General features: G+C 38.0%; 1 protein-coding gene across 5 annotated transcripts; it reads left to right on the forward strand.

The window, feature by feature from the left end:
* The first annotated feature begins 8,742 nt into the window (after window positions 1–8,742).
* Window positions 8,743–85,461, forward strand: ADGRL4 (adhesion G protein-coupled receptor L4). 5 transcript variants are annotated; one of them, XM_042819900.1, is made up of 17 exons: window positions 8,743–8,773; window positions 9,376–9,436; window positions 10,975–11,124; window positions 47,573–47,725; window positions 54,423–54,578; window positions 55,130–55,200; window positions 57,473–57,646; window positions 57,727–57,910; window positions 59,985–60,101; window positions 61,194–61,387; window positions 62,635–62,805; window positions 64,340–64,543; window positions 65,592–65,812; window positions 65,912–65,978; window positions 80,175–80,266; window positions 81,800–81,968; window positions 82,468–85,461. In XM_042819900.1, the coding sequence occupies exons 2-17, from the start codon at window positions 9,415–9,417 to the stop codon at window positions 82,528–82,530; spliced, it is 2,208 nt and encodes a 735-aa protein (XP_042675834.1). In that variant the 5' UTR covers window positions 8,743–8,773; window positions 9,376–9,414; the 3' UTR covers window positions 82,531–85,461. The 5 variants fall into 5 exon arrangements, with proteins under 5 accessions (XP_042675834.1, XP_042675833.1, XP_042675832.1 ...); XM_042819899.1 differs by lacking the exon at window positions 8,743–8,773 and adding an exon at window positions 8,873–8,891; XM_042819898.1 differs by lacking the exon at window positions 8,743–8,773 and adding an exon at window positions 8,902–9,220.
* The last annotated feature ends 23,637 nt before the right edge of the window (window positions 85,462–109,098 follow it).

Consider the following 109,098-nt stretch of genomic DNA (forward strand, 5'->3'; position numbering starts at 1 on the left):
GAACACACATGTCCTTATGTGTACCCAGATATTTCCAGGGTCCTGCAATGCTGTAAGAAAGGGATTTTTGATCTGAAATCCAGCATATCACTGTTTGAAGTAAAACAACTACAATGTGTGTATTGTAACTTATATAATGTATCATGCATATACTATAAATCTACAGTTGTTTTATTCATTAGGTAATTTAAACAATGGAATGGAATATTAAGGTATAGGCACCAAGAATATATGAAGTCATTATTGGAAAGTTCTTAACTGTTTTTTCTAAAGGTCAAATGCAGAATTACATTAATTTAGTTGTGAACCTCTGCACTTTCTCATCTAAACAATGGAATCCCATTTTAATTTCCTTTAGCTTTAAATGCAGGCATTTCTGTGAAGGAAATTGCATATAAATTTCTGCACGTCTCCTTTCCTGCAACCTTATGAAAAAAGTTGTCATATGGTATAGCCAGCACTGAGTATGCCACATACATATAGCAGTGGTTTTTGAAAATAATATTTGCTTAAAATGGTTCATCGAAACACCCAAAATACTAAGACTTTAGTGTACAAGCTCTAACAGCGCATAAATAGCTTCATTGTATTTTAGTCCTTTTAAAGAACAAGTCCTATGCCCATGCATAAGCAAAATTTCTGCTGACTTTAACTTGCAGACAGGAATTTATTTAGGAATGTATGCCTTGGCATACATGGGCATTTACATACTGAACTGTATATGACTGAGGCAAATGTATATTTCTTGCTGCTTTTTGAACATTGAAGACTGTATTCTGTTCTGTTTTCATCATTATACTAAAGTTCAAAACAGACTTCAGAACGACTTAAGCTAATCACCCAAAAGGCCAGTGGTCATCTGAGAGTGTGTGTGGGTTGGTGAGGGCTTTGGCATTGCATTCAAGCAGAGCTTAGTGTGGAGAAAAGATTTGAATCTGTTGAAGAGCCTGAAGAGTCTTCTTGTCCTTATAGATGCACTTAATACTCTATCAGTGCTACTTAAAAATACTAAGGAAGAAAGGATGATGAAAATCAAAACAGCTCATCAGCTACCTCCATTCAATCTCTCCTTGGTGTACAGAAGTCAAGTCAATTTGATCCCTCTGTTACAGCAATATTTCCCATGCATTGTGTCACACTGTTGCATATTCTCTTCCTTATTCACGGGCTTTGCTTCTCTATTTTGCCTTTCTATCATCTTCATCGCTTTCAAAGATAACCTTGATCTAAGTTAGTGCTGCTGTGCAACACATAACAGAATCAGTAACAGGCTGGACTTGTTCTTAACCACTATTATAAAATATCTCATTCTTTTATGACCTTGATTTATGACACATCTGACAACATTTTAGAAACATACAGGTTCACATTTAAAAAGCAATTGTGCCTCGTGCAAGCAGAGCAATCTCTGCTATCTGGGTGAGATCAGCAGAGCTGATGTGCTGGCTGTGTAACTGCAGAAGAGAGAAAGTGTGAAACAGCCTGTACCAGGCAGCATCCATATAACCAAGCCCTGCGATACTCCGTAATCCCTAACAAGAAGGGATTTAACCAGAATGCTAGGACACATAGAATTGTCAATCTGTAAACCAAAATAGCTAGAAATATGGGATTGGTCAGGAGCCAGTACAGATGGCAATTAAGAGGCACAGGACCACAAGTCTCTGCTTGGCATTGGGTCAGAGTGGATACAGATGGCAAATTCTCTCCTTACCCATCTTGTGTCAGATTGTCTCAGCACAAGAAGAGAAAGGGTTTTCTAAACACAGTCTTAGCTTATGAGGCTATGCCCCTATCTAGAGAGATCCCTTCTCTCCCTGAAAGGTGAGCTTTGCCTGTAAAAATACAGATTGGAGGGATTATTTATATACAGAAGAAAAACATGAATTTCTTGCATGCATTTGCACTGGTAAATCTTCAGAGCTCAACTGTTTGCAGAAAGTGAACAAGGAATAGTCACGAATGCTGTCAGAATGGAATTTGCTTTTAACTTCAAATGAATATTCATGAATAATTTCCTACGCTATTTGCTCACCACACATATTTAATGGTATGGGAAATGGGATGAATAACAAGGTACTGAAATTTGCTGACAATACACGATTATTTAAGTTAGTATAAAGCAGGGAGCAAAGTAAGTAATTTCAGGAAGGACTAATAAAACCTGAGTGACTGAGTAACAAGATGCCAGATTAAGTTCAGTGCAGACGAGTGCAAGATAATGAACATCGGAAAAAATCATGTACTTGTACACACTGATGGGAACGAATTAGCCCTAACCTATTTGAGAGAGATCCCGGTCTTAGGATGGACATGCCACCCAGAAGCAGCAAGCAAGGAAAAGGGCTGCAGCCTGCTTCTGGAAAAGGGTGAGTGTGAATCTGAAGGACCAGCTCAGTCTTACCTCAGCCATAAGTGAAGCTAATGTCAGAGAGAAATAGAGACCTCTAGGCCCCTATGCAACTGAGGAAAGAACTCACTATATTTTTTAACCGAATTTACTTTCTCATATTGAGGACTGAATTAGACTCAGTTAAGCTAAAAGGCAACATTGAAAGGACACAATATAAAAAAATAAAGCCCAAAGAAAAGGCAAACGTGAAATATGAACAGAAAGATAAAAGTTAAACAAACTGCTTATTTTCAGAGTCAAAAGAGCATCAGCAATGTACAAAACAATATGCAAATCTATGGTGGGCATAATTTGATTTTCTTCAAGACATCCCACAGTCCAGCAGGAATTAGAGAACAAACAGAAAGGTTTAGCAGTGAATAATTAGGTTTAAATTAAGATGTTAAGCTTTTCGTTAAAGTGACTAAGGCAAATTGTCTCAGTGACAGTATCTAGCAGAGGGTCAAACCAGCATAGTACAGCAATTTAATTTTACCTACTTCAACAGGACTCACCAGAACTCAACCATCAGTGCATTAACACTGTAGAAACATGAAACTATTGTATGAAGAGTGTGAGAATACAGCTCTATATCACCATCCTGTCAGCAGCAAAGACTGAAGTATTCTGCAGCTGCTATCAACTATCTACTGTGCAGTACTGGGGTCAGGAGACCCTTTCCGGAGTCAATCCACATGAACAGCATGGTTTGCCAGGTTAATTGGATGCTAGAAAAATAATCAGGACAATAAGAGCAGGGATTCGCGAGGACCTGTTCCTTCCATTCCTTCTGCTCCATCAAAGCATTTTCTATGTCCTCACTGAGTGGAGTGACTAGATTTTCGTGGGTTAGTGCTAAGTTTCCTTCTAACCTTTCAGCTTGTCAGTGAACTATGGTCCTGAAGCCTTGATTGAAGATGATATAACAAAGTAATACTACAGGATCAGTAGTGTCATGTTACATGCATCACAGAGAACTTTCTTCCTATGCAAAAGTCAGTGATGGTACAGTTGTTTTTAATGCAAGTGTTTGTTTTTTTTTATTTCAACTTGTAGCGTTCTTGGCAGTTCATAGAATGAACTTTCCACTCTAACGCCTAAATGATCATCCAATATTTTCCTCTTCTGAGTATTATTTTCTCCCCCAGCTGCGGTCCTGAAGCATTTTTCCTTCTGTGAGTGTTCTCAGATAGGAAATGCACAAATTCCTGAGGAGTCACTGAGAAAAGCAAGGAAGTGATGCAGCTAGGCTGGGGGTAGGGGGAGATACACAGGATTGAGGTCAGGGAAAGAGGGCTCTTGTCAGGCAGGACACTGAGAATGGGCACACAGAGCCAAAAAGCAGCAAAAAGACAGGCTACCAAGACGTTTGTAGCCGTGAGGAGCTGAGAAGATGAAAAAGATCATCTTCTGTTCCAGCACTGTGCATACTTCATCTGACCCTGGCTACCTCAATCCCTGCTCCTCTATAAGATATAGCCCCACAGAACATGAAGATTCCTGAGAAGTGTAGGAGGAAATCCCAACATCCTTGCTTAGGATCTGCTCATTCCTCAGGAGACATTAAAGTTAATTACAAGAATGACTGAAACTCATATTATTATTTAACCATATTTAACAATCTGTTACCCAAGGAGTTAAAAGTATTCCTCCTAAAAGAGCTGTGACTACCATTAGCACTACTGTAGAATGGCCAATCCCAGGAGAACACAACTAGACATGAAAACTGTGTTACTTTATCCCTTTTAGCTGTGAGGATCTTTATATCTGGTCTGTACATCTCTTCTGTATTATAGCAGATGGCAGAAACAGAGCCTCATTTCAGGGTAGTTAATCTGGCTATTAGAAATGTTGCATTCACTTTAAATTCCTTCATTCCATGACTTCACCTAAGGTAAAACAAAGAGCAGCAAGAAACTGATTCTGAACACTAAAATGTGCAATTTCTTTCAGATGGACATAGCTACACTGATTTAGTAGGATGTGTGCATGCATATGTTTACGTGTGTTTGTGTGTTTATTGCTTCAGAATTGCCTAGAGTTACATCATCCCAAGAGATATATTCAGCCCTGGATGCTCAGATGGAATATGATGTTTGCACATAAAATGATAAGGTTTTGTGAGGCATTCAGACAGGAAGGTCAGGTGAAGCAGTTATAAAACAGATGCTAACACTGCTTTTGTGGCAGAGTCCTCCGAGGTAGGTTGCTGTGTGATAGGCTAGTCTGTGTTCTAAAAATATTTACCCTGGATTTTTTATTTGAAAATAACCAACCACAACAATTCATTTATTTGAGACGACATTAAATACATTTTCAATTGTATGCATATTTTATTAACTAGGAAAATTGTTCTAGTGACTAGGATAAATGTAAGTAGCTTTAAGACAATCTAAATTCTTGCAGTGATTTAGTTTTGAACCAATAAATTAATTTGCTATTTTTTAAAAAAATTATCAGAGGGTAAGCTTTATCCAAGACATTTGTTTATCAATCTGTTCTATATCTCATTTTATGTTGGGCAGAAAACTTGGTAATTCAAGTGAACAATCATTTGCGCCCCCCTCCCCCCCCCTCCCCAAGAAAAAAAAGAGAAAAAGAAAAAAGATCAGCATCACATTTTATTATTGGTATTAAACATTCATCACCCCAGTTCAGTAAAGGATACATATATGTGCTTATGTGATGATAAATGTGTGCATGTGTGCATGCAAGTGCTTGTGGCTGTTATGCACAGTCTGAGTGGATTGTATTGAAGCACACTGCTGATGAGTCAGATACCAGAGTTGGAGGGTATTGAATATAAGTGGAGATGAACAGCAAGGAGGCTGAAGATATATGAACCTTACCTGGAGCTTTCAGGATCTCTCAATGCGATACACACTCTCACCATCCCCTCTCAAAGTGATTCATAGTGGTCTGGATGTGGGGTCAGCAGCCTTTGGCAGATACATTTGTAAGATGCCCATCAGATGGCATCTTTCATCTCTCACTAGGTATCTCGTGGAATACATAACAGATAATTTGAGAAAGAAATATATATACGGGTATACCACACGTGTTCATCCCCACTGTAATATAAAACAGCAAATGTGTTGATGCTTTTTGTATACATTCACCTAGCAGTCCAAATTTGTTTGCACTAAACTCATAAATCTGTCTTTAATACAGGAGATCATTCTTATGTTCATTTGAAGAAAATAATACTAGTAAGAAAATAATACCTAGTACTAGCTTTGTTTGCTTTTTTTTTCTTTTGTTGGTACTATAGGCAGTTTCGGCTACAAAAGCAGTTGCTTTATTGTTATGTTTTGAAAGCTACCTAAGGCTAAGTTCTGGGAAGTGTTAACTTTCCACCCTCATCAGCTATGGGTGTTAGTTTCATAGAACAGTCTGCACAATCAGCATCCCAACTACCTTTAAAATCACTGTGAATAAATACATTTCTTCAAGATGCAAAGCTTGGAAAGTATCCAGTCATTTCTATGGGCGGATTGATGTCTTCCTGTCAGCTCACCAGTAAAAAACCAACTTGAGAATTCTATAGTCAGACTTATGATTTTTTAATCGTGGTGATCAGTAATCAAAAACATGTGGTTTGAAGTCAAGAATGTTAACCTGTGTATATTCACTTACTTATGCCCTCCTAACACAGACTTTTAAAGAAAAATGGGCCCATTTATAAAATGAAATCCAAATTTAAGTACGGGATTGGGGCTGTTTCCATTGTGTAATAATGAAAAAGCTTTTTTTTTTTTTCCTTGAGTGTTTCCACAAAACATTTGTTTATTTTTAATGCTTCTTTGCTTTAGTCGAACAGGGATAGGTTCTGCATTAGTGTCATTCAATATTCTTGTGCCCGTTTCATTTAGTTTTGACATATTCTCCAGTCTTCCAGGAATATGCATGTTTGTGCATGTTCCTCCTCCCTGACTGTAAAGACAAGCACCCATCAATACTTCAGTTCAGTGACACCTCAATATTTTTTTCTTAGTATATTTTGAAAACTTTGACAGCACAAATTTGAAAGTGTCTGCTTTCTCATGTGTTCACCTGCTCATCTCTTCTTGTTTAACTCCTTATCCTTATATGCCAATAGATAATATCAGTAAATCCCTATGGTTTAATCTCCAAAACGTCTCAGAAATCTCCTCTTTCCTTTTCATTCTTCTCATAAAATCTTTGTCAAATCCATCCTTCTCCACATCCATGCCTACTGCGACCTTGCTGTCTTCAGCCTCTAACTGACACTCACATTAGCCAGTTTTTAAAGTAGTCTAATGCAAAAGTAATCCACTGCTCCCAGTGTTGAGATCTCATTAAGATATTCCTAAATCCCCCTTCTTCACTGTCTCCCTATTGCCTTCCAAATCTGATCGAAGCTCCATTTATCACCCAGAGTTCCTCTTGACCTAACCTTCCTTGTTCTGTCCTTCTTGTACTGTTCTTCCTCATCTTCCGTCTTTGCGTGCTTCCTCCTCGCCCATTGCCAGTTACAATACAAACCATTTGCCAATTAGACTTGAGCACCTCCTTTCACATTGTCCACTGCACGCAAGAATATAGTAGTTCAATAGTACTGTTCCAGATCAAACATATCCTAATGAAAGATTTGCACCTTTGACTGTCAAAAATTGAGTTACCCTGCATTTTTCCAGCAAAAATTAAAAAAAAGTTTTTTGCCTTCTTACAATAAAGTATTGCTTTTGTCCATCATCCACAATTTCTCCAATGTGCTTAGGCCTTTCATCGGAAAATGAATTCAGGTTCTCCCTATAAACGTACCAATGCTATGATTCAAGATACTGGTCTCCAACCCATTTCTCTGAACATTACTTGCAGAAAGCTGCTGTGTAGATGAAACTGAAACTTCCACCTCTGACTTTTCACATTTTCAACTCTTAAGACCTGAACCTTGGGTTGTAACTTTGTTCTGTCCCTGCTTGCATGTTATTAAACACTTCTTAAATTGATTTGGGGAGGAAAGGGATAAACAGATGCAGTTCCTGCATTACAGGCTTTCCAAACCCAGCCTTATGAGTCAGCTGAAATTCAGCGGTAGGAGTGGCAAGTTAGGACCAGCCAAGGTCTTGACAGAGCACATGCCAGCACAGAGGACAGGGACATGCAGATCAAAGCTCCACTCAGTTTATCTGACTTTCTGTTTCTCTGTTTCTCAGTGCAACAGATTCCGGGAAAACTTAAGAAAACAAACTACTAGTCCCTTCCTCTCTTCAAGTCCTCCCCACTTCCAACAAATTAATCAAAAAAGAGAAAAACATTCTTCTTACACCTGGACCCTTTGTTCATTATTCTGTGGTTTATAGAAAACTAACATCCGGTTACTGGAGCTTCCTCTCTCCTTACCAAGGTGCGCTTGTACATGAGTGCTTTGTGCCAACCAGACAAATACGTGCTATTTCTACATGCTTCACTCTTTCCTGGTCAGAGCAGAGGTTAACCCCATTGACTCTAGTGAGAAGTGATCATGAGGATGCTGGAAAACAATGGCAAGAAAAAAGTTCATAACTGGCTTAGAAAAAATGTTGCCACACTCACAACTATGAATAATTTCTATAAGAACACTGATACCTCCTCTTACCAAAATGACTTCTTTACCAAAATCTCAACTTGAATAATTAGTAATTATACCTGAGGTATTTTGGCAACTCTGACCATGACAAGGAGATTGGAGCCATTGTATGATTCTATGATACTATAATTTTAGTAACAATGACATTCTACAGGCCATATCCATTTTGTTCATCAGTTACTTCTCTTCCAGGACCATGTCTGTTTTTTTGCATCCCCCTTTGCTTTCCTCTCCGAAGGCTGACATACATCAGTGCTGAAGTTTTACAGTGTTTCATTACATGAGTTATCCTTCCCAAAAGCTGAGATGACTGGATTGTATACTGCCATGTCCATGGATAATATAAGCACATCCCAAAATCTCATTTATTAGGATGCTATGATAAGGATACATTAGATCACACATTTAGCACAGATGTGCCAAATGCTTTATCAAATTTGCTATATCGTAAAATCATAGAATCACAGAATGGCTTAGGTTGGAGGGGACTTTAAAGATCAGCCTGTTCCAACCCTGCCATGGTCAGGGTTGCTGACCAATTGATCAGGCTGCTCAGGAAATCATTAAATAAATGGATTAAATATGTCCTTTTATGCAACACCCTGCTTCATTCCCACTAATCCACAGAAACAGCCTCCTTCAGCTCCTGAGATTCCTGCCATACAATTGCCTTCCTGTGCCTTTCCTCCCAGCCTGTATGTCTTTGTTTTTCTCACAAAGCAGAGCTCAGTGTATTTCCTGTACCACCTCACAGGCCATCGCCCTTAAAGCAACACTGCTTGTCCGCAGTAAGAATCTATCTCCAACACAAAGAAAGCAGTTTGAAAATTGCAGTTAGCCAGGGCTGCCTCCAAAAAAAAAAAAACGGCTCTTGGGGCTCATGTATTCTCATCTCATTAGAAAAAGGTGGAAGGAAGCATGTAACCCATTACCTCTGAGCTCTGGCCAGCTACTAATCTCTTCCACACCTTATTCATACTCCCTGATCTGCTCCACCATCCAGCAAGCTCTATTTCATTCCTTCCATCCTCATCCTCCCCCTTTCCTGAACACTCTTCAAGCAGTTCCTTTAACCCATCCTCCTCTAACCCACTCATCCCAGCACCTTCTCTGATAACTCCTGTGAGACCAGACTGCAGCTTCTCTTTCATTTTCATACGTATTCCCTTTTCGTTTATTCCCTACTGGCAAGAAGACTGGGTTCTCAGCCCCTCCCAGCCCTCCATGTTCTGTTTGTGAGTCTTAGGATCTTTTGGGAACGCAAAGCTTGGGAGAAAGAGTATTGCCAGGGCAGCGCCTACATCAGGACTTTGCTTTCCTAATAGGCATGTGCACATATTTTGCACATGGTCATACGTTTTAAGACAGGAAGATTTTTTCTGTGACACAGGGGTTCAGGACCAGGCACCACACAGCAACAGCATCACCAATGAAACTGCTGGCATTCCTAGGTAGGTAAAATCTTCTTCCCAGGGGAGCGATGGCAAGTGGGAAGGGAGTGGGGTCTAGCAAACCACCTATGGGGACAGCAATATGGGTCTGGAGAGAATGAGTGTGTTGAAGTTAATGGAAGGCAGCTGGTACAAGGACTTAAAGTCCACACAGCTGTGACTTGTGCTGTTGGTTACAGGATTGAGAAGTCCTACTGTTAGGGTTGCCCCAAAACCAAATCCTACAAATGCCTATCTTTATTTTATTGCTATTATTATTCCATATAGACAGATTTATTATGGATTTTGGTGTTTATTTTCTTTTTTTTTTTTTTAATTCCCAATGTCTCTCTGTTCAAGAGATTTTTAGATTTCACTTGTTAAGAACAGTAAAGTGACAACAGACTCCTACAGGTTTCTGTTTTAATCTCTATGAGATGGTCTCCTTTCTTAAAAACAGAAAAGGTGAAACTTGGTGATATATAAATTGATTTGAATTAGATGTAATTGTTAAAATTTGTGTGTAAGTTGTAGCCTTTTGAATTTTTCATAAAATTTTTTTTGAGAAAAAAATACACCTCAGTGAGATTTCATGAAGCAGTGAAACCTATAATTGTAACACAAGGCTAGCAAATATCCACAATAATATCTGAGTAGGGAAAAGCAGAACTGCAGGGGAAGACAGCATCAAGAAGGGGCTTTGTGTTCTGCAACTTTCATTATGTCTAGCTAACCATTTATACAGCACAAATTCAGAAACTTACTTTACTTTCTGAGTTAACTGCCTCTATTTCTAACCCATTATAGGACGTGTATAATTATTCAGTGAGCTGTTAGTTTTCTCACGGGGAGAAGTTCCTTTTCTTCTCATGTGTTATACACATTCATACTATGGGAAAATAGTTATATCATGTGGGATTTGTTCAGTGGATGGAAAAAAAGAGTATGGTACATTCATAACATGGAAATGGAATTGTAAGAGATTACTTTTAAATAATTTGGAGAAGATTTTAAAACCCTAATGCCACAATGTTGTAAATACCACAACATGTCAATTTAATCTCTCAGACCATGCGTGTGTATTAGCTGCATATGTATGGAAGTGCTTATAAAAATAAAAAGTCTGATCTAGGGAAACCTCTGCAGTATTTTTCACTTGATATGTGTAGGGCAGTTTGGATTACACTCCATACATAATTCAGAGTGCAAAATAAAGGTCTGTGCTTTATTGGAAAGTACTAGAAAGCTCTGAAAGCCTTTCAAATGTTTTCCATAGATCACTGAGTAATTTCTACATTGCTTACCAGTTTGATATTGGTTGAATGTGTACACAGGTTCTCAATCTCTAGTGTCTGCTATTTCTAGCTCCTGAGTAGTTTTACTAAAGAATCTGCTGCAGCTGGTGGCCGTCAGTCACCCCCTTGTGCAATGTTGCTGACTCTGTGACGATGTTGAGTTTGCTGGGATATCCCAATCTCATTGATACTTTTCACCCTGGTCTGTTTTTAGAGCTCATTATGAATTTTTAAGTAAATAAATATGTTTTTTCTTTGTTCCAGTTTTGGTTTCCAGTCTGCTGGACTATGGCTATACTACGGGAAGCTGCAATATGACATGCCACAAAGATGCACGGTGTGAAGTTCAGGGCGGGACACAAGGCTGCTATTGCTCCCCAGGATACACAGGAAATGGCATTACCTTCTGTTACGGTAAACACATTTTCCTTATATGCATTTCTGATATCTGTTTTCTTGAAAAAATTACTCAAGAACCAGTTAACTCAATGACTAAATTCTGTTACAATACCTTATGCTAAACACTCTCAATGCCAAACATTAAGAACTTGGCAGTTTCCAAGCAATTCTACAACTCAGCTTCATACAAAGCTTCTCTCAGTTGTACATAAACTCTTTTTCAGCATTAGTCTTGGTGCATATAGTCCTGTTCTACAGAAACACTGAAACATCATCTCTGTTTTACCTTCAGCAATTTCCTTTATGACTTTGGTCTTCTGAAGCTTGGGACTGGCACAACCACTACTTTACTACTCTCACAACGCATCCACACACACATAGCACTAGGCTACTCTTCTCAGCCTCTAATCATGATAAAAAAAATATAGCTCATGAGATACTCCGGGAAACTGAGAAGGTGTGTGTACCATAGGGAAATGGTACATGTGAAGCCAATATTCATTTTGTTTCACTAGAGTTGCCCAAATGCAGGCGGGCAGAAATGTATATAAGTCATGCTAGTTTTTAGTGTCCTGAGAAAGTAGTTATGAATATTAACCAGCCATTTAGTCAGTTTTTGTGTTTCACGCATCTTGGTAAATTAATAACAGGCACATCAGTTTCATACAAGTGTAGACAAGCTGCCCACCTTTACTGTCAGTTTTTATCCCTCTTTTACCATGATTTACTTGGAAGTGTATTTGTTTTAGGAAAATTTAGAATGCAAAGGTTTACTTTCTGACAAACCTTTTATAAATGGAATGTTTAGGCAGAAACATTGCTGTTTAAAATAATAAACAATGAAGAATCAAAAAATTATAGAGTAGTTTGAGAGAGAACTCTGGAGGTCATGTGGTCTAGCTCTCAATCAAAGCAAGTCCTACTTAGACAAGGCTTCTCAGGGCCTTGACCAAGTTTCAGTTATTTCCAAAGATGAAGATTATAGTTCTCTCTGGGCACTCACTCTTGTATTTGGCTACCACAATTTTATTGTTATTTTCTGATATCTAGTTGGAGGTTTTCTTGTTCTATCTTGTAGTTGCCTCTTCTGTGCTCTTTCCACTTACTGCAGTTCTAAGAATAGTTCATCTCTACAAACTCCATGACCGTTAATTAGGTAGCTGCAGAATGCAGTAAGATTTCCCCTTGATCTTCTCTTCTGTAGCCTGAATACTCCCAGTTCTCTCAACCTGCTCTCTGCATCATCATGTGTTGTGCAGTCACTAAATATGTTACTCGAATATAATGCAAACCTTGCCATAAATATAGGTTGGTCATTATTTGTGTATTGAGCTAGCCAAATTAAAACAAGAAGAAATGGCCTTCACCTCAATACTGTATTATTTTCCATTGTATTTGGATTAATTTCATTTTACTACTATGAGTAAGCTGCTTGACTTGAATGTTAACTGCATATTTGCAAAGTACCTACACTTATGAATAACACAGAGAAATAAGAAAACAGTGAATTTTTTTTTCAGTAGTACCTTTTGAGGAACAACTCAAACTAATACTTCCTGATGTAATTATGATCTTGTATCTACTACATTATCAGCAATTTTCTAGAAATTTCTGATTACTAATCATCAACTAAATTGAAAATAAAGATAACTGTTGTCCTTCACTGATTTTACTGACGTTATTAAATCCATACATTGTGCATGCCTTCTTTGGTGTTATTAAAGGATGGTGTCATATGAGGATGGATTTATCTTACCTTACATGTTCTTTTATCTCATATGGTATCTTTTCCTTAATTTCATTTTTTCCCTTATTTTCTTAGGGAAATCTACATTCAAAATCATCAAAACGCTTATTGGTCATTTAAAGAAAAATTTGGTATGGCAAAACAGGCATGTTTGTTAATTACAAAGCTTATGAATCAACTAATCATTTATTAATAACTGTATTAAATGTTTGGAAACTCAGTCTTTAAAACAAAATTTCCAATATCAGTCCAAGCATACCACTAGTAGATTTATTTTTGGTGCTTTGCCTTTCAGTGGCAATGCTTTGAAGCAAGCCTCAGTTCAGCAGATCAAATTTTTTTCTGTTAAAATACCTCAACAACAACCAAAGTCACTTACCCTACAGCTATGTAGCAAAGCTTGTATCAGCACAGTATGGCTGTTTTCCCTGAAAGAAAGCCTAGTTTCTCTAGGGCAGTATGTTATACAGTACATTATTAATACTGTGCACCAGACCTCTGTTAGCATAAACAAGTAACTTGAATTTTAATTTTAATTGGGTAGCCTCTAGAAAGGATCAGAAGTGTAGGTTGAACCCTATCATAAGCACTTTAAAGCAATGAAAATGTAAAGCAAAGCCTCAGTTATTTAATGATGTATTAGATTTCACTGTTCTGTATGGAGAATGCTGCAGGTGTATCTGCTGTTCTACAGATAGCTACCCATTTTTCTTCAGTTAATAATCTTAGGCTTTTACAATGATAGTACAGTCACCTTCAAAGGAGGTCATCAATTATGTGCTAATACAGGAGTTTTCTAAAGAGTATTTATGGCTTGCTATGTTTACTTTTGCCCTTTTTGTTATTTACATAGGTTACAAGTGTCATAATTACTTTCATTGACGTTAATAATTCTACACAGTGAAGAACCATCTTCTTCACTGTAGGCAGCTAAACCACATAAGTGGTTGTTTAGAGGGTTTCTACTAAAGTAGAATTCTTTCTCCTTGTAAAAATGTTGTGCAAAAAAATTGCTAGTTTTCAGCTTATACAGCTGAAAAAGTGTCCCCTTTTGTTTATAGGGACATTCTCAAAGTATTTAAAAGGTTTTTTCTACTTTTTCTCTATTTTTTACTTGCTCATAACACCTCTTAAATACTTGTAAAAGTTATTTCTTTACTAGCTCTGTCTTTTCAATGTGATACACATTTTCCCTTGAGTTTACTGTGCTGCAAAAGGCAATAATGCCCTGTTACATTTATTTCCTAGTACCATTATTGATGAATCATGAATCACTGATGTCAGCATACCTCAGGAATGGGGTTTGTTAGTTTTAACTTTGCTCTCTTTGCCAGCTGGCTAAGTGACTGCAGAGAGCTCAAGATTATTGGATTTGTTGTGTATAGATAAAGACACATAGATATGAATTTAATTTCCTGGTGTCAAAGTCATGGCTTTTAAAATAATTATCCTCTTACAGTCTTTCCCACAAGATTCCAACCACTTTAAATTAGGTGATGTTTTGGGCTTTCCAAAGACATCCTTTGGACAGTGTAACAAAAAGCTAATCCTCTGTCATTGTCTTCTCTAAGAATATGTGCAGGAATGCACATAGTCAGGAGAATAACTGATTGTAGGATCTGGCTTCTTGATTGTATTGGAATTATGACTTACATAGCAATAAATTCCTCCTGTATAACATCTTCCAGAAAGTGGTAAATGAGTCACCTTGTCAAGCTTTACACCTCTGAGGTAGAAAATACCTTCCCATTCTTCTTTTGTATTTATATTTCTTCTTTTATGTAACATAAGACAAGAGAATGGCCTCTGAAAACTGTTCCCCTTTTAGGGTTCATTTTTTGGGCAGATGTGTATTTTGAATGTAATTTATGAGGTTTTAACTTCATATTATCATATATCAAATTGAAGTTAAGCAGCTAGAGCTCTTGGCAAAAAAATAAAATATATCCAAACAGTACTGATTTCTAGATATGTTAACTTCCTCGTTTGCAAAAATGCCATGGATTTTGTACTGGTAGATAGCATATATTTGCCACTTTTGTAAAGTTATTTCTTCAAGTGAAAAGTCAGCTTTATAAATTAGGTGTTGCTCAAAATCCCAGCATTCTTCCAAAACAACAAAATTAAAAGGAAACAAACAAAATTTCAGATTGTACATAAAACTTTAAAGAAGCTCATATTTTATTTTTAAAACAGAAGGAAGAATGAGTTGGCATCTTTGATGCTTTCCCAAGCAGCTCTGCTGTTTCAATACTGGCTGTTTCTTGATTGCTGGCTGCCAATTTGCTGATTTGCTGGCACACTGCAGGAAATTAAAGTAAACAGTGTGATCACAGTGTTTACTTTAACTTTGTAAAATATGGAAGGAAAATGAAGCAATGTTGTTTGTTCCAGGAGGGTAGACAGGCAAGCAGGAAAAGTCTGAACACAATATCCCTCCCAAATAACCCTGAACAGTTTTCCCTTGTAAATGCCTCTTGCACAATATACTACAAAAATTAATCAGTCTCACTTGTAAAATACTTACAGATCTTCCAGAAATAGTGAGCAGGGACTTAGGCTATCGGGCAACTTTGCGCTGAAGTGGGACACTGACTCTCTTTCTGAAGTGCAGTGCATTAGGATTTATGATTTTCCAGAGGCAAAAAAATACATCATTGCAAAGTGGTATTTTATATCAAAATACAGAATCCCTGTGAGAATGCAGAACAATTTATGTAAACGCAACTGAATCAATTGAAAGCCTACTCCAAGTCTGAACGCAAACATATTTTCTTGTTTTACTGAGGGTCATACTATCAACTCTCTTCTTTTGGCAGTTCTTAAAGAGGCTTTCTTGTGAGATATCAGCTTCTTGCTCTAAGGTGATGTTAATGCGTCCCACCACTGACTTTTATTGCAGGCACTGAGTTTGTTTTGATTCAGCAGTGTCACCATTGCCATTCTACAGCATTCAATAGGTATATAATTTTAATGGAATTGTACCTTTCAAATTAACATGATCCTGTAAAACCGCTCTGTGTAATCACTGCATTCTACCTAGAAGTAGCAAATGATCTAATCCAAATGCTGGTTTACAAGTGGAAGTTTTTTCGTTACCAGCAGGCATACATCACAGGATGTCACTTCTGTGTTTACCAAATAGTCTGAAATCACTGATACGGAAGATCCAACCCACACGCTTCCTAAATTCATTTCACTACTATCAGTTACCACAAGCTATAAAAAGGCAAATTGCAGCTGCTCTAGCATAACACAGCAGGAGAGAGATATGCCTTAGCCAAACACAAACAACAGGGCTCAGCACAGCGGGTGATAGCTTGGAAACCTTGGGATATGCTACTCAGGAGCCAAAGCAGACTCCTGATTCCCAGCCTGTTTGACATTCTCCCCATAATCTCTGCAAATGTCTCTCACTTTTTCTTATCATTTATTCTTTCCTCCCTTTTCCTGCATCTTCTAGTCTCTGTTATTTTACCTCCAAATTCTGTTGCATATTTTCCACGGTTTCGGATTTGAGTGTGGTAATACTGGAATGTAGGCTGTGTGAAAGGGCAGAGGTTATCTTCAGGTTCAGAATTCCTACTCTTGTATTTAGCTGTCTGACTTTTTGGTGGTCCCAGGAAGTGTTACGAGGACCCTTCCTGTTGCTTGCTTCTATAGCTATTATACTTTTTATTAAATCCATCCCTTCAGAGTTCCTCTGCAGAAGGCAGTAACTTTTCTTCCTGTCCACATCTGCACTGGTCATAACGTAGCTGAGTGCTTTTCACCTTTTCCTGAAGGCTGGCTGTTGAGCTTTGAGACTTTATACAGCCTATGCATCCCAGTCAGATATTCATCATTGAATTTGTAGGCAAGCAGTTTAGGAAACTGGAAAGCCTGGGAAAATTAGCCTGGAGGATTAGGTATTACCTGTCCTGTGCATAAAAGTCTACTTGCCTGGGAACAGTTAATGCGCAAGTTAACATAGCAGGTTCCTGGCCATTGGAGTCCTGTAGTGTTGGTGGGTCTTCTTGTGGAACTTTTATCTGTGTGTGGTTCCTGTTCTCCCTCTGCAAGATGTTATACGTTTTTGTGCATTAGAGAAGAGTGTGGTGGCTGTGATGTATGTAGATGGCTGGAGACTAATTACAGTTGTATGGTTGCCTTTCAGTTGCAAAGAACTGAGATATGTTTATGTTCCAGAAAACAGCCATTCTCTTTAACATACTCAAGTTTTAATCAAATGGTATTTGTTGAGTTAACTTTACTTTTTATAAGTAAGCAAACTTTCTTACTTTAACAAGATACCATTGAAAGCACCTGTTAGTTGAAGCTTTTAGGAATGGATCAGGAGTTTGAAAAGACAGAGGCTATGCGTAATACCATCAGTCAGATGGAAAGCAGTGTAAGATACTAGGAGTAATAAAATGATCTTGCTGATTAAGGGACAGAGGATGCTGTCCTACTCCAGTTGTCTTACCTCCAGAAAATGTCTGTCCATAAAAAATTGGTCTTGAAAACAGTTTGTGCATTCATAGCAACAAATCTAGCTAGCTAACATGCACAAAAAAATACCTCCTATTTTCTCACTAAATGAGATAGAGAGAAACCTTCCAAGGGACCTACTTTCCTACTGTCAGAAAATATAGCTTGCCTGGAAGAAAAGTATAGTGGTCTATAGAGCCCAGTATAATCATTTATAAGAGACTACCCTGACTTTAATAAGCCTTGGACCAAGTCCATGATAGACAGAATCATAACATTCACAGATTTTAGCGTACACACACACATGCACACCCACACAAAGTAGAAAAAAAAACTTCAATCTTTTTTTCCATGGTTTTTGTTTACATTTTCATGAAATGGTACTGTAAGTATGATGAAAATACAATAATGGATCTTTTGAAGAGGCTATGGAGAAACTGAACTTCTCGTTACATCTTCAATCATATACAGTCTCTCTTTTAAATTAGACCTATTTGCATCTGAAGAGGTTTTAAAATATGTGTACATTATGTGGTAGAAAAAGGGTTAGTTATCTCTCTCAAAAATGTACCCAAACTTTCAAGTTGATTAGCTGCACACAGGCAGTTTCTTATTCGTTTAATTCAAAATTTGTTTTAACCCTTGCCAAATAACACTAACTTGCTTTATTGAGAGACTATTCTTTTCATCCTGTTTTATGGCCCTAGGAATCGATTGATATGTTGCATGTTTAGAGGATGTAGGAAAATTAATTCAAAGAGCTTTAAGCTTATTGTCTCTGAGTGTGCTTGCTATGTGCCTCCCAGAGACACTATTGACTTCCTGTTTCTCTCACATTTAAAATAGTCCCAAAAGGTCCAGTAGTAGCAATGCATTCTTCTAATTTCCTGGTGTAAAGGTAAAGGGACAGAAGATATTTCCAGAACTTGTGTATACTCATATACAAATGTACACTAGGGGATCTATTTCTGTAAATGTATGTGAATAAAAAGCAAGCAGTAGAGCCCAGTACAGCTATCAGATTCTGCATCTGCCTTTGGGGCTGTGAAGTTAGCGTCTCCTAGAAAATTATCATAACGAATTACACCCCTTACAGAGGTTGATGTTACCTCTATTAAACTATATTGATTTCCATACAATATCCCACCAATATAGCATACTTATTTGTCTCCATTCAATAAATCATAGAGTTTAATTCCAGAAAAGTGTTCTCTATAAGACTGGTGTTTCACCCCCCTCTTCCAGCGTAAACTGGCCACAGTGGTGAAGTTGTCTGTAACCTCATTTGAAATGTGTAATTTATCTAGCATGATATGCTGGTGCACAATTTTTCTGTATAGGGCTGTGAAAAATTGCCATCTGAGCTGCTGGCAGACAGAATATCAAACCCAACTCAATCCCATATATATAAAAGATTTTAAGAAGGTAATTGACACTTTGGGCCTCTATTTGCCAAAGAAAGAGATAATGACATTCTCCAAGAAGATTAGAATCTAACCAAACACTGTGCTCTAAATATGGAGCACAAAGGCAGGTGATGTTTGTAAAAATGCTTCCTGGCTGCAAGAGGAGGAGGGGGCTGAAGGACTGCAATTTTGCAGCGTATATTTTTTAGGTACACAGATTTAATTCAGAGATTATGGCTTGAAAATGAAATTTACAGTATGTGTGTTTTTGGGTGATAAGAAATTGATTTTTTGACCTTGGTACACACTAATTGAAATATCTGGCACTGTGCTTTGCTAAGGTTAAAGGAAGCCATATATGCCTGGAACCGTATTCTTCTTTCACCTTGAACTGTGCAGTTAATCACAACCATAATCACTGGCAGGAAGGAACTGCCGTTTAGCTGTTCTACGAGGAAGCTGAATAAACTCTGTTCATTGTCTAATGGATAGGTTGTTGTGTGATTACTTCAGGCAAGGTTTAAGAGATTCGTGATAACTTCAAAACGGAGACTTCTGGTGGCATTGCCATTTAGTGAGGGGCCAGAGCTTCCCCCAGAGCAGGGCAGAGTGCAGCACAGCAGGCAGCTCTGCACTGCTTCTCCTTGGGGCTGCTCACTAAGCCTGGAACAGCTCTGTCCTGTGCCTTCTGCAAGGAGGTGATTCAGGGAGCAGGCCCTCTGGTCATGCTCTTCTTCACACTGAGTCCAGTGGTGGAGAGGAGAGAGCAGCCAATGGACTGCTCTGTCATTGGACTGGTAGTTCTCAGTATCCTCTACTTTGAAAGGCTTTTTTGTAGCATTAATAGCTCTGATTTATTTAGTGGAGTTTCTGTCTGAGCTTAGATTTGTACTGCTGTGGCAGTTTAGAGTTGTCTATAAAGCAGTGTGGCAGGGTGTCCCATTATTTTGCTTATTACTTAATGTTACGCATTTGTTAGGTTGGCACAGGATCATGTTTTTCAAAAAGGAAAATGAAAGCTCCTGAAAAGCCTTGACAATAAATGGTTATTTGTTCAGAAACAGCCGAGTCCAATCTTTGTTTATGTTAGCAGGCTTCATGTAATGGTGCTGCAATAAAGAAAAATAGCTCTTCAGGATATGTATTGGCTTTTATGTTTTATTTGTAATGAAAGCTATGCACATAGGCAGCAATCTACATAAGTTACATTGAGGGAGAACATAAGCATAGATGGTGACTTGCATGTTTATGTATTTAATATTTATTTGTGGCAAAACATCTGAATCTCAATTTTAAAGAATGTGAAATCAGGCTGAAGTACTGCAGTTTTTATTCCTAGGGTGTTACTGAAGGAAGACCAAGAGAAAAAGTGAGTTCACCACCCACTGGGAGCCTGCTGCTTCCCTCCTGCCCATCTGTGCAGAGAAGCTGGAGGTCATAATCACTGCCTCATATTCTATTTGATCCCAGGTTAGCAGAGAGTCCATGGGCTCTGGAGGTTATTATACTGTGATCCTCACTGGTCTCCTAATATAATAATGGTTCTGGGTTATTCCCAAAGTTCAGCGTAGCCCTGGGTCACAGCTTGTGTCAGGCCAGTAGTTAGTGCTGCAGCTATAGCCACATTGCGCAACAAATTTCATCACAGATCGCTGTAACCTCAGAGGCCATGAACAACTGCTGGAGAAATTCCCCAGGGCAGTTCAGGTACATTGACGTGAGCTGAAAGAAGTTAAGTTAAGCTCTGCAGGCCTAAACAGGAGATCTGAGCTGCTCAAACTTTACGTTCTTTGTGCAGTTCTTTGTGGCATTGGGAAAAGAATAGGTGTAAAGTCATGTTACTGTGAAGGCTTTGCCTTACTTTGTCTTGAATAAACCATTTTGGTGGGTAGCATTGATGCTGAGGAAGTTCTGCCTTTTAAAAATCAGCTTGCAAGAAGTTCAGAAGGGAGATCAGTGGAAACTGGAAGTACACAGGTGAACAGTTCAGGTCCTTTGTACCTATCCAAAATGTTTCATTATTCAGAGCTATGATGAAGCATGCATCAATTCATAAATATGACCCACTGTGCAATGTAAAAATGTCAATATTTCTGCTGCATTGTGTAAGGGATATCTGATGCATACAGAAAGAATTTCATCTCCTTAACAACCACAGAGAAAATAGGAAAGGCAAATAGCCTTCAAAAGTGTATTGACTTGAAAGCATAGCTAGAGAGAAGTTTCTAAAACCTAATATAGCTTTTCAGGTGGGCTAATCAAAATAGAAACGACACTGGATAGCACTTGTAAATTACGCTGAGCTATGATTTGGCTACTTTTTTAGGGTTGTGACATACATTACAGTGTGCCCTATTTGGTGGTATGTTGGTTCCACCAAGCTTTCACCATATTCAACTCTGTGGTAAAATCAAGGAACTTCTAAGCAAAGCTGTCTTTAGAAGGTGAGGTCACTTTAGGCTTGCATCACACAATACCACCATTCTCACAGGAGAAGCTAGATAGATATTCTGCCCTATGTCTACTGGGACACAGTGGTGGGCTACACAAGTGTTGGGCTTAGTTTTGTATCATTTTGCATATGAGGCCTGACAATTAGACAGATGTCAAAGGGAAGCTGAATATTTACACAGCTGTGGACTGTAAAGAGAAAAACTGTTAACCAAACTTTTTGTACCTCCTCTTGAATAAACAAGTATTATGCTAATACTGCTAAATGCTTCTTGTTGGAGGGGAGGGAGGTGCTAAAAGGACTCTGGATTGTGTCCTCTGTTCCCAGAGAAAGGTTTTTTAGAGGTTTTATTAGCTACAAAGTACACTTGAATTATTACAGGAGTTCTGGCCTTAGATTGATCCACATTTGGAAAACTTATAACCTTATGGTGGCACATTGCCCCCATTATGCAGACAACAGCATTCACGCTGGAGCTCAATATCCAAACTAGCGATGGGTCTGTGCTTCAGTATGAATATATGGTTTTGAGTGCTGCAACAAAAATTCAACTGCAGGGTACTACTACTTCTGCTGGCAGTGTGGTAAAAATAGTGTCTTGATATACCTGCTGCTTCTATTCTCATTGCAGAAAGCAAGGGCAGGAGCACAGATGAGCACAGTAACAGATTTTGTTGTACTTTACTGCAAAAGAGGTGATGCTGCAGACTTTCCTGCAGTTGACTTCTGTGAGCTACAGTGGCTGTAGGACACAAAATCTCAGTTGGGGATGGATTTTTCCAAGGAAATATTTGTTGGGAATTTTTGAGCTGTCTGGTTCGGTCTTAGGTGTGTAAAGGAGGACTGAGCTGTTCAAAAGAATAATCTCAGTAGTGGGTGCTGTGTAATTGAAAATCTTCTCATGAAGTGCCTTTTTTTTTCCTATCATCTGTTGGCAGCTGAAGCTTTTGATTGGCTTACATTATTTTTAACTGCAAAGATCCTTTAATTAGGGAGAGGAACTATGTGAATGAGTTGGAGCTGCTGGTGGTAGTAGCTCCTTGCTGTTGGAGATTCAGTAATTAAATAAGTAGATAATATCCTCCTTATTGAAGAGATTTAGAAAATCATAAGGAATTTGCATTATTACAGCACGTAACATCAGCAAATGAAGGAAAAAACCATAATGGCAATTTTATTAGCTGCAATGCAAGTGGAGGGATCTTTTTCTTTCTCCAAACAGCCAAACACTAAACAATTTCTAAATCCGTCCTTATTACTTATTTTTCTTTTTTGGTGGTTAAAAAACCCATAAAGCAGAAATTGAAGACTGGCTATTAAAATACTTGCTGACAGCTTCATTCAAAACATCCTTTCAAATACTGCTATCGCACCATGATTCATCTGCTATTATGATATAGCTGCTTCAACAGCAAGTACCTTCCTTCATGGTTAGGGCCTATCTCTTTTCAAAAAAAATTCCTCTTTTAGACACTTTATTGAATTCTTGCTGTAATCACATCTTTCTCTGGTGTTATACTTTTTGGACTACAGAAAACTTGTAAGTCCTCCCCATCCCCCCATAAGAATGCACTGTAATAGTTCATTGGTGATAAGAAAGAAGATGGTCGCAGCAAAAGAAACACCTTTTTTTAACTTCTCACTGGAAAGACCTAAATGCAAATGTTGTGTGCCATTAGAACAAGTTAGGGTTGCTGGCTCAGTGCAATGACCACGCATCACTCTGTAAATAGCACGTTGCTGTGCTGAGCTGGCACACCCCCCAGTGCTGTAGGCAGTTCTGTGCAATGACTCTCCCAGGGCCAGATCTTCTTCTGGCATACAGCAGCACAGCAAAGTCGATGACAACAGTTAGTGAGTTCCCACCAGCTGAAGGCTGAACCTAGGAACATCCCAGAGATTAAGTAGTCCCCAGTGAAGCAGGGTGAGTTTCACTCTCTGAGCTTGAAGTTGGTATTATTTACAGTCACTTTAACAGGACAACAGCTGCTCTTTACCTAAAGATGTGCCAATAGCACTGAAAGAATTTGGATCTAAATTGCAGATGGATAGATTTCAATTTGATTTGAGTAGCTGGACTGCATGATGCTGTACTGTAAACTCTCAAAGTCAGAGCTTGAGAGAAAAATGATTAATTTGGAAGCTGATACTCTCAAAGACTTTTATGAAGCAATATATTTTCATAGCAGACACAGATCAATTTAAAAGTAGTAATCAAGGGCCATGTACTATGTGTTCATATACAGAAAATGTGGAGAATTCAGCCAGAGCTGGGCATTTAACATTCAGACTAGTGCTGAGGATATTGCCTCTTTGGAAAATAGTATTGTACAGAATTAAAGTATTGCGAATTTCTGAGATAATCACGATGCTGTGCAGATACAAGACACTGCCAGAACACCGCTAGAGTCAAGCACAACACAACTTTTCTAGGCAAATTTGGGTTTATCTTCTGTACAAATTTTGGTGGAAAGAAAAGACTGCAAATATTCACAGAAAAAAAAAAAAAAAAAAAGGTGAAATCTTGAGACAAAATAGAAACTTATAATTGGAGACTGTAGTAGAATTTAGTATCTTTCATAACTATTCTTAAATTCAAGGTAACTACACCACTTTTCATTAAATAAGACTCAGACTCAGAGGTTTTTCCCTTGCCAGTCCTAACAATTTTATGAGATGCAACATTCTCTTCAAGAGTAATGCATCCACACAGGACTGTTTTATGTCATGCAAATGACAGCATTGTACAAAACCAAAATTTATATTTACTTGGATAATGCTACAACTAAAATCCTTCCAGATATTTTTAACCTTTCTCCTTAGTAGTAGTCTCTTTGGAAATATGTTTGCAAAAGCATAGTGGCTACAGGCAGTGATAGATTGTTTCAGAAGGCTGAATCATTCCATCTTTCACAGCAGTCACTGATAGATTCTACCCTATGCCATGCTAAATGCCTGAAATCAGATCTTCATGCATTCAGTATTCATACTTGGATCTGGCTTTGGTTTTGACACTCTGGCTGAAGTTGTCCTACGTCATAACTTCAAGCAACCTGAAGGCATCTCTGTGTGAATCGCAAACATTAGGTTGCTCTTTCTCCAGTTTTCCATATTTGTCTTTACCAGCCAGGGAGGAAGGTGGAGAACAACAAAATTCTTCATGAGTGGCTTTATTTTAGCTAAGAGTAAAAGGTTGTCTGTGAGAGTGACATTGATATGATATCCTCCTCAGTACCATTTGAATTTAGGTAACTTTCACCAAATCAGACAAATAAAAAATGTTAAATTGAAAGTTTACTGTAAATATCCTCCTTTGAATAGTTTACTGTAAATTCACACTGAAGAGGCCATATGAAAGAGTTATTTTACTTCAGATTGAGTCAAGAGAAAATGTGACCTTAAGCTTGCATTTCCCTAGCTACCAAAGTCAGTAATTTCAAGACGTAAAATGGTAGGAAGCCAGATCTTTACATTTTAAGGTAGTACTCAGTATTCGAAAGTATTCAGAAATATGCAAGTGTTCAGAAACATTTTTGTGTGAGATGTTCTTGTCTATTTAATTTGATTTACTTTTGAGTAACATATCGTATCTTAGGAGGAAAAATTTTATTTTAACAGAAAAGCCTGGTTAGACATTGTCTATTTAGATTTTTCTACTCCCTTGGCTATAAGATTCTAGTGAGAGATTCTTTATAAGAACATAAGCATACAGAGACCATATTATCTATGTATGTTTAAAAGGTATTCCTTTAGTCTATTTAACAGATCCAAAGCCTTAATTCATAAAACTTAGATCCATATCTATTTCTTCACATAAATAAGTTCTATAAATGCATAAGAAGGAAATAAGTATGCTGCACATAGTCTTACTAAAACAGCTAAAAACAATGTACTATTTCCAAGGGTTTTTCCATTGCACATAGATCATAGTGTTTGAAGAAAAGATCTTCTTTTTCAATTCTGTAATATGGAATTTATTTAGTCAGGTGATGTGAGTAGCTAGAGAATCTGGGGGAAAAGAGTTGCATATGGAGAGTGAAAACCCTTAAAAATCTTATTAACTCTGTTAGTTTTACTAGTTCTATTCACTTCGTGTTAATAGTGTAAGTAAACAAGGTATACAAAAAATGGCAAGACTTTTACTACTGATTTTTCTTTGGTAAAGCAACATAATATACTGATGTAAAACCAAATGACTTTGTGCTATGTGCGCATTGCTATCTGTTGCTCTATAGCACTCAACCAGACAAAATCTAAAGAACTTCCAAATGTTGAAACTTACTGAGACTTGAAAATGAGAGTGAAGTCTTTTCTGACTTGTTTTGTAAAAATGTTATAATCAGTAAGCTTCTCCTAGCTGTTTTTGTTGTTACTTCCCCAGCCTTTGATAGACCAGATGTAAACTACTTCTGGCTGGTTTGTCAGTGGGCACCCATTATCAATTGGGACATAAAACCCTCCCTCACAGACTTGTATAGGTAAATCTGGTCACAGACTCTTCTCATTTCTATCCTCTCTGCCTTCTCTCTTTATAATATCTCTGTCCTGAGTCATGTTAACAAAATCTAGTAATTCAATATCATCTGTGAATTTAATTCTCAGACTGTTCATCTCTTTTTCCAAAGCATTAATAAACATGTAAAATAAAACTGGGCTTAATACCAATTCCTGTGGCAACCCAACTGGATACCTCTTCACAGCTCAGTGCAGTGCTGTTTGTCATGACTCATTATCCTTTGTTTACATTATTTCAGCCTGTTTTTAATCCACATGACAATGCCTTTATCTAAGACATTATAAATTATTTTTCTAATAATATTTTGTGAGCCACTGTGTCAAACATTACAGCCCAGAAATATTGCAGCCACTCTGTTCCCTCCGTACACTACCCCAGCAAACAGTGAAAGAGCAATTGTATTTTTCAGGCATGATCTGTTCTTTGAAAATATAAACTTTTCATTGCTCATGGTTCCCTTGTTCTTCCAGATGATTTTTAGACTTGTAGTATTTATTCAATTATGTTAGAGGAGATTGATAGCAATCATACCAGAAGATATCTGGAGGTTCACTCTCCCTCCCTTTCCTCTTTTCTTTAAAGCCTTTCAGAAACAGCTGAGATTCACAGCTAGGATTTTAAGGCAAAAGGGGCAACATATCTCAAAAGCATGTCCTTCAGCAATGAGGAGTCACACATGACAAGTATCACCAGGGAGGGTGTCCTAGAGATGGAAGCAACTATAATCAAGAGAGGAGAGGATTTCTTTGAAGGTTTGAAGAGATGAAAGGAGCAGGGAATGTGAAAGACATTCTCAGAATTGGAAAGTTGGGGTGATGGGAGTGATTCTCTTGCAAAGGATCCCTGTTCTGTCATTCTGGCTCTGACTTTGCCTGTTGCTTGTCAAATCAAGGGCTATGCTTTTCCTATGATTCTTATGATGCTGTTTTCATTCCACTTGGGGCTTTGGAAAACAATTAAAAAACAATCCAGTTCTTCCATGCATTTTGGATTAGATAACCTTCTAAGGGTCCCTTCCAACTTAAAGAATTCTATGATTCTATGAACTGATGAAGGCATTTTGGATGTGTTCTGTGCAGTTTGTATCTGCAGTCCATCTCTTCTCATGCCATCAAGACCACATGGAATACTAGGGACAGGAGCTTTTGCCCTCATATTTGGGGCTTGAAATACACGGACAGACCTTGCACTGTCTTTACCAAGAGCTGTTCTTTCCTGGGAACAGCAGGATCACACCAAGGATCAAATCCTCTTTGTGGAAGGATTACACTTCCTGCCAAATATGTGACATGGTTTAGTTTCAAGCACATACAGAATAAATCTCTGACAAGACAGACATTTAACAGTGGCTTAGTATCCAGGACTGTCATGGAAGACAGCTCTCAGCATCAGATCTAATAAGATTTTCTGGTCAATGACTGCATGATTTTGGGATCCTGCCACGTAAAAAAAAAAAAAAAAAAAATTGGTAGAGATGGTGTCTAATGAAGTTTTAGTAAAAATGTATATGTACTGCACTAGTGTGAATTAGTACAGCTAAATTATATGTGGAGATGATACCTAAGAAGCCACTCTTAAAAAAGTAAGTTTTCCTTTCTGCCAGCTCTTGTTACTGTTCTTCAACCCTTCCCTGTTTCTGTCACTTCTTCTTGGACTTTAAAATTCATTCATCAAAGAGATAAGAGGTTTTGTTTTATATATCACTAAAGATTATCCCATGAAAACAATGCTACTAAAAATATGTGATGGCTGATCTATAAGATGTATGTGGACATTTTGTAGATATAACAAAATTTTCAGTCCAACTCCTGGAAGCAAAAAACATAAACTCACTCAGGAGATTCCTGTTTTTTACAGTGCTGAATGCCTTATGCTCTGAGAAAAAAGAAAGCCAAACTTCCTATGCTGGGGACAATCAGAGAGGCAGATGCAGTCACTTCCACCCTGGAAACTAAGTACCAAAGTGGTTAATATTCTTTCAGAATGCTTACTTAGGAAAGTATAGGTAATAATTTCTCTTTGTACAGCTTTGCAAAAACAAAAGGAAAGAAAAAAAAAAAAAGAAACAACACAAAAACACATGATTACAAAGTTTCAAATCAGATATGACAGCCTTAATGTTTTTACATTATCTTCCTGCTCTGGAATTAAAGAATGTTTATAGAGGGCTAACTTGGGCTGTATCAGCATGGCTATATGATCCCAGAATCCAAGCCATCCTTCAAGATTGGGCCGTCTGGAATAATGCTCTCATGAATAAAATAATACATGATAAAGTGTTGTTTATGATTTCTTTTCTCAGCAGATTAGCTATGTACATCTTGTAACACAGGCTGGCTCTGTGGAATATCAAGCATGGCAAGGGACCTGCTAGAAAATGAATTACATTATCCAGCCAAAGCAATATCAGAAATGTCTCAGTCTACACTATCTTAATGTTGATTTAAAATCATATATTCATATTACCTTTTTATGTTTAGTAAAGCAATGTGATGGAGCCTTTCTTTTGCCAAAGTTATATTATCCCATTTCTCTGAGTTAGATAAACTGTAATATGTCTGCTTTACAGATGGGTAAACTTAGCATAAAGAGAGGGAAGCCATTGTTTTCAGTCAAGAATGCCTAACCATAAGCACTTTCATCTATATTGGCCATCCACAGTGGCAATGGCTCTGCAAATGAGCCTCATTTCATTCATTTCTATGACAGATTATTTTACTTTAAACAATTCTTGGATAAAATACTTTAGGCATCCTGAGGGCAGGAACCTGAAATCAAAACTCCCACAAAGATGCTTCCTGCCCAGTTGAAGGAATGTGCTCATGGGCTCAGGGTGATTCAATTGCCTGTTGCCCAGTGGAGTATTTCAGCAGGAGGGATGGTTTGCATTTCTGCATGGAGAGAGGCAATTGAAGTATTTTTCAGGACCAAAGGACAGCAGGTTAGTTTAGGACTGCCTTAAACTCAAACACACTAAAATTTTTTGTGAAAGGACATTGCTACCACCTCCTTCTCTTTCACCTTTTCTTCTTGTCTTTTAATAAAATAGCTGCAGCTGAGCTGAGTACAGACCAGCTTCCCACCGGCATGTTAGGCATACTATGACTAGGCCCTGTCTCAGATAATCTCTGGCAGAGCCAAGACTGTCCTAAGCTTTTGCCAAAGTCCTAGTTTTGGTGCCAAAATCCATTTGTTGAACTGGGACTAAGAATGTGGTCACAAAGCAAGGCACTAAATGAGTATCCTCATCAGTAGCCAGTTTTTTCCAGCCTGCATTTTAATAAATATTGTATAAATTATAGTATAGTATAAATTATAGGTATAGAAATTACAACTTGTAACACAGAATACTGGACCTGTTGTGGGTTTTAGCCTGCATACCATGGAATAGCCAACATACTGTTTCTATCATTTTAATAACCTTTACAGAGCAGGTGGCTGTTGCATTTAATACAGCTATCATTTTCCTTTCCTCATGGGATTTGCTGTGATGACAGTTCCATCATTTCAATTTGGGTATTTAAGGCTTTTAGGAAGCATTTTTAAGCAATTATCTAGTATAGGTATTTTCAAGCATGCTTAAAGCATACAGAGAGTCACTCCCTTTCACACTGCATATTTCTCAATAGGAATACAATGTGCTTTATGTTAATCTGTGGCAAAACTATGGAAAAGATCACCAACTGTGATAAACTATCTAATTTAGCTAGATGGAGTTATGCCCTAATATTCCAGATGAGGATCAAGCCCAACATTTTACAATTGCTAAGATTTCAAAGATGTGAAATATTTCTAGGATTATTGCAATATATATTTTGCATTTTAAAGGTAAGATACAGAAACCAATATTTCATCAAACCATTTAATTTTCTTCCAAGTTTGAAAGTAAATTGACAAGAGATCAGCAATTGGCAAGAGAACAAATGAAACATATTGAGAGAGCCAATTTGCTAGTATTGAGGGAGGCAGATTGTCAGTTTTACATCTGCCAAAGCAGAGCCCTTGTTGCTGGCTTTTCCCCTCCTTCTTTTAAAGCATATTTCATTACCTAAAGGTTTAATTGTTAGATAATTCAGTAATCCTTTATAAATGACCAAGGTGTAGTCTGTTCATTAAGAAACCCCTTTCATCACTGCACTGTGATTCTGGCAATTGCAGTTTGTTTCTGAAAGTTCTGCATTTTTTTTCCCCAAACTCGTCACACCTGACTCACACCAGATTTCAATTGCAGCTGAGTAGCTTCCTGGGCCCCAATACTCTAGATGCCAATTTACTGCATCTTTCTTGAACTAGCTATTAAAAGGGAAGGAAGCAGAAATAAGAGTGAGTTTTCTACTGACAGCCTGCTTTGAGATACAGGCAGAATGAAAAACAGACTTTTTTTTTTTTTTTTTTTTTTTTTTTTTTTTAAATCTAGACGAAGGTAAGTGCTTCTATGTTTCACTACCAGCAGGGTGGACGTATATATAATTATTTTCTCCTGAGAAGCAGGTAGGTAGAAGTGAACTCAGTCCAACAGGTGTAAAAGCTGTAAGTTGTTATAAGGTGTTGTAGCAGCAGTAGTTTGAGAGAACAGACATAGATAATGAGATTAGTAGTTCTGTGTCCTTAGCTATCCCAGTTAGTATTTGCTGGTTTCTGTTCTTTGTTAGTTTACTACATGATATTCTTATGAGGAGGATTTAAAACTGCATTAGCGAAATGAGGTGGTACAGCTATGTAACACTTCACGTTTTATTAACTTTCAAGAAGTCTGATGTGTGATGTATCCAGGATGTGTAAGCAAACTGGAGAACCAGAGAACTTGATATGACAAACGGTGATACTTCTTGATTCACAGATACTTTGTTGTTGTGGATTGTCTTTTTGAATTGGTTTTCATGTATGCACGCACCTTGTAGATCAGGAAACTGGAAACAAAAACAAATATATTTTTTTTTTAAGTTAGAAAAGAAGAAAATAAATTTTCTCTGTTGCTAGGTGCTTGGTGGATGTTAAATGTTTTGCTTATTTTTTCCCTGTCTTTTATAACATTTGAGTATTAATGTAGTTAATGTGACTTCAGGTGTTAAAGCTTTAAGGACAAAAATACAACAGTTATTGCAGAGATGTCTGTGTCATTTTCTGATGATGTTAACAAAGCACTGAACACTTCAGCCCTGAGATGTCAATTTATGCTTGAAGACAACAATTCTGCTCAAGATAGACCATCATAACCTTCTATCCTTTTATCTTCAATTCTATGCTAGACAGGGATTATTTTTTATTTTATTTCTAGAGAAGATTTTGGTTTTCCTGGGAGAGGTGCATTACTCTGTTACTGCAAAGTAATATCTGTTGACCGTGCCATGGTTCCTCTAGACCATCTTCTAGTGCTCAGCTATGAGAACAGCAATGTGGGGTTTAGGAATGAGTGCATGTAGTGTGTAATTTCTCCAGGGTGTTAAAAGACTTTTCAAGATTAAATTTCCCAGTCACCTGAATCCTTGCTACCTCTGCTTCTAGCTCTGCCTTCCCAACTATGAAATGTATTGTTATGCAATCCTTCATTTAAAGGGAAAACACTCTAGAGAGCAGAGGAAGTTTCAGTTTGCTTTATTTCTTAGGATTCATTATTTGATTTACACTCTATCCAAACAAGATGAAGGTGCCAAATGAGTTTGTATTGCTACAGAAGCCCTTTTGCCCTTTAGGATTTCAGATTTGTTTTGTTTAAATCAAAAAAGACAAGAAAGGATTTTGTAGATGTGGAACTGAGAAATAGGTAGGTCAAGTGATTACTCAGGTTTCCAGTCTGTAGTGAAGCTAATAACTGAATGTGAAACCTGAAGATCTACCAAGGTTGTCTCTGCCATCTAGCTCACAAGCTCTGCTTGTGGATGTTCCTTAAGGAGTCCGGAAGGAGGTGGGAAGCCAGAAAAGGCAACCCTTCTGTAAATGAAGGAGGAGAATGAACAACAAGGAGCTGGAAAAAAATGTGGCAGAAGCTACTTGTTTTTTTTTTTTCCTTAACCTGTGTATTAGTGGTGTACAGGGTGGGTGGGTGTGATCATTATGCACCTATCTAAATGCCTTGTGGTTTTCCAGAGGTAAATATAGAATTACAGAGGAGCTTGTACTTGCCAGCACATCATACTTGCCTATTTTGCCCTTTGTTACAGAGCTAGCCACCCATAGATAGATTTCCTGCTGGCCAGCTGGCCCTTAATTGTGCTGTTCCCACTATCACCCCCAGATAAACTCCCAGTAGAAACTGGTAAGCTAGAGCACTGCTGAGATGAAAAGTATGGATTATATCTGCCATGCAGTCCACTGCAGAGGCCATAGCTCTTCCTCATGCTTAATATAGACAGGAGGTGTTCAGTAGCAGTTGGCAAATGTTGAATTATTAAATCGTGTCTACAGCACTTAATATAATTATTGTATAGATGATAGAACAGTGAGATAAGTTTGGTGTTGACAAGCAGACTTATCCACCTTTAGAGTTTGGCTAACAGACTTGCTGGTTTGGAATTCAAGAAAAATCTACCCTGTCAGAAAGGATTTAGAAAACTAAATGAGTTTGCAGATTGCTCTGCACGACAGGCTTTTTGTCTGCCTTCAAGGTCTGCATGATCTAACCAAGCATGTGAAAGTAAGATACATATTTCTGAGTGCTGCAGTAGTTTTTGTTATTGTAGAGAAGTGTTAAATATAAGTGGTAACACTAAATAGTTATTTTAATCTATTAAATATTTTGTGGATTAATAATAGTGTATGTAAAGGCTGGAGGAGTGGGATAGCTGAAATCATTTTTGGGTGGCTTCTCAATTGGCTATCTGCTCAGGAAATTCACTTTGTGATCTTTTTATCCTCGAGGAAGCAAATGTAGACAAAACAAGTGACTCCACAATTATGTCTTGACTAGAAATAACTGCAGCAGAAAGTCTGTTTGCTTTTCTCATCTCTTACTGAGAAAGGGTAATTAGTACACTACTAGACGTTTGTAGGCAGTGTTACTGTGAAGGAACACAAACTGCCACTGCAGCTCTTTTTAAACACAAAGTAGAAACAGACAGCTCTGCTATGGTGACAGAAAACATCAAAACAACAAAACACAGTATTTTATCTGATGGGGTAACAATATCTCAGCTAATAAAATGGCTGTCATTCTTGCCCATTGTATAGATAAGGAAGCTGAGGACATTTGGATGCTCTTTGTTGGCATGCCAAGTTGCAATTATCCTATGACAGAGCCCTTCTGGGCTATGATTGATGAAACATTTTCAGGGGAAAAATGCTTCAGTAAGTGAATTTCACTGGGTTTCATGATGACATTGCTTGCACAATGGTTGGCAAAAAACAAAAACATTTTAAGCAGAACTCAGGCCTAGGAAAACATGGCCTCATTTAGTTTGCTAGGGATGTCCTTGCCATGTTCACTTATTTGTATTGTATGTTGGATGTAAACAGCTCTAATTTTGAAGTTCTTGTGTTGACCTTTTCTGGCGCTGAGATCAAAGAACTTTCTGCAATAAAGATGAGAAGACTTTAAAGACTTCAGTGGTGTGTCAGAGTAGGGTATGTTTAAACAAAAAAATAACAGTGCAGCCTTTGACTGAAACAGGCACTGAATGAAGTTCTAAAGAAAGCCATTGCTCCTCAAGAAAACCATCATTATCTTGCAGCTTGGCTTAAAAGTGGGCCAGAGTTGAAAACAATTTTTTCCTTTTTCCTGGGCCTTATCTCACAGACTGATACTGCTAGTTGTTTCTATCATATGTAATATAGATGTCACCAGTCAAGAGGACAGGCATGCTCTTTCTTTCCTTTATTCAAATTCCTATGTGAATGTGAGGTCTGGTGATGCCTATCTCTGAACAATAGCCTGTAAAATAGATTTTCCAAAGCATGGCATTACCCTTTTTGTGATGCTGTTCTGCTGTCTTATCACTGATGTGCCCTTTTCCCTAGCTCCAGCTGTCCCTTATCCCATATCTTTCAGTGGGCCTCTAGGAGAGGTCCTGGAGACTGACTTTACAATGCCTGATTTGGAGCCAAGGCAGCTGCAGTAAGAATTTAAACTCTAATCCAGTATGTTATTTACCAGCTTGACCATGTGAAAATAAATAATTTAAGCACTACTTTTTTTTTTTTGTCTGTAGTATGTATTTACTTTTGGAATGTAAACCTACTCTACTTGACTAAACAAGTAGGCAAAATGTTTAATACTTACTATAACATGAAAATCACAACAAATCCAGTACAAAAAAAAAAAGTCTTTCCCAACAAACTACTCCAGGATTTCCAGTAACTTGGAGCAAAACTAAGGATATCCTATAGAACTGCCTGTACAGGTACATCCAGAAACGGGGCAGAGGACAAAAGGCAATGACATTCTTAATGAACAAAACATTTGATACATGATATAATAGTTTCCCTGTATTAAAAATAAAGTAATAATTTGTATTATTGCTTTTTGCTGAACCAATGTCTTAGCCAGCGTTTCTAAGAAGAGGAGCTAGCAGCACTTCTCTGCACATTTAGGAAAAGACCCAGTTTACACAGTGTAGTGGCCATGCTGCAGAGATCTACTCAGCGATGCTGGAAGTTTTGTATATGTGATAATAAAGATATTTATTAGTGTTTGAACTTTGAGTTAGGCAATTACTTAAGTTTTATTTATAAATTAAGAACTTTTTTTTTAAGAGAGCGATTTGCAGGGGAAAAAGTATTTAGCATTTCTGACTATGAGTTTTGCAGTTAAGTAATGTTCACTACACTAGTAGTGAGGCTTTCTGCAGTGTCCCCCTCTCTGACATGTCCCCAGCACAACAGTTTGTAGAGATCTGTTTTATACTACTTTATTTGGTATATTATGACAATCTTCCTTTTCTGCGGCTTCTGTCTTTTTAGTACATAGATTATGCCTTCACTTGAATCCGTGGCAACATTTTCTCATTGTTTTGTAACTGAGACTTCCTCACCCAGAGTCTGCTGAGATGCTATAACATGGTACAGGATAAGCCAGGTCAAGCATCAGCAGCAGTGTGGCTGAGCAACAGAATGTTTCATCCAGGCTAATAATTTAAACACAGAGCAGCACTAACACATCATTGCTGCTTGTAGTACAATCTACTTCTGAGCTCCACATAGCCATCCATTTTGGTGCACAGACATATCTCTCACTGCCAAAAGATGCACAGCTTCACAGAATACACACTCACGCTCCCACTTGTCGGTATTTCCAGGCTTGAAATGCACATAACACCTTATATTCCAGGCTGCATTATAGTAGGAAAACTTTAAAGTGTTTTAAATTGTTTTTGCTACATCTCAATGTTTGCTCCCTGCCCTGTGATAAAGTATTACTTCTTTCCAGTTTAAAGACTTTTTATTTTTTAATGGAAAGAGCACTTATTTTTGTGTTTCACATGTTTGGGCTAAGGAAGTCTTTAGCCTCTAATATGAGAATGAACACATTCAGGAGAAAATGACAAGGTTATGTAGACAATGCTGATCATGAATATACAGAATGTTTCAAATTAGTACATAACAGCTCTGTTCTTCAACAGTAGTTGGTGTAGTCGGCAAGGGAAATGTCTTTCGAGATTGAGTTAGGATGCTGTATATTATTCTCATATTCAAAACTCATTAAGGGATCTCAGTTCATTAATTTGTGCCATTTGAGTTGGGTCCAAAGTTTTCTGGATAGTGTGCACCAGAAAGAAGGCTCCAGAAAGAGCTATTAAGACCACCTGTCAGGAGAAGACCACAGATTCTGTCACTGCAAAGCTGTAAGGTTCAGGAAAAAAATGTTGTAAAGGCTGAATTTCCTCTTTCAGGCATCTGATTTCTGAAGGTATTGCTTCAGAAAGAATTGCTATGCTTTTCAAATAAACAAATTTCGCTAACATTATATTAAGCTATATAGGAAAATGAGTGAGTACTCAAATCTGCAGCCTTTTAGCAGTGCCTGAGCAGTAAAATGGACCTGATTCTGCAGTATTTTAAAACCTGTAATTCTACTTGCATCATTATATTTAGCCCTAATTCACATCAGAAGATAAGAAATGGAAGCTGTATGTTTTTTTTTTTCATAGTGACTTTTGTTACTGAATGTGAAATGCTGATGTTAGTCTGTTGGAATACGACTGCCAGTAGTTAAGACATTTTCACCATAGAGTTAAATGCTTACATTGACAGTAGCTGGAAATACTTCAGTGGTTATTGTTGAAGTCATTAGTTGAGCTGAAGTAATGTTGGCATGTTTTCCCATTGGGTAGAATTCCTCTGTCTAATTGTCTCTCTCCTTCTTGCCAGACCATATTTGATATCTGTGGGTTGGGAGACTGGATGTTTTCCAGTAATTAATGGCTTTTCTCAGTAATAGATTAAAATGGTTTCCTTTCATGAATTAGTCTATTATCCAGTAGTGAAGCTACTGAATTCCAGAGCATTTAAATGGGATAAGTTACAGGGATAATATATTAAGCAAAAAAAAAAAAAGTGCCACTGTTTTGTAGGAGAAGTGAGTGAACCATTTTAGAAGATGCTTAGTTCACATGTCATTTTTGACAAGAATGAAAAAGGAGGGAAAAAGAAAAAAAAGAAAAAAGAAAAAAAAAAAAAGGCCATTATGCTACTGGGTTTATTTTCTTTTCCTTACAAGAATTTAGTATTTACGTGGAGCGATGTAGTCCATATATCTCCTAGACTAGGTCACCATGTAACCCCCTGAGTAGTACCAGCAATTAAATTTCATCAAGCTACTCTTGTCATGAGTACTATAACTTGAGTTTGACAGAAGTATATCATAAACTCAGTATCTTTGGTGCTCAGACTAGACTCTGTCCGCTCAGAGCATAATTAGCTTGTGGTTTCAGAAATCAATGAATAATGTTCTGCAATGGAAAAAAAAATAACTTCTCTTGTAGTCACCATTTCATTGCCATCCATATTACTTGAGCTATCACTTCTTTCTTAGAGCATTTTTGCCACATCTTTTATTGTATTCTACTTTTTTAATGCAAAATAGAACTAAATACAGCTGTAAAAGTAAGAAACAATTTTAACTGTTTCTGGTATGTTACAGCAAATTATTTTTCAAACAAAATGCATTTAAGATATCATAGATTAATGAGATCTGTGTTTTTAACATATTTTAAGTAGCAGATTCAAAAGAATGAAGCACTTCCATTTAAATACAATAGCCCAGGTTTCCTTTCTACATATGGGTATGCTCTTGTTAACCAAATAAAATTTTCCCACTAAAGCTCTTAAATCACATTATCTCATGATTTAGCAAAACTTATTGTAAAGTTAACTTTCTCTTTTATCTTTGAAAAGTACTATTGAAGTGGTGAGTGTAAACTGGCAGTTTACATCTCCAAGGCTGGGAAAGTAGTCTGGACATGTAATTCATAGGAACTTCATGTTTATACTGACTTCCAGCCTTATGTTTCACTTTTAGATGAGGTACTTTTGAAGAAGCCAGGGATCAAGACCTCTGAGTGATGACCCTTTTGTAACTGGCCATAGAAAACATCCAACAAGGAGTCATTGGAAATTAGATATGGACAGAGAAATGCTGTTATGGTTATACTGCTTTTTTTTAGACACATTTAACATCTGTTGGATGCAACTCAGAATTGGTGCATGATTACGTACGATCTCTTTGCGGCTACTGGGGAATTATTTCCTTTCAAAGAGTCCAGTTAAAAACTTCTGTTGTGAAATTCAAAAGGAAGTTTGGATTTAGATTAACAACAGAGTGTAAGATAGTGAGTTTATGTATTTTGGTTCAAAAAAAAATTATGCTTGTGGGGTTTGCAGAAATGAGTGTAGGAAATATCAAGAATCAGGTGTGTTAGGAAGCAAACAGCAATTTTGAGTCCTATTTTCCTGAATGTTGTTATACAGTGGCTAGTGCTGTACTGCAGTGAGGATATGAGTATGCAGCAGAAATCATGGCATTTATTTATATGAACTGTAGGAAGAGTTAAACAATATAATCAGGATTTCAACCTCACATTCTGCTACATCTTCTTTCATGATACTGGTATAGAATCAGCACTGTGGAAAACTAAATGGGAAGTCTGCAAGAAATTACAATGCAAATACTGTGTCTAGCTATGATATTATTACAGTTTTGTTTTCATTTCTGAAACTGAATGTTTTCTGGGGTTGGGAATTCAGTTCTACAGAGGCACAGTTATCTACTGACAAATCCCTGTCCATAGGGAACTCCTATTTTGCTCACTCAAAACTGTTCTCTGTATGGATGCTGTTTCACTTTTCAGTTAAAAGATAAGTTTTAGTGAAAGCAATCAAGTTAGTTGTAGAAATGAAAACTGTATTGGGAATGACATAATTTAGTAAAAGGGAAGTTTCGGAAACCCTTTGGCTGATAGCATTGAGAAAAAAAACACTGATGTCTGTGCACTCTTGGCAGCTTTAATCCAGCATATTCCCATTCAGCTGCTGTTCACCTTGTTTAAATGCAGTGTTTCTGATGAAGGCAAACCAAAAAACTGACAATGCATCTCAGTTGTGTTCTGTGTAATCCTCAAGTTTGACACAGGGTAACTGACAGGATGTTGAGGTTGGGTCCTGGTAATTAGATCTGTGTAGGGTGGGAGAAGAAAAAGCAATGTGGTTTTCATTCTTCTGCTCTTTGCAACTTTTTCCTCCAAGAGTCTGCTTTTATAAAAGCAAAGCTGTAGGTTAATGGGAGCCATTCCTTTGACACATCAGTGAGCTTGAGGTCAGGCTCTGTTATGGAAGCAGACTTTTCACATGCTTAAGTAAAACATGAATGCAGTGCTGCTGTGCTCACTCACAGATAAGCAGACAGACCTGCTGTTTGAGGGCCTGCCATCAGAAAGAATGATGGACCAGGTCAGCTGGAGCAGCTTTCTTCAGAGTTTGGTAGAGATGAACCTGAACTCACCCTTTAGTTCAAGTCTCCCCTGCTCTAGGGAGGAATTCATGTTCACTGCCACAAGCTGTCTGTGGAGTACCCTTCCATGCCTTGCCATGCCCTTGGTGTTAGGCACTTGAAGCTGCCCTTGTGCTGTGGTAAGGCTCCAGACCAGGCTGACAACAGTCCTCTGGCATTTCCAGCCTGGCATGGCAGGAACCTGGCACTGCTGGTGCCAGATGGTGTGTCAGAAGACTCCAGGATCATTCCAGGCATTAGCCCTGTGTGTCTAATGTATAAATCCATGTCCTGACACAGAAGAGTGTTATTTCTGATCAAAGCTTTTGCTGCGCGCTTGTAGGGTGCTTGGTAAAGGTTATCACATAATGTTTAATGCTTCTCTGCCTTTCTCAAGCTATGTTGTCTCTTATTTACCCCCTTTTCCACATCTTATTTTACCATACCATAAGGACAATGTTTTGCAAATATAAGCTGCAGTGTGGTGATGCATTTCCTGGCTGTGTTAAAAGTTTGGATAAACATCTTCCTCTTTTGTATTGGAATCTGGAAAAGTGCTGTGTGGGATATTTTTCCCCCCTTAATCAAACTGTTTGCTGAGTTGTTTTCCTTCACTGTTACATCTTGCTTGGGACCAAAATGTTTAGGTCTGAGTAGCAGTGGCATCTCATTCATTCACATCCTGTTGGGTGGGAGCCTTAGGTTGTTTCAGTTCACTCTATGGATAACAAGTATGCATATGACTGTTAATTTAGATAGGATTATTGTTTTATCCTATTCAAGTGTCAATAATCCTGTTTTCCAGTGAGTTCGTCTGGTTGTTGCTCCATGCATCCAAAACCAGGCTGAGAACTACAGCACTTCATCTTCATTAATTTTGTCCTGTTTACCTGTAATTACTTGCTGTTTCTGATATTACTCCACTACAGTCTCCTTTTCTTCATCTGTTTATTTTAACGGTTTGTCTGGCCAGGTAGTCAGCTGGTGAATTCATGTCACTTTCCTCGGGAAGGCAGACAGGGAACCTGAGTGCTTCACATGCAAGGAGGTCATGGTCTGCTTCCCCTAAGAGTGAGTGGCAGTTCCTGGTCCTTCATGCCTAAGTTGTTGTTGTGGACTGCACTCTTCACCCACACTCCTGACAGCTGCCCTGGGACCCTGCTCACCACATCAGCAGGAGATGCTGGGCCAGCTCCAAACATTTGTAATAGAAAGGGTTGTGAATTTTCAGAGTGCTTACCACCCTTCCTTCCCCGATGTTGTCAGGGCGGAAGTGCCATGCAGATAATAATTAACAAATGTGGGAGAGGCACACCCAACTTGAAGCTCTCCACTTGCACAAGCACAGCTCTAGAGCTGTTGTACTGAATCTCCTTTGGTCACTGCAACCCTGAGGTCTCCTCCTCGGGGGGGGGGAGTGGCAGGTGGCATTATGGCTGTCTGCAATGCGCGTGCATTGAGGAGAGACAGTGCTGGGGAAATAGTGCACAGGGCCATTTAACTGCTATTTGCCCCCCTTTCCCAGCTTTTGTTTCCCTCTGTTTCTCTAATTTGAGAGAATTTCTGTTCTCAAAATCCTGCAGACGCTTGTCTGGGTGAATGTTTTGTTTGCAGTCAACAAGTAGCACTTCAGAAAATATATTTTTTTCCCATGTTATTCCTCACATATGATAAATCACAAATTACAGAGTTGTTGATAGACTGATATTTTGCAAGCATTGAAAAGGTAGACACTGACACCCAATAATAAATAATTTTCAGAATTTACAAATTAAGCAAAAATACTAGTAAGAGATGAAAGAAGCAGTTCAGTTAATATATTAACCTCTCCAGTCCTTTTTGCATTCTCTAAGTCTCGACCTGAATGTGTTTTTAGTATGTAGGAACATGACTTTCCTCCTTTTCCAGACCATTCGGCCCTCTTCCTTACAATGACACCATGGCAATTTTTTGTTGTGGTGACCTTTAGTTCATCCAGACTCGCAAGAACTGTTGATCTGAAATCATCTTTGCATATACACATAGCTTGTGAAGAATGTGAGAGAGAATGTGTTTGCTGATCCAAAGGCTTCTGGAAGCCCAGCTAGCTGCAGCGCCTTTACATCCAAACCAGTTAAAAACCCCTGGCAAGATATGCAAATGTCCCAAGAAGGCATTGTGATGGGCTATTACAAAGAGGCAGAGAACTATGAAATTCTAGCAAGATGGAGCTTTCAGTGACTAGATTTCCTGTTCAGCAACTGTATGGTCCCATGCCCCACTGTAGGACAAAGATGAATCCGGCCCATTATGAAAGCAATTCATATTTAAATGAGCTTTCCAGCCCAGTTCTGCAGTCTCAAGTGGTTTTTCTAAGCATCTGCTCTTTCATGCTGATTTAGACCAAACTTGAATGCTGAATCTTTGGAGAATCATAAACAAATTGTGTTAAATTACCATTAATGGAAACACATCACAAGGAAGGCAAGGCAAGGCTGTTAATGGTATTGCTGTTCTTAACTCAGGCTGTGATGGCTGTAGACACAGTCCTGCAGCACAGAAGTAATGTATGTAAGATCACCCACTGTTCTGAGACCTCCAGACAAGCTAAGCACAGCAGGGTGAGTAGCACTGGAATTTGTTTTACAGGAAGCCTTTCATTTCCTTGCTTTTGAGGGGTTAAGTGAGGCACTTCAAGTACAGTTCTCCCATGGGGGTTACACTAGGGAAGGGTAGTTTTAGTTTCCCTCAGGGGCTCCATAGCAGCTTTGGCAGCAGAGGCTGCTGTCGACAGAGAACAGCCAGATGCAATGAATCAATGTATTCCCCAGCCACCCCAGCCGTGTTTCTTTCCTACTCAGGGCTGTCCACTTCTCAGACTGCTGTGTGCAGTAGTGGTCTCCAGCCCCGTGCTGCTACGGCTGTTCTTGCTGGACAGGTCTTCCCCAGTGACCTCTGACCTCAGCTTTAAAAGGTCTGGATTAGGGAGCAAAATTAATGGAAGTTTGAATCATTTCTTTTTATGTCATCTGGGAAATGCATGGAATAGAACAGTTTGTGAATATATTGTATATATTATATAGTAATGGCCTTGATATGGAGCTCTTTGAGGTCCTTAGTAACATAAAGCATTCATCGAACATGTGAATGCTGCTATACTGCTACACTTGCTCAGGTATGACTTCAGGAAAAATCAAAACCAAATAAATCAAGCCCTATCAGGAATCTGTTGACCCGCAACAGCCAGGTTTCTGCTGCCTCTGGAAACCTGTTGCCTCTCTGAACTGCCTGGCTAGGGTATCCATGTAGGAGTCTGCACAAGCACCCTGGCTGTAGCACTGACAGACTGCACTGCTCTGGGAACCAAGAGTAAGGGCCCCTGCTAGAGAAGTAGAGGAATGAGAGCCCTGAGTGGTCAGCCCTTATCCAAGACCCCAGCAGAAATGTAGAAATTTGAATTTCCCGAGAAATTGGGAAATGTAGATTAACTGGCAGATATTGACCTGAGACTTCTGAGAATTCCAGCTCCGGAAAAACAACAAGGAAGGATTGATGTCAAAGGCTGTGCAGTTCCAGGGTTGCCTTTCCAATGTGATGGGCTCCAAAGCTGCCCTGTTCTGATGCTATGGGTTATTATGACACAGGAGTTTCATTTAGATGACTCTTATTACCAGTAACCAAATTTTGGGTCCAATATTGCCTTTTTTTTTTTTTTTTCTTTTTTTTTTTTTTTTCTTTTTTTTCTTCAATTAGGTCACATAATTGTTTACTGCCATGAGCCTGGCTGCTGTCAACTTAACTCAATACCTGCCAGAGAGACCAGAATATACTCCATGATATGTAGTTCCGCTTCTCCAAAAATCTGATTTTGTGGGGATTGATGAAGACCAAACATGCCCAGCTTACTCTGTATTTTCAGCCTTGCTTGTTAGTTAATTAAAGGGAGAAATAATTTCCTTAAATTGATTTTAAAAAAGAAAAAAAAAAAAAACATTCTGCTGTGTAACTGTGAATCAATATCACAGGCTTCACCCCAAAACTAATTCTTCATATTACATGTCATCATATAATCATAACGTCTATTATGGAAAGGTACTCAGTGCAATGGTAATCTGTTGAGGCTGTTGGTTTGACAAACTCACTGCCATAAGTTCCCCTTGCGACACTTTTTCATGTAAAATACGTAAACAGCATTACAGAAATCCTATATCTAGAATTGATAAATCAAAGTGCTCTCTTGTGCTTGCTTGTCACAATAATAACAAATGGTGTCATTTTGTAACTGTTTGTCCCAGAGCTTTCCTATTGTTGATTGTAATTTTATAACCACCCAGTAATGTAACAGTATGTACGAAGAGGTAAAACTTACATTTTGGGAAGGACGTGGAATATGATTTCAGTAATTTCCTCTCTGCTTTATTCCTAAAAATCTTATCATAATTCTCTAGTTTCCAACAGCACCATGGTTGTAAAATCCACGAATCATTTTTCCTCTTCAAATTTCATGCATTTTTAAATTTCTAAAAGGATGAAATGCTCAGTAAATGCTAAACAGAAATCATATATGTTTTATTTTTCAGTGAACAATATTATGTATGTGACGTAAGAGAGATTTTTTTTTTTTTCCCCTCAAACAACAATCCTCTTTGGCTTCCTCTGTGAATGAGAACTTCTATCAATACCTGAACTTCCAAGTGAGGCTACTTAATCCTAAATCAATTGTGTTCTCATAGTAATTACTTATGCAGTTTTAATACAGGAATACCAACCTCAGTTCAAAAGTTTGGAAGGAGTATATCACCTTTTCAGATATACGTGTGTATATATATATATATATATGCTTACTTTTTAGAACCTACATTATTTGAGAGAACAATAGAGAAATTTTTGCATGCAGCTATCAGCTAGTTTAATCTAGCCACATTACAGTTACACAGAGTAAAATACCCGGTTGCATTGTCAAGGTGAAATTGGAGAATCAGTTTTATTTTACACTTGTGCTATGTAAGCATCCTACCAACACTCTGGTGCACAGTAATTAACTTTGACTTTTGACCAGTCTCGTTTCTAGAAGTCTCTGTATTCTGTTGTTTTTTTTAATCAGAAGAAAAAATAAATAAATCTTTAAAGAAATGTGCATTTCTTGAGTACTGCCTGCAGTGTTCAGTGGTTATCTGTGCTGGTTATGAATGCATATGCCATAATTAGATTATGTAGCAAGAAAGCAGTTGGATTATACTGTTGCTGTCTTTTAAGCTATATTCTCTCGGTGGAAAAATGTTTGTTAGAAAATTTTCTGTCTGTAAATCCTTTTGTTTTTGTTTTTTTCTGACTTCCCTTAAATCACAAATCCAATAGTACTGTAAATTCTGTAAAATTTGTAAACTATCTTCAATCCCCTAAGCTTCACGTTAACTATTATCTGAAGAAAAAAAGAAAAAAACGTATTTTGCCTATATCCACAACTAAAATGTATTCATCATTTTTAATGTTGTAAAATGTTTTGTGTGAAGTCAGGCAGGTTATTTAAATGCATTTAGTAAAACTGAATATAAAATGCTTTTCTTGACTTTTTCCCTTGCTTGCCTTTCTCATTTTCTGGTAGTTTTTCATAGTGAGCACCATCCTGGGCCAAATTATGTCAGTGACTTTAATACCATTAATTTCAATGGAAGCAGGATATGGTCAGTAAATTATCCTCCAGCACGGTCTGCTCAGTATTACATTAGATCATGGGAATAGCAAAAAGAAAACTGCTTATAAACTAAACTCTTTAAAATTTCCATTTCTGTGTTTACAATTTAAGATTCTATTATTCTGTTCAGATGTTCTTGATGTTTCTCAAATTATGTGATAATAAACAAGACCATACGTCCTTGACAGTACATACAGCTGGAGTCTGGGAATCATGCCATAGAAGATGTGCTGGACTTCATTTTCTATAATTTAAGCATCTTATTATTTCCTTTTGAAAATGGAATTCTTTCTGAAAATTGCTACCATTTCTGAATGTAGTAGAATTTTCAGTCACTTGATATGTCTCAGTATTTCTTAATAAAAGACTGACTGCCTTATTGCATTTGTCTACATATTCCAAATGGAGCAATTCATAGTATGATTTCTAATTGTTGATCTTGTACAGTGTGCATATTTTGTACGTAACTGGAGAAAAAGCCTTTAGCGTGAGATGAAACTGTGATCCATGCTCATTAATGAGAATGCTATGAGTACAAGAACATCATGTCCCTTCTCCTTAAAAATCTTAATCCTGCCAATTCTCTGGCTTCAAGCCACTGAAGCAGGTAAACATTTCCTTAACTTTTGCCATGTGCAGACTCTGCCCTGTATTTTTCTTTTTTCTAATACATAAAAGATGTTTCCTTTGCATTCCCACTTCTTTCGTCTATATAATTAGACAAGAGGTAATGGTCATAAGTCATTGCAGGGGATGTTAAGGTTGGATATTAGGAAAACTTTCTTCATAGAAAGAGTGGTCAGGCATTGGAACAGGCTGCACAGGAAGGTGGTGGAGTTATCATCCCTGGAGTTGTTCGAGAAAAGGGTGGATGTTGCACTGAGTGGCATGGTCTAGAGCTGTCACAGGCATGGGCTGCTGGTTGGTCTAGGTGATCTTAGTGGTATTTTCATCCTTAATGATTCTGTGATTCTGTTTAAGACTAAAAAAATAAAAATAAAAAAAAAATAACCACAAAAGACTTACAGGTCAGTGCTTTGAAGAACAGGCTAAGTGAGTATCCTGCTATTTGACATTGATAACACTGCATGTAAAGTGAATATGAAAAGAAGTGCAGCTATGCTAGCTCTCACCACCAGTGAATAAAGAGTAAAGCACATCTGGTTCACGCAAGCTTGTGCTGACAAGTGCATCGGACTCGGTTACTGAAAACAACATAGTTTTCTAAGTTAGCTGTAGAACAGGCTTGTTTACTCTTAGAAAAATAAGATGAGCCTATCCTGGAGGTTCTCTCAATGAGTGTTCTAAGTCAATTTAGTCACCAATCTTACATATACCCTAAATATTGGGAAAAACAACAATAACCCAGTAAAGTTATTTAAACAGAGTTGTAAATATGATATTGATGATGATTGTATCAGTCATTTTAGTGTTTTCTACAAGTAATTTGTCACACTTGAAAAGTACTAGTGCTGAGTGTGAAGACTTTGATTCTTATATTTGAGATCCTAGGAAACAAATCCCAAAGAGATTTTGCATATATCCTGTACTTTGTATCTCCTCAGCTCTGTTGTTCCCCTACTTTGAGTAAAGTTCTGCAGTGATCAATGTTTCCATTTAGCTTCCACTCCTTCTATCCCACAGACTTTCCAAAGCCAATGCATGTTATTTTCTAGTAAGTATAATTTCTTCCCAATGCCATTTACCAAACTGGACTTTTGATATTCCCATATACAATCTCTGAAGTTGGTTTAGCACTTTTCCCTCCATCTTTCTTTCACTTAAACTAATTTAGATTTACCTTGGCATTCTATGCAAATCCTATACCTTCTCTCCTGTACTCTCATGAATGCCAAAGCTGTAAAATAAATATTGTTGACATGTGTCCTTTTATACTTGGATTCCTCATTAAATTACATTCACTTTTAGTTATAATGAGCTTAATCCATCTAATCTGTTGACCCAAATTCTCCTGAGGAAAGCTGCCATTCTGAATTGATATTTGCATCTCTGAGTCAACTGAATAATATTCAAAATTATGTCAGACTTCAATTCTGAAAAACGTCCTGTGCCAGGGGTACTCTGGGAGTTTGAGACTAAGTTATATTGCAAAAATCTATTCCTGTAATGCTTTACAGCTCTTAATGTACGTTAATCTTACTACTTCCCTAACTTACATGACACTACACTTATCTGTATCCTATCTCTGAGAACACCTTGTGAGAAGACTGGCCATTGGGAAGCAGAAGCACCTTTCTGAAATTCATCCTTGGGCATCTTTTCTGAAATCATATTTCTTCTCCCTGTCATGCTCCTTAATCGTTCTTCTTCTGCAATAAATTGTTATTTCTCTCCCTGTTAGAATTCTTTCCTGTCATTCATCATGTTACGAGTACCTTTTACTTGACAACAGGAACAAAATCCCAGCAGACTTCAGGAAGCCTTTAACTCTTTTACTTTCTCAGGATGTAGAAAGTAGAGAACTCAGTTCTTGTTTGGGTTTTGTTTGTTTGTTTATTTCAGAGTTTTGAGGTGCTTGGGGAGAAATGGGCTATTTGGAAAAATACTATTAGTGTTGTGAGTACTATTCCCAATCTGATAAGCAGATGGGAAGATCAAGCCAGGAGTCTTGCTCATTAGTTTAAGATCTTTGGGATAACTAAGAAAAAAATGACAGCTCAGTCATCTAGTGGTTGGAAACCCTGCTCACAGTAGGAGTGTTGGAGTCTGATGATCTTTAAGATCCCTTCTAACCTAAGGCATTCTATGATTCAGTCAGTAAGACAAACTTTGTAAGCTTGTTGTCTAGTACTGCTGAGAAATACCACAGATAGTCTTCAACAAACTAGGAAAAATAAAATTCAATTTAGCTATATTGATTCTGTTTTAATGCTAATGAATGCAGTGGGTTACTTCTTCCTTAGGGTGATTTTCTACCTGTAGATTTGTGAAGATCATTATGGGTACCAAAAACGTTATCAAATCAACTATAGCAGAACATGCACTTGACTCAATCCTTTATTCCAACTGAATATGCAAGACATTTGTTTCAATACCCCATTGGTTTTCTCATTTATTAGCTCACTCAGGATGAGGGCAGAGAAGAGCTGCTGAACACCTGATTGCATCCTTGGTAATAGGATATCTATACAAACAGTGCCAGCTCAGCATTCAAACATTATATAAATAAAATACTGAAGGCCAAATTAAGTTTTTACTTGGCTGTTTTCTTCAATCTGCAAATGCAAAAGTATTTCTCCATAATTTGTGTCTTGACAGATGATAATGAATGTGAAAATGCTACTCAGCCTTGTGGAGAGCATGCCAATTGCACAAACACTGTGGGAAGTTATTTCTGCATGTGTGCACCTGGTTTCAAATCCAGCAATGGTCAAAAAGCTTTTGTACCTAATGATGGAACCTCCTGTGTAGGTAAGTTATTAATGTCATCCAACTAGTTTTACATTGTCACTCTTCTCTTACTGCTTCTGCTAATTATAGAAAACTAGCAAAATGCATTTAGATTTGTGAATGTTTGAGTCTGAATGTAAAATTCCAACAATTTGGACTGGTACAAAATTAATATTCTAGTTTTTGGGCAAATGTTTCTCACTGATAATACTGCAGCTGCCAATGTTTTCAGTAACATTTCAATCTTTATGCAGTGTTCAGTATTTTTTATCCACTTGTCATAGTTTTAGAAAATAGACGTCTAGTTAAGGAGATACAGAAAACCCCAATCCAGTCTTTTATGACACTGTTTGACTCATCTGTGAGCAAGTTGGTAGTGTTCTTAAAACAAAGCAGAGTGACAAAGCATTCTGCATTCAGGTTGCACTTGACCAAGACAATTCCCTACATGTATGACCTACTGTGCTCCAAATATCTTTTGTTGGGGGTCTCTGGTTTGGATATTTTCTGTAATTTTTCAAACTTGACCAAAAGCAATGAAAAAGATCAGTAATCCTACTTCTCATACCATCCATCAGCTTCTGTTTCTATAGCAGTTGAATGGATTGTGTTCAAGATTACAGGGGAAGAAAAGTTCTCTGGAAATTTTTTTTTTTTTTTTTTTTTTTTTTCTGAACATCTATGCAATCCTTTAGGATTTTCCTTGAATGGAAGAACTGTAACTATTTCTCTTCTTTCTGGTAATTTTCTCTATATGTTGCAACAGTCCTCAGGGAATGGGAAAATGAGAAATAAATCTATTGCCCTTTATACCTTTATGCTGACTGTGTCTCATTCTAGATAGTCTCCTGTGAGCCTGTGAGTGCTGACAACTTTTCTTCTTACTGCTCTTAATAACAGCAGAATGGCTGCATATTAAGCCAGAAAGTGATCTAATCAACATTTCTGGCCCATTGCTCATATCCATCTAAAAGAGCTCTGCTTTACCCAGCCACTATGAATTGTCTGCAAATCAGCTGAGATTGAGACTGTTTGCACATTGAGCTGTAAATATTCTCATGGTTTCTGGTCCATGCTTTGATTTTTACCAGTTACAACATTTCCTCAACTTCAGAACTTTTGTCTTCAAATTTATTTCTCTGACTGTTTTTGTGTCGCTTTTTACCACTAGCTTGCTAATTTCTTTTTCTTTTGCCCTCTTTTCTTTACAGGGCAGGCCAATCTGTTTTTATTCTCCACTAAGGGTTAGTTAGCAGTTAACTAACTTTTCCATTTTTTTCTATTTTGAAAATCCATATGGGAGGAGCTGAAAGCTTCTAAAATTCACACTGAAAAAAAAAATTACCTTGGGCACCTTTTCTCATTAAATGAGTGTATCAATTACCTTACCAAGCAGGAAGTCCTTAAGACAACCTTTTGAGCCACAATTAATTTTCCACTTTATCAGTCAGGGAAGCTCTAATAAGATATTTTTTACCCAGTGGACCTGCTAGGGAGTAGATATGACTTGCAGCTGATGGTAGTGTATCCAGGTCGTTCTATTTGCAGCTGAAGCTTACACCAGGTTGCAATTCTGATCACAGTGCAAGTTACTCAATACAAATCAAAAGGCAAAGCTACCAAATATTCATCCTACCCAAATAATTTCAGAATCTGTAGAGTCTTAAGTTTCCTTTTTAGTATTTATATCCTGATGTAGAATATATATGCCAATGACCTTAAAATACAGCAGTGGAATTTTGGAGAGTGCAACGTAATGCAACCTATTTGTTTAAGGATAAACGCCATTAAACCTGTCTGAAGCTCCCAATGGTAAAAGTTTGTACACCACTGAGTATCTGAGTGCATTCCAGAATCTGCGTGCATATACATACATGTGCATTCTTCTTTTCTTCAGGTATTATATTGATCTTCCAACTACAAAGCAACTATAAATCTCAAGGTAGTAAATCCAAAGAGAACCTGGGGAAACGTCAGTTCACCAGAATGTTAGGTTTTGCACTGTCAGCACTATTTCATTATGTTATCAGGTAGAATTGGTGAACAGATGACAATAAAATATGCTGACAAAGGAGAGTAGGAAGGGAGGGAAAGAAAAAGACAGAGAAGAAGGGAAAGGGAGATATATGGTACTTGTGAAGACATTTTTCTGCTGTCCTGAATAAGAAATCTATTTACTTTGTAAAAGCCATTTTTTTTTTCCTTAGATTTCACATTTTATTGAACATTAAGCTTCAATTAAGGTCTCCTTTTTTTTTTTTTTTTTTTTTTTTTTTTTTTTTTTTTGTCCCAGTCACTAAAGTAAAAACGTGAAAATGGCCATCTTTAAAATCAAAGTGACATCTGTGCCACTCAGCCTTTTCCAGTAACACACTATTAGGTTTCTTCAGCTTTTTCTCAGCTTCTTCAGAGGCTACTGGAAAGGTAGCCCTTCTCCATCACATCCTTTACTGGGACAGGAGAGTTGTGAAGTGGAGTATATGGCATTATACCACATTGCCAACCTTTCTTTTACCTGAACAATTGTTGAGCTTTTTCATTTCTACTTTATGTATGCTGCTACCTTCTACAGTATGGAGACATGGGGAGGGACATTTAGTCCTTTGCAAATGGACTTTTCAATCACTCGCAAGCTACTAATAAGCAGAAGGTATAATGTAGACATCAAGCTGTCTTGACTGACTGGTGAAGAATCAAAGCAGTGTAGGTACAATTCAGTAATTGGCCAGACTGAACATAATAACTGTTCTCAGTACTTTTAATTTAATTGGAATTTCCTTGCCTGCTGCAGTAAATGAGGAGTGACAAAGCACAGAAATAAAATAAAAGGTTATAAATCTTTCTTCACACTAGCCTAAGTGGTGTTGGTGATATCATTTTCTGATTGGAGCTATTATAAAAGCTTCGAAGTTCAGCTCTGGGATTTGTTTTGAATATTTACTAAAAGGCCAGGGCTTTTTGCAGAGCTATGGCAAATGCTCTTCTGTTTAAAAAGCTGCTATTCTTCAACCTTTGCTCAGGAATGTTGTCTGTGAAGACTGCACACACAAGCTTTGGCAGCCCACTCCTGCCTACTCCTCTTCTAGTAGATCAAGGAGGATGGTTTGAGGTCCTAGCCTGAAAGCTCAGGTGAAAATGAATTGCTGAAAGCACTGGCAAGCTGTTGTCTGTGTGCAATCCAACAATTGCATGCTCTTTAAAAAAAAAGACATAAGTACAAAATATAAAGAAACAAAAACCTACAGCTACAACAGAGTATTTCAAAGCAGGAACTTAAAAGCAACATTGCTGCAATTGTAACAAATTGACTGTCCCTGAAAATTTTATTGATTTAAAAGGAATACGAAGCTGATTAGTACCTTTCAAGATCAGGCATACTGCCTTTCAATTTTGTCATCCAGAAGATTTTTTCTCTGGGAAACAGTAAATTAGTTAGGCATGATATGGACTCATTCCATATGGGCAACTGAACTGCAGAAAATCTATTTGCATATACTCAACAGGGTGTCTCTATCAGACTTTAAATAGCCATCCTGTTGCCAGAGATGTGTTTTTGTGCTTGAGTTTCTGCTGTTATTTTGGATAATCCTGCTTTCTCATTAAAATCTCCATTACACTTAATACGTGACATAATTACAAAAAGATGAGTAATTTGTATGAATGCCCAATAATGACAAATAAATGATTTATCAAACTAGATTCATGGAAAGTAAATTATCATAATCATTTTGAAATACTTGGAACGTTAAATCACATGGCAACCGGATAGCTAGCAATGGCAATCTGGATAGTTGTCATGGTTCTATGTTTTTGTTTTTGTTGGTTTTTTTTGTTTGTTTTTGGGTTTCAGTATTCCACATCAAAACATCATGTAGTGTACGGGGCATTAAAGTGTCACTGCCCCAATTCCAAGTACCTATCCCTGTACATTACAGCAGTCACGGGATCTGGCCCTTCCGGGTGGGGGGGGCGCTCTCTTGCTGCCTGGCAGTGGGTGCTGGAGGTGCTTTCCTAGCCGTTCCAAGCTTTTCAGGTTTGAATCGGTCCCGGGAACTCTCTCTCTTACCTTGTCTGATTTATTAATCTCAATTTCAATTAAATTGTATATATTGTGTTATCTTGTATTCCAATATTATAGTAAAATAAGTTTTCCTCCATAGATTGTTGCCGCTGCTCTTTTCCTCCCTTCCTTCCTTCCCATTTTTTGTGGGACTGGGGTGGGGGGGGAGGGCAGAGGCCTGTCGCCCCTGTCACGGACATAGATTGATCTGGTCAACTCCGTGACAACAGTATTCAAATATTTATATATTTAGAAGTCATTCTAAGTTTTAGCAAAGGTTGCTGTCATTTGCTGGTGTTTTGGAATTGTGTTATTTACTGAATTTCCCATTAAGACATGCATGTCCTTCTTCTTGTAGCTGACAAGGCCAGAGAAATCTCAGGATAAGGCTGATGTGTTTTCTTGTTACACAAACTGTTATTGTTGTGTTTTTCACCCTTGGCACTTCAATTCACTCAAAGTTTGTCTGCCTCACACTGAGTCATGGAGCAGGGAACTGAGTGGCACTTGTTTTAAAAAGGGATTTATTATTTCCTGGTGTTAGAAGTTATTTCAATGCCAGGAGTAGGAATTTTAGCCTCTATCTTTAATGACAGCATTTACTTATGTGGAAGCCTATGTGTAACACTGTATCCTACTTTTTCCCCACTTTTCATTAATGTAAAACATAGCTGGCCCCGTGACTACAAGCACTGAGGCCACAGGATATGTGGATAATACAAAACTTAGCTCATTAAAGAGAAACATTTGTAGCTGGGGGCATTAGCAACCCAAAACTCTAATGCAGATAATAGTAATTTAACCTCATTGTGTAAGTTTCATGCTTTTTCCCACTCACCCAAACATAGCCTTCTTCATAGCTCTCCCCAGAGGGCAGAGGTGGTTGTGCTGGGAAGGCTGTGGGATCCTTCTCCTGTGCAGCACAGGCATTTGAGTGGCAGGGAGCATCTGAACCACTGCTTCAAAATGCAGCCTTAGAGGTGCAAAGCAGGGCCAGTGCTCAGTGAGCAAAACAGGGATGTGAAAGCAAGCTGTGGGACCTCAGGAAATCTTGAATGCTAGGGAGAGCTTTATGATTACAAGCAGAAAACAGACCTGGGGAATTGCATAAAACAACAAAAAGCGTGTGTATGTAGGAAATCTTGAGGTACTCCATTAAAAGTTCAAACACAGTTTACAGTTACCTCATATTAGAAAAAAATAAAATCATTCTTCTGATTATAGAGACTCTTTTGCCATTAGTAAAGAACGTCTAAAAAGCAGATTGCCAGGCATCTTTCAGACATCTTTTTGCAGTCCCTGGATACATTCACAGGCATGTACTGTGTTTTTCTATTCTTACTCAATTTCTGATTCTCCAGCAACTTTGTATCACAGACATTATTGCTCATTTTTGTTTTATTCCATTTTGAAAACCATCTGCAATTTTATATCAAAAGAAGAGCACAAAAATTGTTCGTGTATACTTGTAATGCATTTCCAGCCTCCTGTGTCTGCTTTCTGTTTGCTTGCTCTTAAAAGCTGTCTAACTGCACAAAAGCCTCCTATCGATTCCGGTAGCTATATCCTCCAATAATCAGCTCATCCGTTCTTTTTTTTCACCGGTTTCTTACCCAAATTCATCATCATCCTCATTCTTAGCTCAGTTTGTCTTCCTCTCCAGTTCATCTATCCCCCTTTCCAGTTTTACCTTAAGTTCTCAGCCTCTTCTCACTCTGCTCCTTTAAATCTGTTCACATGTCACTTCTTCATTTTTTAACACTCTTTGTCAAATATACCTGTCCCAAAAGTGCTCACATTTTTCTCCTTTCTAACACAGTATTTCACAGTCCATTATTTCATTCTTGAGAATTATTTGGTGCTGTGCCTTCTTTACGTTTTCCAGTGAGTCCATTGAGTTTATTTGATCTCTATTGTCAGCCAGCCAACTAATGCAAAATAATCCCTATAGCAGCCAGCAGCAGCACACAGACCTCCTGAATTGATCAATTCATGGATTCTCTTACCAGAACTCATCAGGTTTGCTCATGGACAGTGCCCCACCTGTTTATTGAATGTGTCTACCAAGCAGCAAATTATTTAGGAGGGCAAAAGCCATGTTAGGCACATGCATTCTACCTTTGGATTAAAAAAAAAAAAAAAAAAGACCCAGTGAGCACTTTAAAGGCACAGAGCTTAAATCTTAGATTAACGAGATAGATAGAGTGATTTTTTGGTAGCATTTTTTTAAAGCCATAACTTAAAACAAAAGACGGATGTTTTCTTTCTCTTTTCTAACTGACTACTAAGGCTGAGAAAATCTATTTAGTCTAATCTCTGGAAAATGGATTTCAGATAATTTGCATCATGCCGAGTGTTTTGTTATGATAGAATTAACATTTAAGCTCATGGTTTTAAAATATGAACAATGCAGTATTATATAGTAAAACATGTGCGGTATGAAAATATGATCAATTATGATTTATCCTTCTAATCCCTAAGTATTATAATTGGCAGGTGTTTTGTCACTTAGTTTCCCTTTTTAGTTTTCACTTTTTTTTCTTCCATGAAATTTTATTATGAAACTGCTTGCAGTATGCAGGGCTATTATCAACAAAGCAGCAAGGTGTTAGTCTGTAAATACTTAATAAAAAATTCAATTTCTCACAATATTTGCAGATGTAGATGAATGCAGCAATGAAGGAACTGTTGCCTGTGGAGATCATGCAAAATGTGAAAACGTGGATGGAGGGTTTAACTGCTCTTGTAAGGAAGGTTATCAACCATCCACAGGAAAATTGCAGTTTAAGCCAAATGATGGCACTTCCTGCCAAGGTACATGATATTATAAAGGTTTATGTGTTATTATAGAGCTACATCTTCTGAGAAACCCACCAGTGCCTCTTTATCTTCAGTTAGATTAATCAGCAAGACATAAAAAAGAGGCAAGGCATTCACATCTACATTTCCTGAGAATAGAATCCTTTATAAATGTATTTTCACTGAACAATGTTGAAACCCAGTTGAAATAATGGATGTCTCCTTACAGTCATCAAATCTGTATTTCTCTGTATAAATTCAAGCTGTTTTTTAGCTTCTCCTGTGGATGGAAGTCCCAAGGAAAAGGGCCAAACTCTCTTCCAAAGCAAAGCCAAACCTCAAGGTCCAGCCCATTGCTGCTTTAGTGTTGTATGAGCAGCAGCTGTGGCCAAGGCCAAGCCTTGGAGTGGAGGTTGGAGTTTGAGGCTAGGGTGCATGTGCATGGGTTTAGAATGCCAGTGGTTTGGGGAACTACTGAGATAAGAGCTGTTACAATATATATTGGATATCAACTGAACTGCAATACATAATTAGATTTGTTGTTTTGTTTTTTTTTTAATTTACAGAAAATCCAGAGGCCAAGTGTGAGTTATACAAAGACTGTATAACAGAACACGTTAATAAAACTTTAGCAGAAGTAAGTAGCATTGGTTTATAGATTAATTTGCAAATCCTTTAATTGTTTCTGTCTAAAACTGTTACGTCAAGTAGAATTTTCTTAAGGAGCTTTCAACAAATGCTTGAAGTATAGAATTGAACTTAAACGTGTTTACTGAAGAATTTTAAATAATTTCAAATTATTTGAACTGAGTTATATGTTTATATCATGGTAATAACTTGCTGGGAATCTATGTGTTCTGTTTCCAGCAAAGTAAGTCAGAATGCATGAAAAATTGAGAAGTGTGGCAATCACTCAACTCTTCCTGCAATTTCTGACAATACATATTGCTTTATGTGCTGATGTGCAATTATTTGCTTGCTCAGAGTGGAAGGCAGCAAGATAGCTCACAAAAGTAATGCCAACAAGTGACAAAATGAAAATGGAATCACAGAATCACAGAATTGTAGGGATTGGAACGGACCTCTAGAGATCAAGTCCAATCCCCCTGCGAAGCAGGCCCCCTACAGCAGGCTATACAGGTGGGTCTCTCCAGAGAAGGAGAATCCAAAGCCTCCTTGGTCAGCCTGTTCCAGAGTTCCATCACCCTTACTTTGAAGAAGTTCCTTCACATACTGGTGCAGAACTTCCTATGCTCCAGTTTATGGCCATTTCCTCCTGTCCTGTCCACACAGACTGAGGAAAATAGGTTGGCCGAGTCCCTTTGACTCCCACACTTAAGATGTTTATGAACATTAATAAGATCACCTCTGAGTCTTCTTTTCTCAAGGCTGAACAGTAGACCCAGGTCGCTCAACCTTTCCTAGTAGGAGAGGTGCTCCAGGCCCCTTATCAGCCTTGTGACCCTCTGCTGGACTCTCTCTGGGAGATCCCTGTCTTCTTCGTCCCAGGGAGCACAGAACGGATACAGTGCTCCAGGTGAGGCCTGATTAGGGCAGAGTAGAAGGGGAGGAGGATTACTTACCTTGATTTGCTGGTCACACTCCTTTTAATGCACCCCAGGATTCCATTGACCTTCTTGGCCACCAGGGCACACTGCTAGCTCATTGCAGAACTTCATCCACAAAAGAGCTATAACATCCTGGTATGCTTATATATTTGCTCATCAAAACTTAATATGTAAAGTGACACAGACTTTATGGAGTCAGATTTGGGACTCTGTAATTTTTTCAGCAGAAACCAAGGTTTCCTGATGCAAATAAAAGTGAATAAATAATGAATTAATTAGTCAACAACTATAATAATGTCTGATTTAAAAGGATAAATGAAACGTAAGCATGAATAAATTAAAACCAACGATATACATTTGCATTTTATATTAAGCACTTTGACCAAGTTACCAGAATTAAATTAAAAGCTTTTACTTGACTATTTTCTTAAAATGCTTTTTGTTTTAATCTGTGGCATGGTATGTTATATTAATATGTTTCTAGTGTTTACTTGCAAAGACATGGTGAATGCTAACACCAGGATGTATCTGTAAGATTTTTATAAAATATGTAGTTATACTAAAGTAAAAATAAAATAGTATCTCTGTTTTATATAAGTAGCCATACCAGATTTTAGCCTATTTTTTAACCTGCGTTCTACTTCTGTTCAGAGGCAAAGACAAAACAAATTCCAAAAAATCTATTCAACAGCAGAGAATACAGATCTTACTTTTTCTTGATAGTATCTATTAGATTTCAGTATTGTAGAGTATGAATTCTTTTCTTATTCAACCATGACACTGCAATCTTAATGTACATCTCACTCTCTTAACATATTACTTTTTAAAGTAACTGCATTATGTATGTTTTTGTAGCTCATAAATTCAGTTCCCCTAAACTGCATATTTTATAAGCTGCATTTGGAAAAAAAGCATTGCAAAATGCTCAAAAACTGCCCATTTGCTCCCACTTCTTCAGATAAATTTTAACAGAAAAGATTCTTCTTAGTTACCATATCAGTTGACATTGAATTATTTGTGCACGCTTACTAGTCCACTTTAGAGTATTATGCTAAATAAAACTGAGCTGCAGTTGTAATTAAATAAATAAATAAGGGTGTAGTGATAGGTGATTTTTTTTTTTCCACCATACTTTCTTGTTAATGTTATACCAGTCATAACTTTTTTTTCTTAGTTTTTCATTGCTTTATATGTTAAACTCTTGATTTAAATAGTGCCTCTTTTTATGCCCTTTTGTTCTTGTTAATTCACAGAAATCAGTTATTAGCATCAGGTTTATGTTCTCTCACAGAAATACGACTTTATTTCTCTCATTAATATGTAACTTCCTGTGTTTTTCAGATTAGACGTTTAAAAACACCCCTGGAGATGCTGCAAGAAATTAATAGGAATACTCTGGGACCACTTTTGCCTGTAGATGTGATTTCATATGTTGAAGCATTATCTTATTCATCACTCAATACCATGCAGTACTCAGTTCCTGACAGTGAGGCACTCCGTAACACAACCATTAACGTGAGCAGATCGAGCCTTAAAGCTGTGCTTTTCTCTTTACAAGTAGTATATGAGTCTTTAAAATATCCTTTTATTTACAGGTTTTGGTTAACACTGTGAACAATTTTTTACAAAAAGATAAAATCGCCATCTGGGAAGAGCTTCCTGTTGATAACCAAAGACAGAGCCTCACTAAGTTGCTGCATACTGCAGAACAAGCAACACTTCTCATGTTGCAAAACTTCAAAAGGACAACACAACTAGATGCTAATGCAAGTGACGTAGGTAAGAATATAGAAAATTAATCTAAGGTATACTTCAGATGTGAATTACACTGAGGAGTTTTTCAGCACAATTATAGAGATTAGAAATGATGTTATATGCAACATGGGTGTTAATTTGTATGAATTTTATAACTAACACCCAACTTTTGGTCTAAGTATCACAACTTTGAAAGATAGAATCTTTGAGCCCAGAAAAAAATTGAGAGGCTGTAGGAAGCTATCCTTTCACATTATGTTTTAATTTCTCATTATAGTCACATTTTTTGTAGTGAATCTGGATTTATCTTATAAGCACAAAAATATTCTGTATATCTTATATTCATAGAAACAGTAGCAAAAGTTGAATTTGCTTTTTAAAACTCTGTGGCTCTTTTTGGTTCTGTGAAAGTAATGTAAATAAAATTGGAATGAAGGTTGGAAGTTAGATCTTGCGTGGCCTTAGTTTCAGAAAATTTCTATTTTAAGAGAAATTTCAGAGTAGTAGTTCCAGCTACTATTTTGCTCTCCAACCTTCTCCCTGCCTATTGACATCTTCACACCAGCTCTTACCCATTTTTCTGTGATTATGGGAGCTTTACTTTTATTACAGAATAAGAAGCAGGCTAAGACCTTCTCAAGATCTGTAATCAAGGGTTGTTGATTCCTTTGGCAATGGTCACTCATGTATTTTTGGTTTTTGGAGTGTATCCAAACTGGATCTGGCCAGATTTCTATTCACTCACCTCTCTGAAACTAAATTAGCAAAAGTGATTTTAAAAAAAGAAAAAGAAAGAAAGAAAAGAAACAGAAGGACATTTGTACTGTGAAATAAGCTCTGTAGAAAAAGATTTATAGGTAAATTTTAATTCAGAACACCTCTGGGTGTCCAGCAGATCCGTAATGCTCATGGGAGCTGCTTGTAAAGCCCTTCTTCATCCACCACCGGTCTGGAGGCACAAGTTCTCTTGTGACCACAGAGCTAAGTCCATGAAGATGGAGAGGAGAGAGGAATCAGTTGACACCAGTCCACCAAAGTGACAAAAAGAAGCTAATCAGAAGAATGGAAAGGAATATCTACATTAAAATATGTTGATCATTTTCTGGTTTGCTTTAGTTCCAAAATAGGTGGTTCTGTGAGGCCTTTTCCACACTGGCTGCAAACACTATAATTGTTTGCTATTGTTTCTCAGCATGAATATGTTTTCTATGAGGCTCATACACATCCCACACATGTATTTTGGGACCTATAACATTATCTCTTTCTCTCCAACACTTTTTATAGTGAAAGTTCCTGAACTGTATGCTTTTCAAAACTCCAGCAACAACAAAAAATATTTCTTATGTCCTGGCAAACATTTTCTGACAGCTGGTCTATTGAATATAAGCGTTGCTATAAGCAATGCAGATAGTCTAACTTAGTGATACTCCTCCATCAGTCAAGTTTTAGATTTGTTTGTTTTTGTTTCGTTCTGTTTTCTATAAAAGGCCTGATTGACTTTTTTTTATTTCCATCTTGGGTGACGGGAACTCAGCACTATAATGAACTGAGTAAAGAGCTCGGTGTCCTCTAATGCAGTTTCCATTCTGAGGGGTGATGCTTGTTTGTTTTCTTCTTGACAAAACATCATTATTTTATGCAGTGTGCATTTGGTAGTATGGATAGATAACTATAAAATATATACATTTCAAAAATTGGCTTTTATAAAAACTTACTATTCAGTAGAGAATTTTATGTTTTGCTCTTTATAATTGTGATTTGTGGTTCCTTTCAGAAATGCATTTTTAATAAAGCAATAGCTCTTCCTAAAGTAACCTACATTATTCTTTCCAGTGCCTAATTTAATGCAAGGTAAATAAAAGACCATATTTCTCATGGAAAAGTAAAAAGTGTGAAAGCAAAATGTATGCATGGAAATAACAAAATCCAGAAGTCTAAGCAAACATGCTGTATTTTTTTCGAAATATTTGGCGCAATGATATATTCTTGAAATTTACAGTAATTATACTATTCAATAGCACATTTATTAATCCAGCTGTAAATTATCTTAGATCATAATGGATAATGTGATTTTTACAGTATTTTTCTTCTTTTGCAGCACTCAAGGTTTTTGCTTTTGACTCTCACCACATGAAACACATTCACCCACATGTGTACACAGAAGGAGACTACGTAAAGATTTCTCCAAAGAAGAAGGAGGAGTATCAGTCCAATGGTAGGAGACAATGATTAAAGAGCAGGGGTGTTAATAAACTCCTTGAATACACTATACCACTAGTAAACAACCAGGTGTGCAGTATCCTAAGACTTAGCTGCAATCTTGTTAACTACAGAGTCAAAGCATTTTTATCTCCATCTCACCTACCCTGTTCTTGCCTCAACATTGCTTTTTCTACCATTATTTCCACAATGACTATCTCACAGGGAGGACCAGTAAGTTTTAATATGATTATTGATACCAGAGACCTGAATTTTATCCCTTTCTAAGCTGTAGATCTGCTCTCTAACTTTGGATCAGCCCCCAGATCTGTGTCACTCCAAAAGTTAGTGCCTCTTTTCTATTTAGAGAGCAGCTCATTAATGCAAGAGTGCATGTTCCCCAGAACAAAAAACCAGCAAGGTCCTGAATTTGACTTTGGACCTCAGAGTGCTATAGAAATGTCTTAAAACTAGCAATAGTCCAGTACTAAATTAAATGAATGTGGTTGAAAAGCTCCAGAATTAATGCACCTAAACCAATAAACACACCAAAAAATGCTTTTAAGTCTTAATCTTCCAGCTAATCCACTACCTATCGGCATGCAGAAGTGTGGTTTACTGCGGTACAGGGAAGAAAAGCGTGACTTTTCTGATCAGCACTACATCCCAAAATACCTTTGATTTTTTTTTCCCACTGCACCTTCCTCCCTTGTCTCCACTGTAATGGAAGTCAAAGCAAGCCACATGCTTCAGAGAGGACCAGGTCTGAGTTGTTTTGGTTTATGAGACCTGATAACACATGTGAAACCAATTGCGGAACAGCAGCATGCATATATTAGTTTAGAAAAAATAGGTATGCATGCATCTAATTAGAATTTCCAAAGTGAACACATTTTTAATTCTAATGGCGGTTACATTGTTTTAAATAAAGCTATATTTCATTGTCTCTAAAACATTTTTATAAGTATTCCACAAATATTCCATCTGTTTTGCATATTTTATGCAATAACAGTAATTATGTCTATTGTTTATTGTTTCCTTAATGTCTTCAATTTTGTTCTTCTATAAAAAACCTCAAACTACTAAATATGGTCTGTTTGATTGATAGGCACTGTTGCAGTTGTCTTTCTGCGGTATAGCAATATTGGTTCTTTGCTTTCATCGCCTAAAAACCGCTCCTCGAAAGATGGTTCTGAGCAGAGACAGACAGTAAGCTCATCAGTTATAGCTGTTGCAATTAGCTCAAATCCACCTACGCTGTATGAGCTCGAGAAAATAACGTTTACATTAAAGTACACCAAGGTAAGATTTTTTTTTTTTTTTTAATGTTTTTAACTTCAAAACAGAACAGTAGCTAATTATTGTGTGTGATGTAACCGTATCTGCTGTGTATGATATATTCAGGCATAATTCTGTTGTTTGCTACTGTGAGTTTACTTGTATCGGAGAAATAAATAATGATCTCAAATGTAGCATCTTCAGTGCTGAATATGATACTGCTAGAAAGTTCTACTAAAGACTAAAGTAAGGGCAGCAATGCCATCTTTGTTTTGCTGCAATTTGAATAAAATGCAATTGTCTGAAGCAATGTTACTGGTTCCTGATTGTTCTATATTTAGGTTTTTATTCTGTCTTGAAAGTTTATCATATATATCGCAGATATATATATATATATATACTGCAAAAAAGAAGAAACTAAAGCAAAAATTTAACAATTACCTAAAAGGTAATAGAAGAACCTATAGCACAGCACCTTTGCTATTTCTGAAATCTGAATATATCATTCTGTATTTGGGATCTTTACTTTTACATAGATTTTGCTGGCTTCGCTTGTATGTAAAGAATCATCTTACACATTGCAAGGAAACGAGAAAAATGACTGTGCAGGGAGGTGGTACAAGGGTGAGGTGTTAACCTTGATTATGTAGGTTTTTAATTTGTTACTTGCCTTGTAATATTTGAGATAGAGATCAGCTTTCTGTAAATTCACATATATTTATAAAGTACCTAGTACAGTGGAGAGCTGATCTTTGACTAGTGTTTGTATGCACTATCAGTAACAGGTAATATTAATGGTCTTATTCACTGCTGTCATCACACCTGATACACCAAGTGTGATATGACCCTGACTTTCTCCCAAACTGCTTTGTAAAGTGCATAGAATAAGCTTCAGGTTTAGAGCTGCTTATTTGAAATGGGCTACAAGCAATGTGACTGTAACCTTGGGGATTAGTCCATGTTCAGCAGGTGCAGTATAACAGTGTTTCCAGTAGGTAAAAATTGTAACACATTGGTAAGTGCCAAATGGGTTCAGTAATCTGATTAGCCTGCATGTTTGGTGAAGTGCTAACTGTGTGAATAAAGCACTTCCATTCCAAGCCACATTTTAATTGCTTGGAATAAGCCTTACCAATGTGCTTTTTTGTTTCTCAGCCTTCCAATGGAAACATGGAATTTTTAATGAACTGCAGTGGGTAATGCAAGAGAGGTCTCTTGATGGGAAATATCCTGCCTTTTGCCATCAGTAAAACATCTTGTTTCTGTTCCAGACTGCAGATAAAGATATTAAATGTGCATTTTGGAACTACTCAGCTGACACAATGAATGGCAACTGGGCTACAGAAGGCTGTGAGCTGACGCATTCCAATTCCACTCATATCTCATGCAAATGTAATCATCTGACTCATTTTGCTGTTTTGATGTCCTCAGGTGGCTCTGTTGTAAGTGCCCTTTTAATTTATTGTTTTACTCAATACTTTCTTTCATCTTCATTTGTTATATTTTTATTGCAGTGCAATTTATGTACTTTTTTGCCTTTAGGTTGTTACTTTTTTATTCAACGAACACACAATTTATTGTGCGATGGGCGAACAAAATTCTTCCCCTATGTGTTTGAATTTCTGTGTGTCCTTTCTGCAGTATTGCAGAGCAGTGATGCAGCAAAGGATCTTGTTCCCAATACACAGTCTGTTGTGCTTATTTTTGGTGCATTGCTTTTAATTTTAAATCACACTTTAAAACTGCCATGGGATTTGACTGGCCTTCATTAGTGGTCAGTAACTATATGGCCCACAATTTCTCTTGAGCAAAGCTTTGTCACCCATTTGTCTAACTTTGGCATCTAAAAATCTCCTTTAAATGCTCTCCTGAGAGTTTGCAACAGCATTATCAGAAAAGCATCGTCAACAGTAAAAGGAAGAAAGTTAATGACTATCAAACATAGACACTCACAACTACAACAAAATTGTGAGAATGACCGCTCAATTTCTGTCCTTCTTACATTAAGAAACCCCATAGATTTCCAGAGTCCACATGGGGATCTGCAGGAGCTTGTGTCCTGTCTCAGAAAGCAGCTTTATACGGTATCAGAACTGACAGCAAGCAGAATATTAGCATGAATATACTGTATTGAGATAGTACTCTCACACTGTGAATTTCATGCTGATAGAGGCTGTTTCCTGCTTGCTAAATAGCATCCTAAGCCTTCAGTTCACATTTAAGACCTTTGCCGGTACTTATATGGTTATTTGGAAAAGGAAGAATGGGAGGAGGATAATCTTTGGTCCTTTATTTAGCGGAAAAAAAAAAAAATTCAATACGTTTTCTGGTTAGCTGAATGCTATCCTTATGCTGATGCGCAGTCAGGTATTTCAGAGATTCTTTGTGTGAATACCAAGCAGCAAATATAACCATGTTCCTATACAAAAATATTCACAACCAATATTAAAATACCCTGTGTTTCTTTAGAGAACATTCCTGTTAGGTATCTGGAATAGCATTTGTTTGAAATGATTGCTATTTCGGAGTCTTGTTTTGATCATGTTGTAAATTCAGTAAGACGCTTATTCAATTTTGCTTATCTAAGTCGCTGCTGTGATAAGTCCTTTTATATTAGAAAATGTTCATGTCATATTAATATATGTTCTACTGCCAGTGTGTTTGTCATTCACTAAAATGATATGATTTTTAAATCATATTACGAGATACTGATGTTAATAAAGTTTTGTTAAGAAATACCAGAAAATATACAGTTCATTACTAATTTCCTTTAGAGTTATATCTGCCTCCCCCCACAAAAAAAGAAACCATAATGCTTTTAAGATTATGCGAAGTTCGCATTTGCACTGTTACTCTGCAAACATTTTTGATTAATATTTTTTTCAAAATAAGAAAAAAACTGTATTATAGAATGCGTTTTTTCTTGAGAACCTACAAAGCTATTCTTTTTAATATTATATTATAATTTTCCCCCAGGGTGTTACAAATTATAACATTCTTACAAGAATCACTCAGCTAGGAATAATTATTTCATTGATTTGCCTCTCCATGTGCATTTTTACATTCTGGTTCTTCAGTGAAATTCAAAGCACTAGAACGACAATTCACAAAAACCTCTGCTGCAGTCTTTTCCTGGCAGAACTTATTTTCCTGATTGGAATTAATATGAACAATAATAAGGTGAGTAGTTTTCACTTGTGTCTTGAGTTTGTGCTGTAAAGCAAATATACAGTACGAGATACCATCTTCACTTACTTCCAGTATTTTGTACTATATTTACCAGTATATAGTAGCCTAGTGATACTGACTTCTTGGTCAAATAACAGGAACTATAAGACAATCACCTGGACTTGCTGTTATCTGTAGAAATAGAGCTGTCATCTGAGCTGATGCAAGTTGAATTTAGCCCATGAGTTTCATTTAAACTTTCTCACTTTAACTGAATGTGGTCTAAGTGTGGTTGACATTTTCACATCTGTTTGAATGGTGTTTAAAGCAACGTTGTTGGCTCTCTGTGATGACAATTTTTCCTAAAAGCCAAGTCAGAGCTGCAGTCCCAAGGTAGAATTTGAGACATTGCACCGTTGGTTGGAGGGCCTTTGCTATCTAAATGTGAAGTCTTGACTAATCTATGTCAGTTTTCGTACAAGTAGGACTGTTGGTTCTTGCATCTCAGAATACTTCTAGGAAATTAAATCATGCATAAATTATCAAGAAAAGCTATATCATAAATTGCTGAATAGGATTTAAAATTACCTGAAAAAAACATGAACTGCAATCCCTAAGGCTGCGCTACAATATTGATTGAGGAATATCATCTTAGGAACATTTCATTGTAAAAAGTTCCTTTAGAAATAATTGCTCATAAAGCTTATTTGCATTGCTATCAAAATCATAAAAATAGGCTTCGTCTAAATCAGCAAACTATGTATGTAACCGTGATTCTCAGGTGTAGCAATGGGATCAACCTTGTCAATTTGTTAAAGCAGTTTTTCTGGAAAAACATGCATTGACTTTAAGTTGAATGTCATCTTTTTATTTTAGCAGTTTTATAGAAAACACTAATAAACAAGTGTGCTTGTAGGTACAGGCCAAGATCTTGTCAATCAGCCTTACATATGTGCTGCTTTGCTGCTTGAATATTGCTAGGTTGCTGTGCATGTGATGCAATATTAAGAGACATATTAATAGAGTTGTGACTCTTGCTTTTCTCTGGTTGAATTTCTAGCTCGTCTGTTCAATTACTGCTGGACTACTCCATTATTTCCTTCTAGCTGCATTTGCATGGATGTGCATTGAAGGCATTCACCTCTACCTTATAGTTGTGGGAGTCATCTATAACAAGGGTTTCTTGCACAAGAATTTCTATGTCTTTGGCTATGTAAGTCCAGCTGTGGTAGTTGGCATCTCTGCTGCACTCGGATACAAGTACTACGGCACCACAGAAGTGTAAGTTGCTGGTTTTGTATTCAAATCAACATACATGAGAATGCAATAGTCACAAAAGCCTCACACAATTCAAGATGTTTTGTGCTGTTTACTTTTCAGATGTTGGCTCAGCACAAAGAATAACTTTATATGGAGTTTTATAGGACCAGCATGCCTAATAATTCTTGTAAGTATAATTTTCATTTTTATTGTAGTACATAAAACTGATAATAAAAGGTGTTTAATAATCACCCACCCATTGCCAGCATAGCTGTGAGTGCTAATTATAGGGCAGAATTGGCTAATTTAGATCCTTTTATAGTGTCTCTAAATTATTTATATGCTGTACATCTAAATAGCCTGAAAAATGAATGTTGGACAGAAAAAAAAAAGCTCACTGTAAGATCAGAGCTTCTTTTTTTCTCACTCACTTTCTTCCTTTCAACCCAATGGCTTGAGAAAAGCATTTCTAGTTTGTAAGAAGTAGTATCTTTGTATGTCATTGGCATCTCAGCATGGCTCGGCAGGAGGTATACACATACACCATCCTGGCAGACAGATAATCTGGTTTTTCAAATGTTGTGTGACTTAATCTCTTATCAGTGATCGGTCATCTTTGTAAGATTAGACTGTCATCTTTATGGTTTTATCACTCGCGTGTACCCTGTCATCATCAAAGCTATTTTAAACTAAATTGCGACGTCAGAGAAAAGAACCCGCTATTTCACATGGGCAGACAAGTCAAGTATTGATAGCCCTATTTCAGCTGTGAAGAGGGCCTTTTTAATTCTTATTGGAAGTGGTTTCAAACCTGCAAATTTGTCAGGTATTATATGTTCCATTCTGAATCAAAACATTTTTGGTGCCTCAAGAGCATTTCTAAGTGCTATAAAGTTTAACAAACCATTCCAACTGTAATGGGGCATTATTGTGTATGACTGTGTAGACAGTGATTGGGCAATAGCTGGAGCTAACAGAAAGAGAAGGTGCAGTGGTAAGGCCTTGTGACATCTATGGTCATGTCAGTAATATCCCTTCCTTGCTATTTAAGCTGATGGTGATAAATGTGAGGATATGTGAAAGGAAGTGGCAGGGCCTAACACACACAAGATTATAGTAAAAAGAATTTTATTTCAATGCATTAGCCATTTCAAAGCTGAATAAAGTGTTAAATATAACTCTGGCCCAGTTCCATCTCAAGTTCCTGTTGCAGACTGGGCAGGCTGGGAAAAACGTGTCAGAGACAACCCCAGGTAACACTCCCCACCACACCCAATGAGCATGGAGAGGCATGGTGCCACAGCTCCCTCTGTTCCATGACCCTGACTTCAGATGATATTGACAGGTTAATGCCGTAAAAGAAAATCATGGGGTGAAAGATCACTTTACTGGAAAATCCTACAGTTCTTAGGTTTGAGTTGGCAACTTCCTTTGTCCTCTTTGGACCTTATCTCTTTCTTCCAGGAAGGCAGCTTGCAGAGCTGAGATTTTTTCTTGCTACTTTCCTTCCTATACTCTCACCTGCCTTCAGGTGAAGATTTATGGGCAGTGACATATAACTGTGCTGCCAGTATAGGAAAGGTATGTTATCAAAATATGGTAAAAAAAACAGAACAAATGTAAAAACAGAACAAATGTAATCTAAAAAACAGAACAAATGTATGCATCTACAACTTTGCTTTCATCTCCAGCTGACCTGTGCCTGACGCAAGACATTAGGCACACAGACAGAGACAGCAGGTCAGCGGTGCTTTCAATACGAGCTGGCCGCAGAGGCACATCCTGAAAGCTGGGTTTTTGCCTTTGCTTGAACTTTCCACATCTTGCAGCAGGCAACATCCATGAAATAAAAGACAAATGGGAGGTGATAAAGTTGACCCTCTCCATGAAGAATATGGAAAACCTTGTGCAAAAAGGCATTAACTTAAGGAGATGAAGTGGGGGTAAAATGTGTGTTTCATAGGTCACTTGCTTACTGCATTAAATCTGTTTCCATTGCCCATTCTCTCCTGAGTGCACTGCATGGGCACTGTGACAAAGTCTAAACACTTCCCAAGGTAGCAGCAATCAGGAAATTCTTGTAATTAAAGATGCCTATCTCTTTTCAAGATATCCACTTTCCCCTGAGCTAATTAAAGAAAAAAAAAAAAAAAAAAAAAAAAAAAAGAAAAGTTAATATAATTCTTGGTTCTGGAATAACCAGATAGATCACCATAAATTATATAGAAAGTTACAAACTCTAGCAGCTTCAAGCACTCCTTTGATTCTGAGATTCATCTACTAATGAAATGATTCTGTGAATTTTCCAAGGTAACTTAGAGAGTTTCAATACAAAAACTCTGGAGAGTTGCTCATCGCAAATCTGATTCTTGCACAAAAAAATAAATCTTATTGTCAGCACAAAAGCCCACACACCCAAATGGTGCACTCTGTTTCTGTGAATTCTGTGAACCTCAGGAAATTTGTGGTTTGAATTATACTGTAATATACCTTTGAGACAGCATGTAAATGATGAAGAATAGAACTAATTCTGAACCAGTGGGTTTTCTGTCTCTAGGCACATTTTTTCAAATGCATCCTTGGGCTTTAAATCTGCAGTAATAATACAGAAGCATAAGGAGCTCAAGTGTTTATCAGAAGTATAAACTAAGTTCTCCTCTTATTGCCTAAGCAGTAGCACTATTTCTGAAGGTGTTTGCTTATTAATATTATGATTCTATTAGAATTCTTAAGTGTAAAGCAATTGCCTTATTGATCCCACCTAAAAATTATTATTATTATTATTATTAGATTGGTGACTGTACATGAAAAGGAGTGGGTCAGAAGCTGTTTAGATGGAGTTAGCAAAGAAAGGGCATTTAAAACCTTTGTAAATCAAGCTGCAAGCTAAAGATAATTTCCACAACATATTTCTTTCTCTAATACTTGTAATCTTTAGAACCACAACCATTTTAGCTAAAACTATGCAGTAGATTAGATCAAAGCATACAAGTGTGGAGAAATTATTTATAACAAGTATTTAAACTTTTTAATAGAAAAGTGAATTTATCACAAGCTTTAAGGGACAAACACTCCCACAAACTACAATCTGTGCCTGATTGAGGAACTTATATTACAAATATAAGTTCCAGAAATAAAAGGTAGGAAAATGAAAAAAAGAAAATCCCTAGAACATTTTCTTTTCTTTTGTAATACATTCTTACAATAATAATCTCCCTGTAATAGAAGTGTATAGAATGGAAATGACCATTTTTCTGCAGGGTAATGCAGCTGCCATTTTAATGACTGTGTAATGTTAGCCGAGAACAGACTCCTTGCTGTTGTATGGGGCCTTCTACAGGGTTTTTCCCACCTCTAACATGACAGAATACTCTGTCTCGAGTGGAAGCAGGCCCATGTAAGGTCTTTCTTCCACATCACTGACACCTGTGAGAACTTCATCTTTCAAACACCACAAACATAGGTTATATTCCTCCACTTATACCTACTGTGAGGAACAGCAACAGAGTAGATGTCCAGCTGGTCATAGAAGTTAGGCTGCTTGGTATTGCTATGAAAAGACCATTAATGCTGTACTTACCAAAAGTCTACAAGCCATTAAAAGCAAAATTTGGAGGTGAATCACAGCAACTATGAGTGTAGCTGCAGAGGATCCTTTTAATATGCCCCTCTACAACAACCTTCTCCCATTAAATCTGTTTAGTTGAACCTTGTGCAGCATGTTTAAGGGGACATGTGCGTATATGATTTGCAACTTTGCAGTATGGCCAGAGATGTTCAGGCTTGACTATTCCACCCATTGTTACTGCCACAATAAATTGGCATACTTCTGTGAGGTACCAGGACTCAGAAGTGTGATGTAACATTAACAGGTGTAATTTGCCATTTAACAGTATATATCTATCAGTATTACTGTTGAGACTACTTCTGTAATGACAAAATACAGACTTGCTTTTCAAGATTGGAAAATTTCCAATATTACACACCATCCAAATAAGCTTGTCTGTGGCTTCTGTCCAAACATCCTAGCACATTGTGCAGTGAAGGGGTAACTCGCGTATGCTTCTCATTGTTTTACTATGCTAATGTATGTTTTCAGGGGCCTTGAAGGTGTCTGGCTCAGCTTCAAGCTCCCATTTCTTGAAACAATTGGTAATTGTAGTGTTTGCAACTACAGAAATGACTTATAAATGGACTCTGCAATTTGCAGAGCATTCTTGTTGACTTGGAGCATACAAAGCAAGAGCAGTTCTTGGGAGAAGCGTCTTCAGAAAAGCCAGATTCTTTTTATTAAGCATTTCTGTATACAATAAATGCAATGAATAATCAACTTTCAAGCAAAAATATTCTAAGAATTGCAGTGATTAATTAATCATACCATTTTGAACTTCTCATGTATAAATGAATGGGTAAATGAATAAAATATACAGATTGCAGTTACAAAATACAAAAATAGTGACATGTGAGTGATGAAAGCAGGCTAACAGTAGAGTAATGCTTTTCATTCAGGAACTGGCTGCATATTCATTAGGGCTAGTCAGTTACTTAAAAAATACATTCACCAGATAATTTATTTGATGAATTTTACTATTATTTGTCAAATAATTTATTCAACAAAAAAGGTAAAATTAATGGAATAGTGCATTCATCAAGTCTTATTGGGCAGTTCTAATGCTTATTCAGTTTGTACAGTTAGGTTGATTCAGGATTTGTGATACTGCTGCGATCAGTGCAGAAAAATTTCGTGGCAAATCCATTACTCTGTTTTTTTCTCAAATACTCACAAACTTCATGTACTTAACACTCTAATCTAGGCCATTCAAACTGAACATCTTTCAAGTAGAGAAGTAAATATTCAAAGGGAAAAGTTGTGCATTTTTCCAGACTTCAATATTGAGCATGATCTGACAGTCCATTGTTCCCACTTAAACAAAAAATATAAAAAGAAAGACCCCCCCCCTCCCCCCCACAAAGCCAATCACTCCACACTAATGTAATTAGGTACACTGTCTCCTTGGGCTTCTTCAAATTATTATTCCCATTCTCAATGAAGAAGGTTGTATTCATTAATCTTGATATATTTTCATATTCTGCAGATTTTTATTGAAAAAGTTGTTTGACCTCTGGCCTTCATCATAACAAATCATACCCAGCATCTCCACATTTTACTGAATATTTATGCTTTCAAAAATTCTATGTAGATTTTATTTTGTTTTCCTACGGGTTGAGACAAATACCTCATTATGTTTGTTAGCTAGATGAGGAAAGTATGCTCTGTACTGTTTAGTGTACACTTTTCAGAAAATAGCCATTTAAAACATTTTTTATATCTACTCTTGTTCCTCAGTCTGCCTTTTTAGTGGAAATAAATTTCCTACTGGGACTAGCAATGGCTTTATTATTCTTTATGAAAAAATAATAGTCCCTTTTCATTAGTCCCTCTGTGGCTTCAGTTAATGTGTCTCCATTGCATTTCTTATGCCACTGTGGATACAGTGGAAATAATTAATTACACAGTGGCATTAGAGACTGAGTCTGCAACTTTTCTTGAAACAGATTATTTCAAACTGCAGCATTGTTCAGCAACCAGCAATACCTGCTGTGCTAAATAATCACTGAGTCTGAAAGTACTGGCCCTGTTCTGTGGACAGGTGAACCTTAATCTTCAAGCCATAGCTTCTATATTGCCATACCAATAGATACAGTTCCTCAGCAAGGCCAGGATCTTCTAGGGAAAGAGGTTCTTTTCTTCTTTCTGTCTGTCCTACAAAGCTATCATCAAAGTCCATGTTCTGAAGCCCCTTGAAATACCCAAAGGAAGGGGGCCATGGTCATTTAGTCCACAAAATTAACATTATTTTTTCTTATGTCGTTACACAGAAACAAAACCAACCTGCTATTCTAATGTATCCATGTATCCAGCTTCTGTGCTTTCAGTGATTATGCTGTCTTGATATAAGCACAATTACCATCAACATATATACTTACCCTAAATTGTTATTGATTGGACTCAAAAGGTTTGCTTTTGAAAGTTAACACAGGCTGATGGTGCCTTCTGTACTTTCTTAATAATTACATACTGACTATACATACTTTGCATATTTTGTCACTCAAAGTGCATTTTCTTTCACTCTCCTACTGCCCTTTGATTCATCACTTGCAGCCATATAGAAAAAAAATTCATATTACAGTAGCAATTGCATGTGACTATTCTCCTTGGATGAGATGTGGTCATTGAGCTTTTTGTGACTACATCCACACGCAACAGAATCATATTTCCATCTAAAGGCAAAAGGCCAAATCCTTTATAGGGTCTGCTGGGATGCAGAATGTACCAGATGGCTTTCTGCCCACTATTTTTACTTCCAAAATGGCAAATGTGTTCAGACTCAACGTCTTGGCCATAATATTGATGCTGCTTCCATCCTGGTAGTTTTTCCACTCACTGAAGTTATTAGTGCTAAAACATAATATACAATTATTTCACAACCTATTAACTAGTGGAAAAATATTTCTCTGGTGCATAGGGCTCCATGTACAGCGCAAGACAGGTTTACATTTATGCGGGAAAACCACAAGAGAGGTCTACGTAAGTCTGAATCTTTGATGTACCTGGAGTGAATGCGTCAAACAGCCTGACTTATGTCATTAACAGCTTCCAAGAAAAAATCCATCTTTTTGGAGCTTCTTGGAAAAGGAGAAAGTGTACCTAATAATTAATTTTACTGGGAGCAAGATAGAAACTTATCCTTCTAGTTGGGCTAGGGTTTATGGCTAAGGTCAGCCACGGTTCTGTATTGGCTCATCCCTCCTGCCCTGGGCTGCAGAACAGAGGCTAAATAAAAATATTTAGGCCAGTATACATTTAGCTTGTCAATCCAATAAGAAATAATGCTGAACCCAGAAGAATGTGAGAAGCTGTTTAATCTGATAAAAAATATAAGCCTCCCTTCTATTTCTTATTTATTTAGTTAGAGCTTCCTATAACTGTTCTAAAAGCATAAAGAAAACTACTTAGTTATTAAATCGAGTCTAAATCTACAACTGGAGATATGCAAAAGAACAACTCTCAAATATTCATGTATTCATATATAAAGAGCAAGTCTATGTGAAAATTATGTATTTCCTGAGACAAGGTCTGAAATAAACTAATTTAGCTGTGTTTTCACTTTTAAACAAGTGAAAGTATTAAAATCTTAGAATCATAAAATTCTAATCCCTCATTGTTGAAAATATTTCCCCAAAATACAGCCTAGAGTGGTTTTTTAATGTTTTTGTTATATTTTCTATTTCTAAATAAGACTGCTGTTGTATACCTAAAGCGTTCACGGAGGTATATTAACGGGAGACATGATAATGAGATAAATCAGTCAGGAGACAAATCCAGACTGTTTGACTGCCAGCTTGTGTCCAATTTTATGCAATTAATATGGCATACATTTTCATTTTGAAGCTTAAACTGTTGTATCATTAATAGCTTAATTTTGTTCTCCTCTGTCTGAAATAACGATGACCCATTGAATGTTGTCATTTTACCCAGACATTAGCCAGCCAGACAGACAGAAATGTATTGCTCTCTCTGGCAGAATTCAGACCATCACAAGCTCATTAATTCAAACACTCATAATGAGGGTCATTGTAAAGACTGATACAGATACAGCTGCTCTGAACTTCAGACATTTTTTGAAAGAGCCAAATTCAATATGATATATGTAAAAAATTCAAGTATATGCCTAAGAGAGCAGCAGGAGAAATTTTCTCATTCTTTTTTGTGAGATCTGACATCAGCATATAGATGGTTTCATCAATTATTGAGACAGGGACTAAGAAAGGAAAAGGGAATGATTTGGGGGCTTCATTTTTGAAGTTTGAATGTAAAGTACTCAGACTGAATCAGAGCTAGTATGTCTGAATCTTTAGAATTAGCCTCTTCTTTCTTGTACTAGCTCTTCTTTGTATCACTAGAAAACTTTAAAGAGCAGGTGTTTAAAGTGTTTTAATAACTTTTGAAAGGCTGGAGTGTATCTTTTACACAAGAATATTGTACACGAAATAACCAATTCCTTCTTCATTCTATAAATATCTGTGTATTGGAAAGACTCTCAAAACCTTAGTCTTGGATTAAACAATTACTCTTCTGTTAAAATAGTAATTGTCTTTAGATAGTCCTGGATGCAGAACTGTGGGATGAGGGAGATCCAGGTCTTCCTGTTCCAGTGAATGTTTAATTATATATATGGCATGGAACAGCGCCAGCAGGGCTAATGGAGCGATAGTGGTGAATAGCTGGTATGCAGGTTGGAGGAACTAAGGGTCATATTATAGTCTGAATAGTAAGTACAACAGAAAATTGTGCCCATGTCTTCTACGTCCTAGATAAATGCTCTATCCACAGGGATTTTTCGTTGTCCAGAAATGAATGTCCTTTCTGGTTTTAATCAGACGAACAATGCTGGTCAGTAAGTTTACTGTTGAAAGTATAATCTAAATTAGTAAATATCTTAGTGCTGATGAACTGAATTTTTTTTTCAACAAAAAACTGTTGGAGAAAACGTTCTTGAATGCTTATTGTCCCAGTCTTTTATTTTGCAAGTTGTTCAGGTATGAACTGAGCTACTGCCATTAAAGCACCACTCCCCTCTGAGCATTCAAGAGCTCTTTTGTCTTGCTTAAAAAAAGGAGGGAGGAAGGAAAGGAAAAAAGATTTCTCAGTTGCAAAACTTGACAGCTGTCAGCTACCTTGATGGGGCAAAATGATGATATATCACTTCACTCAGTATCTTACCATTTAATTGTAATTAATTATGAAAGAAACTACAACTCTTCAACATGAGTGCAAATATTTTTATTTGCAGGCAGATGTTTTGCATGCTTTATTAAATTTTGTATATTTCATACCATTCAGTGCTCAGCTAAAAATAACTATCAATCTGTACTTACAAAGAGAGTGTTTCATGCAGTGTGAAGCACTAACATCATATTTATTTGAGGATAGAACATTATGTTACTTTTCCAGTATGTAAAATATGTACATTTAGCAGAGGAATTAAGGACCTATTTTAAATATAGCAGTTGCTAAGCAATGTGCTAATAACAGAGCTCCAACAGCTTGGAATATTTAGCATTTTAGGACTATTGTGTTCATTTTTATATTATTACTTAGTTTGGAAAATACAGTAATCAACAGGAAAGTTTGTAATTTGCTTAAGCAATAGACAAAATTGTTTCTCAGTGCTCTTCTGGATTCTTATCTTAATAATATTTACTAGATACTTTTTTATGTTTGATATGTATACAACACTATTATTTTCTTCTGCAAACTGTGTATGGGTAAAACATTACTTTGGTCATCCCAGAACTGCTAAGAGTGAAAGTCGAAGCAACAGCATCTTGCTCTGCCCATGCCCACTGTTGAGCAGTTTTCCTTCACTACAGAAGCATCGGCAGAGGGAAGAAGGCATCAGCAAAGAGATTTACAGAGCTATCCTAGTTCTGGACAGAGGTAGACTAACACCATACAGAGTGGTGCCTATGAATCTCTTAAGATGCCCCTTTCTATAAATTGTAGAGGAAAGGTCTTGACAACACTGGAAGCAGCAGGAGTTTTGCCATCTAACAGTTCTACCATTGGTATAATGAGGCCAGAAGTCACTCCAAAGTCCTAAATTTTCTTGACTCTTCACACAGATAACTTTCTAAGAACAGATTCTCTGAGTATTTACCATCCTCCCTTTAAACATAGTTGTGCGTGTACAACAAAACATACCTTGTGCAGCTCTGTGGCTCCCTGGGAATCTTCCTGGGTAAAATAGATATGCAAACGTAGTTGCCCATATCTACAAAATCCTTCATGAGACCCTAAGACTTTTGTCTATTCAATATCTATTACACATAAACGTATTTTAAGTTTACTACCACTTGCTTATAAATATACCGCAACATTTCTAGAATTTAAGCTAAAAGCACTTTTAATACAAATATCTTTAAGGAGAGTTGATTCCCTGAAGATTCTTAGAATGGAAGCTGCTTCTGCATAAGCACTTGTATTTGATTAACCACTTAGCAAAAAGGAATAGATTAATTATTAAAATGAGTCCTGTAGTGCACCTGAGCACTCAGTGAGTGCTGACTCCCACCAACATTGCAGGGGGGAGGGCTGAGGATGCTCAGCATCCCGCAGGATGGGGCTGCAATAAGAAAGCTAGAGACTTGTGGTACAATAACTCTGCTGTTTACCCAACAGCATAGAATTGTAGAATTTAAACAGCAGTTTGAGGTGGTTTGTTAAAAAATGAAATAGTTCAGTACTGGGCTTGGAATCGCTGCAGTTCCCTTTTCGCCTATTAGCCTTGCCCAGCGGCCCATCTCAGGACATGCAGCAGTTTCTCTGACTGCTCAGCCATGTAATAACACTGAAACAAAGGCACAAGGACTTGCCTTGTCACGCTGTAAAATCGTTATTCACTTGATAAAACTGCAGTAGTGCCACTGTACTTCACGCCTTGGGCTTGCCCAGTGCTGCTGAGTGGCCGTACTCATTACCCAGTAACTTCCCTCCTGGAGCAGACGTGCAGCAGCCGCAGTCCCCAGGCTGGCCCTGGCCAGGCCTGCGCATCGCCTGCCCCAGCTCAGTGTCACAGCTGCCTGCACACGGTGCTCTGTTCTGCTTTGCTGCTTCTGTGCTTTGCTGTTCTGTTTCCATTCACCTTGCCTGTCACCTCCAGGCAGCTTTAATTATAACATCTTATAAAGCTTAGCCAACAAGAGCTGAAAAGTATGCTTTAATTACAAAAATCTAAAACATGACTGCAACCAAAACACAATATTTAGCAGTAAGTATCTTCTGGAAGTTTTTTTTAGATGTTTCAGTGTCTCTTATCTCCAGTTTATTCCAGCCAGAGTATTAGACATCTACAGCTCTTTGTGCCTATCTATGAGGTCTGCTCCAAAAGTAATGCCTCCTATTTTATTATGTTGGTTCACAATGTCAGAGGTGGATGTTGGTGGCCAGGCAGTACAGGTTGAAGCTTCCCACCAATATTCCATTACATTTTGTTGCCATGTGACAGATGGCAGCAGAGGGGCAGTCTGACAAAATGGTGTCTGAAAAGGGCATGCTTTTGAAGAAAAGATGTGTCATGGAATTTCTCTTTGCAGAAGAAATGGCATGCACTGACATTCACCAATGCTTGCTAAACATTTATGGAGACCAAACAGTGGATGAGAGCACAGTCAGGTGGTGGGTGGTGCATTCTAGCAATGGTAACAGTGATATGAAAGAAAAGCCATGTTCCAGATGGCCACACAGATTTTTACAAGCACAGTATGCAGGTTCTTGTTCACTGCTGGTAGAAATGCACAGCTAATGGTGGTGACTATGCCGAAGTAGTGTTTTGTATCTGAGAACTTGCTCTGTCAAACGGTGTTCTTATGCTGTTTGTATCTATTGTAGTTTCCATGGAAAAAAAATAGAATGCCCTACCTTCAGAGTGACTTTTGTATATTTTAGAAGCCTTTTGTAGCCTACTACCTGCATTTATTCATTTGAATCTCACTTATTGATACAAAGGAAAAATGTCTTAAGTGGTCATATCTTATGCCAGGCAATTTAGGTGTTTCACTTCTCATCACATCTGTTGAAACACATATGGCTCTTTGAGGATATTAGGTATATGAAGGCTATTTCCCCTTTAGTCCTCTGTCCAGCCACTGAATATGAACTTTTTACTCAGCATTTCCCAGAAATAGCTGTGATTACCACTACGCCTATGGTAACAAACATGCAGGGTCTTAGGCAGAAGCATAATGTGTTGTTAGAGTACCAGTTTTCTGCACATTTGAATATTATTAGCATTATTAACATTATCTATGTTTCTCTTGGGTTTATGTATGCTTGTCTGTTATTGATTTCCCTCAAGTGTTGCTGGATTTTCTTCATTGTAGGACAGTTACAACTACCTTACTGTTACATATTTGAGGTCCTCCAAAGGACAAAATGCTGTGCCAGAGTGCTCTAAGTTAGGCTGAAAGAAAGTTCCCTGAAACCTACTTTTTTGAGACACTGAATATTGTACAAAACAGCCTACGCACTTGGCTATGATATTTTTTATTAATGGAGTGCTTCTAAAAGGGCTAAAAACCTACTTAAGGCTTTAATAAATCTTGGGAATGAGCGGGTGTTTCAGAAGTTAAGCTCACTGCCATTACCCTGTAATGTTACCTCCTGAGAGGCTACCTGAGACGTGTCAGTGTGCTGTGCCTGCACTCTGCAGCTGGCTCTGAGAACCGGTGTTAACCTCTCCCTCTCCCCTGACACATCCAGATTATTCCCATCAGAATGAATTGATGAATGAAAAGATCATAGTTAATGGGTATTACCTCAACGCAGAGGGCCAAATCCTATTATCCTGTGCTACAGACAATGTAAATAGTATTTCTGTAAAGGAGCCCCACTGGCATGAAGAGAAATGGAGATTTCTACCACGAGGCCCCACATCTCCCCCTCCACAGTCCCATCCTTGCTCAGCAAAACCTCCCCAGTTCTGCAGCTGTTTTCCATGACCAAAGGATAATGGAGTCTGGCCCACAGAGCTTCATAAAGAGCCTATTAGCAGCAATAGGAAGGCTCTCATTGACATCAGTGATGTTGGTGACGGGCCAGCAGGGAGGAGGCTTGGCTGCGTGGTCGTGCTGACAGCTTCAGAAGAGGTACTGGGGTGCTTTCTCTGTGCTTGTGGTACTTTGATCACTTTTCACCATACCTTTTTTCATATTACTGTAATAAGTACATTAGGTGGGTTACACAGATTACAGTGTGTGTTCTACGTTATTTGGTATATTATTCACCAACAAATATAAGATAAAAAAGTAAGTCTGCATATAATTACCCATAACTGCTGACTGACTTATAATTAACTTTGAAAAATTGCTGGTTTAGGAGATATTACAGATTACAATTTTAAATACAAAGAGCTTCAGAATAGCTCTCATGATCAGTGAAAGTACAAGGTATTCAGGGAAGGATTAATTCCCTAAACTGCTAATCAGCTCTATCTCCTGTCTTATCAAATTGTAAATACATTATACTGTATTAAAGTATGAGCATGCAGCTAATTAAAGCAGAGCCTGAATTTAATATCAGGTACTCCCACCCAACATAACAAAAATGTTCTAAAGGCATACATAACAAGTGCTAACAAATGAAAGCACTTCTTTTAAAAGTGATGCTGTGTTTATGTAGCAGGCTTTTGTTTTCATTTTGGAGTGGGTTTCTGTGTTGTTGTTTTTATTTTTAAGAGAGAGGAGAGTGGTAAACTACACTGTCCTTCTGGAGAAACAAGTTGGGGAAGACATTAATTCTATTTGGTCTGCAGCTGTAAGCTCACAATAACTAACCAAAAGATTACAACCAAGGATTTACAAATATACATCCAGATAAAATTTGGTTCAATTATTAACATTGCAAATAGATTCTGATGTTAAATGCTGCAAACCAAAATAAGTCTTCTTTTAAAAAGCACAAGAACAAACTCATCTACATTGTTAAAGAAAAGCAATAGAAATTTAAATGAATATTCAGTTAAGCCTATCTGAGCAAGCAAAGGTTCAGAACCATGACTGAGCATCATTTACAAAACTACTTCCTTTAGTTGTTTTTTGTTTGTTTGTTTCAAACTGAAATAAAGCAATATGATTATAAGGAAAGCAGAAAATGTACGCGCATGCATGCACACACACACACACACACACACATGCATACACATTGTCCACCAATGAAACAAACATAAAATGGAGGAGAGAATACCCTGCGTGGAACCTTTCAGCAAAGTTCGTTTTTGAAAATTTCTTCACATAAGCCTCAAATATTTTTATGCCACTTAAAACTTTTCACACCCAAAAGAACTCAGAACATACGATGTTATTAATGTGACATTAATGTATTAATATGATATTTATGTAACAAAGATGTGCATTTTGTCAAAATCTACACAGTACTGTATCATAGAAAATCAATAGCAGGAAGCATCTTTAGGATCCTCTCCTCTCTCTCTCCTCTCCTCCCCATTTGCTTAAACATCTCTACTTACAGAAAAAAATCAGACCATGAAATCAGAGATTTACCAGTAAACATTTGCAGACTTTTGATAGGGATAATATTGAGATAAGATAGAGTTACTACCTTGTTTGATCAATCTTTATTATGGGGATCATATTTTTTAATAGACATGGATCAGAAAAGAGTTTCTCCCTCCCTACTCCATCACTGGATTCTCCAAGTTTTATATACGCAGAAACTTTATCTGACTTGTTCCGTTTAAGTGTTTTACTGAAACTTAAAATCACTCCAGTTTGAACTAAAAATTCTTCTCTTTACTCTCCCCAGGTTAATTTGCTGGCTTTTGGAGTGATTATTTATAAAGTATTTCGACACACTGCAATGTTAAAGCCAGAAGTTAGTTGTTATGAAAATATAAGGTAAGTTTGCCATTTAATACTATTTTAAACTTCTGTTTAAACAGAATAAAGCCAAATGTGAAATTAAGGATTCAAAAACAATGATTTAAACTTCTGGAAGATATGTGGAAATACCGAAGTGGTTTTCTTCTATTGTCATATATATCTGGAGGTAAACTTTGCAGTCTTTCCTTCTCCTGACCAATGCAGTAACACTGGACTTTCAGGAGATGTATAAAAACACTACAAGAGGTCCATGTCAATCAAAGGATAAAGGCTAAGGGGAGGGTTAAAGTAGTAATTGTACCTTCTGTAGCCTCTATGCAAGTCAAAACATGCCCAAATTGGGACCAAAATATTTACCTTGAAGTAACAAGGCATACAGAAATCCTGTGATAAGAAAATCAGGCCATTTTTATTAGTAGTAAAAAGTCCACAGTAGGGCATTGTGCTTCTATGGTGTTGAGGAGTGGGGGGTTCCTCTCCAGGATTTTTACTTTGCATGCTGTTATGATTTTTCCATCAACTCACTCTCTTTAAAACTGATTTATAGGAACCTTGAAAACCGTTTGTGCAGGAAAAGCTGAAGTGTACTACAGGGAACATTGAAAACAACTTACTGTTTGTGTTGCTTAGGAACACTCCTGCAGTTTCAATGCACTGCACTAGATTTATAGTTAGGATTTAGCAATTGTTTGATTGATTACTTTCTCTTATTCCTTACTCTTCATAGCTTCATGTGGTGAGCTGGTTTTAATGAAGCTGAAAATTATTCATTTTCCGAGGAACAGTGCTAAAAATGTCTGTTGTTCAAAGGAAGTCCTGCAATGACTAGGCTGAGAATGAATAAGAAAGTAATCAGTGGTTTCATTTCCAAGACAACATGCTACAATTTACTTGTGCCCGTGAGCAGGGCTTTACAGTATGTTGGAAAAAAAAAAATCATAGCCAATCAGTTCCTGTAATTTTAAAGCATCAATACAGTGACCCAGAAAATATTTGAGAGTATAAGTGTTGTAAAAACAAAAATATATTTTTAAAAGGAGAAAGAATGAAAGCAGGAAAGTCTAGGTTTACAACTGGCACCATCTTCTTCAGTGAACCTGAGAGGCAGCCTAAGAACCCTTTGATGTCATGCACATGTACTGACCTAAGAGCATACTGTACATTTTTCTGGGTTATTTTTTGAGGAGGATAAGGGGGAGGAGGAAAAGCGAGAGAATGCTTCATAACAGACATATGTTTTTCCTTGGGGAATTACACTAACAGTAGATTTAAATCAAATCATATGGTGCTGCAGTACACCAGAGAAAACATATCTGAAGATTAAAGAAGCCAGTGTTTTAAGGCCCTCCAGTTTTACTCTTTTGCAGTCAGCAGCGATTGTGTGTGCTTACTTGCGTCACGGTGCTACAGCACACCCTAAAGAGCAGCCCATGCATTTGCACTTCTTAGGCCTCCACAGAAAAAAAAAAAAAATTGCCTAGGTAGCATTCCCTATGCCAAGCAGCAAAGGGATATGCAACATATTTGCGTTTGTCTACATTTCCCTAGGTCCTGTGCCCGAGGTGCTCTTGCTCTCCTGTTCCTCCTTGGGGCTACTTGGATTTTTGGGGTCCTCCACGTCGTCCAGGGCTCCGTGATTACAGCCTATCTGTTTACAATCTTCAATGCATTTCAGGGGATGTTCATCTTCATCTTTCTTTGTGTGCTGTCCAGAAAGGTGAGTGTCCTTATGGGGAGCCACAGGGGCCCTCAGCTGTGCCCAGGACAATGCCTAGACTTGAAGTGGAGCAAAGTCCTAGTGTGGACAGTTTTTCAAAGCAGGAAGAAACCCTTGTTGGGAGTGGGAAGGGAAGAGGGGAAATACTGCTGTTGCCTTCTGGGGAGACAGAACATCTTTGCTCCTATTTTCTTCCTGTTTTAAAAAAAAAAAAACATACAGAAGATCAAAAAATGAACTTGTAAAACTCACCAGTAACCAGATGAAGCAATGCAATGGATGCAGTAAAGCTCAATTCCATTCTTTGCAGTTAGTAACAGGATTCACATTCCCCAAACAGTTTTGAGATTATGCTTTTTTCAGTGTCCTGTCCTACATTTGCAAGCATCCCCACCTTAAAATATCTAATGAAGTGTTTCATACACAATTAGTAAAAACACATAAAAATATATATATAAATTTATCTATTTCATGTTTGGATTCAATATTTTTCTTTCAGATTCAAGAAGAGTATTATAGGTTGTTCAAAAATGTTCCTTGTTGTTTCGGCTGCTTAAGATAAATAGAAGGAAAATCAGCGTGAGCATCTTGGTGGAAAAGGGGAGCAACCTAGATCATGTCATTATGGATATTACAGGAAAAAGTGGTATTGTACAAGCATGAAATGACTGAGTGGGCATATTTCTTAAGTGATTTACTGACTGCTTTTGTACGTATGTGTGCATTCATGCAAAGCATTTATATTATGCTGTATACAAACAGCATACAAAACAAACTGGATTATCACAGAACATATATTAACAAAGACAGAGGAAATAAGAAAATTTTAAAACGAGCTCAGGACTTTTCATGACTTAGGTTTTGTTTCTGATATTGGAAATATCTTCAGCTCTTGGAAGAGAAATATCAAGAACCAGCTAGCACAGCAGATTTTATTAATCACTTGATAGTGGAATCATACTCGCTGTCTTTCTGTAGCAATGAGCTTCTTACATTCAGTTGTGTATGACCATCTGCAGTGAATGGGTTCCATTAAAAAGTCAATAGATAAAGATCTGCTTCAGCACAGACTTTTGAAAACATTTCTTTTAATTTAAAGTAGATTTAAAAAGGAATTTGTTTAATATTATTCTCTTATCGCTCTGAAATATATATCTGTATATTAATCAGTTCTTTATTTTTATAACTTTCAAACAATAGTTTAGATCTGAAGGAACTGAGGTCAGATCTGATGCAAGAATGGTATCAGTATGGGACAGCCATTTCGTAAGTGAAAGGTTATTTTGTGAATACTTTGAAAAGGATCTGGTTCTTGTTTTATTTAATTGCCAAAAAGACTGAGATCTGCTAAACTGGCACTATGATCTGGGAGGCATTGGGAAGGAAATACTTTATGAAGTTTGTCACTTGGTAGGGACATGTGGAATCCAAACCACATAGGATCAAATGGAGGATCAACTGAAAAACAGACTGGTAGAATTCACCTATGCAAAAGAGTACAGATTTAAATTCAAGATCATGTGCTTCCATGAAATTGTAATTACAGCAGTTTTCCCTATTTGTAGCACCCTTGAGTCAACCATTTCTCTTCCTCCAATGCTCCTGAATTTAGAACATTTATCCTGTGTTTATCCTTTAGAGCATACACAGATCTGCTGAAATCAGAGAGAACTTGCTGTGGTGCAAGCTTTGCTGCATCAGGGCATAGAAGTGTTACATCAGCATTTCCAGCTGTGCCATCATACTCATATACATTTTTAAAGTATGCTTTAATTTCATTATTTTAGCACCTAGTTAATGTGAAGCACTGAGGCTCATTCCACGTTGCCTTCTAAGGAAGTGTCTAAGATCTCAGAAGAAGCCATTTATTTTTACCAGTCAGACACTGTAAATATGTAGTTGTTAATAAATCCCGCTGTTGTTTTGTCTGTTAAAATAAAGTACTACTCTGAATTTTATTTATATTAAAGGAATTCTTTTTTTTTTTTTACTAACAGACAGATTTGTTTGGATTTTATCTTTTTTCCATATACACAAGGCTTTCATTGTATGTACAGCAATGATGTGCTTCATTATGTATATTCCATGTCTCTGTCAAAATTTTGGAAACCACAAGAGGAATCTCTTTTTTTCTGGGGAAAAAAAAAAAAAAAAGTATTTCAGATGGTCCTTTGAATGTAAAATATGTGAATAAACTGAAATGCTTAGCTTTCACATTTTAACATATTTCCCTTCATTTAAATAAATACAGTGGAAAAGTTCTCATGGTTATATATTATTTGCCCTGAATTATTTGCTGTATTTCCTTTGCTGCTCTGTATGTTCCCCCAGGTTTACAAAAATGCAAATATTACTCAGCAGTCTTTTTAGAAGGATATCTATTAATGCATCATTTTTTAATCTCTTGCAGAAGTATAACCTATACTAAGACTGGCTGGGCAGAGTAGTATCTCTAACATAATGACTTCAGCATGCTTAGTGCAATTGAAAAATTTTCCTTGGAAAGAAAATATGTCATGAAGTGTTCAGGTTACAATAGTCTTTTTAATGAAATAACATCTTTTATAGGAAAACCATGCACTCCAGTATCTGGGTCAGATCGTCATTGAAACTGGGTTTTCCTTACATGCAACGATGAGATTTATGTTTTAATACAGTACATAAGAGCAGATAAACTTTGTTTAGATTCATCACCTTCAAGCCTGAAGGATATTGTCATTGTCCTCCCTAAAGCATGCAGATATACTGATGAGAAATAAAAGGGTTTATTTGTCACTGCCCTTACTAACATAAACCCCAGCCCAGCAGAAAGGGAGAAGAGGTAACAGACATAAACTGAAAAAAAAAACAAAGATTTCAGCATGACAGCAGAAAAATCTTTTTCAGCATGAAGCTAATTGAGGATTGCAAATGGTTTTCCAGAGAAGTTGCGCAGCTGTGTTAAAATCTTTGGAGTTTTTAGGACTGGATAAAGCCTCTAGCAACCTGATCTCATACCTGACCCTGCTTTGAGCAGGACAGGGGATGAGATGACCTTCTGAGGTCCTTTCCAGCCTGAATTATTTCATGAGTTTAGGATATTAAGTATCAAACTGAAAAAAATAACAGTTGGGCATCAGTTACAGGCAAAGTAAGGAAACCTGTGCTCAAGTCATCCATCAGCTGAACAAGTTGCTTTCCCAAAAATAAATGTGACCTATTTGTCAGATCAACTGGTAACTAGTTGACTGGTTTGATGTATTCAGCATCTTTTCAGACTGCATTCTTTTGAAGGGAATATGACATCTCCAGGTGGGGCCAGCAGGAAAAAAAGACTCAAAACAGTGATTGACAAGACAGATAAAAGTAAAATGTTAAGGTTTCACTCTGAAAGCAAGTGCTTGCTGAAGAGAGAAATTGTTCTCATTAAACCAATCAAAGAGAAATTTGTGTTCAGTGTTGCATTTCATAATGTGCTTCAAAATGTAATAAATAAGGTCAGAATTAAAAATGACTGGTTTATTCTGAAATAATTGTTTCTTCAAACAATAGGACATGTATTTTAAGGAAAAGGCAACTTTTTAGAGTTAATTATCATCACAACCTTTGGGAGTTTCAGTTTGGCAGAGCTGTGCTGATGGCCAGCTGATCTTTACCGGCTGGGATGAAGTAGGTAGGCACTGACTGCCCAAAGTGGCTTCAGACTTTCCTCTGCTCATCAGTTTTCACAGTCCTCAGGACATGGTGATGCTTTGAATTCAGAAATTTGTATGCTTGTGCATCTTTTCAATTAGACATTAAAAGGAATGTCGCACATGGTGCCATTATGCAGACGGAGCAAACATTTGCAGGGCAGGTTCCAGCAGATGCATCTCTTCACACCAATAGTACTACCTTTTACATCTTTGTCATGATATTCCTTTACAGACCAGCTCAGAACCACACTCTTGGCAGGTGTCTGTTAGTCACAAAAGTCCAGTGTTCTTCTTTGAGAACTTCATAGATAAGATTAAAAACTGAAACTTAACCCATGAAGAAAGTTAAAAAATGTTTTCCTTTGGTAAAACAGGAGGAGGGGAAAGGCCTCGAGACAACATCCTTCTGTGTTACTCTTTTCTCTCTGTTCTTATGCATTCGGGACACACAGCATTACTGTGCTGTGAAATTACAAAAATGAAGATATTACCTCACCGAAGTCAACCCCCAAAGCTATTTTTATATAAAATTAAGCCTGTAAGACTGATGCAGACTTGGAAATAGCTAGCCATCAGTACAGCAATACTCCATCTAACCGCAACCAAAAGATCGAGTGCAAATGTGTGAAAGTATTTTCGCAAGTTGCCTGGCTCCCTGCCAGCCCAGCCCTCATAGCCAATGCTGTGAGCAGCCCGATCATACAGACTGCAGCAGAGTGAAAGACCGTGGCGCCTTTTTCAGACTCTGAATCTCCATGACAACCCATTGAACAAAACCATACGGAGAACCAAGAGCCCTCGAGCATCCAGGCTTTGCCAGGAGTCATATACATGGCCACACATGGTACCTGGAGATCCTGGAACTGCTGCTTCAAAACAAGCCTCGAGATATGACTGTGAGCACCATAATTCTGTCAGCTTTACTGTTATGCAGCACAATTGACAGCAGCAATTTTACTAGGTGAGAAAAAAAAAAAGACCAGAAACTGAAGGGAAAGAAAAAGAAATAAACAGAAAGTAGCAGTAAAACCAACTGCTGAGAATGTATTAATATTTTGCAATCTGAAGCCAAGTGAGAAGGTAAAAAAAAAAAAAAAAAAAAAAAAGAAAGGCACAGAAATTATGACACTTAAATATGATTATTGACAAATTATATTTATGATAATAAGACCCTATTTTGTTTTTCTTGAGGCCTTAGTTTTACAGCTTCACAACATAGGTCTGTCCTTTTCCAGGAAATCCTTCTCCTGAGCTATCCCTTTAAATTTGGCAGAAGCTGTGCTTGTGTAGAAGTTGTTTTACAGCTCTCTGTTTTTTCTCATCTTGCTGGTAAGTACTCAAATTTTATCGTGTTTATTCTTTTGGATTCCCAAGGAAATAGCATATTTTCATCCGGTTTCATAACATAGGGGAGTTTTTCTGTTTTCTGAAGCATTGCTGGATGTTCTAATTAAAACCAGCTCTAAGATTAGCCATCAGTCTTCACTGCAGTGCAACAGGCACATCCCTCCCGTGTAAGCCTTTGTATTTATCATAGCTATTTGTATAAATGCTGTAGTCAGCTCTGAATCCATGTAAACCTAACACCATTTAAATTAATTTTGGGAGAGTTTTGCGAGACACTGCTGAATAATTTAGTCAAATCCAAGATGATTACAACCAGTTCTTCTTTGTAGTAGCTAAGTAAGTTAGAACTGTTACGCAAAAGCTTTTTCTTGTTGCTGATTTTAAGAGGCAATTCTGTTTATATTGTAAAATTTTGTGGGAAATACTTGGTTGCTAATATCCATAAATCAGTTATATTTTAGTCAGGGTAGGGATGTATTCCTCCTGTGTTAGGCCCATTATTATTGAGACTAATGGATTGAGTAAGAGGCAGCAGTCTTCAAAATCCCTTTCCTCTTTGAATGTTTCTGCAATGAGCAGACTTCTGGCACCACCTTGGCTTCTGATGGGTTTCAGAAATAATTGTTGATGATACAGTAAATTTGTTTTCTATCCCTTGTGCTTAAATCCCAGTCTCACAAACACTCATGCATTTGCTTGGTTTTATGCACGACTAAGTCTTTGGCGTTAATGAGACCGCTCATGTGCATAAAGCTAAGCATATGTGCAAGTGTTGCATGATCAGGGTCTTAGGATGCCAATTTGCAGTAATAACAGATTTGCATAAACTCATGATCCCAAGCACTGTGCTCCCTGCTCATTATCAATAGTGAAATTCATTTAGCTGTTTTTCATTCAGTGATGTTGTGGGTTTTGTTTATTTTTGCTTTTCTTTTTAAGGTGAATTTAAGGATGGTTTTCTTGCCACTAATGAGTTATTGCTGATTTCATCTTTATTTTCCGTCATATATATGGGAGCTGTTCTCTCTGTTTGCAAATGCCCACTTTCCCAGTGTTATTATCATCTCATTCATGCTAGCAATAAAAGATCAGATCACTTCTAAAACTGAAAATACGTTCCTTGCTGGATAAGAAAGGTGCAGAAACACCACGCACAAATTTCCAGCTCATCAAACTTCTGTGAACAAGTCATGGCTTCTGTCACCAAGGGGTTAGGCCCAAAACTAAATTAATAGCAGCTGTAACCCATTTGGAATAGATGCCAGCCAAGGGAGAGGCAGCTTGAGCACCTCTTCAGCAGGTGGCTTGATGGAAGCAGAGAAAAGTAAAGTATATCCTCACTGAAACTGTAGCTTGTGTTCTAGTGAGGGATAATCCTCCTTCTTACTCTCATCTCTGGCTTGTTTTTTTTGTGATCTCCACTTAATGCCTATAATATAACTTCTAAAGACTTCAAAGTTCAACTCCTCCTTATCAGAAGCAGTACAGAAGTGCATACAGAGCTTCTCTGAATGGATGGGGCAAGTACCAATGAGAACATACATACCTTTCACAGACCCTCCCCTCCTTGGTTTGCCCAGTTCATATACAGTTGTTTTCCAGCCCCAAGTCTGGCCTGCAGAGGATGAAGTGAGTTCAGGATTTGACTTTGCAGTGGGGAATTGATCTTAGTGCTGCAAATGGCAGTGCTTGATGGGTGGTAAAACAAAGGCTTGACTGTCTGCTAACTCACACGTGGGAAGTTTTCAAAGATTGGGAGGGAAGAATAGATTCGTGAACAAAATGGGTGGTAGAAGAGTGATCAACCAGAGAACCAAACACATCTCTGTCTGAACAACTGAGCCTGATAAAAAGTGAATAGTACAGGGGAAAAGGAGGCAGTGTCATTTTAAAAAGGAGAAAAGGAAGAAAAAAAACAACAACCCATATTTATGGATTATTGGGAAAATGAGAGAAACATCAAATGGTAACAGCTTCCAAGGATGTATCCCCTGAAGCTAAACAAAATTGAAAAGGCATCAACTGAATCTTAAAGCAACTCTCAAAGATGTTCTACTCACTACCTTTTTAATGAATGATCTGTATGCAATACTTCTAGGTTACAAATATTATGGGTTAGTGAATTGGACAGCACTATACTGAAGAACCATCAGGAAAAAGTTTACAATAATAGAGCAAGAGGGAAAGATCCTGTGGTTCTGCTCAGATTCCACGAAACCATGTAAGCCACTGTGTTTTATATACACTATCACATGTTTTGAATGATCTTACTTGTTTTTTTTTTTCTTTGATAAGTATGACTTCTTAAAAAAAAATTATATATATCTATGTAGGGATACATAAGCTGTATGTAGAGATACATAAGCTGTAAGCCACAAATGAATTATAGAATGGCCTTGGTTGAAAAGGGCCTCAAAGATCATCATTTCAACACCCCTGCTGTGGGCAGGGTTGCCAACCACTAGATTAGGCTGTCCTAAGTTTCCTTCTGGGTGTGACAGAAACTGTATGTACTGGGTACATACATCTCAGATACATCCTTTTCTGCATGTTATCTGCACTGAGAAGGATGAGCAGGAGTACACTTTGTGCTTATGCATAGTCTACAAAAGTAGAGTAGTATACAGCCTTTTTTTTTTTTTTTTTTTTTTTTTTTTTTTTTTTTTTTTTTTTTTTGAGATCTGTCCTTTCTTGCGGTCAATGTCATTCCAGCTACTTGAAGGACCAAAGGCTTCTCTCAACTGTGTACTGCCTACAGCCCTATTGGAAATGCTTACATGTTGCATGGTTATTTCATGGGTATTTTAGACCTCTTCCACCAGTTCTTCCCCCAGATCAGCAGTACTGATGGAGGATGTTGCAAGTGACAATTTTGCTGTGTCTCTTCTATGTACAAGACGTGCTGGTGAAGGACCTTATGTAATGACAATGAAGCAATAGTATCTTCTTTAGTGCTTGTATAGTGCCAATACATGCTGACCTTGGAGGTCTTATTTGTCAGGTTCTGCAGATGAATATTAGTGGCTGTTTGTCAAAGCAAACATCCTCTCCAAGACATGTCTGTGCTTGGGTCTCCCTTTTCTATAGCAGGAAGAATGGAAGGCAGTCCCAAACAGTGCATGGAGGTAGAAAAATCTGCCTGCTGTTGCGATAAACGCAATGACTGAGCCAGATTCAAGTTACTTCAGCTGTTTGCTGAGGGGAAAAAAAAAGGAAAAGGCTGATAGCAACATAGAATTAGTGTGTGGTCCCAGCTGTGCACAGAAGCACACACGCCTTGAGGTAGGAGGCTGGTGCTGTGCTCTGGGAAGATGAGCAGGAGTTGGTTCTGGTGGAGAGCCCTGCCTAGAGGGCTACCAACATGCCCACTGGGCTGAGAGAACCTGGCCACTGCTGTTGCCAAACAGCACAAAGCAACCAGGAGGTCCCAGAGAAGACCGCGCAGGAAGGCTGAGATAAAGTGGAGAGGGATAAAAAAAAATGATGTTGGTAATAAAGCCTCTTGTTCAGCATTACATGAAAGCATGTTGTCTGTGATCTGTACCACTTATGCCTTTAAGAGTACTTCAGCGGATTCCTGAGATTTCACAATGCTTTACTTTAGTAAACCTAAATTTCAAATTGTAACTCCCACATCTGTCACTAATGAGGGCAGCAAAACTTTGGAGATTTCTGAAAGACATCTGGAGCCGCAGAGAGCAAATTCTCTGGAGGCCAGCCCAGGAGGAGGGCATTAACCCTCTCAGTGCTGATGGAAAACAAGGAATGCCAGCTACTCTTACTGAATAAAAGAACCTGTACATACCTGAAAGTCCTACTGCAATTATTTGCAGCAAAACACAGCTTCTCCACAAGCCCAGGGCCCTTCAAAGTGTAATCACAAAGGCAGCGCACAAAGAGGTTGCATTGTCCCTTAGCAGGCTGGAGCAAGCTGCGGCTACTAAGTACAGGGGTGGAAGTGGCAGACCAGAGTCCCATTGTGTGCTCCATCTGAACGGAGCGACTCCTGCTCCTCAGACAGCTCTGCTCCCTGCATCTAGCTGTCGCAGCGCTCTGGCTTGGCTCCTGTGAAGTAGGCACTTGCGACAGACACGCCCGCTCCTCTACCACTTCTTTGTTTAAACGAGTTCAAAAGTTCCCCGTTTCCTGACAACTTTTTTCCCTCTTTTGTTTTATACCAATCAGTTAATTTGCTAACATCACCCTCCTTATCTCCCGATCTTAGGCAAGCTGGCTAGGTTTACTGATGTCTTTATCGTGCATTCCAGCCATCACTGAGGAATGCAGGTCGGGAGGGAAAGGAGAAGGGACGACTCTTCTGAAACTGGAAAGGGAACGAGGTCAGGGTAGTGGGGCAGGCAGCAAGGGTGGAAGTGCAGAAAAGGGAGGTGCTTTAAAAACAAATTCACTAATCCAACTGCTGCTCAGCTTTGTCCTGCTCTGCACTGCTAGAGATCTTTTTTGTTTTCCTTTCTTTTTTTTTTTTTTTTAGTACTTGTTTTGCCTGTTATAAAATCTTCAGGACACAATCCTATTGTTCTTTCCATGCTTTGCAAAGTGGTCCAGGTATTCCACATGACATGCTTTCATTAACTTCCTATCAAGGAGTCCATTTTGAATGGAAACATTAGAACTGCTTGGAAATGGAAACATTTTTCACAAAAGATGATGGTTACTGTTTTGAGACCACTTCACTTTTTAGGCAGAATTACTGTCTTAACCAAATACAGAGCTTTTTAAGCTCTCTTCCATAAGATTTACTGTTACTCAGATTTACAGGATTGTGAATGAATATAGAATGCAACTTTGTCTTCATTACAAAAGGGACAGATATTTAGGATAAAAAATACTAATTGAGCAGCTTTATTAAAATAAAATATTGTTGTTTTGCTTTGGTATGTTGAGCTTGTTTATATGAGTGGAATAACCAGACATGCTGATAGATTTTTTTTTTTTCCCCCTCTGCTCTGGATGTCCTGCGTGAGCAAGACAGTCCTGCTTTATCTCTTATTATATTCTTCCAGATCATGGTTGATCACAGAGGCATGACCATGAGGAAACTTGTCTTTACTTTTGCCAGCTGCATACCAATCAATAGAGAGAAATCCATTTTCTTTCTATCAAGCACTGAAGAAGAAGAAGAAAGGGGCTGTCTTGTGTGCATGTGTCAGAGTATACAAAAGTTTAAAGTAAACTCTTTCAACTAACTTTTTCCTGGCAGACCTTTCTCTGCCTTCTACTGGCTGAAGGGCATTGTAGCTCATGCTGTAAAAGGGGAAAAGATGTGCTGGCAGAGACAGCTTGTTTTAAGCTTCTATTTGTTTTGCATCCACTCTAGGAAAGAATGCAATATTTCTACAAAACTCTGATTATTGTTGGTTTTTTTTTTCGTCTTGTTTCCCCCTTGACTGACTTGAGCACCGGCAAAGCTCTCAACTGACAAACAGGAAACTGAAGGGATTCTAGTCCCTGTAGGACAGAGACAGCAAGGACTGCTGCTTTGAGCTGATCTTCTGTGAGGGAACGACTATCACCTGCCAATAACCCACATGCTTAGGTGCAGATTTTCAAACTGCAGCCACCTAGGCTCAAGCACAGGCATTGAAATCAATGCCCTGACATTCAGGAGTTAGTAACCCACTTTAGCTGCTAATTTTAGAATAGAATAATGTAAATAAATGCTGGACTGTGGGTTTAGACAGCTGATCACTGCTCTTGGAAATGCTGCAACTAAGCAGTTCCCACTTTGAAGAGCAGTATTTAAGGTTCAGTTTCCATACCACTGACACCACACTGACAGAGAGGATGCATGCCACAGCCAGCACCAGCTGAGAGCAGTAGCAGGAGGCAGCAGGCCCAGGATGCTGCAGGCTGCAGCTATTGCTGCCTGATGCCATGCCACAATGTAGGCCACTGCTTCTAACTGCCTGCCCTAAAGCAGCTGAAAACTGAGTTGTTTCAGTTATTTCCTTTGTTATTTACTGTGGACTTTAAATGTGTATGTGCATGCTTTTGCCCTGACTGGATGAGAATGAAGCTGAAGACTTGGAAAGGGTAATTTGGATATAATGCTCAGTGCAGAGTGGTGTTTGTCAGGGTGATATGGTATCTGGCATTCTGTATCAGTTTTCCATGTATAAGAACAAATTTTAAAAGGGAGGATCATCCGTCCTCTTAGCACAGGGGTGACTGCAGGAAGGCAATCACCGTTGTATGATCTAGTGTTTCTGAAATGTGACTTACATCCAGTTGCTTGATAATGGAGCAAGGGCTGTTTTTCTCTCTTGCTTGTTTTTTGCTGTTTTGTTGTTTTATTGTTGTTGCTTGCATTTATATTGCCCTGCCACTAGGGATGAGCAAAAAGAGCAAGAGAATAGAAATGATGAAAAATGAAAAGCTGAGACTTCTCCCCTCCACTGTCTCAGCTGCACATCTCTACAGCCATAGTCAGGTTCTCTGTGTTCTCAGTTGCAAAATACCAGTGATAGGAAAGCAGCTGCTTTCTTCTCCTGTCTTCCCCTCCCTAGCTATTTTAGAAGAGTAAAGCTGATACGGTGGTGTTTTTGAGACAGTTTGACATAGTGGCCATAACTACTTGCTGGCCTTCCCCTCTGAACTACATCGCAGAGGACTTGAACATCACTCAGGCGCTGCATCACAGCAGGCTCAGTGTAAAGCCTCTGCTCTATGCAGAGGCTTTAGCAGAGCTGGAGGCACTATATGGCCTTGGATCAGGTGGGGAGATAGCTGGAAAAGATGCTGAGGAGATTTTGGGGTCCTGATTTTGTGTCTGGCATTTAAAGTGCTCCTTGATGTGCCCCATGCTTCTGTAAGGTCTGACCCTAAATATTGATCTGGAAAGTAGTAGATTTATTTTGGCACTGTGAGCTCCATTTCCCAAGATGTGCAGGAACATAGATCTTCAGAGGCAGAAGGGATTAAAAACTTCACCTCTTGTGTAACGAAAAACTAAGAGCCTTATCCAAAAATGTCTGCCTCGAGCTCCTAGCTGGTGTTGAAATATAGCAGGTCTCTTAAAATTCCAGGATCTCAAGAATTCTTGCCCATTCAACCCCTTTTCCTTTCTCAAGTCTGCTGCAGCTCTCAAATAAAAAGCTCCCAAAAATATATATGTAAATGTGGGGCATTTTACAACATGCTTGTGAAGCAGGCAAATGGGTTAGGCCTTTGAGGAAGCATGAATAGGTTAGGATTATAATTCATTGTAATGTCATGGCAAGCTACAATTTCAAAGGCATAAGTCCTCCATTTTGTAGCCAATAAAAAATTTAAAGGGACCAAAACCCAATTTGCATTATAATCAATAAAATGTACAACTTCTTTATCTTATTAGAAGAGGTTGTCGGTTGCAGTCAACCATTGTCAACAGACTGTTTGATCTATCGGTGAAACAAATCATTATGAGGAACACAGCTCTGCTGCTGTGGTTTTGCGGTGTTTTTAATGAGGACTGGAAATACTTCTATTCCATTACAGGACTCAAAAGTGAATTTGTGGAGTCACACCCAGGCTCAGGGTACAAGATTGAGTTTTTAAGTAATTAACTACACTACCCCAGGTACCTCAGTAGATTAAGGACTCATTCAGAATAGAGCTGCTCACTGTTTCTGTGCATGCATTTAAGATAGGCTGTTGTTATGTGCTGGTCTGCTTCAGCCTAACCTTGGAACTGCACCGGATTAGGGAGCACATGCTGCTGCTCCCGAAGGGGCTAGCCAAGGGGAACCATGACTTGGATACTGCTATGAAGAGAGGCAGAAAGGAGGAGAATTCGTGGCAGTCTGTGAGGGGGTGAGTGGCTGCTTGGCAAGTGCTCCCCACTGTGACTGTAGCAGTCCCTTCAGTCAGTGGCACTGGACCCACACGTATGCCTTTTGTGCCTTTGTGTTCTTTAAACTGTTGGGCCATATAGTAGTGTGCTGAAGGTGACTTAGGACAGGCTGAAGCTACAGATGTGGCTTCTTTGAGTGCATTTCCTATTAGGAGCCCCCCAGCCCCAGGGCAGTCCCCCTGCAGTACCATGACCCACAGAGTCAAAGCGGGGCTTGGCTTACTTCCAACCCAAGGGGAAATGTGGGTCTCACAAAGGAGGGGTGCCCTGGGGTTCAAACCGATTTGAGCTTGAGATGGGAAAATCAGGATAAAAGCTTCTGTGAAAGATATTGTCTGAATTCAAAGGTGATGCTAATGGCAGGCATACCCTTAGGTCATATAATTCCTGAAATAGACTACAAAGTAGCCCAGTAAGTCAAGGAGAACAGATTTGCAGCTCCTCCTCCACCACAGACGGTGTTTTTGGCACTTAGCTCATAAGAAAAAAATCTCATCCACTTGGCAAAATACAGGGGGCTGGGAAAAACAGCACCTCCCTTGAGACCTCACTTCCTGGTGGGGGGCTGCTTTGCAGAGCAGGTAGCAGTGCCTTAGGAAAGCACTGTGGGGAGGGGGCTGCAGCAGCCAGCCCTGCCCTGGCTCCCCGGAGCACTGACTTTGGTATCCCCTCTGCAGCCTTTGGAGCTGCTTCAGAAGCTGCTTGAAGCTGGATGGGGCCCAGAATTGTCAACAATCTGAGTAGCCTCCCGTTGTCCTGCTGTGAACTGATTATCACATCTAACAAAATAATTTGCTGGAACAAATAACACTTCAGGCTCTGTTGTTTCAGGTGAAACTACGTCCTAGTAAGTATAAATTTATAATACCAGCCACAGCATTATGAGTTTCCCAACAGTCAAGCTTAATTCAAATGCATATTTCAGACCCTTACGGGGACACTCTCATCTTCGAACGTTGGGATTTGGAGATTTACACACATAATTCCCTTTAACACTAATAGGAGTTACAGTATGCACATATATTCCCTTCTTGATGCAGAGAGTCCCCCGTGAGGATAATAAAGACGTTTTAAATTCTGGTTCCGTGACGTTTTGCTATGATGTTACATATGCTCAGACACCAGCCCCTGTTCTTTCCACGAGGGATGTCCCTTGCAGCCCTCACAGTCACTGCTGTGTGCCCACCTCGGCTGAGACATGAGTTAGGGGTGGACAGCGTGAAAGCGCTTACGACGGATGCTGATGATGATTTAAGCATGAGAAGCACCCGTTTGCCTCTATCCCAGAGATGAAAAAGGTGTTTGCAAGCAAATGTTCTATCCTTTGGCTGCTAGCTCTGTGCCCCGCAGCCTGCCGGGGCCAGCGGCAGAGCCTGAGTGCCACCTGCTGGGGACAGGGCTCTGAAGGAGGGCGGCAGCTGGGCACAGCTGGACGGCGGGTCCTCCACGAGAACCCGAGCCTGAGGGGCATGTGGAGGTGGAGAGAGCAGCGTGAGGTTCGGGGTGGTATAAACAAATGTGGTGGTGATGTGGTGTGAGGGGAACATGACTCTTGGTGGGAAAAGGAAATGCATGTTTCCCTCTCAGTCTGCACGGACTTCATTTAAATATCGAGGGGGGGGGGGCGGGGGGAGAGGGAGAAGTGAGCTTAAAGTTTCTTTGGATGGTTAGCTGAAAAAGGGAAATAAAAATGAGAACTGACTGTGTTTTGTTCCCTGACGTTTATTTTGCAGCCATTAAGTGTACTGCCTAAAAACTTCAGTAAAGTACTCACTTAAATGGGATTTAACCTGATGTTCAAATGAGCTGCCCAATCAAGGCCTGCAGGGTACCAGAATATCCTCTCTGGAAGTGTACTCATTATACTCTGTTGCATTTGCGATGTTTTGCAAATGCCTGCTTGTCTAACAAAATATACTTACATAAAATGCATTTGTAACATAACAGCACTGGGGAAAAAAATGCCATAAATATTGTACCTTGTCTAACCAAAACTTAGTCATTGCATTCGGTTCTCTTTTTAGCGAATGTGAAGTCGACCCTGCCGAAATTAACAGCTTGATACATGTACAAACCACGTGACAGAAAAGTCAGATTATATAGCATTTGAATAGTTGGTTTCGAGAGGGATTTGAGTGATTGCTTGTTTGGTTGTTTGGTTGTTGGTTTTTTGTGGGTTTTTTTTTGGTTTTTTTTTTTTTTTTTTTTTTTTTTTTTTTTTTTTTTTTTTTTTTTGTGCTGGTAGCTTTGGTGATAGGTGATGTACTGGTAGCTGTGGTAGCTCCTCTGACCACCCCACTGTGACACAGTGCTCAGCATAGGAGAGCTGAGGGCAGTCTCAGTCTCAGAGAGCCCTGTGTTGTTCATGAAGCTGAGTTGCTGAGGTACCTCTTGTGTATCTCTGCCTGCTGAACTGGTTCTAGCCATGCTTCTTCTACAACTTCAGAACTGCAGTTCCATTGTATGTGTGAATTACCAGCAAGAGTAATCATGGTGAATATGAAAGCTGCGACCCCAACCCTTTTCTCCATAGCTGTGTTTTAGGCTAAACTGGACTGTGAAGCCACAGCCATTTTGCCATTTCCAGCACCTTTGAAGATCTATCTTCAAACAGTTACCAAGTGGTACATGGAAGAGGTGTGTTCTTACGTATGCTCACACGTCAGAGGTTCATCCCCTCTTCATGCACTGAGCTTCTCTGCTTCATGTAATCTAACAATTTGGCCTTCTATGTATTTTTGTATCCACAAAAAATCTGTGTTAATAAATCTCTTCTATATGCTGTGAAGTGCTGGATTATCTCCCAGCTCATTTCAGTTATGTGTATTTTAGATCACAGGGTTGATGCCTTATACTTGGAGGCTCTGCAGAAAGTGTTGCATGCTATGCTAGTGACACAGCTTTGGCTATAAGCCCTGATCCAAAGCCAGTTGCAATCAAACAGTCAAAGGGCATGTCTACACAGCATAAAGAAAGTGCAATTGTAATTTGTCCTAGAATTACTCTTAGTAGTTTAAACCAGCCAGCATTAAAAATAACAGAAACAAATGTATAATAAGGCGCTACCAGAATCCAGGGATCTGTAATGTGGATTGCTGGTGCCTCCTGAATCCCATCTCCACACTCAGGCAAAACCTTCCCAAGTCACATTTGTGGTCAGCATTGGTACTACCCGTGTGCCACGCTACCTCTGTTCCTTCTTGGCAATCCCATTCAGGGGAGCAGCAGGACCTCTGACCACTACACTGCTTCCAGGACACCATGGCCACAGCTCCTGCTTCAGTCTCCATGAATGACACAAGGCCATGAATGCCACAGCTAGTGTCCCAGCTGGCCCTTGTCCCAGGACAGGATAAGGCTGTCTACATACAAACTTAAAAAAGGCTGACTGTAGGAAACCAAGGATTGCAGCATGGTGCCAGCTGCAGTGAGAGGGGAGAAAAGCCTAATCTTCAAAGCTGGAGGGAGGGAAAAGCTTGGGAACATGAAAGAAGTTTCAGGAAAAAAAAGAGGAAGGAGGTACTTAAGAATAAAATATGTATTATTCATACTATGTACATAAATACCTATTATACATGAAAGTATGTATATGTCTGTATACATGTGTGCTTAAAAACGCATTTAGGTATAACTCAATATGATTATACATACACGTACACCCATATGTATAAAGATGCATACATTGTGTATTAACATGTTTAGAGAAATGTAGTACACTTAAATACTTTGCATGTTTTTGTAATCTCCCCTCCCTGTTTCTAGGCTCTGGATAATTTTGTCAAAGCATGGGTCTTGCTTCAACAGCACTGTCTCTCTCCTTGCAATCGTGAGAAGCAGAAAAAATAAAGCTGACAAACTGGTCTTCTACTCTAGTGTCCAAACTTTTTGTCCTGGAGGGAAGTTAGTTAATACCATTGTTCTAAGTTACCGTTCAGGCTGTGTTTATGTTCTTATAGCTGTGGCAATGATCTTTTTATATCGTTATGCAAAATCAAGGATATCTTTAAAAAGATACAGAAAATACAATCAATTTCTGTTATACCTGCCTTAGAAATGAAAGAGCTTTGCCATGAATGCTGTCTGTGAATGCTGTTGCATCACCCTGAAATTTGAGGGGAAAAAAAGAGAAAGAAAACAAAGAAGAGGAATAAAAGAAAGGAGAAAGAAGCTTTACATTGCTGACCCTTCTTGAAGGCAGACTTTGAGCAGATCACTTTGACCTGTCTCCTGTCTACCTGTCAAACTGATTATTTGTTCTTTCTCAGCGCCTAGAACAATTTCAGGGTAAAGGTTTATTTACTCTTTTGCATCATATTGAAATCATTTACTTTTATGATTGTGGAAAGTAGTAAAAGGAGAGCCAGAGAAATAGATAGGAGCAAAAATGAGGAGAGATGGAAAGACAAAAGACTTTTAAGACAGGGTACCAACCAGTTGTAATGCTTGAGATCCTGTAACAAATTCTTATTGAACACCACATAACTTCAAATGATGGAAAGTAAATTATTGTTTGAATCAAATCTCTTTCCCACTAAAATAGTAGTAACCACGAGCAGATATGTTTATCATTTACCCACACTTCTGTCAGAATCAAAGGCTTGAAGGAGGGAAGTTGTCACTAACAACTCTAGGACATGTATCTATTTAGTAAATATCTGAACATCTCGTTTAACATGCTGTAATCTCTTCTCTTAATGCTTTTGCGTGTTCAGTCCTATGTAAACTATTGCAAAGCAAAACATAATACCCTGACTGAAATGTAATGTGAATAAGAGCTCTCTTTCAAAATCTCCTCTCCATTTCCCAGAGCTTTCAGGATGCTGCTGTTTTTTTCCCCCTTCCCCCCCTAATCTTCCATTATTGTTTCTTATCATGTTGCATTGTTTTTGGAAGAAAGATGTTTCCAGAACACTAACCAAGTGTTTAGGAATAATGACTGCTGCCTTACGTTGGCACTACTGTTGTTTTCCACAAAGCCACATGTCCTTTCCTATTCCATAATAGAGAATACTTAAGAATGAGCTTAAGTAAAAAGGTAGCATATACCTTTTCTCATTGCTGCCACCATAGGCACTGGACCTTGTTGATCGAGGTGTGGTAGCTTTGTACAAACCTCAATGTAGGAAACTTTCCAATTGTTTTTTTGTCATTACGGAAACTTTCAATGGCCATCCGCTTTTTGAGAAGGAGCCCCGAAGTTTAATAACGCATTCAGTAAAGTGTCTCTGTTGTTTTGAAACTGCTACTTGCACTTTCATTTGATTTCCTTGTTCTCTTAATACACAGTGGAACACGGTGGAAAACTTTTTCTATCTAATCTTTCCATAATTAAAAAGTAATCAAATTGGATTATCTTTTTTTTTAAGAGGAAAAACAGAATTCCCCCATGATACTTAGAGGTATTTTGTCCAGGTAGCTTTTTTGTTACAAGTTCCCAAGAAAATTTGTGTTCAGCTGTGATATATGCTTCTATTTGAACACCTGTCTTTAATTCTCCTTTAACTTCATGAGAATTGCACATTGACTAGGAGTCCTGCATCAAAACGCTAAAGTAATTTATGCCAAATTAATCTCAAAAAATGTTTAGTGCTCAATCTGTTTTGAATTGATTTTCTTTTTGCTTTAGAAATGCCCAGAAGAAGGGAGGATTCTGCATTTCATGCACATGCAATGCTGTTTGTCAGTAGCTCCTTCCTTCAAGTTCCCGATGCTCCAATTTCTGGTTAGGCTCTTCAAAACGAATGACAAAAGTCTGCACAAATATTTCATTTACCTTATTTACAGAGCAGGTATATGAGAACACTAAAGCTCCATGCCCTTATTGATTGGATTTTAGTGAAATCAGAGTAAAAATTCATGTACCAGATGATTTTCAGGCAGCTGCTAGCACAGAACATTTCACTGATGGATGTCACAAAGCAGGAGGTCACGCCGCAGCATATGCACTCACTTGTGCTGTGGAGTGACTTCATTTGTATGCAGCAAGGACAGCGAAGCATGGGGCTGCCTCTGGAGGGAACAGTCAATCCTGCAAACATTTATGACACTGCAGGCTAGTCTGAGGAAGTTTACCTTGCCCTTGTCCATGTAAAATGTTTTGTCAATCAAGGTTATCTGGTCAGAGCTTTCCTGGAGTCTCAGCACTGCCAGTTTATGGAGTAAAGGGGTAGAGGGGCATCAGGGAGACTTTTGCAGTGGAATATTTTTTCAGAAAAGCCACTGAACCTGGACTTGGAGATTTCTGACCTCAGTTTCAAGGGATTGCTTTGGACAAATGAGAAACCTTTAGCCTTTCTGTATCTTTGCTACAGCTTTAAAGCAGGATGCAGATCTCTCTCCATCATTGGGAGCAAGGTCATCTCTCTAATGCTGTTTAGTGTACACGGGATCCTGATCTCAGCTGGGATTTATGGACATTATTTTGTAACAGGATAAATAATGAACAAGCAATCAAAATCTTACTTACTATTTGTCTGAATAGATGACATGAGCATAGGAAAAGAGAGCTGAATTAGTGACTCTGCTACAGTGTTGGTAGAGGTGAAATTGCTTCTCTGTATCCTATTCTTTGTTCCTGCTCTATTTTGTGAAAGGCACAATCATTACTTGTTCTTTTTCCTCAGTTTTTCCTAAGTCCCTCTGAATCAAGACTTTTGTTTTCAAGTTCTTATTTTATTTTTTAAAGTCTTCGAGAATGCCTCAAATCAAAGGTAAAAAACAAGTGTTTTTATTTAACCCCAAGTAATTTTTGTTTCAATTGTGGATAATTTTGATAAATTAAAATAAAATAAAATAATAATAATAATAATAATAAACCATCAGATTCAGGTGGGCATCAATGGTGAACCAGAAAAATCAATCATTTCTACAGATCTTTTCTTAGCTCTTTATTCATATAACCTGTACATCTATCATTCCTTTCTTTGCCTCTTTCGTTTCTGTTCTGTTCTTGTACCTTCTCCTTTTCTCCCAAGATCATTTTTAAATAGAGTCATCTCAGGTTTATATTTTCTGCTGTGCTGCTTGTTATCTTACCATCTGCAAACAAATAAGCATCTTTTATATCTCTTCTATCCCAAAGAGGTCAAGTGCTTCAGAACTGAAGCCACAGCAGTTTCTCTTAAATATAGCTTCAGTGACAGGGGAGAGCTACTTATTTAATTCTTCATTTCTTGTTATCCAGAGAAAATAAAGTAACACTTTATTGAGTTTTACTGGGTATTCATCACCCCCACCATGTTATTTTTAATGAAAGGCATTACATTTTGTTGTCGTTGTAAACTAGTAAAGGATCTTTGTTTTATTTTTGAGTTTGATGTTGCAAAGTGACATCGTCAGCCCTACAATGTGTCATGATGAGAATGAACTAGAAAAAATATCTGATGAAAAGAGCATAGACAAGGAAGTACAGCAGTCTGAAAAATCATAAATAGGTAGTGTGTATCTATTTGTATGTCTCTTTTTAAGACTTCCAGTAAATCACAGTTTTAATACAAAACCAATACTAATGAGTAGGAAATCAACCCCACATTTTAGAAGTGATCTCTTGTGAAGTGAGATTAGTAACGTTTTTCTGCATGTGTAAAGGTGCTCAGCTCCATTAAGTGTTAATTTTGCATGAAGTGCAGTCAGATTCCAGCCCAGGTGCAGGATGTGAGTGCCTGGATGTGGTCTGTGGCTTACAGAGACAGCAAATTTCACTGTGGAAGGTATCCACTCCAGTCTAAGGAACATGTACACACATGCATGTGTGGAGACTGAGCAAAAAATAGTCTGGTAAAGTTGGGAAATGCGTCTGAGAATGGGTGACCCTCAAGGAAGGAAGTGGTATGTCAGAGGTGGTTTTTACCTCCCACTCAAAGTCAGCTATCACAATGCACTGGGATTAGTTTATCTCTGCAGCAGCTCTCCCTTGACAGGATAGGCTGAAGACCATATATAGTTTCCATTTCATACATATCTGTTTTGTAGGCTCACAGCTACACTAAGTCTGAGCATTTGGATATCTGCTTGTGTGCTTATTACTCACTTGGGAACAAAAGCACCAGGTTTGCTCATGGAAAGACAGAAAAGAACTCATTTGCAGGTGTAATCTTAATGTATTCTTAAACTGTTGGCTTGTTTGCCTTTTCCAGTTCAATTTTACTGCGGTTTTAGTTTGTTTTAAATAGTCCAGAGATGTTCCTTAACTAAGATCTTCTTCATCTCCCATAATCTTTCTGAGCTTGACTGGATTTGCCCAATTCTTAATAGTGGCAAGGAGAGGGACAGCAGAGAAGAAAGTGCACAGGGACCATTTGACCATTGGCATTTGGTTCCCAACCACATATCTGTATTCTTTGTTGTTTCTAGTAAGGTAACTTTCCAATCATGTAAAGCACAGCATGCCAGGAAACACAGTAACAGATAATTTGTTTCTGTGCAGTTCCCAACTGCCAGAAGTCAAGGGGGCAAACAAGAACATAGTGTAAGCTACAGTTCATATGGCTTCACTGCGCACCACGAACGTTGCTGATTGATGCAGTGCGAGTTTACCCTCCAGGACACAGTGGAGGTTATTGGTGGGACAAGGAATTGGAGATTGTGTTGCAGCTATTGGCTTCATTCATGAATTGTTAATGCATAAGAATAAAAGAATTCACTCAAGGCAATCAATTCCCCTTTAAAAATACAGAAATTCACCCCCAAAAAAGTGAAAGAAGGCTTAAGTGATAAATTGCAGGAATATTGCTTTCACATTTGACATCCATTAGCCCTGTTTTATATTGGGAAAATAGTATCATTAAGCAAAGTAGACAGTGCTTTACAACTGCTAGCTTATGAAAAGATTCAGCTACTACATAAAGATAACTGTTATTAAATAGGAACATTTTGCAAAGCATTTAAAGGATAAGAAGGAAGAAAAGTTGTCTTTGGTAGTACATGTCTTTTTCTACATGCTTTCACCGTTTAAAAGAAAGAAAGAAAAAAAAATAAAGTATGTCTCACATCTTCAAGACAGAACAATCAGAGCTATTTGAGTTGAGAGGCACTTAACGGGAAGCTAGATTCCCTTAACAATAAATGCATAAGTCTGTATAAACTGAAGGAAGTTGCTGTCCTCCTCCAAAGGCATTGGAGTAGGGTAATTGCTGTGTGATTAATTCCTATGGTGAAATGGCAATGCCTATTGTTCTACCACTAAGCAGAAGTGGGGTGATCAGCATGCAGTTTGCCAGGGTGAAGGGCCAGGCATAATTGCCTCCTCCATCCTTGCCAGCTTTTCAGGCATAATCTGAAACTGCCTTCACCAGCAATCTCCATGCAATAGTCCTTTTCCTCTATAGATCATAAACACTCATTCAGTCTTAAAATACACTATCTTGTAAGCTATTGAACTAAGAATATGTGACAAAGTTTCAAAATCTCTGCCAAACAATCCTTCCTCCTAATGCTCAGAAACTGCTGTCCTTTCTATCTACATGTCTACTTAGAGGCAGATAAAAACAACTTCTCACTATGCTTTATCCCTCTGTTACGTGTCTTCCCACCACATTACACCCCAAAGGCCCTTAGGGAAGTAAAAGAATAAAGCTGATAGAGAGGGGGCAGTTCTTTCCCTAACCTATGCCCTCTCCATTCTGAACAAAAAGAATCTACATCTACCGAAACCATTAGACACCATCCCATGTGTCAGAGAAGCTGCAAAGCACAGCAGTGTTGCAGATGCAGGGATTTGTGAAAGAAAAGGATGAGTAAAAGTAGGATGGTGAGGGCTGCATGAAGCATCAAACAGAGGCACTCAGAGCAAGGGTTAGTTTATGTGTGGAGTGCTGGCTAGAAAAAAAGTCTCACAGAGCTCTTCCTTGCTGTTTCTTATGCTTTGTATACCCTGCTTCTGAATTGTGGATATTTGACCCCATAATCAGTTTTCCCCTTAACAATTACCCCCATACTTTGTTTATCTCTGAGGTGAAAAAAGCATTTTCTAATCTCCTGAGAACATCCTATTCTAACTCACTCCAGGTTTTTTTCTGGAAATTGCTAAGGATAAGCACTGATCCTTACTAATTCTAAGCAAAAAAGACCTGAAAAGTCCTTTGTTCCTGGCTTGTTAATGTGGAGAAGGAAAAGCCTTTCATACAGCATGTGTGATTAACATGAGCCTCTGCCTCTTGTTTGCCTGCACCCTATCTTCTATTTCAACTCCACTGTTCCAACCACCACTTCCCTCGTTCCAAAAGTGGTCTTCAGGAGCAGATGTTATTCACCAGAAACCCACTAAAATACCTTCACCATCCTGTTTGGTTCTACCAGCTCCTTCTTCTTCTTGTCTCTCTTACATCTCTGGTTTGTTTCCTTATTTTCCTTTTTTTTATTTTTCATTTTCTTCTTCAGTAAACGAGAGCTGTCTGATCCCAACCTTGCAACATTGCCATATGCAGAAGAAAAGCTGTACTCTGTCTCACATCTGAGTTAAGTTCTAATAACCAGAGCAGGTTGGGAAGAGACAGACGTATTTGTTTTTATTATTGACTGATATTTTGAATACAGGGATACTTCAGCCTCTCAGTCTAGATAAATGTTCCTTTGAGGTAGATGCTGAGCCTTCACCTAGTGAGAGATATTTCCCTGCCTTACATTTTTATAGTCCAATAGGCATGACACACTACCCACATTTTGTATTAAGAGTGATTTGCTCCAAGAGCAACACGGAACCATAAATTGAAACCAGTTCTTCTCAGGCTTTATCTATTGCCACAACTACAAAACCAAATTTTCTAACTCCTGCAGGCTATTTAGGATTTGGAACTCAGAAATATTTCACAGTCTCTTTTTCTTAGTACCTATAAATTGAGTCTTGCTGAAGCCAGAAAGTTGTTTCCTTCTAGTGATGTTTTTAACTTTGCTGTGTTTTGTCATGTTTGAACTCAAGTTCCTACACCACTAAGCATATTTTCCATGTTAGATAAGAAGGAATTGAGCATATGAAACTTTGTATTCGAGCTTTACAGTTTTTAGGAAAGATGCTCCTTGGATTCTCAGATGTCTGGACTTTAATATTGCTTGTCTAGGTGATCCAGATTGTATCTTTTCATATTATAATTGTGCTCAATGTCACCAACCTATTCCTCATGTTCATTCTGGTCACTTATCAAGTGAACAAGCACATTTTCCCCAGCCAAGTATTCACACAGCTATGCTGCAAAGTCAAATTCTTACTTATCTAATTTTCTCATACATTGTCTCCTAGTATTATTCAAGCTATCCATAGAACAGTTCTTTCCTGATCAAGGGTGTATATTATATTTGCAGTTGCCATTTGATTGGCAGCAGGGATACTATTAGGTGCTAAACAACCTGAAAAGTAGGTCACATAAATTCAGAGTTTAGACTGCTGAAGAACTGCACAGATTTACATATAGCACATCGGATGAACTTCTTTTGAGCATTCTTTTCCCATGTTGTGATTTTAGAATGATGTGGTGGATGGGAATGTTCTTCTAGTAAAATACCTTTCATACTTTCAATAGGGCTATCCTGCAATGCTCCTTGAAATTTGGGCATGAGTTGGGAAGAGAGGATAGATGGAGGAGTGTGACTTCACAGCCAATGAATATAGAAAAAAAACATGGAAGTGTATACCAAAAGTGTAAAGAAAAAAAAAGTTTCAGATTTATTCCTAATTAAGAACAAGCACAAGACCAAACTAAGACCCAGCCTAATACTGCTGATACAGCTCCAAAATATCTGGTTATTTAACTAATGTGCAATAATCTATAGCCTGTGTCACTAAAGCTGCTACTTTAGGAACCATAATGATCTCTTTTGGCCTGTGATCCTTTGAAATGATCATTCCACTTTTTAAAGAAGACTCTTAAGCATGTTGAGGTCATTGCACTGGGTTACAATTGCAGATATAAAATGACCAGTAGCAAACCAAACACATCTTTTCCCTTTTCTGAAACTTGCTTCTTATGTTGCAGACACTGCTTCTCTCACTCATTATAGTGAGATCCCTTATTGCCCAGTATTGCACTAACCCTGTCTGGTCTATTGTATTGTGATAACACTCCTTTGTCCATTGTATTAGGTTAGCACCTCCTTGGCTATAATAAGTATGAAAAAAAATTCAAGGTTTAACTTGTCAAATGGAACTTTTCAGTGACTTATTAAAAGAACCCCTGTGGTATTACAAAATGCAGGTTTTCTGTCATCTAACTAAAAGATCCCTTTAGAAACCTTCATTTTTTATGTGTGTAAAGACAATTTCTTCTACTGAAACACTTTGATTCTTCTCTGAATGAAATCAAGTGTTTTAAAACTTTTTGAGGTGCCCCAAAGGCTCACTTCTATACTATGGAATGTGAAAGACTGTGAACCTCTCACATAATCGTCACATAGACACTTTTCAGTGTGCTCCTGGAAGCAATCGTTCATTACATACTGCAGGCTTTCATAAGGGGGAAAAAAAAAAAAGAACAAAATTGGAGAAAACTAGAAACTGTGTCTTTCTTGATCATGAGCATCTGGGGTAAGCAAAAATGGACAGAAAGCAGTTGTCACAGACTGTTAATGAGGTTAGAATTAGCAGCTGCTGGAGAGTTCTTAATGAAATACAGAACAAAACAGAAATGTGGAGATATCTTCCTTGTTAATATCCTTCAAGCAGACACACCTTGTGTTGTCTCTAGTTCTTCAGAACTAAAGAGCAGCATATATAGTCAAAGGGGTACTTCAAGCACAGACATCAGCATCCGTTCCTCTCTCCCCCTCCTCTGCTTGGATTTCCTTCCACCCATCACAATATACGAATTATGAATATATGCCAGAAAAGCTGCTGCAAGAGAATCAGGTGCTTGGACTTTGTCTTACATATTTGCTATTTTTTCTTCTCTCTTGAGCCCTTTTTTTGTACTGCTGAGATGAAATAGGCTTTTCCTTTTCAGATTTCCTGAGGGACAACACAGCATATTTCTAGGGACCAACATTTATATTTTGCAATAGAGCAGCTAACATACATGGTAATTGGTAGAGCATACACACAGAGATAGGGAACATTTTATACAAATAGCTCTCCCAATTTTTTTTCTTATGGCAAGCAATACCTACCATAAACACAAGAACAGCTCTGTGAGACATTTGGGAAAAGAGTACCTCGCACACCTTTGTGTAAGTGCACAAAGCAGGGGAAGGAAGGGACAAGGGCAAAGTGTAAGTTTGTGGCAGTGGTATTGTCACAAACCACAAGAGAAGACAGCAGCACCTGAAGGATGGCTTAGATGGACTCCCTTTCCACTCTCCTGAGATAAGGAGTACTCTACAGTTCTATTCAGTCTTCTTCATAGTTAGTACAGTCCAAGTCCCTGCGAAGCAATGTAAATTACTGGGAGGTCTACAGAACTACAGCATAGGCTACTGTAGAGATCAAGGAACCATCTGAGTGCCACTGTTATAGTGGGCTCCTTATTCAGCTTTGACTTTGGGAAACACTTACTACGTCTGTAATGCCACAAAGCAAGAGAGAGGCTGAAAATGGTGAGAAAGAATAACTTTTCCAGATAAGAAAGAAAAGCCAACTGAGAAAAGCAGAATATATGAAATTCAGGGGTCTTCCAGAAGTGCAAGATTAAGAAAAAGAAAACACCTGAAGCTCTCTTATATTGTTCTGAAGGATCCAGGAAGGGATCAAAGGGAAAAAACTTATTCTTGGTTCCTGTTTTTTCTGCATTTTACACTTGCTCCTGGCTTCAGATAAGAGACTGGAGTAGACACCTTTTCCAGCCTTCTCATCTGAAGAATTTTAAATGGGCTTCAGAACAGAAAGGTAGAATTTTCTATATATAGCAATCTTTTTTGCTGTGTAGCTTCAAATTATTCTCAGTTGTTTCTAGAGTCATTTTCGGTGTGCATTTATTTAAACTCTCTGAAATCTCTCTATTTTCTTTTGTTTACAAGGACAAATCCAAATCATTTTTTCTAAAGACCAAGAGCAAAAAATAAACTACTTAACACTGAGATAATAAAACAGACAAAATACTACATGTTTCAATTGAAATACCTTTTCTCCCCATATTTTATTTCAAACTGCCTACTGAGGAGGCCAAAGAATCTCTCCATAAAACTAGTAGGTTTCCAACTAAACATAATTAGTGTGACAAAAACACCTGTTTTGGATCAAAGATCTTGAAAGTCTCCCGAGCAAAATGAGTGACAGTTAATGCAAAGTACTAGGGCAAGAAATTGAACAACTCCCTCTCTGGGAAGACCAGAATCT

The sequence above is a fragment of the Centrocercus urophasianus genome, unplaced genomic scaffold (assembly GCF_019232065.1).
Source record: "Centrocercus urophasianus isolate 14NV4802_14NV808 unplaced genomic scaffold, USGS_Curo_1.0 seq_18, whole genome shotgun sequence".
NCBI lineage: Eukaryota > Metazoa > Chordata > Aves > Galliformes > Phasianidae > Centrocercus > Centrocercus urophasianus.

Bases quoted from the DNA above. Each gene is read 5' to 3' on its own strand.
- ADGRL4 (XM_042819900.1), top strand. From the start codon at position 9,415: ATGAAACTGCTGGCATTCCTAG. The intron at 55,201-57,472 runs GTAAGTAGCATT...TGTGTTTTTCAG, and splicing joins TTAATAAAACTTTAGCAGAA to ATTAGACGTTTAAAAACACC. The intron at 64,544-65,591 runs GTGAGTAGTTTT...TTGAATTTCTAG, and splicing joins TTAATATGAACAATAATAAG to CTCGTCTGTTCAATTACTGC.